This window comes from Uranotaenia lowii, chromosome 3, assembly GCF_029784155.1.
Source record: "Uranotaenia lowii strain MFRU-FL chromosome 3, ASM2978415v1, whole genome shotgun sequence".
Lineage (NCBI taxonomy): Eukaryota > Metazoa > Arthropoda > Insecta > Diptera > Culicidae > Uranotaenia > Uranotaenia lowii.
Window position 1 is genome coordinate 41491833 of NC_073693.1, and position 142291 is coordinate 41634123.

Genomic DNA, 142291 nt, shown 5'->3' on the forward strand with positions numbered 1-142291 from the left:
ATAGTCAGTGGCATGGTGAGTTAAGTATGGTGGTCTCAGATTGGCAAAAAGCCAAAATAAACATACATGAGTTGTTGACAGCAAACGATTGATGATGCAAAAGGATGCAAAATAAACAGTTCGGCGTGGTGGTTTTACGACATTATGCATCGTCGGGAAAAGTGCTTCAGTAAGAGTGGAAAATTTAAGGTAAAAGGACAGGAAACTCTCTAAGGAAGTGGTGTTTTGTTATTTTAGCGGTCCTAGCATGGTGAGACGCTGAAAATTGGTATCAGGTGAGTACAATAAGCTTCACTTTTCCATGTGTGAATAGCTAGTATTATTTTTGTCGTTGCAGAGGCAGCCAAAATAGTTGAAAGCGAAGGATGATTATTCGCGCTCCTCGAATGGCCAGCGGCGCCTTGGGTTGTTGATATAAATGTCCAGGTGGATTGAAAATGGTCACTCCCAACAAACAATAATTACAGGTTTCCTTGGAAGGTAATTCCCGTGGATAGAATGGACCGGATTATTGTCAGAAGCTTTTCTACAATCAACTCTGAATGAATTACTAAAGATTTGAGTTAATCAAATCAGTTTTTGGATTCAAACTTATCAATTGACCGACCATAAGGACGTTTGCGCCAAATGAAAATGCATTAAGTCGTAAGTACAGTTTTATTCATAGGAAACTAATTTATGCCATTTCCGAATACAGTAGTATGTTCTGCGTCCTATTTTACGTTGCCTTGCACATTTTTAGACAAATTAGATCAGTATTCATAAAATGAGAATTGAAAAAGTGATTCCGAACTTTAACATCGATTTTCTCAAAACATGTCAAGTGACTCATACGACTTAATCAAAACAAAATCTAGATATATTCTACGTCAGGTAAAAACTTGGTTTCATTTGATCGATGAATAACTTTTTCAAGATTATTATATTGAAGACGTATGATGTCGTTTTTCGTGGTCGTGCATTGCCGTGATGAAATTGTCCGTACAAATGACCACAACTATATCCTAGCATGATGAATTGCTGCTAATTGTTGTTGGGTGAGTACAATCGAGTTACAATTTCCACTGTGTGAATTTTAAAATTAGGGTAAAAATAGTGGCCAGATCAAGTCGAAAAGTAATTTAATAATGATTTCAAATATTCCTATAGAACGGTTCCAAGACAATTTTGCTTGTTTTTGAAAAGGCTCTTGACCTCACTAATAGAAAGGCATGTATTGGACTTTGGACAGCATCCTAAAGTTCTGAAACACCAGTGGGGGAGAACTAGAAGATTGTACCCGAAGGGCTACGACAACTGTGCCCGATGGAAACTTCGAGTTTATCCATTTTCTTTGAAAAAACGAACCTACAAATTTTCCAAGTTCACCCTACACCCAAGATTTCTTCAAAGCCACTAACACAGTTGAAGAAGACTAAAATTAAATTGAAAATTCCACAAATGTTCTGAAATTAGAAACTAGAACAAGTTTGGCGAAATTTTAAACTCGAGGTTAAGTTTGGATCAATATTGAAAAAAAATGACAAATCAATAGAGAAAGTCGTAACGTAACAATTGAAAGATCCTCATAAAAAAGTGACAACACATTGATACAAGATTGAAAATAGCTTTACAACAGTATCTTGACCGAATATTGACAAAAGACTTACGGAAGCTTAATAAAAAAAAACTAACGAAAGATTCAAGGTAATCACATAAAAAAGCGCAGAAGTTTTAGAAGTTAGGATAGATTTCTACGTAGAATATAATTTATTAATTCACTACCATTGTACGTCTCGGTGGTCGAGTGATAAGCGTGGTACGACGGTAATCGCTGCTCCACTGATGGCATGGGTTCGATTCCCATCTCGATACTGGATGTTAAATGTTAATCTTAAGTTGTCCGCGTCATTTATTCAGTCTGTAAAGCCTAAATCGGCTAAGACGGTGTATGTCTTTCATACTATATTTGGGTACTTCTGATCTCCAGGTATCTTCCAAGTGCGAGCCAAAATAAAAAAAAAATACATATCTACACTCATTGGACAACTCACGAAATATACAATCTGAAGATGTGAAAAGTTGCCAAATTACGTCAATTTTCCAATCCTCTTTGCAAAATTTATCTGGTGTGACTTATCCAGTTTTAACGGTTCGTTGATTGAAAAGTATGGGTTTTACAACCCTTTTTACATTTTTTGTGATTATGATCTCAGAACAATTCAAAAGATTATATTCTTATGCACAACGTATAACTTCCAAATAGTGTGATATTGATACTCTAGGGATTAGGATTAATCTATAGTGAAGTTTGCACAAAACTGATTTTTTTCTTAATTTACGTGATCACGAAAACTAGAAATGATAGATCAAATCTGACAGATGGTTCGAGTTCAGGAAGCCATATTCTTCATTCGTTGTTAATTGAAGTTGATATGCTGCGTTGAAGTTGATAAACAATAATACCGTATTTGTTTATGCCGAGTGTTGCACTAGTGTTGCACTGGTGCACCACTAGGTGCTGTCAAACTGTTTGTTTATTCGGACAGTGTTGCACTAGATTTGACCTGGTGTTGCACTGCCATCGGGCGGTGTTGCCCCGAAAATTTTGTCAGTGTTGCGAGAAAGCGTGTGAGTGAGCGAGGTAGCAATACACTGGCGACGATTTTTGTTTGTTTTTATCGGGAACGGTGGGACACTCCACGAGTGGAGAAAACAAATACAGTATAAGTTACAAATTCGTAAAACATAAAATGCTGTTCTACTTTGTTTTAATTCAACCTCAATGACCACAACCATTACTTTTAAAATCTTTTATGTATATAAAAATGGAGGCGTTTTCTTTGTAACACCATCATGTATAAAACTGTCGGTCGGAATGAAGTGAAATTTGGTATCCGAGGGTTTTTCGGGTCAGAGATGGTTTATATAAAAGTTTCAAGAATCTCCCTTTTCATGGAAGGGAGGTCCCCATACAAAATTATCTCTTCTTCACATCTTATATATAACAATGGAGGCGTTTTCTTTGTAACACCATAACACCAAGAATCTTATTTTTTATGTAAGGGGGTCCCCATACAAAATCAACTTTGAATGAGACACAAGCCGTACATTTTTTTTACCGATTTTCTTAAAAATCGTTTCGCGAGCACGATTAAGGTTAAGACGTGTACCTAAATGAAATATAACATTTATTACGATTTATTTATTTAAAGGTAAAACGAAGCTTACCAGCTAGCAGCTAGTATAATATAAAATACGGATAATTGATTACCTACGTTCTTTTTTCAAATAGAGGCAATATTTGAGTGTTTATGAGAAGGAACGAAAACGAATCTTATGAATTATGACTCGATTGTTTCTGATCAAAATCCCGATACCTCAACACCGTTCTGCTACCAGACTGCCGCTAGCCGCACTACCACATTCACGACAAATTTCTGTGCGACATAAAAATGTGCAACAAGAGAGATGTGCTGTTGTGTTGCGTTGCTTGATGACGGCAGCCGGTTCCTTCAAGATGTCTCAAAACTACTGTCTGTTCAGCTCTCGCTGTTTAATGCGTGCAATAATCAGGTAAACGGTACCCAATGCATACCTGATTGTATTCTTTATTGATTTAACGTCAACCCATCGATATAAAATCATAGTTAGGTTAGATAAATAAACAGAAAACAAAATTATTTAATACCTTTGTTTAAAACAAATAAAATATCCGCAAAAATTTTGGATTCGTGGATAACATTGACAGTGTTTAAGTTACATTTTCCAACAAACGAGTTTACTGACTTTCGAGAATCGGTTTAAACCGGAGGCTTGAACACTTTCCACACTTGTCTCGATGGAACCATCCCATGCAAAACCTACGACGGTCACGACCAGTGCCGAGACATTTTTCTCTTGTTCTTGTTCGTGCATTTCTCCCTCTTCTTAACCGTGGGCACCATCACACATATACCTATAGATTCACCAAAAAAATGAGCCCATTACAAGAATTTGACATTCCAGTCCGATGATGGAATAATCGAAACGGAACAGGACATCGCCCCGGACAGGATTTTCGGCGGCACACAAGCTGGAAACGTTTCTGCGTAATCCAAATCCAGAGAAAAAAAATCAAGGCGGCCACAAAGCCGCCAAACACAACTCACTTTTCGAGAGAACGAAAATTCCGCGACGCGGTGGCAACTTCAAAATCCAGCCAGACCGAGAAGACCGTCACGATTGCACACACAATCAGCCAAATAGAGGTACGTCGCAAGAAAGTACACTTTGCACTAACAGGATGCACACAGCCGAAAAACCGTTCTAGATCAGGGGTGGGCGTAGAGGGAACAAAACTAACGAACAATCTACTTCACTAGCTTTTAAACCCCGATAGATTTGAATTTGATTAAAAGTGAACACTGCTGCGCTGTCTAAACTCGCGTTTTTGTTGTTTCTAGTTCCTGCGGTAAAAGGCGGCGACGAACAAAACGTACGAACGGTCAAAGACTGAAATTCTGGCTGGCCGATTGAAGACTGGCTGGAAGAATCTGTTTCGCGGACGTGCTGCCAATTGTATATCAGTTTTCAGCAAAGATATTTTTCAAATATACCCAATTTCACAGGAGCCTTTTGAATAATAATTGTTCAAATAGGTACACTATTTATTTTAAACATGTTTGATGTAAAACATGTTTTACTTTTTCCACTAAAAGTGTCATTTAAAGGTGTTCAAAAATTAATTTAAAATTATCACTCTTTTCAAAATGATGACTCCGGCAACATTTTACAGGCAGCCAACGTGAAAAAATGATGCAAAAATTCGATTTGAAAAACTGTCAAATAGCTGATGGTTCTCAGATTCACCGCTGTTTATTGGAGTGGCGCTGCTATCGACTGCTGGAAAAATGCTGGATGCAAGGATGCCAAATTGTTTGAGCAATTTTCTTACAGAAAGAAATTTATAGTTTAAAAAATGAGATGAGTTTGCTTTGCCATAATTAGACTTAATAAATCAATTCATTAATGATATCTCAAAAACTAAATGAATTCTATTCAAAATTTTAGCATTTTCCAACATTTTTGCGCATGAGAAAAGTTATAGAGAACTCGAAGCATTTTAGTGACACGATAGACGATAGACAATTGGAATTCGACCAGACGGACCTGAAGCCAACAGATTTTTTTTCAAGACACTATAATCTATAATATCCTATATCTATATGGGTTGTTGCATTTAATCAACTTCGAATTTTGATCATTTTCATTTTTTTCTTGGGAATTTGAAAAAAAAGGAAGGCGAACTCTCTTAAGGGATGCTCTTCATATTAAGCAACGTGCATCATGTCCTCTCTGACTATTCGGAAAAAAGATATCAATAGCAACGAAAATGTCTACCATAACGAGCACGAGCCTATAGTAAACATGAAGTCTCTTTAGTCTACCAACCGTAAGGTCGAATGAAAATTTGAAACGTTTTGTTTTTCAAACCCCACTCCGTGCGTATCGTTCAATTGTCCACGGAATCTAATGTTTAATCACAATATTATACATGTGCCATATGTTTTCCAAAATATAGCAGATTTGATCAATTGGCCAGACATCGAGCAGACCGAAGTGATTGCCATGGCTTGGCAACAATAGAAATTAAATCATATATAGAGGTTCTGGGTGGAAAAGTTGAATATAATAACTATACAACTGAAATGGTTAAGTGATACACTCGGCAAAATGAAACTTTATAAGTAAAATGCCTTAATAAACAAACCTTTGATTAAAAAAAAAAAACTGAAATGAATTCCTTACTAAGGAATCCTTAGATTATAAAGCTAGATTCTGGTTATTTTTTATGTACGACCCTTCGCCATCCTTGTGGCATTCGTGTCTGAGATTCTGGTTCGAAAACATCAAATATTTCGTCTCTACATGAAAATATTTGAATACCTACGAAATGGGATTGAAACTGAAAAACTTTTAAAATTTTCCGAAGTGGGTTGCGGCTTGTATACCGAAAACGCTTGAAACAATGCGAACGCTTGGAAATTTTGTATTGAAAATGTTCTACTGGCACCACTGTGGGAGATGCAAAATAATTTCATAAAAACATTGCAAACGCGTCAGCTGCATTTAGAAAGCAAAATTTATTTTTTTCTATTTTCCAGTTAATTCTTTTGTGTTTTTTGTACTTTTAAAATACAAAATTGTAGTGTATTGAAAAATCAGTAAGTATTCTTCGAAAAATTTCTGTAGCCGAAACCAATAATTTAAAAGTAAATCTCATTGTTTGGTGTGCATTCGAAATTTTGGTATTCAAATCTTGATTAATGATTCCGGGGACCCATTTCGCTTGATGATGAAATGTATCGAAAATAATTTCACACTGTCAAGCTTAACTTTTTAGAAGGTTTTTTTTAGATAATCACTAAAACTAATTTTGATCAAAAAGCAAACATTTTTAATCTTATCGATAAAAACACAAAAACTAGAAATTTCAATGTAAAGTATTGCCAAGGTACAAAAGATAAATTATTTATCTTTTTCTTTAGTTTTTGTGTTTTTATTGATAAGATTAAAAATGTTTGCGTTTTGATTTAAATTAGTTATTCCTATTGTCATCACCCAATTCATGTTCGGTGGATTTCTATGAAAGAACAAAAGATTTAAGGTTTAAAGAACTTCTCTACCAATGTTAACAAAAGATTTACCTAATACATTTTTTGTAAAATTTCATTCCGCCAGAATATGTTGGAGAACGATTTCGTGCGAGAAATTATGGAAGATATGAAGAAGAACACTGCCAAAATGTTGGAAAATACTCAACCTTCCACAGATCCCTTGCCCAACGATGAAGATGGTAACGTTAATGATGCGGATTCAGATGGAGCACAACAGGGAATTGAATTCGTTGAGTTGGTTTCTGCCAATAAGCCACTGGATGAAAGTGGAAATAAGAAAAAAGGCAAAAAGTCACAGAAGCTTACAAAAAAAGGCTCAAATAGTCATGAAGGAAAAAATCCTGATCAACTGAACAACATCCTGTTGCAGAACTTGGAAAAACTCAAAAAAAGCTTGCAACTTAAAAAACGAGAATGCCAAAAGTTGGATGGAGCGGTTGATGGACTAGTACCGGAAACTTCAAAGGGATCATCTTCGACTAAGAGTGAAATTTCCCAATCTGATCACAGCAAGGTCGAATCAATGCACCACGAAAATCACAAAGCTGCTAACAGCAAAAAGAAATCTAGCTCAATTTCAGTAGTCTCATTGGATCAAAAAGAAATAAACAAACAGAAGAAAGCAATAAAATTGCAAATGAAAAATATTTCAGCTAAACTAAAAAAAATGCAAATTCAAGATTCTGAATCGGCTGAAGCAAGTACATCAGAACCCAAGAAAGCGAAAGTAAAAGAAACTTCAATTGTAGGTGTTACTAAAGCGGGTACATCAGAAATTAAACCGGCAAAAGTACAAAAAAGTTCTGATGGTAAAAAATCTGGAAGCTCATCCACTATTGCTAGCGATCCGGATATTAAAGCAGCTCAGCAACCTAAATCCAACAAGTATAAACCGGAATACCAGATGCTACTGACACTGCTAACACTCGATCAAAAACATCGGAACGACTATCTAATTAAACTGGGGAAAGAGTATGGCATTTTGAAATCTACCGGTTCCGAAGTACACATCAAACCAAAGCTCTACGATTTCGCAACGGAACTAAGCAATCGGGCTTTGGTTCAGTGCTACGGACCGGAAGCCCTGCAACGGGATAACAGTTTGAAGATTAGTAGTCCCTTTATGGCTGCCACAAACATTAATAAAATCAGAGAAAGAAAGGTATCTAGGTTTTTTTGGAAAATATTACAAGTTAAAATTAATTAGACAGTTTTGGTTTTAGCTGCGAACATTCGAGGATGAAGTTTCTTATCTTTTAAACAATGGGAAAGTAACGGAAAAGGAAGATTACAATCCGGAACTCACGCTGGAAAATGTATCCAAAGCCGAGAAAAATGGTTATATGACAGAAGAAAACCAGGCTGCTCTCAAGAAGTTAGTCGATCGGCTGTTGGAGCAAGATGTTGGTTACATGGTGGAAGGTGCCATCCGTGTCAACGTCAATAATAATGCCCAAGCCTTTGTGGACGATCCGACACGAGAGGCCAATGTGTATATCAACTCGATTTTGATGCGAAAGTGCGCCATGGATGGTGACATAGTGCGTGTATTTGTCAAGCACAATAACGATGAGAAGGAAGGCAAAGATGGCGCTTTGAACACCTCAAAGGGTTCGGAAGATAGTAAGGATTCGAGGATGCGCAACAATTGGGGATTTGTGGTGGATATTTTGGAGAGAAAAAACAGTCGCACTTGCGTTGGAATGTTTTCGCCGCCAAACGAAAAGTATGGAAAATCTTCGCATTACCTGAGCTTTCGCCCGAGGGATTTTAGAATTCCGATAGTCAGAATTTATAGACAAAATTGGCCGGATGCAGTTTTTAAAAATAATTTCGAAGATATTGAAAAGGTTATTTATCAAGCAGAAATTCTTGAATGGCATAATGACGAACCGATTGGGAACATTTTGAAATCGATCGGCAAATCAGGTGAACTGGAGACGGAAACTCAGGCCGTATTGGTGCAGTATGAACTAGATGTTTCGTCGTATTCAGAGGAGATCATCAACAGCCTTCCAGCATCACCGTTCAAAATCCCGCAAGATGAAATCGATAAAAGGGAAGATTTGCGTGGTGAATGTGTTTTCACAATAGATCCTTTGACGGCGAGAGATTTAGACGACGCCCTCAGTTGTAAGGTGCTCAAAAATGGCAATTTTGAGATCGGCGTACACATATCTGATGTGACTTACTTTTTGAAAGAAGGTTCCGAACTGGATGAACTGGTGAAACTCAGAGCCACATCCATTTATATGGTCGATAGTGTGTACCACATGCTGCCGAAACCGCTATGTTTCCTTTGCTCGCTGTTGCCTGGAGAAGATAAACTAGCTTTTTCAGTGTTTTGGGAAATAACGAGGGATGCCCAGATCGTGAAAACGCGTTTCGCTAGAACTGTGATCAATTCTTGTGCTCAACTAGCCTATGAACATGCTCAGGTCATGTTAGATAATCCTAGCAAAAATTTGGATCCCAATGATTTTCCACCGATTTTTCATGAATACACACCAAACTTTCTGAGTGGAATCGTCAATCAACTGCAAAGCATTGCTCTACAACTTCGTGCTAGAAGAATGGAGAATGGTTGTCTGAAAATCAACCAACCAAAACTTTCATTCACTCTGGACCCCAAAACCGGGGAACCGACAGCCTTCTCGGTTTATGAACTGCGCACCTCCAATCAGATGATCGAAGATTTTATGCTTCTAGCGAATACATCTGTCGCCGAGTTCACTCACTCTAAATTTAAGGATCAGTCCATTCTGAGATTCCATCCTCCACCGAATGATAATCAGATCAACAATCTTGCGGCATCATTAGCCAAGCATGGTTATTCTCTTAACATCGAATCTTCTAAGTCTTTGGCGGATTCGATTGAACAACTCGTCAATGGTAGTGCATACCCGGACGCTACGCGAGCGGCAATCAACGTTTTGATCGCGAAACCTATGCAACGGGCCCGTTATTTCTGTTCCTCGAACGTAGACCAAGAGGAAGATTTTTACCACTATGCCCTTGCAATTCCCAAATACACGCATTTCACCAGTCCCATCCGAAGGTATGCCGATTGTATGGTGCATCGGGTGCTTTCGGCAGCCCTTGAACTAACGGAGCCACCGACCCGAACAGCTGACGATTTCTTCCAGCTAACCAATATCTGCAACGTAAAGAAATACTACGCCAAACTTGCTGGCGATGCCAGTTCACTTTTGTACTTCAAGCACTACTTGCGCAAGGTTAAGGCCATCGAAACGGAGGCTGCTGTACTGGAAATAGGGTCCGAACAAATGGAATTGGTTTTAATTGAGATAGGACTTGTGTTGAAGGCCAGTTACAAGGTAAGAGAAATGAGATTATAAATTTAAAACGGATTTATAAAATTCTTGATTATGCAACAGCGCCCCAGCAAAGCAGCGGCTAAACCCGGCGCAAAACCTAAGAAGGATGCTTCTCAGAAAACGGTTGCTACACCGAACAAAGCAAGTGCACCGATCGATGTGAAGTTGTTCGCAAAACTGCGGGTCACCATTGCGATGAAAAAGGATGCAGTTGTGGTGACCAAGTGGCAACCGGTGGAATCAAAAGCCGAAGGCATGGATACCAACCCGAGCAAGACATGAGCAAATCACTAATGGTGCGCTAGCTAGATCGATCGGCAGCTTCGCTCTGATTCGTACAGTCGTGCTGTTGTTCAATTATTCGCAGGTAGACTTTTATTTTTATCTTCAGTTGATTAAAACTGAAATTTTGACACAATAAAATACTTATCATGTTTAACTTTTGTTTTATGTTATTGATTTTAATATTTTGATAACATTACGGCAAAGTGAGCTTACAAGGAGAATTATGAGAAATGTATAGGAACAAATATGTTTTTGGCATAAAAAAAACTTGAACACCGACATTATCGAAGTTTTACGCAACAACTTCGCGGAAAGGGAGATTTCTTTTCGTTCCACCGAAATACGAACGCTCTTGCGTAATCTAAAAAATAAGACCTTTATTTAATCAACTTTCATGATCTCTCACATAAATCAAATTAATCCACATAAAGAATTAATTCCACATCATCAAACTCGTTACGATTATGTATCTATGTATCGCTGCGTAAGATAATTAAGGTAAAGGAGAATGTTTGAAATTCGATCTGAAAACACAAATCAACTGTTTCACTCACCGAGGCAAATGTTGATCTTTTTTTCTTCTACAACCTGAATACGAATATGTTTGATTAGCTTTTCAAAGTTGGAATAGTGTATAAATGCAATTTTTATCACGTTTTTGCGCATACGTGTTACAACATGTAGATAGAAAATGAAGCGAATAATTAATCTTTTTTTTCTTAATGGAAGAAACTTAAATGATCAGTCATTTAGGATCAGACACAAAGAGGGTAAACAGTTAACGAAATTCATTAAACCAGATGCTTTCAAGGAGAAATTTACATTTTTTAAATAGCTGATTGGATTTTCTCAAAAGGCGGAATGAAAACCTGGCCTGATCTGTTGTTGCTATTTTGAGATTACAGTTCGACCTTCTTGGGATTTCCCTTACGATCGTATCCCTTCAGTTCGTTGGTTGCATGCTGAGCAATGTATTTCAGGAAATCATCTGCCTCCCGGCCACCTTCGTAGCGTTTCGGGCTGCTCTTCGAGTCCTTGGGCAACCAGTACAGGGTAGGGAATCCACGCACATCAAATGTCGGTGGGACATCGTTGGCGGTGGCATCCATCTTAACGATTGACACGTCTTCGTCCTTAAGTTTTTCAGCTACTTCATCGTAGGCCGGGGCCAACTTCTTGCAGTGACCGCACCACGGGGCGTAGAATTCGATCAAAGTATCAACGCCGTTGTTCATGACCACATCTTCAAAGTTCTTACCGACAGCTACCTTCACAGGGGCGTCATTGCTTTCCGGGATCGGTTCAGATTTCACGTACGGTTCCAGAGATCCTTCCTCCAGTTCTCCAGCGAAAGCTTGTAGGTTTTCAACTCTGTAAAAGACGTAACGATTTAATTCGAATGTGTCTAAAACAGCACGTTATCTATACTCACGAGAATTCCTCCTTCATGATGAACTTCTGGTTTTTGGCATCCCGAGCCAGAACCAAAGGCTTGTCGCCGACGTAATCGTAACCATACTCGTTCAGTTCATGCTGGAAGTCATCCTTGGCGCTGACGGCAAAGTTAACGCGACCAACAAATTCCTTGGCCACCTTGAGAACTCGGTTGCGCCAGTAGTTGGTTCCCTTCGGGTTCTTAACGTAATCGACCGCATAGTACACAACAACGAGCGGATTCTTAAAGTCATTGATGCTTTCACGGCTGCGAACACCGGCTAGACCGTGGAAATTCTCCTTGACGAAAGTGGTCAGATCATCCTTGGTTTTGCCCTCAAACTTGACGAAGTCTGGCTCGAATTTGTTAGCAAATTGTTTCGCACGGAACAGGAAAATGGCATCGGTTTCACCCTGCTTCTCCAACACGTCCTTGGCGCTAGAGTGACCAAACCGCAATCGTTCGCGCTGGCTGTCGGCGTACTTCAGGAAGACACCCTTCAAATCCGATTCCTTTTGGAAGAAACCAACGATCGACGTTTCCTGCTTCTTCAGGAAATCTTCGAACGCGGCCAGGGTCAGCAGATCCTTCGAGGCGGGTCCCACAATCGATTTCATGTACTTGGCAATGCCGTTGGCGTCCCGAGGGCCATTGTACTCCTGCGAGACTTCACCATTCTTGAAGATCTTCAGCGTCGGGTAGCCGGAAACGGAGAACTTGTTACAGGTTTCCTTACCCTCTTCGGTACAATCGACCTTGGCCAGGGCAATCGGAGGATCTTCACCGCGGAGCAGCTCGGCTGCCTTGGCGTATTCCGGCTTCAGCTTCTTGCAGTGGCCGCACCTGTCGAGGGAAAACAACACGAAACATTCAAAAGCTCGTCGAGTCGAGTGGTATATCAAAATATTTGCTGATTACCTTACAGAAAGCTGTTAAAAATAACAATTGGCAGAGTTTCAACTGTAAATTCCAGCTGTACATTAAACCGGCCATTCGAGCTCAAATAGTTTAAACAAGTGTAAACTTGTAAGGAGTAGGTCAAAAATCCATCGCGAAACCAAAACAAAATAAATAACAATTTGTTCAGCAGTTTTGTACCGTTTTGAGTTATTCAAGTTGAAATGGAAGTGAGACATGTTCGTTTGCATTGTGATCATTTGTAAAACAAATAAAAAAATGTTGTGTCTGGGACACTTTGCGATCAAACATGATCGAAAGTTTACAAAGTCTCCAATGTTTAGCCTTTATTAAAATGATGAAAGGTTTCTTATATCTTTAAATCTAGTCCTTCTATATTAAGGGTTGAATGCGACTTGAAAAAGTTAATTTTAACAAATAAATTTAAAAAATAATGCGCCACAGAACTGCGATTTCTGCGGTTCAAAACTGTCGATCAAATAGGAATGTGTCAGCCTAGTATGGCCTATATACGTAGCCTTGTAAGAAATGCGTTGGTCTGAGGGGAACATTCAGTCTTTGTAGTGGGATCCTATGGGACAACTTTTCTGCGATGATGACTTTTTCGGTTATCGATAAAATTTTGCTATCAGAAGAGTCCGGTTAATCGGTGATCGGGATGAAAACCCCTAAAAATAGCAATGAACTCCGCATTTCAAGAATTTGGTTAAAAATACCGTTAATTCTATTAAAATGCATAAAAAATACACGAGCTAGGTGGGTACTACGAAAGATGTGATTTGTATAGAAGTTTGAAGAATTTTTTCAACTGTTGCTTCAATAAACAGATTTTAAAAATTTCTGAAAAGAAATCAACCGGGTACCTGAGTAATAATTCCATTTAAGGGTTTCAAAGTACTGTTAAGTAAATGTTGTATGATCAATACTGATAATTTTGGACCCCGGTCGATTGGGAGATTGATAGAAATGCAAGGAAGTATTCTGATTACTTATCTCTTTCAATTACTAAAAAGCAAAGAAAAGCTATAACGACCTCAACATGATAGTGTTATCAAGAATCTATCGGTTAAAACAATTTCATTGAAAACATTTACTTTCTTGATCGACCAAAAAAAAGTTCAGCATTAAATTTTGATATTTAATTTGGAAAATTCTATTCTTTTTCCCCTTTTTATAGGAATTTTGTCCATTAAGGCAATACTTCCTCGATTTTTAATATGTATTGGAATGAGCTGATATAACAATACCAATCTCAAATCATTTCAGGCTTGACCAATTTATTTTAAAAGTTTGATAAATATTAATAACAAGAATAAAGAATATTAAAATAGATTCATAAATTTTTATCAATCATAAGTAGCAAACAGAAAAAATAACTTTTGCTAATCGAACAGGGATATTCATATGTGGGTAGATAAATGAATATTATTTCATCATAGGAATTTTTTCTGGAAAAATTTACTTTATCCCATTTTCGAAGCTCAAACCTGTAATCACTACCGCAAATGATGATCATGTGATTATACTCCAAATTAACCGTAATTATTAAATCAATTTAACCATAAAGAAAAATGGGAACTTCTACTCACCAGGGGGCATAGAACATGACCAGGGTAGTTTCTGTTTCGCCGACTCGGGTGGAAAAGTCGCTATCGGTCAGCTGCAGCACGTCGGCTTCGCCGGCTAGTGCTAGGCCGCAAACAGCCAGCAGGCAGAACACTTTCACGGAAAACATATTCCCGTAGCTAAGATGGCCCGGAAAACTCCCTTAAATTATTTTGAGCACTTAACTATCCACACCCAGCCGGTTTTGTACCTAGAACTGCACCAGCAGCTTTAACTATCCGAGAACGAGACGTGGCCAACTCTTTCGACCGGACTGTGCGAAATGGTGGATGACGTTGACACAACGGTGATGAAGTAAATTTTCGAAGCACCGGTACGCCGCTGATCCACTGGAGTAAGGGACGCAGAAATATGCTGCTGTCTTTGTCTGTCGCATGGATGCTTGGAAGCCAAGATAAATAGGCAGGGAAGATAGAATCCACCTCCCAGTGATAGCTCTGTTGGCGATCGCTGATTGGTTGGCTCGAGAAATGGTGCCCTTGAAAAACACTACGTTAGTAAAAATTATCTTGCTATCGATTGGTCGTTTTAAAATGGCCGGTAAAGGAAAAGATAGGCAGACATTGCGCTTAACCTCAATCGAACCGTGTAAAACGCAGGGTCAAAAATAGTTATGAAATTTCGAACGATATGTATGGGATGTGGAACAAAATTACAATTTATGGAAAATTGAGGGGTCTTATTGTTCAATTAAGTGATCAGTCGTATTTTTTTTAAATAACTTGTGTAGCAATTAGTAAAGTTTATGTCCAAAAGCTTTCAATATTCTGACTACGGGTTAGTTTATCTTTGGCATTTTAGCAGTGTTTCTGCAAAATATTCGAATTTCGGAAAGCATTTTTTTAATGTGTTGTAAAAAAATGTTAAAAAATGACTTCTACTACTTGTAATGAATTCTTCTATATTTTAGATCATACAAAAAAAAAAAAAAAATCAGTTATGAGAAATTTAGCAAAAAGCAATTTTTTTAACTCAATAGAAAACCTACGCTAAGAATACGTATTCCATACACACAAGAGCTTAATGCATTGTGATTACTTTGATGAACATTTTTATATATTTTGCACCGTCAAATGCGTCGACTTTGGCGTTTGCATTGGTATCGGCGTTGGAGTCGATTGCTTCTTATTGAATACTGTGATGGCTCGAAGGGTTTCTCCAAGGTGGGTATTGTGGGATATAGGAGAAGGAATTATGGCAAATGTTCAATAAAGTCAAACAAAGCAACTGGCACCACTATTTGCCAGCATCGTCCGACCTGTCATGATTGATATGCTTCTCGCTCGAACCCTCTCGTTCTCTCAAGCGCACATTTCGCCGCAGATCCAATCAATCGTCAGTTCGTTAGTATGCCGTGCGCCAGAACGGTTTGGCGCTTTTGCGGCTCCGTGAACATCCGAAGAGATGACGTTCCGCAGGGAAAATCCGGACTGTCCTCCGGTTCTCCGATAGACTCCGGAACAGGTCCCACATTTTGGCGACCGTGACAGTACGGGACATCACAGTGTTGATTCCCCAATTCCTGGAAGTGAGGAAACTAGTGAAGTGTACGACGCCAATGAAATATTTTTGCAAAATGGCGATCAGCAGTGAAACAAAATATTGTGCAAGTGACGAGGAAATTGCACATGACACCAGATTGGTGGTTTTGCCCAAGTTCGGCGGATACCGACTTAGGTAAGAAAAACCGGCGGATACCGGTATATAAATTCCCTAGTTCGGCGGATACCGACTATGGGTTGAAAACCGGCGGATACCGGTATATAAATTGCCATAGTTCGGCGGATACCGACTATGGTTTGAAAAACCGGCGGATACCGGTATATAAATTGCCATAGTTCGGCGGATACCGACTATGGGTTGATAAACCGGCGGATACCGGTATAAAAATTTCCATAGTTCGGCGGATACCGACTATGGGATGAAAACCGGCGGATACCGGTATAAAAATTGCCATATTTCGGCTGGTTCCAACTATGGCTACGAATATCCGGCGGATACCGGTATAAAAATCTCCGTGGTTTGCGGATACCGATCATGGGTTGGAGGAGAAAGACACCGGTGTATACCGATGACTAGGCTCAAAAGATCGGCGGATACCGATTTATAATATAGAAAAAACTGAATGATACCGGTGAATAGGACCTAATAGTTCGGTGGATACCGACTTTGGATGGAAAAAAACGGCGGATACCGGTGCCTTAATTCTGAAAGTCCGGCGGATACCGACTTCGGATTTAAAAAAGGATACATGGAAGCTCGATACCGACTATGGATTGATAGATTGAATCAAGTTTATTTTTTTGTAAGGCTGCCGTGCACAAAGCGATTAAATTACCTGACAGTGGATTGAAAAATGTCGATAAATTTTGATAGAAATCTCTGATAGCTTGGTGGATTCCAACTCTGGATTACATAAATCCGTGGAAGAATGGTAAAAAAGGAATAAGATAGAGAAACTGAATGACAAGTTGTCTCATAATCTACTTAAGTTAACGAAATCGACTATTTCGAATGCAGTTGAACTAATAGAGAAAAAAAAATTTCCCCAAAAAAAAATAGTACAGAAACGAAAAAGAAATTTTACCACTAATACTACCAGTGTCAAGTAGGACTATAGTTGAGTATAGAATTGAAAATTAATTGAAAAACACCGGAAAACTATGACAATACTACAACGAACAATAAAAACTGATTTTGATTTCGGCGGATATTGCGTGAACAACGTTATGTAAACGCATTATTATTTTTGGCGGAAACCAAAAGTCTGGAAAGTCAAAAATGAAGTTTGGAGATGAGTAAAGATAATAGTTCCGATTTGAATATTAACAATGTGGTCGATTTCGAATGAATTCTGTTCTGGTCAAATCAATTAGCCGTAGAGTTTTCAATAAGTTGAGACTGCATTAAGATTTGTAGTAGTGTTTAAATATTAACCTCGAAACATAGATTAAATTGAGAGTTACAAAACCAAAAATAAAAATTAGATGAAAAGATGAGAAAATTTCAAATTTTAATGATTTTAAGTTAACGATGAAGTACTGAATGAAAAGCTTTTTAAATCAAGTTGATTCCATAAATTGATTAATTGAACTCTTCGGATCCGTCTCGAGAATATGTGTATGTGAAAGAGTTATAACGAACACTTAAGTTTGTTCAAAACATTTTGTAAGAAACGGATTATGTGGCCGAAGGATATTGTAGTAATGATATAAAAATAGGAAGGATCTGTCAGTTAATAAAGCTAGAGCTTGTAAACGGTAACATCTACGGAATATCTGAATAAAATAATGAACTATTATGGCGTAAAATGTGTAGGGTCCTCCTCGTCCGTTTAATATCACTACCGTCACAATATATCCCGGCCGCTCCGTTCACGCACTGTTCACACCGATAGACGCCTTCGTTCTCCTCTTACACACGCTTATCCAAATCTACGCATCCAATATACAGTGTTGCCATTCTCCTTGTCTCCTACTTAAACTCGTGGCGCAAGGTCTGTAAATAATTAGGTGTTAACAAATTGTATATATTAAATGCACAACCCTACATCCCTACCTTTCATTTAAAAGAAATTAAAAATCAAATTAGAGATGTCAATATGTTACAAAATCCTTCAATCGGCTTGATTCAACCTTTGTCCTTCTTGAACGTTCATTGGGAAGAGTTTCATTGGAATCTGGTGCTGTTATCCGATTTGAAGTATCTTGGTTTTCTTCTAAACCTTCATCGGAGGGATCCTTAGCTTCAGACTGAGATGCTATGCGTTTAAGATGGGCTACACTTCTTCTGAACTCCTTTCCGGAAGTAGTTGATTTTATCATAACGTCAGTTCCTTGTCTTTTTGTAACCTTGAACTCTTCAGGAGAAAAATCGGAAGCAAGTTTGTTATCCTTCTTAGTTCGCTTCGCAAGCACTAGGTCACCAATATCAATGCTACTGTATCTAGCTTTTCTGCTACGATCAGCATACAGCCTACCTTTTTCTTTTTGGATTCGGTCATGATCTCTGACTTCTTCATCTTCGCAAACCTCCACAGGGATACAGGGTAACTTGGTACGTAATCGCCGCCCAAACATCAGTTCTGATGGAGACTTTCCTGTAGTTGGGTGTATCGCAGAATGATAAGTTAGCAAATATTGACGAAGCTCCTTCCGCCAATTTTTCCCAAGCTCTTGCGCAATACGTAGCCGTTTGAGAATAGAGCGGTTCTGACGCTCTACCTCCCCATTCATTTGAGGCCAGTACGGAATAGTACTCTCAAGCCGAATCCCTTGTTCTTCACAAAATAGACGGAATTCCTCAGAAATAAATTGGGGTCCGTTATCTGCTCTCAAGACCACTGGCAGTCCATATCGAGAGAATATAATAAGCAACTGTTCAATTGTGGAGGTTGTTGTGATTTCTTGCATTTCTACTACTTCCAAATATCTACTGTAGAAGTCAACACATACAAAAAGATTCTCACCGTCTGGGAGTGGTCCCAAGAAATCAACAGCGATTTGTTCCCATGGTCGCGATGGAAGCTCCTTCCGGACCATTGGTTCTGGTGGGCCAGGTGCGGAAATTAAAGTGCAACCGCGACAGGATTTCACGAATTGCTCAATGTTTTGATCCATTTTTGGCCACCACACGTTTGCGCGTAAATGTCCTTTCATCATACGCATGCCCGGATGACCTTCGTGAGCCAGATGTAAGACACGTTGATGAAGTCTTTTTGGGATTACAATCCGATCTCCTCTCAGCAACACGTTATTCACGCAACAAAGTTCGGAAAATATTGTCTTATAGCTTAAGGGTAACTCATCTACGGTTTCGGAATTCAATGCGGCTATAACTTGTTGTATATCTTCATCTTCTTTACTAACCGTCTCAATCTCTTGCCATGTCAAGGCGATTGTCTGGGCAGCAGCAGAAGCAATCTCTCGAACCACTAACTCCTCTGCTTCATCAAAAGGTTTTGGAGATGACGTAGACAGTCGCGACATAACGTCAGCGATGTTAGACTCACCCGGAATATGGATGATGTTATACGTAAAACTTTGGAGGCGCAACACCCATCTCTCGATTCGGGCACAGGGACGAGATGCTGGTGCGAACAAGAAAGTAAGAGCTTTGCAATCAGTGAGTAAGTTAAACTCCCTACCAATTAGGTAGAACTGAAATTTTTCTACACTCCATACCAAAGATAAAGCTTCTTTCTCGGTTTGGCAATATCTTCTTTCTGTGTCGGTGAGAGATTTGGAAGCGTAACATACGACCCTTGAACCTCTTTGCTCATTAGTTTGAATCAAAACAGCGCCCAAAGCAACTGGACTGGCATCCGCAAACAAAGAAGTTTCATCCTCTGTTCTAAAAAATCCTAAACAACTAGCCTTAGATAACGTCGTCTTTATCCAATTGAACGCCATCTCTTCTGCGTCACCCCACCGAAACTGATTTCCTTTCTGTATGAGTTTTCTGAGTGGTTCATCCATTTCTGATAGCTTCGGAATGAATTTACCCATATAGTTAGCTAATCCTAAAAAGCTTCGGACCTCACTTTCATTTGCAGGACGGCGAAAATCCATAACAGCGTCTCGCTTAGCATCTGATGGCATTATGCCTTGAGAACTGATTCTATGCCCAAGAAAATCGAATTCCGTAACTCTTATTTTACATTTTTCCCAATTCAGAACAACTCCCCTTTCTTTAAGTTTTTGAAGGACCTGAAACCATGGTAAGTGATAAAGATGGAGTTAAAAAAAATGAGTTTATTACAATGTCAATTTGAGTTATTTATTTCAGAAATTTCGCAAAAGATTTACTTATGTCATCATACCTTATTCAAACGAATATCATGTTCTTCAACGGTGCTTCCTTCGACTCCTACATCGTCAAGGTACCAGTAAGCGCCTTCACAGTCTGCTAGTATTTGATCCATGGTTCTTTGAAATATTTCAGGAGCAGAGACAAGACCGAAGGGAAGGCGCTTGAATCGATAAAGCCCACGATGAGTAATGAACGTCATCACATTTCTACTTTCTTCATCAAGCTCCAGTAGGAAAAACGCGTCCATAACATCCAGTACACTCCAGATCTTCCCTCTTCCAATCCTGGCCAGAACATCTTCGATAACAGGCATGGGGTGCCGATCGCGAATGACTGCCTGGTTGACACGTCGTAAATCCACGCATAATCTTATTGATCCGTTAGCCTTGTTTGCGACCACAAGCGGTGAAACCCACGTTGCCGGGCCTTCCTTAATTTCGATTATGTCTCGCTTTAGAAGTTCGTCTAACTTCTCGGTCACTGCTGCTTCAAGGTGAATCGGTACTCGTCTCAATGGCTGGAAGATTGGAACTGCCTTTGGATCCATCTGAACACGAACTTGAACACCGGAAATCTTAGAAAACGGAGAACGCTTCACATCTGTTCCATCCATCACCTGATTCACTTCCAATCCTATTCTCAATATTCCCAAATTTTTAGAGGTCTCATCTCCCAACAGGTTTCTTTGTCCACCTTCAACAACGAAGAATTTACAGTTTGATGCGCGTTTCCCAATCTCAACGATGGCTTCGAATGTTCCCAAAATAGGAAGTGGTTCATTGTTAGCGTAGGCCTTGAGGATTTTATCACTTCCTTTTTCGCACTTGTCTACGTTAACATGTTGAGCTTTCAGCTTTGTCCATGTCTCAGAAGTTATTATATTGACGTCTGAACCCGAATCGATGAACACTTCAGTTGCAACACCTCCAATTGCACACTTGAACACGTTAGTTTTGCATCCCGTGTAGAACGTATAACACAGCTTTTTTTCAGATTCAAGTGACCTCGTACAAGATTTAATGTCTTGGCTTGGCATGTTTTCATCTACCTCAATTGCATCAACTTTTTTAGAAAAATCTGGTTTTCGCGAATTAAAAACGCGTTTCCGGCAGACTTTCTCAAAATGTCCAAGCCTCTGACATCTCCGACAAGGTTGATCTCTTGCTGGACATACTTGTGATTTAGAAATGTGTCCTTGACGTCCACAACCGTAGCATATAATTTCGGGTCCATTACCAAAAATTTTACGAGGCCCAACAGCAATTCGTTTCAGAATTCTTCCTTGCTGGCGTTCTGCTTTTGGTTTCCATGTTCCGACTTCACAAACCGATATATGTCCACCATCATTCATATTCGTTCCAGCTTTGAACTCCTTTTCCTGATGTCGTACACTCTCCAGCGAAGTTCCCATGGCCTCAATATCTGACAAGGACTGATCTTTATCCAGAATCTTCCTTCGAAGCTCTGGTAAGTTGCATCCTTCCACAATAACGTCGATAAGCATGATCTCCTCCAAAACAACGCGGACCTCTTTTGAATACTTTTCGAATCCGCAGTCCATCAGTTGCTGGCGCAGACGCAGAACGTAATGAGCGAAACTCTCATTCGTACCTAGTTGATTGCAACGTTCAATAAAGTTAGATCTTGAATTGAAATAATGAAAAGACAAATCGAATCAAACAAATCATACCTTGCTTCATAGTGCGTAGCTTATGTCTCTCTAGAACATCTTGACGACGCGGTTTGAAATACGCATCCAAACGACTGATTGCTACATCATACCAAGGCTTCTCTACCATAACCAGAGGAAAATCTTCAGTGCCCTCCAAACTTTTGTAAACTTTTTGCAACTGAGGACCCCCAAAATGTAACATTTTGGACCGTTTGATTTTCTGGTCGGTTATTTGATATGAGTCAAAATAAAACTCCAGCGAATCTTTCCACTCCCGCCATTCTTTGGCCAGTTTACTGTTCTCGATTTGTTCACATCTGAACATAGGCAACGGTCTACTTTCATCCATCTGAAACCGTAAATAGAAAAAAACAATCTCAATGTTAAATTTTCTCTACAGCCCCCAGCAATGCTTGAAATAAACTGGTTCAAAATTTTTAGAATGTTCCACAACATAATTTTCTACAATAACAACTTCTGTCTGGATAGCTTGTTTGTCTCCAAAAAAAATTAAGAAAACTTGAAAAGACGCAAATTTAAAAACTTTATTTCAGTTACATCCTGACAGACAACCCCAAAACCAGTTATTACTAACAGCATCTCTTTGCTCAGTTTACTCACAAACTCATTTAAAGCTTCAATTCACTAGATACACAGAAAAAAAATCTGAATCCTTAACGACACTGAAATTGAAAACCTTTATTATTACATGACATGGAACGCGATTTATTGATGTAAATTTACAAAATAAAAACTGTTGAATCCTTAACAGCACTGAATTCTAATGACACAAATATTACTTGACACGGAACGCGATGATTTGATGCAAATTTACATCACATATGATGTAAATAAAAAGAAGCATCACATACGACGGAATTTTCAGTGCGAATTAAATATTACACGTCTTAATATTTTACATGTCTTTCAAATTTTACACGTCTGTTGAGATTGCAGACGTGTAATATTCAAATCGCACTGAAAATTCCATCATATGTGATTCTTCTTTTTCGTTACATCATATGTGATGTAATTTTACAATTTTTTTTTGGTTACACGAAATTCTCAACAACACTGAATTGGAAATTTCTCAAAATTACACGACATAAAATATTACAATACACTGAACGTGATAATGTCATGTAAAATTATAAACTGTGAAGAACAAGACCAGACAAATGTGACAAAAACTGTTAAGTCGTGCGCCAAAGTATTTTCCCCGCGCGCGAGTAAGTTAATCGGTGTTGATGGTTCCCGGAGATATCCGAAAAGCAGGGATGCGGTTCTGGAAGCGGATCCACGGTGTTCAACATTGGATCCGGTACTTCGCGGAAAAAATAAAAGAAATAAAATATAATGCATGTGTGTTAAAAAAAATTTTGTCGCTTAATAAAATGAATCATATTAATTATAGATGAGTTTTATTTTCATTAAGAGACGTGAAAATTCCAGTATTGAATCATATTAACAATAAATAAAACAAAACAAATTCCAATTGGAAAGTTTTTCTTCCAACATTCAGTGATTTTATAATTTACATCATTTTTATTTTACACGTTGCTAAATTTTACATCATTTTTTATTTTACACGTTCCAAATATACTGGCGTGTAATTTCAACTAGCACTGAATATTCCGTCATATATGATGCTTCTTTTTATTTACATCATATGTGATGTAATTTTACAGTTTTTTTTGGTAGTGTGTAGAATAGCTCCCTGCTATTCCATCTATCGTCCTAGGCACCCTGCTCTTGGACAATTCCAAATTACCTGCCAGCTACTTTCACATATGTCTATGCTCCCTGCACTAGACCTCAACATAGCTCCCTGCTATGATGCATCATTTTCCAGGCTCCCCCGCCTCAGACATGTACGACTCAGTATCATAATACGTTGAAAATTATGCTCTATGCTCCCTGCAATAGAAGCGAAATTGTGGCTTCTTATCATTCTGCTGTAATATCAGTATTACATGATCACAACCCAGTTCTTCGTTCAACGCTCTATGCTCCCTGCAATTGAGCAAACACAAACTCTTTATAGCATAACTCCTGGAATCTCAATGAAATCAATCAAACTTAGCTCCCCGCTAAGTCAACATTCTGATCATGCTTTCTGTATTGAAACCCGGTGCACTGATTCAGAAACTCTAAAAGTTTCTATACAATAAAAAAATTAACCCAGTTGTAGGAGGAGCGCACTATTCTGCTTGCACTATTCTACTCACATCCAACTTTTCTATGGTTCTTGGCAAAACTCTGAGCAACACATTTAAACAAGAAAAATAAATGGAACCTCCAACACTGAGCTTAATGATCTTTTATCTCTCAAACTAATATAAAACATTTGATCCGTTGATAGTTAGAAAATGAAAAAGTTCAGTGAATTCAGTGAAATAAAACTTACTGCGAAAAAAAAAATTTCTTTCACTTAGTAACATTTGCCACAATCTTTTATAATTTTTCATCTTAGGTTGCTGAAAAATAGTGATACTTGGCTAACAGCAGCTTTTCAGTCAATTAATATTAATATCGATGATTAAAACGATTAAAAAAAACATTAAATAAAACTCTTAAATTTCATTGAATTTAACTTTCAAATCATCATAAAAACGATACATAGTCGACACACAATATTCACCACAAATTTCATTCTCACTTTCCACTTCCTGACCAAGTTGTGGCCAAGCGTTTGTTCTGATCCAACTGCCAACTCACCTAAAAATAAAGAAGTGTTTTTTTAAATTGTTGTTATTCTCTTCAGCGAAAAAATAGTATCAATGTTCCATTCATAATTAAAAAAAAAATTCACATTATTTTATTTCCTTTTTAATTGTTTACTTACCAAATCTCTTCCTTTCCAAAAAAATGCAAGCATGTAGCACAGAATAATGTCCATAATACTAGAAAATTTTGGAAATCGATTAACATAAATCACAATACTCACAGTTGAAATTAACATCAACAAAAAAAAATTATATCACGTTCCATCTCCACACTATTTTATGCACTCTCAATTTTGGTTTACAGGTGTCGTCCCTAGATCCGACTCTGGTAAATTGCAAGCACCGAGATGATCAACACAGAATGATTAATGGCTGACAAATACGACGAATACGTAAAACCTTTCACTTAACACCGATCAAATCTGTTTCAAATAGGCCACGAAATGGGACTAACCTCTAATTATGGATAAGCTTAATCTCACTTTAGCATTTTCAAAATCTCTTGTTACTTTTCTCACAAATTTCTATTCGGCACCATTTCAGCTATCGATAATACACCCATGTACAATTTTGACCGCCATTTTGTTTTCGTTTCCGAGCCACATTTCGATAGCTGATCATTTCTTTTTGAGAAAAACCCGGCAAAAATTCTTTTAGATGTCCAGAAAACGAACTCACCTTGATGTCCTGCGGTTCTTTCTCCCGGTCGTCGCCAGTTGTAGGGTCCTCCTCGTCCGTTTAATATCACTACCGTCACAATATATCCCGGCCGCTCCGTTCACGCACTGTTCACACCGATAGACGCCTTCGTTCTCCTCTTACACACGCTTATCCAAATCTACGCATCCAATATACAGTGTTGCCATTCTCCTTGTCTCCTACTTAAACTCGTGGCGCAAGGTCTGTAAATAATTAGGTGTTAACAAATTGTATATATTAAATGCACAACCCTACAAAATGGAGTCTGCAAGCTGGAATCAGAATCTCAAAACTAAGTCTGCGATTGGCATCTGATGGCCCAGGTTTGCATTTCAAATTGTATCAACTCCGAGATTGTGTGAATTTTAGTTAGAGATACAAATGTGACATTCAAGTAAGATACTTGAGTGTAATTTTCTTAAATAATGGCAAAAATGACATTTGTCTAAGATCCGAGTTGTGAACATGAATCTCAAATGGTGAATTTGAATTTGAAAGTTTTTCAAAACTTGTCAGTTCAATTAGCACAATTTCTTAAAGCTGTAAGAAAAACTAAACCTTGACTGGTCTTGATGAAGACACACCCGGTTGACCAAAAGCAAACTAAAATAAACATAAAAATTAAAACCGAGAGGAAAGAAAGAGAACAAGTAATCGAGTAAAAATTTCTCATGTCAAGAATTTAGACACACGAGAAAAAAAACACCATGCAGTTTGAATGCCCATTATAAGCAACTTCCCACATAAGCTTTTGTAGGACTAGACGAAACAACAGGGAGTTCGATTGAACATTTTAGATTTTCTAAAATTCAGTAAATTTTTTTTATCTATGTCCTGACTCTATGTGATACCCCAATATTTTGTTACATGTTGTCATTCTGATTTTTACGAAACATTATGACCAATGCAAAGCTATTGTCATGACAAAAAAATATATATTTGTTTGTTTTAAAATGGAGAAGAGGGAAGATGTGGGATATAGGAGAAGGAATTATGGCAAATGTTCAATAAAGTCAAACAAAGCAACTGGCACCACTATTTGCCAGCATCGTCCGACCTGTCATGATTGATATGCTTCTCGCTCGAACCCTCTCGTTCTCTCAAGCGCACATTTCGCCGCAGATCCAATCAATCGTCAGTTCGTTAGTATGCCGTGCGCCAGAACGGTTTGGCGCTTTTGCGGCTCCGTGAACATCCGAAGAGATGACGTTCCGCAGGGAAAATCCGGACTGTCCTCCGGTTCTCCGATAGACTCCGGAACAGGTCCCACAGGTATATATTCAGGAGGTGTTCCCGAATAACAAATTCCCGTATCAGCCATTTTGGCTATGTAGGCTATGCAACTATACGGAACTGATGAAGTTTGTTTACCAACAAACCACAGAAAAGCTGAGCAAAAAATAAACAAACTCATGTTACATTTGAATTTTGATTAGTTTGAGCAATGATATGAAAGAGCAATTTAGGCAACAAGTTTGATTCAATAACCCACCCGTTGCATAAAACAATACGAGCGTATTGTTTTTTAACCAAAACTGAGGATCAAGGAAGAAATGTGCAAGGTAAAAAAAAAAAAAAAAAAAACCCTTTTTGGAAAAAACGACGTTAAGCGTGCAAATGAGCGGTAAAACGTCACGGCAGTTTCCGCCAAACAGTCAAGTGTGGCTGATATCCCGCGAAAAGCTCCGGAGAAGAAAAAAATTCCCGGTCCCCGGTTTCAATCAACGTGTCGGGGTAGATATTCTCGAGCTAAGCCGATTTTTTTTTACGATCATGGCTGGAAAAACGAAGAAGGAGGTTTTGCAACGACCGGAGGTCACCGAGCGAAATCATGCCGACCAGGACGGCATCGTCGATCCGGAAAGCTGCATCAAGCATCCGCTGCAATTCCATTGGACGCTCTGGTATCAGGAACCGGATAAGGACAAATCGTGGGGAGGCAACCTGAACGAGGTGGCCACCGTCGGTGCCGTTGAGGACTTCTGGAAATTATGCAACCACATCAAGAGCCCGTCGGACCTGAAGACCGGGGGCGATTGTTCGCTGTTCAAGCAGGGCATCCGCCCCATGTGGGAAGACGAGAAGAATTTCCGCGGCGGCCGGTGGGTGATCAACGTGCCCCGGCAGCAGCACCACGAATTGGACAAATAGTGGCTGGATACGATATGGTGTCGAATTGGCGAGGTTTTCGATAATCCTGAAGAAATTTGCGGTGCCGTCGTGGATGTTCGCCCGAAGATGAATGAAATTGCGATTTGGACCACCACTGTCATGAACCGGGACGCGCCGATGCCGGAGAAAGCTGTAAGTCAATTTCTTGCCATATTCGAACCATAAATTATAAAGAGGTTGGGTAAATTTGTTGCCAGAAAATTAAAAAACACGATAAACTAAATCTTATATTTTTTTATTATTATGGGCAACCGAAAGCCTAGTTTTTCACCATCACAAATGGCGCCCAACTAAATCGAACCACTTTTGATTATTAGTTCGACAAATTTTTGAAACTTAGCGTCTAGTTACAATTATCATTGTTATTAGTATTAGATAATTGATTATTATTGCGATTACTTAATTATTGCTCTTCTTGTTTATCATATCATTTTGCTGTATTATCATCAGTATTGTTTTGTTTGTTCAATACTGTATTTCATATTTAGCTGGTTTTAATCCGTTTCAAGATCATGAACATTCGGGCACAGATGTCAAGGGGGTTGCTAAGGAAACATCAAAAGGAACGCGATCTGGAGGCGCGGTATAACCTCTATTCCGGGCCCTTGGCAATTAAGAGGATTAAATCCCTCTTTTCCTAAGACATCCGTTGCTTCTAGAAAAACCAGTAATTGTGTTTAGTCCTCACTGTAAGATCAGAGTCATTTTTTTTCAATGACTACAAGATTTTAATTGATTGTTTTGCTGCTTAGGAGGAAGTCTTAATAGTTTGGTTTCAGGAGTCGAAGGAATTTTTACCGGGTCTGCTGGTATAGATTGACATCATTTGCCAAGATATGTTGGCGTTGAGTTTCGTCTTTAGTTTTAGTTTAATCTTTGCCATAATTCGTTGGCGTGAAGATATTTTTGCCAAGATTCGTTGGCTTTGAGTTTATTATGATGTGTTTATGTATTATGTATTTATGTAGTAAGTTTTAGACACCTCTGCAGTAGGTGTTACGCTTCCGAGGTATGCTCGGAATGTAGTTGATCATTCTTTTTCCTTCGAACTCCTTGTGGCGTGCTTATGAAATTTTCATGGATTGCTGTCACAATCCATGAAAATTTCTACCAAAGCAGCAATGTTGTGTTACATTTGAATTTTGATTAGTTTGAGCAATGATATGAAAGAGCAATTTAGGCAACAAGTTTGATTCAATAACCCACCCGTTGCATAAAACAATACGAGCGTATTGTTTTTTAACCAAAACTGAGGATCAAGGAAGAAATGTGCAAGGTAAAAAAAAAAAAAAAAACCCTTTTTGGAAAAAACGACGTTAAGCGTGCAAATGAGCGGTAAAACGTCACGGCAGTTTCCGCCAAACAGTCAAGTGTGGCTGATATCCCGCGAAAAGCTCCGGAGAAGAAAAAAATTCCCGGTCCCCGGTTTCAATCAACGTGTCGGGGTAGATATTCTCGAGCTAAGCCGATTTTTTTTTACGATCATGGCTGGAAAAACGAAGAAGGAGGTTTTGCAACGACCGGAGGTCACCGAGCGAAATCATGCCGACCAGGACGGCATCGTCGATCCGGAAAGCTGCATCAAGCATCCGCTGCAATTCCATTGGACGCTCTGGTATCAGGAACCGGATAAGGACAAATCGTGGGGAGGCAACCTGAACGAGGTGGCCACCGTCGGTGCCGTTGAGGACTTCTGGAAATTATGCAACCACATCAAGAGCCCGTCGGACCTGAAGACCGGGGGCGATTGTTCGCTGTTCAAGCAGGGCATCCGCCCCATGTGGGAAGACGAGAAGAATTTCCGCGGCGGCCGGTGGGTGATCAACGTGCCCCGGCAGCAGCACCACGAATTGGACAAATAGTGGCTGGATACGATATGGTGTCGAATTGGCGAGGTTTTCGATAATCCTGAAGAAATTTGCGGTGCCGTCGTGGATGTTCGCCCGAAGATGAATGAAATTGCGATTTGGACCACCACTGTCATGAACCGGGACGCGCCGATGCCGGAGAAAGCTGTAAGTCAATTTCTTGCCATATTCGAACCATAAATTATAAAGAGGTTGGGTAAATTTGTTGCCAGAAAATTAAAAAACACGATAAACTAAATCTTATATTTTTTTATTATTATGGGCAACCGAAAGCCTAGTTTTTCACCATCACACTCATTGAGAGCCCCGCTCATTCCTCGCCTACTCACTGTGAAAGTCAGAGAACCTAGTGTATCTAAGAACCTTGGGTTTCTCTCGCTAATTTGGAAATACTCAGAGCCCACTTCAATTTTACTCAGACATCGCCTTTTGTATGACGCAGCCGTCGCTTGATCCAAAACTACTCAGTTTTTCCGAGTAATGGCTACTCAGACGACATGAAAATTGGCACTCAGCGAATTCGAGTGCTTGAAGGCGACAACTGAGTAAATGTTGATCAGTTTGCTCAAGACATTCGACGATGTTTGCATTCGTCAGCCAAAAACTGGGAAATTATTATGGTAAATATTTATTTTTATTGCTTATTCATGATTATTATAAGCACATTTTTCACCTTATTACAGGGTAGAGTAAAAAAAAAACTCGGAGGTAGGTGAAGGTCCCCCGGGAAACATCGATCAAACTTTTTTGCGAAAGCAATGGCGGATCAAACAAGTAATGATATTTAGGAACATCGATGTTGATGATCCAAGATGGTGATCGTCTGACTATGGTCAGTGGTCCAACTGTACGGGTGTTCATGCTCAATCCAGTGTGGCATATTGGGTGCAGGGAGAAAAAAACCCCGGCTCGGGTCGAACGAAAAGTGCGAACGTTTCAAATAGACGATGGCAAAGTTTTTTAAAATAAAGGATTGTGCGCAAAAATTGGACTTGTATATTAATAAAATATAAAATTCTATCCTTTTTATCGATTATCATACTGGGTTTGAACATACTGCTATGGAAAAACCGGCTAAAAACCGCTGCGGAATCATTCGCGCATTCTGAGTAATCATGGCTCAGTTGTCGCCAAAAGGGCGATTAGTCAGATCTGAGTAAAGGTCGTTTAGTCAGAACTGAGTAGGTGCGTGTAGGAAATGAGGTTAGTGATGTAGATAAACCATGTATCGGTTCGAAATCTGTAAATGATGAGTAATTGTCTCATAAAAGAGTGATCATGATAATATACGGTAATCTCGCGTAGAAATGGGTAATATTTACACATAGCTACAGAACTTTCATTTACTCAGAAACAGACACACCAGCTTTAGCGTGAATTACAAGAAAATTCATTCAGTTAAGTAATGATTTGAGTGATAGTCGGTTTTGAAATTTACAGTCGATGGATTTTTAAATTGTGCTTATGTTTTAATAACGACAGTCACTACAGTGCGGTTTTGGCGACAACTGAGTAACCGTCACTCTGAACTGAGTAGCTGAAAGTATAGCTGCAGTTTTGACGGTCATCGATTTATTCTTGCTCACCTTTTAGCTCGCTTCGTAATAGAAGCGATAGAAATAAAAAAAATGGTTTCGCTCGCATTCGCTGAGTATGCTACTGTGAGACACGCGGATTGCCAGTTTGAGCTGTTTCTTTCTTCATCAGCTTTTGAGATTTTGTCATTTTTTAATTATACTTATAGTTGTCAAGATTGGTCATATTTCTAGAGTTTGTTTTGATTAGGTCGTATGAACCAACATAAGGCAAATTGAGTTATTTACTGCAAACGATTCAAAAACATGTATTCTACGTTAGGTAGAATTTTGGATTCATTTTATCAATTTATAAATTTTAGAACATGAATTAAAATTAAGACGTATGATGACTTCCCGCATACTTAAAAACTGTATCTCAAATAGTCTAAACGATACATATACGGCTTCAGAAAAAGTGATTGTCTCTGTAAATGCAGCTTTAATATTGAACGGTACCTCGACAACGATAAGAACGGAACATGAACGTTTATATGAATGAGTGATGGTATCCGGAACGGTGATAGAATGGTATGAACGATTTACGTTAATTTTTCCTTAATCGTAAAAATCATCTCGAACCATTACCCATACCGTTCATTCTTTTTGTCAAACTCACGTCAAAAATGAACGAAACGCCGGTCAGAGATGCCAGGTGGTTTTGCATGAAAATCTTTACACATTTTTTATAAAAAATTTCTTTTCTTTTCTGTTATGACTTATACATATGCTAAATATATTACGTCTTACTGAACGGGGATTAGCACTTCTTTTACGCGATGCTTTTAAAAACATTTTAAATGACTTTATTCATGATACTCATGGGCCTTTATTTGTGAACCCATCTGAACTTGATTACAATTTTAAGTTAATTTGTCAATTTTGTAAGAATAATATACGTCTGACGAAACTTTATGCGGTTCCAATATATTTCATTGAACATAAATTGCAATAAATACAATTAAATATTACAAGAACTTTCGTAGTTGTGTATATTGGCTAGCATAAATTCAAACAGGCGGCCTAGAAACTTCAAATTTGCGTTGGCATTCTCGATTAAATGCTTTAAAAGGAATTAATTGGAATTTCTAAATCTAGTTTTAGTTTATTTATGTTATCATAACATTCTTAAATTATTACGCATGATCATCCTAATCATCTGTAATATTTATATTGACATTTCGTATCTCAATATTTGTACAAATATCGATAAAACATTGGACCTGGCACCACTGAAGCAAACGGTCTTTGTTCGATTTGTTTTGTTTGCTGCCGCCGGAAGTTTTTTTGTCACCGATCAGCGCGGAAATTCGATTCTCCCTAAACTTCTGCTGGAAGAGGAGCAATCGTCTCGCCGGAACATCATTGAAATCGATAAAATACAAAACCCGAGGACACTATTTGTACCAGGTAAGTGAAAATAAAAATTTTTTAGAACAAATCAGATGATACCGTTTCTATGTTCTAGGTTGTGGAGCCCTTATAGTTTTAACCGGATATAACAGGAGGAAGCAGACCAAAAATGGAAATCTGGAGCTTACTTGGTGCCATTAATATAGGTAATTCAATAAAATGGTTAAATTTAATAGCTTTATTTTTATTATCCGAAGATCCGAAAATTTTCCAATTTCATTAATTTGTGCGAATGTGTGCGTGCTTTTTCACGAACGGTCCCTAAAACAGTCAGCATAATGTTGGAATAAAGTAAAGTCAAATCGTTACAAAACTATTAACGTAAATGTTTAGATGTAAGAGATCCTCGAAGAAACTGTAACGATTACAGTTCGATGATCTTAATACGTTTTCCATAATTGGTTTTTGGACTTTAACCGAACTGCTTGTAGAACAGTTCTCCCATATAAGTGTTTTAACAGTTTTTAACAATTACATAACCTAACGACATATTAAAAATACTGTGAATTTGGAATTCACGATTCAACCAATGTATTTCACAGTTCGAAGAATCGTTTGCTAAAGGTTTTTTTACGCTTCATCAAATCGTCATTTGACTATTTAAGAAATCGTTTGGTTATAATCCTTATTTATGCGGGTTTCTCATTTTCGAGTGCAATTTGGTTTTAACGACTATTTGCATCGCGCTAATTTGCCGTGCATGCAAAAAGTCGCAAAACAACAGTTCAGCGAAGTGGTTGAAGCGTCCTTTTGCATTTTTTCCGGAAATTGCTTCAGAAAGACTACAAAAGTGAAAATATTAATCACACGCAGAAAAAGAACGGTGATGATTTCAACAAAACGGTTTTGTTATTTTATTTTGTAGTATTAATGCGGATGTTCAGGTAGTTTTGATGCAAAACTTTAATTAAAACCAACCTTGAAATTTTGTTATGTTTACAAAACTAGTTGTACCACCTGGATTGCATGGAGTTTCCACTGAATTATTTTAATAAAAAATATTTTTATAGTTTTAATTTTAAATGTGGATGACTTAAAACCAAAAATTCGTTAGTATTAACTAGCGTGTTTGTCGTTTGACGGAGTTTGACGCAAGCGAAAGAAAAAGAATAATAAAAGAAAAAAGTTTTTTTTTGTAACGAGTCCCCCAAAAAAATGGTTACCAGCAGTTTGCTGCTGGTTGTAATATTACGGTTCACTTTGGATGAGGTAAGTTTCAATTTTGATTGCTGATCGAATTAAATAATAAAAATTCCTATTTTTTTACAGAAGACGAATCACACCCATCGCCGATATGCTCTGGACCTTTGGCAAGAGGATGGGAGGACTTCATCGGAAACTACGGGATTGCATTTACAACCCGGCGCCCGCACGCTGGATTTCAAAGGGGAAAATCCGCAGTACAATTTAGTGATCATCGGGAGAACCAGCCACAGAACACAGGAGGAATAAATATATGGGGCTGCTGGCAAAGTTAAATCGACCGGATAAGTCGACTGCCATCGTCAACTGGTTGATCATTGCATAAGGTAAGTTTAAAAAGCGTCAACCGACCGGAAAACCGGTGGGAGTACAACATTACGTATTTTTTAATTTTTTTTTTCTTTTGTGTCCATTTCAGATGTTACGAAGTCGTCAGATTCACGTTTCGGTTCACGCTCGTCTGGGAAGCAACACCAACCGCACAAAGGTAGACATCAGGAGCCAAAGGGACAAATGATGACCTCATTGCCTATTCTAATGCTGATGTTTCAGCAGCATGTTAGTACAATAAAGAAATTTGAAACTTAAATCGTTTATAATTCATGATGAGAATCCAATAAATTTCAAAAAAAGAATAATAATACTATTTGAATCAAATAATTTGGCTTTGCTTTGAAATTAATGAACTGATCTATTTTAAACCACTTTTTATTTTGTTATTTTGGACAATCAATATTGTATTTCGAACCATACAACGAATGTTATAAGTTTTACCCAAAATTTTATTATTTCGGTCAAAATTTGGATTTATTTTTAAAAAGGGCTGATATTGTTTAAACAAAAACAAAAAGATGAATCCAAAGTGGAATTTTTTATCAAAATGGACTAAAATATATTTGTGCTTTTTCCCAACCAAAATTTTTATTATTTTTGGCCCAAATTTTGTTGTACTTACAAAATATTTTTCTGCGTGCAGAAATGGTAAGAAAAGATAGTTTTTGCTATTTTGGTACAAAAGAGGGCTTCAATATGTAACTTGGTAAGTTCAATTAATGTTAATATTTATGCTGCGCCAAATCGGAAAATATCAATCTCATATTTTACAGAGGCAGCCATAACAAAACAACAAGAGGCTATTTGGAAACGTTTCCGCATTCCTGGAACGTTCATCATTTCGAACAGCAAGCCACCAATGGTCAGTGGACTACGAACATTCCGTATGGACACTCCCTCGCAGCACCGATTCCGGTAATCACAGAACGGGTACTTTCAGGTAACATCTCTGCATACTATTAAGTTAAACATCAGTTTTCCATTAATTTCGATGGAAATTACAAAGATTGAGAAACATCCAATCAAGTTAAAATGAAATTAAATGTTAGTCTGCATAACGACGTTAGCGCCAAGTAGATAATGCAAAATGTCGTAAGTGCATTTTCACTGAATATAACTAAACGAATGGCCATATCGAATACATCAGCATGTTCTTCAACTATTTTCACATCTAATATAAGTTTTCCAGGCAGCTCTAAGCCTTATTCAAAACACTAGAATAAAATATGTGTTCAAAATTTTCAACAGCGATTTTCTCGGAACACGCAATGTGGCTCATACGACCTAATCAAAACAAACTCTAGATTTGTTTTTTTTCTTTTTAATTTTAAAAATTTTTAAACTTTAGTTATTATAAACAGTTATTTTCTGGTCGTGTAGTAGATGGATTCTAAACGAAAGTGCAATTTTCGACCTTCAGGGCCGACGCCATTCGGCAAAATGGAACCATACCCATTCGGTAAAATCAAAACGTCAAATTTATAACCAAAAAAGACCAAAAAAACATGTAACGAAGAACAAATTATCAACACAACAAATAAAGGCTTACCTCAGGGATGCCCCTTGAGTCCGATTCTCTTTAATATTTACACGAAACAACTGCATAATATCACACAACAAGGAACACTCATACAGTACGCGGATGACTTCACACTATTGGTCAAAGCCATAAACGCAACAGTCGCAACTAGAATAACAAACATCATACTTAACAAACTAACAACTGCTTTCAGATCCTTAAAACTTGAGATAAACCCGTCAAAAACAGCATCGATTATTTTTACCAGAAAGATCCCACAAATCATTAATTTGAAAATCGAAAATCAAGAAATAGAGGTTGTGGAAAAACACAGGTTTCTTGGAGTCATTCTCGACCACAAATTAAAGTACAAAGAGCACATACAAGAAACTATAACCAGAGTTAAACGTAAAATAAATATACTCAAAATGATCAGTAGGAAAAAAAGTGGAGCACACCCTAAACAGATGCTTCAAATAGCCAAAGCCATAATAAAATCAATTATTGACTACGGGATAACGGTATATGCCGCAGCCACTAAAACTACATTCCAAAAATTAGAACCAGCTTACCTCTCAGCCTTGAGACTTTCTATGAGATTTCTGAACTCTACACCAAATCACGTAGTATATGCACTAACCGGCGAAATTCCACTAATGCTCAGAGCAGAGTGGCTAGCAATGAAAGAACTAACAAAAACGCTGTATTTCAGAAATAGCCCAGTAACAGGGCACTTATCAGAGATAATGTCATACAATATAACTTCCAAAAACGTAACCTTTTTAGAAAGAATAGCAGCAGAAAATAAACACCTTCTAAAACAATTAGGCCCTAAAGTAGAGGAAATACGTTGCAACAAGATTAAAATAATAGATAAATTACCGGACGTATACAAAAAAGAAACAGCTAAAGATAAACAAAAAATCATAGTCACAGAATTGACAAACAATAAATATAAAGATTTCTTTAAGATATTCACAGACGGTTCCATCATAAACAATACAGTAGGCTACGGGTACTACGACCCACAGGAAAGAATATCGTATAGTGGAAGACTAAAGTCAGAATTCACGATAATGAACGCGGAACTCATAGCCATACTTCAAGCAACAGAATATATAAAAACTAAGAACATAACAGAAGCCGTAATACTAACTGACTCACAAAGTGCATGTACCTTGATGACCAGAAAATCCACAAACAATCATATTGTGGCAGCTATTAAAAACGCTACCGAAAATAGTAGCATAAATAAATTATACTTACAGTGGATACCGGGCCACTCAGGGCATATCGGAAACGAGCGAGCGGACTACGCCGCTAAACTCGGGACCACACGCCCACACATAGAAAACCATCTGCTAACGAAAGACGATCTACTAATAACAGCGAAACAAAACACTTTAAAAAAATGGCAAAATACTTACCAAACAATCTCAACTGAAAAAGGAATATTTCATTACGAACACACACCAATAGTAAATCTGAAACCTTGGTTTCACAATATAGTAATCAGCACCCTTGACACCATAATCCTCAATAAGGCATTTCCCCACTTGTCAGACGAACAGCTGATTTCTCATGTTTACATTTCCTCGGCATATCGTGGTAGGGTAAACATAACAACAACATTACCTATGTTCAATGACCAGATAGTAACGATATGAAATTGGCAATGCAATTGTAGTGGTTTTGCAAGCGCACCTTGGTGAGGAGCATATAAATTCTTTATTTGATGATTTGTAAATTCATAACAAGTTAAGACATGAAGGTTTGTTGATGCTTTTAATTAAAGAAACTTTGAAAAGAAAGCATTGAACAGTGCTTATCATCAAAGATCAAAATGGCGACCAGTTGGTGTTTAAATTTTTCAAAACAAAAACAAAAAGCTACCCTACCACAATCTGTCTCAGGAAATACTCTATAGGATTAAAACAGGACATACAGCCACCAAGGACCGACTAGCTAAATGGAATTTAGTGAGCTCAGACCTTTGTGAAACATGCGGAACTACTGAAGACCTGAACCATATTCTGTACACCTGTAATAAATTCAATCAATTAAGATCAGATTATAGTATACTAAACAACAACAAACAACTTATTGAAATACTTAAAGATAAAAACACCACAGAGCTTAACCAACTAGTTGAATATCTGCGTAATACAAAAAGGAATATTTAGATACAAAACCTCATTCAACTTTACCCCCTTCCCCAAAAAAACCACAACAACTCATTGAAAATTGATTCTGGATTTCTAACCCCACGCTATGAGAACGAACGGTCGCTTTAAAATATACGCGTACTGTTTACAAAACAGACAAAAACAAAATCCACAAGACTTGGCATTCGGCATCCGCAGCAATCGCGAGCAAAGTGAAAATGCTCACGAGTTTAATCACTTCCATACCGCACCGGGGGTTAGTATGAAGGTGAGCAAAATAGGGCCGATGCCGTCGGGACCGACAAAATCACCAAATTTGCTCACTAGAAAGGGGCGAGAGCAAACATGCACTGAAAAAATTCTACCGTTTTGAGCAGAATTAAACAAACGATGTCGCAGCGTGTAGATGTTTGTTGATATATTTATTTTAAGAAAAAAATTGTATCAGCTTAAAATTGTGGATGGTTTTTCTTGTAATAACTGCAGTTAAATTCGCAATTTCGTTACATTTTTTCGGGGTTTTCCAGGAATTGAACGAGAAAGTGTAAATGCTGGTTCTGATGGTGAGTTATTTATTTTGTATTTTATACTGTTTTTGACTTTTTTTCTACCTATGAATTTTGATAACATTTTTTCCTTTCTCACTCAATTTCAGATAAACAAACTTGAAGCATCGTAATTTGTGACCAAAAATGGTCACTCGGAGTTTCTCGGAGTAATAATAATCGAGACCAGTGCGCTGTGCAGGATTTTTGTATCCAACCGGCCGATATGGGTGGCATTCCAGTACTGTCCCTACCGATTCGGCTTCCGGAACGAGGTCCAATAAGTTTGCAACTAATGGGACCCAGTTTTTCGGAGCAGCAATTATTTCAATCAGCACGTTGGATAGAAAAAGAAGTTGAAGATTTTTTAGAAAAGTATGATTTTAATATAAATATAATAAACAAATAAAGTTGAATTTTAGTTGAATTGTTTGGTTTGTTAAATTTTGTTTTTCGGGTCCATTTGTTAGGAAATATAAGTGCCCGGCGTTTTGAAAGCAAAATCGAGCTTAATTCGAAAATATATTCTTATCTGAACTTATTTTATTCAATCAAGTCGTCCTACAATTCAATAAGTTTTTAATCACAATCCAGCAAACGGGTGACACGGAATTGGAAACACCGTAAGGAAAACTCAACGCTTTACAACCACCACCGGTTGAAAGCGGTGTCCTATAGATACGATGACGAGGCCAAGCGAAGCAAACATCCTGCTCGGAAGTTCTTGCTGCATCCGTCATCGGACCCGATTGCTGGTGTTCGAAGCTGCTTGGCCTTGCTGCTTCTGTATGGCATGTTCAACCAGGATGTAGACTTTGACGTCACGATACGGATAGCAGCTATCCCGTCAAATAACTGCCAACACCCCCAGGCCCTTTTAAGACCAACATTCATCGAAATTTGAGCAAAAAACTGACGACTCCGAAAATTTACTCGGTACGTATTAATTTAAATTTAGATTTTCTTCAAAAGTTTTCTCAGTGCAATGCTAAATTTAAAAATAATTATGCTACCGCCGAAAGAGTGTGTATCCCAAAACCGGTCCGCTGAAATGAGCAAAACCGGGCCGCTTAAGCCTAGTCCACACTAAGCAACATGAACGGCGATTTTTGTTATGAGACGAACTTTGTTGTCTGTTGTTGTTGTTGGAAAAATGAGACGGTCGCAGTGTCTCCCGAAGAAAATGGGAGACGCTGAGACCGTCTCGAGACGAACCGTCTCCTAGTGTGGACTAGGCTTTATACTCACTCAAAGGGCTGAAGAAAGCAAACATTTCCGTACCTAGTTTTCAGTCAAGAAACCCGCAGGAAAAAGAAAACTGAAACGAGTGAAACACGTATATGGGCAACATGGCCGTCTTCATTGCAACAAGAGGCAATTTTTTAATAATCCTTAAAATGATATCTGCGGCTCGGGAATGTTAACCAAAGGGATCTTTGGTAACATTAACAAATTATGGTTGGACACAAAACGCAGAGTTTTCAGTATAATCCTTGTTAAAATTGATTAGAAATTTGCACTATGACAACAACAGATGCGTTCGGCAACCAAAATGTTACCCTATTTCGAGTCTGTTATGGGGTGAAGTGTTTAATTTCGGGAACCACACTGACGTTCTGGTACCAAAAATTTGGTACGGTGCGTTTGTATGCGATTTGACAGCTGGTTCAGTCCTCTGTACTCACTTAAGTGCGTTTGCTCTATGGGCCGATAGGTTCGTGCCAAAAGAGAGAGAAGAAAAAAAAAAAAAAAAACATGTGCTGCTGTCAGCTGCCGGTTCAATTTTCCAGGTATGCGACTGTCTTTCAAAATTTTAAATTTTATAATTTTCTTTCAAATTAATCAATTTTTCGAACGGCAAAATGTTGATGTTTTGTCCCACGTGCGGTAATTTATTACTAGTTGAGGAAGGTACCGATTCGCTGCGTTTTTCCTGCAACACCTGTCCGTACATCTGTAAAATCAAGCGAAAAATTTCGACCCGCATCTACCCGAAGTTGAAGGTTAGTAGAGGAAATGGTGTTTTTCAAATTTCGATCAATAACACTGGGGTTTGTTTTCGACAGGAAGTGGATCATGTTATGGGTGGTTCTGCCGCCTGGGAAAACGTAGATTCAACAGATGCCGACTGCCCGGCCTGTGCCCACAATCGTGCATATTTTATGCAGATGCAAACGCGCTCGGCGGACGAGCCTATGACCACATTCTACAAGTGCTGTAGTCCGACCTGTGGTCACAACTGGAGGGATTAGTTTGAGATAAGGTTAGTTTAAGTTTTGGGGATCGTATTATGTTCGTTGTACGAAACTTGTTAGCTGTTAAGATATTCAGAATTAGTTCAATGCGTCAGTTGGGAGAAATTTCAGTAAAAATGAACGGTGTTGCATCATCTCCCGGAAGCAACGTTATCAAATGCAATGACAAAAAGGCTATTCGCCAGGCTGCTAACCTGCTCGAATGTGGTCAGGTCATTGCACTTCCCACGGATACGGTTTATGGGTTGGCGTGTAGCGCAAATAATCCTGAAGCCATTCAGCGACTTTACGCCATTAAGGGTCGTGCTGAAACGAAGCCAGTAGCGATTTGTGTGGCCGAGTATGATGATTTACGCCATTGGGGACAGGCAGATCATTTGCCAGATGCTTTGCTGCAGCAGCTGCTTCCTGGGCCGGTGACGATTGTAGTGCACAAGTCGGTCCATCTAGATAATCCTTTTCTGAATCCAGGAATAGTCAAAATTGGTATCCGCATTCCGGATTTTGAATTTATTCGACAGGTATCGAGGAACTTTCGGGATGGCCCGGTTGCGCTGACGAGTGCCAACAAAAGCTCGGAACCGAGCACTTTGAATGTTCGGGAATTTGAAAAGCTGTGGCCCATTTTGGGAAGCGTATTCGATGGTGGTCAGTTGGGATTGATCGAGGAACAGCGGGCCGCTTCTACGGTGATTGATCTGTCCGAGAAGGGCTGGTATAAAATAATCAGGAAAGGCGTTGCTGCAGAACATACCGCTAGGGTAGTACAGAGATTTGGCTTTGTAGAAAGGGATTAGCATTGTTGATTTACAGTTACGAAATAAAATGGAAAACGTGATGAAGCGGGTTTTTTTTTCTTATAGCTTAAGTTTAGAGAAGTTGATTAAAAATAAGAAGCGTTCAGAGGGTCCAATTAGTTCACAAAACGTGAACAAGTTCTCTCAATGAAGGGAAGCCAGGTTTCGTTTCAACATTTTTATCAAAATAATAAAATAAGATATTCTACAGAAATATTTTTCCATTCATGTGCTCGAAACATTGTATCATCTTTATACAAATACAATTTAAGGGCCATTGGAATCAGCTCACACTATTGATTTGCATCAACCTTTCCCATGCAATCATATATATGAGTAATCGAATCAGAAAATATATCTCAAATGAACACGGAGTTAACTACTGATGACAGCATTACATCCACTAGAAGGAACAAACCGATATCATGGTGCGGAAATCTACGATTTCCTTTCCTGAGCCTGCAAGCCCGGATGAGGCCCGTTTGCATTGGCATGGATGGACTTTCCTAACGAGATGGGTTGCCTGGTTTGAGGTACTTGCGATTTAAGCCTCTGCCAACGATTAGGAGGCCAAACAATCTGCGTAGCTTGGGCCGTTATCAGCCCCAGAGAAACTGGCCCGAACGTATTGCTATCCAAAGAGTTCCCTGAAACGATAGAAATGTAAGTTCGTTAGGTCAAAATCTACTGATCAGTATTTAATCGAAAATACTTCACCTGTATGGTCTCCTTCGACCCAACAGTGACCTTCAGGAACCTTAACGTACTGCATTTTGTAGCCGAGCGTCTGAATCACATCGCCCTGCAGCCCCACGACGCGTTTGATGATTTTCTGGTTTGGATCTTTGGGCGATATTAGCGATATAACATCTCCCCGGGCAACGTCCAGATTGCGCACCGCCCATCGGGAAAGAAAAACGTAGTCGACAGTGTTACTTTCATCCGGATTCAAAACCGGTTGCATCGAGATGCCTTCTACTCGGGCCACATAGCCCACGCAATCAAAAAACGTTACCCCGATCGGTACCCCCAGTAGCAGCGATTTGACGAAGAGTGGAACCCGCATATCGATGTGTCGGCTCTGTTAGAAATGTGTGCAGCAATCTAACGACACGGAACGAAGACGAAAATTTCACTCCAGACCGAGTATTCACGTTAATGTAACATTATGGTCGTCCCGAACCTCGGTTGAAACAAGCTGTTGAAGTCCTGCTTCCGCAATTCTTCCTGCGATAATTGTTACAATTACGGTAATTTTTTCTGCTGCTTCTGACAAACGGGGCTGAATTTGTTGTTTGTTATGATTGTGCAATAACCGCAATAACGCCTGCGGTTGCTGCAATGGTGCCAAAATTTATAATTCAATTGTATAATTTTTACACTTTTGATCTTGGAAACAAAATATTATCTTTCAATTTTTAGAGATTCAGTACTTACTTTCTTTTTTAGAAATTAACTTCCCTTTGATCTCATTTTATGGATTTTGTTGTTGAATCGAACAGCTGATTTCCGAAACCTTCTGAACTACATGGTTAAACACGCATATTAAGCACTTCGATTTGTTTCAGTGTGCTAGCATCCGCGTTTGACGTTTCGGGGAAATTCATCGCATTGTATTTGGCCCATTTGGCCACCCTATCTCAAACATAGAAGTCATTTGTTTACAAACATAAAAGCGGTTCCGTGCCCGGCGTTGTAAACTGCAGCATTTAAAATTTCTAATTTTATCAATGGAAATCACTAACCAAAGTACGATTTGTTGTATCTTTTCATTTGTAACAATTTCGTCTCTACATTAGTTAAAAAAATCGTAAGTTAACTTTCATCCAGCAGCTGATCAATCCCATTCTTTCGCAGACTTTTTGCAGCAGCTTCCATCAGTGCTGCGAACCATCCAGGAAGCGGACTTTTTCGCCATCGATGGTGAATTCACCGGATTAACTTCGGATCGCAACGTGTTCCCATTCGATACACCGGAAGAGGTGTACCTGAAAACGATCGACAACTGTTCCGATTTCGTCATCATCCAGCTGGGGTTGTGTGCGTTCCGGGTTGATCCGGACAGCGGTCAAGTCAGCTACAAATGCTACAATTTCTACTGCTTTCCCCGGGGTCGATCGCATCCGTTTGCCTGCCAGGGCGATAGCATGCACTTTTTAGCTGAGAATGGGTTCGATTTCAACAAGCTGTTCCTGGAGGGTTTGTCCTACTACGGAGAAGCCGACGAGGAACGATTTCGCGCAGATCTCAAAGACCGACAGGAGCAACGAGCGGCTACTTTGGAAGCATTAGATGACGAAGAAGCCAACGGAGAAAACAGCAACGTGAACATGGTTCCGGTACCACCGACTGAAGAGAAAACCTTAAGCGAAATATCTGAGAAAATAGAAGCATTCATAGCTTCAGATGAAGTTAACTTCACCATTTCAAACTGTAACGGATTTCAAAGAAAACTCGTTTACCAACTGATTGAGACCAAATTCAAAAAGAATATTTCAACGAGCTCAGTTAATCTTGAAAACAACCATAAAGGTATTCTGGTCGAGCGAAAGCGTACCAAGGATCAGGAGGTTGAGTTAGAGAAACAGCGATGTGCCCAAGAACAGGAAGACTTGACGAAAGCGATTGGCTTATCGCTGGTGCTGCAGGAACTATCCAAGGCTAAAAAAATGATCATCGGCCATAACATGTTGCTGGATTTACTGTTTATCATACGGCAATTTTTCCGGCCGTTACCACCGAACTATCAAGACTTCAAAAAGGTTGTGAGGGAACTGTTTCCGCTGTAAGTTATCCCCTCAGATCAAAATTAAAAATCATTCATATCTTCTAAACCCTTGTTTCTTACAGCATACTGGACACCAAATATCTGTGCACGAATGGAGAAATAAAGGTGCACGTTAATTCGTCGGTTCTGAGTCACGTGTTCGAAGCCGTCCAGAAGGAACCCTTTAAGCTGCCGGAGGTGGTCAGCGGCTTCGAGGATCACAAGTACTGTCCGAACGAGATGAAGCAACACGAAGCCGGTTTCGATGCGTTCCTAACGGGGCAATGCTTTCTGGGTTTAGCAAGTTTCCTTCAAGTGGACATAAAAAATGTCGAAAAGGATCCAATTCTGAAATCTTATTTAAATAGGTCTGTTTGGTCTGTGTGACTGTGTTGTTTCTGATAAACGATATTCATACCTAAAATTATACATTTTTCAGAATTTTCTTGTTGAGACTTGCCGAGGTAAATTACATCTACATACATGGGAAAGAACGTAAGTTGAGAGTATAATTTTCATTATTCCACGAATAAATCATTTTATCTATCTGTTATAGCCACCTTTTCGCGGGATCACATCTTCTACATCACCTTCCCGGAGCAGTGGCGCCAGAGCGATATCGTCAATCGTTTTCGCAACTACGGGCAGGTGTATGTGAATTGGGTCAGCAATAGCTCTGCCTTCGTGTCCCTGCATCAGCGAGACCACGCCGGGCAGGTTATTCGAACAATCGACAAATCACCGGTCGGGTTTACCATTTGCTCCCTGAATCAGTTCAAAGCCAAACAACAGGTATGCTCAACGTTATTCTAATCCAAACTGATTCCAAATAATATTTTCATTTGTCTCATTCTCAGTGTGCTGGAGGAACGAAGCGTAAACATGATAGTGGGAATAAGGAAACGGAAGTGGTGCTCCCTGCAGTGAGCGCCAGTGAGGTGGCGAATTTCGGCGCCGGTAATAACCCCAAGAAAGCAAGGAAAGCGTTTGCCGAGGACAACGACTGGTAGGTCGAAGAATTTTGTACCTATACTTATTGCATTTCGACGAATAATGACGAATTTTATGCTCTAAATGTTTTACCTTCAGCGAAGGCTTTGTTACTGAACCGAAATTTTGGTCCCTGTTATATATTCTGATATTTTAAAAGATAGGTTTCTATTCCAACGGTGCACTTCAAAATGAAGTTCGACCTAATCTCTTGAGGGTTTTCATTTTGATATAAAATTCCTTTGGAATTTTATGTACTTTATTGAAAAATTTTGTTCAACTTTTTTTTTAGAGCACCTGTATCCGTGGTCCAAACTGCCGGTTTAGACCCAAATTCCGACCCGAGCAACCGCATTGGTGATCCATTATACCAGTTTCAACTCAACTTTTTTTAGAGCTGGTATAAGGATTGATCCAAAACTGATGAGATTTGGATCCAATTTGACGCAGTTCTAAACCGTTTGACAGTTAATGGAACACGAGTGCAGTTGCCAGTTTTTTCATTGGATCGGATCTAATTTCATTGGTTCAATTCTTGTATAAATTAGACCCACGAATAGACCACGAATACAGATGCCCTTATAAATTAGGCATATTATTTTACAAATATTTAGTCAAAGAATCGGACTATCACTGTACTACATCGTATATACCCTATAGGAAAATAACGCTAACCAAATCGCACGATTTCGTAGAGTCTCAATTCAACGCAGTTGGGACACGATTGGCGTTGCCAGTTTTTTCACTGGATTGGATCTTATTTCGTTGGTCCAATTTTGTATAGATTAGACCCAAGATTAGACCACGGATACAGGTGCTCTTAGAACTGCGTGAATTTGGATCCAAATCTCATCAGAGCACCTATATCCGTGGTCTATTCTTGAGTCTAATTTATACAAGAATTTTATCAAAGAAATTAGATCCAATCCAGTGAGAGCACCTGTATCCGCGGTCTATTCTTGGGTCTAATTTATACAAAAAATGGACCAAAGAAATCGGATCCAATCCAGCGAAAAAACTGGCAACCCCACTCGTGTCCCAATAACTGTCAAACGGTTTAGAACTGCGTCAAATTGGATCCAAATCTTATCAGTTTTGGATCAATCCTTATACCAGCTCTAAAAAAAGTTGAGTTGAAACTGGTATAATGGATCACCAGTGCGGTTGCTCAGGTCGGAATTTGGGCCAAAACCGGCTGTTCGGACCACGGGTACAGGTGCTCAGTTTTGGATCGATCCTTATGTCAGTTCTAAAAAAAATTAAGTTGAAACTGGTATAATGGACCACGGATACGGTTGCTTTGTTCGGAATTTAAGTCGTAACCGCCTGCATGGACCCCGGATACTCTTAGAGCACCTGTATCCGTAGTCTATTCTTGGGTTTAATTTATACCAGAATTGAACCGACGAAATTAGATCCAATCTAGTGAAAAAACTGTCAACCCCACTCGTGTTCCATTTACTGTCAAACGGTTTAGAACTGCGTCAAATTGGATCCAAATGTCATCAATTCTGGAGCAATCCTTATACCAGTTCTAAAATTTTTTGATATGAAACTGGTATAATGGAACTCGGATGCGGTTGCTTGGGTTGGAATTTGAGTCTAAACCGGATGTTTGGATCACGGATACAGGTGTTCTTAGAGCACCTGTATCCGTGATCTATTCTTGGGTCTAATTTATACAATAATTAGGGCACCTGTCTCCGTGATCCAAACAGCCGGTTTAGACCCAAATTCCGACCAAAGCAACCGCACTGGTGGTCTATTATATAAGTTTCAACTCAGCTTTTTTTAGAACTGGTATAAGGATTGATCCAAAACTGATGAGATTTGGATCCAATTTGAAGGAATTCTAAACAGTTTGGCAGTTAATGGAACACGAGTGGGGTTGTCAGTTTTTTCATTGGATTGGATCCGATTTCTTTGGGTCCAATTCTTGTATAAATTAGACCCAAGAATAGACCACGGATACAGGTGCCTTTAGACCAAAAAAGTTAGATCCAATCCAGTGAAAAAAAATGACAACCCCATTCGTGATCTATTAACTGTCAAATGGATTACAACTGTGTAAAATTGGATTCAATTCTGCTCAGTTTTGGACTAATCCTTATACAATCATATTTCAGCACGTTGAGCCCTTCGTCCTACTGCAGTTGCAAACTTCCCTGACTTCTCAGGTTTCTTACAAAGTTGTATTTGGATTCGTATCGCACCACTCGTATCAAACAGTCGCGTTTTCAAACGTCCCGATTTTCGCGAACTAAAAGTGAGTGTGATCTCGTCCAGTAAATCCGGGTATTTGTGCCGTTCGGACGGTTACAGCGGTGTTTTGTTCCGTGACATTCGTTTCCTGCCAAAATCAGGTCAAGAAGATTAATCCCAGCTCAAAGAAGGGTCGATCAATCGCCACGAGGTCCGCCGCCATTGTTTGGCGAACCAAGTGCTTCATTATCATCATCGAATTGGTCGTTCTCGTCCGAGACCTAGTCGAGACGTTGCGGTCATCTTTAACCAACGAGGAGGGGCCAGCGCTCGTTTGGTTGGGTTCTTCGGTTGACGTCATCCTTGAGGATCAACGCAGAACCACGTGGTTGGATCAGTCCATATACACTGGAAGAAATATTATTCCAAAAAGTGCTAAAATAATTTGTAAGTTCTTTTTTATTTCATTTTTCACTTTCTCTTTTTCTATCATATTTCCCTTTATATATATTTCGAAAATTCTGTGCTTCGCTTATATTTTGAACACGGAGGGCATTCGTGTTCCCGTTGAGAAATATGAGCGAAGGCGGGGGATTATACCCTCCAACTGGGGATGATGCGGATGTCATCTATGAAGATGAGGAGCATCTGGAGGATTCGGCGAATGCTGGTCCTTCAGATGCAAATCGTTCTCGGATGGATGACAATGTCGATTCATCCCCAGTTGAGAGTAGAGTCACCCGGCTCCGACAATATACAGAGGGCTCATCTTCCTCTGGGCCATGGGTGGTTTTCATCCGGCCCAAAGCGAACGGTAAACAGCTTAATGTGGTTCAGATCACCAAAGATCTGGCGAGGTGGCCCTCTGTAACCAGTGTTACGAAACTGCGTCCGAACAAGCTGCGCGTTGTTGTGGCTAACTGGAAAGCCGCAAATGAGATTGTGGCCAGCAAATTCGTAAACCTAGAGTATCACGTCTATATCCCGTCTCGAAACGTAGAGATCGAGGGCGTGATCACTGAAATGAGCCTACAGGCGGAGTACGTTAAATCCAACGGCGTTGGTAAGTTTAGAAGCCTTGATTCGACTTCGGTCGATATCTTGGATTGTCGCCAACTCCAAACTGCCACCGTCGTGAATGGAGTTAAAAAGTACTCCCCTTCGGCCTCATTTCGTGTGACCTTTGCGGGTACCGCCCTCCCTCACTACGTTTTGATTGACGGAGTTTTAAGATTACCCGTGCGACTCTTTGTGCCTCGCCCAATGGATTGCAAAAATTGCATTAAGTTGGGGCACACTGCGTCGCACTGCTGCAACAAGCCGCGGTGCCCCAAATGCGGGGAGAATCATGGGGATGGAGCGTGCTCAGCAATAGAACAGAAATGTGTCTATTGCGGGGGCTCACCTCATGAAATCTCTTCGTGTGAGGCATTTAAGAGTCGCTGGGATAACCAAAAGCGCTCTTTAAAGGAACGGTCAAGGCGGTCTTATGCCGCCATTTTAAAGGGCGCGGCGCCTCCGATCCAAACTCATTCGAGTAATATTTTTGCTGTATTGCCAGTTGACAATGTAGACACGGACACAGCCGACGAAGAACTTCCAGTTGTGTTTACTGCTAATTCCCGGAAACGTCCAAAACCAGCTCCCAAGAACACCAGAATCCCCAAAAAAATAGTCACGTTGAACCCTCCAGTCGTCGAAAGACAAAAAGCGCCAACTGTACAGAAAGAAAAACCATCTCCTCCTGGATTCCAAATGAATATTACACCTCAGTATAAACCCGAAGTAGCGGGAACTTCTAGTAGCTTCAACCCCAACGTAGTTTCACCAGAATCAACCTCCCAACCTGGACTTTTCAAGCTGTCGGATATTCTGAATGGGGTTTTTTCGTTTTTCAACGTATCAGAATCCATAAGAGGCATTGTAATCTCAATGCTTCCTATAGTAAAGACATTTTTAAAGCAATTGATGCAAACTTGGCCCCTCATTTCAGTGTTTATCTCTCTCGATGGCTAATTTACGCCCAGAGGTCGGAGATATCACTGTTTTACAGTGGAATTGTCGTAGTCTCATTCCTAAACTGGATCCGTTCAAATTTCTTATTCATGAAACTAGTTGCGATATTTTTGCCCTTTCTGAAACATGGCTTTCTTCTCAATCAAACATCACTTTCCACGATTTTAATATTATCCGTTTGGATCGCAACGATTCTTATGGAGGGGTGCTTTTGGGGATCAATAAGCGCCACTCCTTTTATAGAATCCACCTCCCTTTATCAGGAGGAATTGAAGCTGTTGCATGTCATACAACTATAAGAGGTAAGGACTTATGTGTTGTCAGTTTGTACTGGCCTCATAGAGTTGCAGTGGATCGAAGTCACCTAGAGGACCTATGCTCAGTGCTCTCTGAGCCAAGGTTGATCCTGGGTGACTTTAATTCACATGGAACTGTCTGGAGAGAACAAACTGACGATAGTCGTTCTACTCTTATTTATGACATTTGTGACAGTTTCAATTTAACAATTTTGAACACGGGTGAAAAAACACGGGTGCCTAAACCTCCTGCAAGACAAAGTGCAATTGACCTCTCACTCTGCTCAAATTCACTATCATTGGATTGCCAGTGGAAGGTAATCCCTGATCCCAATGGTAGTGACCACTTACCAATCAAAATTACAATCACCAATGGGGCCAGCACTTCAAATCAAACAAATATGGCATATGACCTTACAAGACACATCGATTGGAAAAAATATGCGGACACGATTACAACAACCATCAATTCTATGAATGTTTTACCTCCTTTGGAAGAGTATAACTTTCTCGCTTGTTTGATTCATGATAGTGCAGTTTGTGCTCAAACGAAACTCATCCCAGATTCATCTGTACGTCGAAGGCCTCCTAATCCATGGTGGGACAACCAGTGTTCCAAGCTTTATAAGGACAAATCAAAAGCATTCAAAGATTTTAGAAAACATGGAACCCTCGATCATTTTCAGACATATCTAACCCTTGAAAATCAATTAAAAAAATTGATTAAAGGGAAAAAACTGGCACATTGGCGTACATTCGTGGAGGGTTTATCACGAGAAACTTCCTTGAATACCTTGTGGAAAGTAGCACGAAACATGCGTAATCGATCTTCAACAAATGAAAGTGAGGAACATTCACATAGATGGATATTCAACTTTGCACGGAAAGTCTGTCCCGATTCCACACCGAACCAAAAAATTGTCCGGAATGTGTCCCTAGACAGGTGCGATCTGGATTCCAGCTTTTCGATGGTTGAATTCTCACTTGCTCTCCTCTTTTGCAACAATTCAGCTCCGGGAATTGATAAAATCAAGTTTAACTTGTTGAAAAACCTTCCGGATGACGCAAAATTTCGCTTGTTAAATTTATTTAATCAATTCTTGGAGCACAACATTGTTCCCCAAGAGTGGAGACAAGTTAGAGTCATTGCTATCCAAAAGCCCGGAAAACCAGCGTCTGACCCCAACTCGTACCGTCCAATAGCGATGTTGTCTTGTATTCGGAAATTGATGGAGAAAATGATTTTGTTCCGATTGGATAAATGGATGGAAACAAATGGTCTCCTTTCAGATACTCAATTTGGGTTTCGAAGGGGCAAAGGAACAAACGATTGTCTTGCTTTGCTGTCTTCAGAGATACAAATGGCGTACGCAAACCGTGAGCAAATGGCTTCAGTGTTTCTAGACATAAAGGGAGCTTTTGATGCAGTCTCAATAGAGGTTTTGTCAGACAAGTTGCACTCCCGGGGTCTGCCTCCTTTGTTGAACAACATCTTATACAGCTTGCTTTGTGAGAAACATCTGAACTTTGCTCACGGAGATATTGCAATTAGAAGAACCTCCTACATGGGCCTCCCACAGGGTTCATGTTTGAGTCCACTTTTGTACAACTTTTACGTAAGTGACATCGACAGTTGTCTCTCTGAAGGCTGCACTCTAAGACAACTTGCAGATGATGGCGTAGTATCTGTAACAGGTAATACTGAGTCTCATCTGCACAGACCTTTACAAGATACTTTAGACAGATTGTCTTCCTGGGCTTTGGGGCTTGGGATTGAGTTTTCTCCACAGAAAACGGAAATGGTTGTTTTCACTAAGAAACGTAGACCTGCTCAACCTAGGCTTCAACTCCTAGGCAGGACGATCACTCAATCGAGGTGTTTTAAGTATCTTGGGGTTTGGTTTGATTCCAAGTGTACTTGGAGAGCCCACATTGAGTACCTGAAAGGAAAATGCCAACAAAGAATCAATTTTCTCCGATCAATCACTGGCACCTGGTGGGGAGCCCATCCAGAAGATCTTTTAAAATTGTATCGAACAACCATTCTCTCAGTGATGGAATATGGTAGCTTCTGTTTCCAGTCAGCTGCCAAATCTCACCTTATCAAACTTGAGCGTATCCAATACCGTTGTCTCCGCATTGCTCTGGGCTGTATGCCCTCAACGCATAACATGAGTCTCGAAGTTTTGGCAGGAATACTTCCTCTTAAAGATCGATTCAATTTACTATCACTCCGGTTCCTCATCAGGTGTGAGGTCATGAACCCATTGGTGATTGTGAATTTTGAATGGTTACTTGAGCAAAATCTTCAAACTAGATTTATGTCTATATACCATGTCCTCATGTCAATACAGGTAAACCCTTCTTCGTATTCTCCAACTCGTGTTTGTAGCCCAGACTACGATCATTCTTCTGTCCAGTTTGATTTGTCTATGCAGCAGGAAATTCGTGGAATCCCGGTCTCGCATCGTCCTCTTCTGATTCCAAGAATTTTCGAAGCTAAATATAGACACGTCGATGCTGATAAAATGTACTTTACCGATGGATCACTTATAGAGTAAAAAACAACAGGATTTGGAGTGTTCAACGAAATATATAGCGCCTCTCACAGTCTTCAGTCACCATACTCTGTATATGTAGCGGAGTTAGCAGCTATTCATTGGGCTTTGGACAGTGTCGCTTCACGGCCAGCAGAACACTACTATATTGTAACGGATAGTCTGAGCTCTGTTGAAGCAATCCATTCGATAAAACCGGGAAAGCACTCGCCGTACTTCCTCGAGAAGATACGTAATAATTTGAGTGCTTTATCAAAACGTCGCTTTACCATTACCTTTGTTTGGGTTCCCTCTCATTGCTCGATAATGGGCAATGAGAAGGCAGACTCTCTGGCAAAGGTGGGGGCGATGGAAGGCGACACGTATCCACGTGAAATCGTCTTCAGCGAATTTTACTATTTGGTTCGAAGAAACTCTCTTGTCAACTGGCAGCGCAAATGGGACGAGGATGAGTTGGGTCGGTGGCTCCACTCGATTATCCCAAAGGTAAGCCTTAAACCATGGTTTAATAGATTGGACTTGAGTCGGGATTTTATTCGTATATTTTCCCGTCTCATGTCGAATCATTATTCCTCAGAAGCGGTACTCTATCGTTTTGATATTGCTGACAGCAATCTATGTGCTTGCGGTCAAGGTTACCATGACATCGAGCATATTGTTTGGTCGTGCGAGGACCATCTTGTCGCCAGAACGAATTTCATAGACTCCCTTAGGGCCCGAGGAAAACCACCCTATGTTCCAGTGAGAGATGTGCTGGCTGTGATAGACTTGGACTACATGTTCGAAATATATCTTTTCCTAAAAGCTATTGATCTTCGTCTATAGTTCTTTTTATTTTCACATTTCCCTTTCTATCTTCTACCTTTTCTTCAAAAAGTGAACTAGATATAAGCACACAATTGTAATCCAAAATGAGTTTGGCTCCTTAAAGCCTAAAGGTATGAGCCGTTTCAAATAAAGAATTTACAAAAAAAAAAAAAAAAAGTTGTATTTGCTGATACCGCGCAGGATCATCAGTTTCTGCACTCTGCTGAATCTCCACGGGCTACTCCATTGATGAGGTCAACATGTGGTCGCGATCCTCGGTTCGACAAAACTCTTCCTTGACTGTATCGAATAGCCAAGTTGTTCGATCCCAAACATTTCTTGCCGACACCGGTATTCCTCGTCACCCAAAGGCTGGTCGATCTACTGACTCAGCGCTATTTGCCGATCTGCAAACCAGTGGTTGATCGTATGTCAGCAAAGACCGTGCCGTAGACCACTGTCCGTATTTCTATCTCTTCATTAATGTCCATCTGGATCCCAGTCATGAGCCTCTCCCGAAATCCTTTTCCTCTCCTATTAGCAATTACATCCCATTCGCCTCCGTTTGGGCTCCCGAACCTACTTTCTACGACTCATAAATTTGCAAGATTAGCGTCTTATCAAATCGTTCTAAGCCTACACATATGTCGCACGAGCCTGGTTGAACTCATGTGATCTAACCCCAAGTAACACCGATTGTTTTGTAAGACTCTATAAGCCTCTTATGAAACCTAAACTAGGTCTAGTAGCCTGTTATAAAACGTTTGGGAATGTTTGGGAACGTCCACGAGAACCTGTTCTTCGAAACTGAAACCAGTGCGTAAGACTATTGCTAAGGTCAATGCATTGTTGATTGTTTCTTACCCAAAATTTTCAAGAGTATCATGGCCAGTTTTGTGGCCTACCTAAGGCTTAAACAACAGAATACGAAGACACTATGCACTGGTCATTGGCTTATTGGCGACATTTAACTTGCTTACAGAGTACAGCGGTGGTACAGCTTCGAGTAAATTGTCTGAAGGTGCGAGACAAGCAAATTTCGTCGAGTTTAGGGAGCGAGAGCTAACTCAATATTTTGCATAATAGCTTGATTTCCGTTGATCCATCATGGACTTGCAAACTGCACAAACTACCACCTAAAATTAGTGGCATAAAGTCCTATGGAAAAGATGAACTTGTACATTGTTCAGTTAACCATGGGCTTCGAAGTCTGTAGAGTTCTTTCGTTGATTACTAATAACTACAAAAAAAAAAAAACATGCTACACAATAAAAAACCATCGTTTACAAATCACATGGAAAAAGGGTTTTCTACGCCCTACTTTATTTTGTGTCATTATTCATTAAAAACATCATAAGTTACGTTACGGTCTACAGGTCACTAGGACTAAATTACTGAGATTCATGGTCCCCTTGGTGGTGGTTCTTCGAAGCCGTCGTTGTGGGCCTTGCAGTCTTGGATCATATCGACCGGAACGTGGCTAGCCAGCAGAGTTTTGAGCTGCTTCACCGGGCAGTACTGGGTGCAACCGGGAATGGTCAGGGCCTTCGGTAGTTCGCCAACATTCTTCTGGACCACGCGTACAGCAAACTCTCCGGTTCTGCGGTGCTGATGCAGCTCCAGCAGACCCATGATGGCGTAGTTGGGGAATTGTTCCTTCCACACATTGAAAGCCGACAGGATGTTGACGACGGTTGAGTCGTGTCCGGCGTAGAGATATATTTTTTTGTTTTTCGGGTTATTTTCATCAGCTATGACGGCATCCCATTCCGCGAGGGTCTTCTTGAGGAATGGACCTCCTTTAAGCTTTTTCATTTCGTCATTGTAAACATTGAGAATGTAGCTCAGCTTCGTAAGGGGCAGCAACTTCTCCGGATAGTAGTCTTTCGTCCACTGCGGAAGCGTTAGGCCAAATTCAGATTCTGCACGCAGCGTACTGTACAGAGATTGAACGTCGTCGGGTGTTGCAATGGTCAACCCGGTGATATCAGTGAGGTTTTTGAATAGATCTTTATTGTCGTTAATTATTTTCTTAACTTCCTGACTCTGGAGTACGGCGGTGGCCACTTCGTGATACCGAGGGCAGGATGTCCTGACTAGAAGTAGCTGTAGAAAAAATTAAAAAGGTTAAAGTTAATTTACCCACGTAACGAAGGCACGCATTTCTTTACCGTATCTTGATCCAGCGGTTCGCTGAAATAGGGGATAGGTTGCCAGTTGAGATCGTAGTTCCACTCCTGGACGGTTCCTTGAGGTGGGTAAAGTGAAGCCAGCACCAGCTCGATCGACATCTGTGTCCTCGAGACGCCGGTACTTTGCGCGAAGATTCTGTCCGACGAGTACAGTTTACCGATCAATTTCGGATAGCGGTGTCTCAACCAGGATCCAATGTCGTACAGAGTTCTCTTGCCAAACTGTTGGGATTGTTAAGAATGGTATTATTCCGATAGCATAATCGTTAAAATTATTGGAGGGCTTACATTGGTCAACTGTCCCCAGCCGTAGGGCGCGAAAGTCTCGTTCACGTGAGGGTCTTTTGGATAGGTATCTGCGGGTGTGCGCTGTCCATGGCGGAAAAACTGAAAAAGACGAACAAAAGTACTTAATTTAAAGCTGGAATTAAAATCTTAACTAATCAGTATGACATCACGCAAAGCTGATATACAGAGAAACGGACAATAAAACATGTCATTTTTATTAGGTCATTAATGATTTGTAAATTGCGCGTTGATTGCCTTCCAGGACATTAGTAAAAACTGTATACAAACTTCAAAGAAGATGACCCAAAAAACGATTACCTACCCAGCTTAATTGCTACAGTAGTGTTATCATGCAAAAATAAACGTTGTTTTGAATAAACAAGCTAATTGTTTCTATCTACGCCGACACGGTTTATGGCTCTTTTTTGCAGCCTCTAGCTGGCTACAGAGTCAGTCATTTGGCTCCCGAATGATGTCTGCGCGTATTATCGCCGAAAACATTTAGCACATAGCACCGGGGAATTCAATTATATGAAACGATTTTTGTTTGAATTTTTTCTAAAAAGGAAAAATAACTAAGTCAATGCACGATCTCACGGTCTTCAACTGAGTGTACGGGTTTAAATGCTTCGAGGATTTAGGTCAATAGAAATCTGTAAATGTTTTAAAATTTTTAGCTATGTTAATTTACATAGCCTGATTTTTATTTAAATCAATTGATAGTAACAGTTTTATTGAAAGTTCAGGTATTGTAACTTTATAAAACTTTTTCACATGTTTTTTTTTGAAAATTGATCTACAGATCAGGAGGTTTTTTTATTATGTGAAATGACGCCTTTGAAAATAGGTACCTATTTCAGATTGTCCGAATTTAACCTGTATCCGGGCAGGAACCCGGATGTTGTGGATGTTGTAGAAAACTACACGGAACTCAAAATACTCCAATTAAAATATGAAGAATGGTGATTTTTGGTTCAAAAATGGATTTATACTGTTATTTTCATCAAAATCAACATTAATATAATTAAGCTTTAACATACGGCGCTGCTAATGCGCTTCGATGAAAATTTGCTGGATTTTGCACAATTTGAATTTCAAATTTGAATGCAAATGCCCGGATTTGGTCAGGTTTGAAAAATTCTCAATTCTCCGGATTGCAATGTTTCGAAGCAATGTTGATCAAATGGTTGTCGAAGCATCATCGTTTGGGGACATCTTTTATTTTCGACGGTTTTACTGTTAACTAGAATTTAGAATTTTGTGGTTTTTCAAAATAGTTTTTAATATTGGTTGAATAAATTTTCAAAGTTTTAAACTTTAACATCAGCATTTGAATTTCAGATATACTAAGTACATGTTTCGAAATCGGACATCTCCGTAGAATAAAGAAATGGGGATGGAAAAAGTAACTCAAAGGTTTTTTTTTAAATTAACTTTGCGGTAAAATTTAAGTCGAATTTATTCGTTTTCTTTACAAATTAAAATTTTATTCCATATTGAAAAAATGATTGAAAATTTTAAAGAAATCTGAATGTTTCAAAATCGCTCATCTTCGTAAAATGAAGAGATGGGAATGGAAAAAAGAACTCTAAGGTTTTTTCAATGAACTTCGCGGTAAAATTTATGTTTAATATATTCGTTTTATTTACAAACGCTTTATTTCAGCGCTCCCAAGAATGAGTTTACAACGAATAGTGAAAATAATTTTTTGTAAGTTCTGATTTTGATCATAAACTTTCAAATATCAAAGCATACATTCAACCTATCACGTTATGGACGCTCGAATACTTTGGCCTTAAATTTTCAATTTCTAGATGTTGACAATGTTTTTTTTATTTCTCTCAAATGTGATCTACTATGTATGTATGTCACGAATCCATTATCTAAAGTTTAACAAATTAAAAATCATAATTTCTTCAGTTTTGAGGCGATCCCCCTTTCCAAGATGAATTGTCGTTCCGTAAAATGGTTTTTTTCAGTTCTATTTACATTTTTTCTATTGAGTCAGACAACACTTCAATAAATTACTAATCGTGATGAATCCTTTGCGCTCCTTTATTGGAGTTTTCAAATAAGGGAAACCTAACTATAGCACTTATCACATTGAGGACAAATAAAAAAATATCTCGAAAGAAGAGATATTCTACAAAACTGTAATTACATTTAATGAAGGTAACTCTATTTTTTTTTAATTCGTCTAAAGTTGTTCTCAGATATGTCACGTATTTCATTCTTAAAATTCCTAGGCGGGCGTGAAATTGTTAATACCACAGCTTTTAACTAGCAACTCTGAAATCAATTTCTTTTAAATAAATAGTAATAAAGATTATAAGATTGATTAAAAAAACGTTAAATTAATTAAAAATGGTTTATAGTGTTCTATCCTCAGTCCAAATTGTACTTCAGCTGAAAAAGTCAATATGAAGATGAGCCATTACATTCCACACGCAATTTTATCTGGTCAGTCAACATATTCTTGTTGACGAGGTAGTTACTTTTTAATTCCAAATGTAGCCTCATTTAATCCAAATATTCCGTACCGGTTCCATGTGCTTAGAACAGAAATGTTCAATTGTCAAGAGATCATTGATTAGCAGGCTTTGATTTGCTTTCCAGTACACGTGAACTCTGTCTGGAATGTCGTTTCTGAAGAGACTCCTACTTACGTTTATGTAGTCTCTTTAGTCGTTTCTAATGCCCGGCCATGGAGATAAACAACCCCGCCAAAGGGGAAAAAATCGGTTGAAAAATGGGTGCCATGACTTTTGGATCATGAGGATAAAAACGCAAATTGTATGGGAGGGTTCTTTTTCTCAACAGGCAGGGACCTAAAACTTTTACCTCGACCTATGTCATGTCCAATTACATAACTATGTATACCAAATTTCAGTCTGATCGGTTTAGCGGTGTAGATTTGTAAAAGGTGCATATAAATAAACATCAAATAAATAAACATAGCATCATACATATACAGGGTGGCAACGTGAAAGTGATACACTTTGTTTATTTCATAAAATAAAATAAATTCAATCTAGAATTTATTTCTGTTCGGAAACGTTTTCTATATTATCTGTATCTCGGGAAATCTGACAATCCTTTTCCCGGGAATTCTCGGGATACCGAGAAAAATTTAAAATGAAGATTTTAACACTCTACTCCATACGAAACCTTATCCGAACTTAAAATTCACATAATTGTATTAATCAAAACAAAGCCACATTAAGTTTGCGTGAAAATCCATTGATCCGCCAAGTATAGAGGGTGTGTCTATTTATTGTACATTCAAATTTAATTTTTAGAAACGTAAGGAATCATTTTTCTTTGTTTAAAGTAAGTCGGAAATCAGAAGTCCAGACTCCCCGAATAAAATTTAGTGCTGGTACAGCTTTATTCTTTACGAGTTTAAATAACCTACCAAAAAAGTTTAAAAACTTGAATATGTGAAATGCATATAGCGGAGCGAATCCCTATTTCACATTCCACTGTTTCCTACGTGAAATTCAAATAAGTTTTACCTATTTTTTTGTTTGAGTGTACTAAGGAATTTTACGTAGTTTTTCAAACGATACAACTAATCAGAACAAGGCGTGTTTTTTGGTATCGAGGTGTTGGACAATGTCGAATCTATGTGAATTTTGTTTGGAAAGCTCCGGAAACGATCGATACTACTCCAAGGGTAGTTCTACTACATCTCCGAAGATTAAATACAAGTTCAAACATAAGTTTAAACAGAAAGTGATGCTGTACATCGCGATTTCCGAGACAGGTATTTATAAGTCTATAAGCCATGGTTACTCCGTCTGGTTTGGCTATCAGTCAAGATGTACCAGAATGAATGCTTGAAGAAAATTTTGCTGCCGTTTCTACACTAACATCATGCAGATGGACAATACGTGTTTTGCCAAAAATCATAATCCTTCCTGAATACCCATTCGATCCCATTTGTGCCCAAGAACCACAACCCGACAAATCGGCCTCAGTGTTGCCCAATCGAATATTTTTTCGGAACTTTGGGTTTATTGAAGTACAAACAAGCCAAGAACTGCAAACGATAGATCGGAGACCCAATAATCTTCTATTCGACCAAACTTCTTATGGTAAATTGTTCAAGGAGTCCTAGAGTATCCAGCAGTGAGCTAAAATTTTAATAAACGGGAAGATGATTGAATCCATGGAGGTGAGGAATTTAACAAGCGCACATAGAGGCTATCCGAAAATTTCGATTGGGGAAGTGATAAAAAATATTTAAAAAAAATCAGGCTGGGTCATCTAGCTCAGTGGTTTTCGAACTTTTTTCCCTTACCGCCCCCTTTTGCTAAGTTTTCGAGCTCAACGCCTCCCTGAGCGAATTTTTGAAAAATCTTTAGATAGAATGCTAATTGCAAAACCATAAGCTTTTGAAATTTCATTGTAGTATAATAACGTTCAATGAAGCACATTCAAAAATTGTTATTATTGACTGGAGAAGAACGAAAAGCTAAAGCATAACCATCAATTGTAGCTAGACAAAACTCAATATTTATTCAAAACCAAATTGCTTCAAACCCCAAGACTGAAATTTAAACAAAATATAAATTTTCCAGGAGAAATACTACAAATTAAAAAAAAAATGCAATAAAAAATAGCCTATTCAAGTTTTTGTGAACAGAGTTCTTTACTTATTGAATTTGCTTTGCACTAAATAATGACTGTTATTTCGAAATAGCATAAAATGGAAAATAAATACATAAATAGTATTATTTCTTGATAAAATAAAAGGGAAACTTTTATTTATGACAATTGTAGACTAAAAATTTTAAATAGGTTTCAACAAGTTAGTTCCCACAATTAAGTGAATATCGAATAATGTTTGATGTTTGATCATGAAAAATTGCCTAATTTTAGTTTTTATCGATTGAATCAAAGAACAACAAATCAGATCTAAAAACTAAAGTTCCTTTGGCTTGTTAGCATTCTTCCTTTTTATTCCAAAAATCTTTACCTAAATCTGTGACACCTTTGAACACAGATTCTAAAGTTTTTTTTTGTCATTTTTTTATGACAATACATTTTAAATATTTTCAGGCATTGCCATCCAAAATTTTTGCTTTCAAGAACAACCCAAAATAAACTTACAAAACTTTACAGATCTCAACAACTCTGTGAGTTTACAGACATTTGTCCTTAACCTGGCTATAATTTGGTTTTTGGAGTTCTTCAAAGTCGTTCCGAAATTTGTGGAAATGTGAATTAAAAAATGATCCCAACGCCCCCCTGAGACTCTCCAACGCCCCCCAAATTTCAAAGTTGAGCTCACCGCCCCCCTAAAAGCTCTCAACGCCCCCAAGGGGGCGGTAGGGACCACTTTGAAAACCATTGAATTCTAGCTGAATAATAAACAGACCTGACTTGATTTCTACAAGGTATAAAAGCTGTCCACCGGTAAATTAAACTAACTAGCGGGGAAATACTTTGAAAAATTTCGCAATGGACAGCCAAATGAACTCTTCAGCGGGCGCCAGCTGGTTTCCAGCCAGAATATTCTCGTTGACAAGTGTCGGATGTTTCAGAGATAAACAAGAGAAAAAATCGGAAAAAAATGGTTTTTAGCACTGGAGGTGGCTGACGATCTGTGGAAGCTGCAAATCAGCCAGTGTTACATAACGAATGACACAATGGATAAATATACAATTAAGAAGACTGCCTCCAAATGCGACCTTTTACCGCAAAGGTCCCAGAAAGCTGATACTTTGTTTCGGTTGGATCTGAAATCGTGCCATTGCGCAAAAACTTTGATAGAGTGATCAAAAATTGTTTTGATGCCCAAGGAGCACACTCTGCTAAATTTGCCATAACTTCGATTGAATTCAGAGTTTTAAGTCATTTTGAAGGTCAAACTTCAGGAAACAGAAAAGGTTATCAAAAAAAGCCTTGATTTGTAAAAAGGTAGATTCGGCGCCGAAAAATTGAATTGGCTGAATTTTTTTTTTATTGAAAGCTATCTCAAAAATCAATTTACAGATGTCACAAAAATTTGCACATGTAAACATTACATTACTAGACAGCTTCAGAAAAATCATTAATATCCATTCATTCGCAAAACAGATTGTTGCATGAAATAAATATGAATGTTTATTTGCTCGAGAAATTTCAAACGATATGCAAAAGTTTGCATCTTAACTTTCAACAATATTAATAAAGATCCAGGAATGACCATTAATTGTTCGATCGACCTTTTTTTTTCAATTTATTTTGGAAAAGCGGTAGCTAAATCGACAAGTTCTAAATTAGTAAATTGTGAGAAATCATTCAAAATTGATGGAAATTAGTCTTATTTTTGATTTTCTTTTCATGTAGTGCTAATTGATCATCGGTAGTTCTCATTTATAAGAATCTTTGTTTTGTGTCTTACTATGTTTTGTAATGTCATTTAAAAGACTGATTCCAGTAGTGATCAACATTACTCAACACAAATCGAGTTTCAAACACAATTCCTCCATATTGTGTTGGACGTATGACGAAGTGAAACAATAGATGGGGACGCATTGTTTTATCACATTCACTGAACACCATTTCCTAAAAAAAACTTACCACATGGACCTGCTTCAGTTTGTATTCCCTCGAAAATCGGTGATCGCTGTCCAGGGAAAGATCGTCGATCTCCTCCTCCACCGAGCTGAGCGCTTCCTGTTGTTCAGCCGGGGCACCGTAAACCCCGAAAACCGTTACGGCCACGAGCAGCGAAATTACTACACTTCCAGTCACCATCATCACCACACGTCTACTAAGCGAATACATGGCTCGGATCCTGTGGGTTGCTTTTATACATACGCACCCCGAAACGAAAATGGAAGCCCGTTTTTTTGTTCCCTAACGGTTCCTAACTAGCTGGCTGGCTCCACTACAAACTCGTCAACATCAAAACAACAAATTCGATACATCCACAGGAAGACAGACGGCAGGTGTAGTAAAATATAATTTTATTTCGTTTTGGCGCTTCTTCTAAATTGCAACTTTGTTCCCGATTAATTCAGTTGTGTAAATTAAAAACTGCTAATAACATCTCCTCGTGTGTGTGGCTGTGTGGCTGTTTTGGATCAGGCGCGTGTGCGGCTCAACAACCTTCAAGGGTCGCTAGGCGAAGTGCCCGTCGTTGATCCTATAGGCGGCTTTAGCTTTGTGCCTGGGATGTTTCGGCATGATCATCGACGACAGGCGACAAGACACAAAGATCACGAGAGTCACGTCCGGAACGTCCAGCACTCGAGATATGCTGTAAAAGAACGAAACACACAACAAAAGATGAGATTTTTTAGAAGCTTTCATTAATGAGTTTTGAAACTATTAGGTAGGAGCTCTATAGCTGCAGGTTGAGGGATATATTTAGGTTAATCCTGAAAACGTGCATATCGTTCTATTAGATTCGAGGCTTCACACCTATACGGTATCAGTATCACTCAAATGAAACATACAGTACTGGACAAGACGTTTGCTACTAATGGACTTCATATAGATTTCTTTTATCAATTTCTGCAAAAAGTTGTTTGAATCTTATTACTTTAGATTTAATATGTCGAAATGGTGTATGTTATCAACTTTGAGCATCAGGTTAAAAAAACTGGGTCTCTGTTAACAATTTTGTTTTTAAAATTGTGTTAACAAAATTCTGAAAAGACCGAAAAAATGCCTACGCCAAGCTAATGTGAAGAGTGCGAAACTTGCATGTAAATTTTATTTAAGATTTTGTCTGTAATTTCTGGTTTAGGAAATATGATATTTTAAAAATTTAACTCAATAGTTTATGAGAAACTTTATCGAATCGTGCCAAAACCAAACGATTTTTTCATCAACTTTTTCTCACTTATTACTATAAATAAGCTATTGTTATTATTATTTAAGTCATTTCTCAACAGTTTTTGATAATTTTTAGTCATTTTTTGTAATTTTTCATCATGTTTTGGACACATTTGGAACTTTTTTTGTTATTTTTAGATGGTTTGTTATTTTTATCATATTTCTTATTTTTGTAATTAAAAACCTTTTTTTCAAATATGTTCGATCATTTGTAGTCTTTGTTTGTATTTATTTTTCGGTTTTACAGGGTGGCCACAGAACCGGAAAACCGGGAATTGAAAATCGAACCGGAAAAACCGGGAATTCAGACCCAAAACCGGGAAAATTGACAATAGGAAACCGAATTTCAGTTTTGGTGTCAAGATCAACCCAAAATTCAAAATTATAATTTAAATTTCCAAGACAGAATTGAACAGTAAAAAAATGTGTAAGAAGAATATCATAAGTTTTTAAATTTATTAACTACTCTGATCTCTCTTTAATTACCCCTTTAAATCGAAAAAAAAATCACAAATTTTACCGAAGGCCAGAGTTTAAAACTGCCTCGAAGAACAAGATGAGAAATTCAAAAAGTGTCCTAAATTTTTTGCAACTATCAATAAGGTAAAAACAAACGATTCAAAGTTAAATTTTTGTTTCAAATTTGGAAATTTTAAAAAGATGCTAGTATTCTAATTTTTGAGTGATAGGGGAGATAAGAACATAATGGGCACCTTAAGGAAAACGCTTATTTAGGGGAGATGGGGGCATAATGGCCACCTTAAGCAAAACGCTTATTTAACCATAGAGATCAGCTGTGATATGTGAATTACATCATTGTTTCGTGTTCAGACACTCAAATAGTCCATTACCTAATTGGATGAAACTTGAAAAAGTAGATAAAAACGTTTAAAAGTGCATTTTAGAAATTTTTGCCGAAAGCTGAAAACCAGTCACTGTAGAGCCATAATGAGAAACCCCCCGAGGCAGTATGAGCACCATTAATGAAGGCATAATGAGCATTTTCTGCCGGGGAATCTAGCAGCGAATTCGACCCGATGAAGTCAACTGACTAATACAGCTACAGCTTAACTTGCATCGTCTGACGATTTGGCCTATTGGTTAGATGTCTGAGAGGTAATCAGTAGGCTCGAGTTCGATTCCTGGTCGAGGTGATTTTTTTTCATTTATCATTCATGATCATGATTGCACTAAACGGTGAGGCGTAGATTCATCAAACAAAGCAATAACAAAATAATCTAGGTCTGTTTTTAGAATTCAAAGAATGAACACATGCTCATACATTATGTTTCTGGTGTTTTGTTTGACGGATGATGCTTTGATGCTATTAGCCGTATAATGTAACAATAAAAAAAAATCAATCATGAATGGTATGTGCAAAAAAAATCCCCTCGAACAGGAATCGAACTCGATTCTACTGATTACTTCCTCGACACCTTACCAATAGGCCAAATCGACAGACGAAACAAGTCAAGCTGTAGCTCTATTATTCAGTTGATTTCATCGAGATTATACTGCAGAAAATGCTCATTATGCCTTCATTGATAGTGCTCTGTTCGCCTCTAGTGAACAAATTAAAGTAAAAACGCGTTTTAAAATTGATTAAAGTGAAAAATCAAAAATTTTATGATGTTGAAAATTGAGAAACAATGTGTAAATCATGTTGCAGTGCGTACATTTCAGATCAAGATGATTTCAAGGTCATCAAAGCTTATTTGGTTATGCTAAAAAATTATAATATTTTCGTCCCTTGAGAACCTAGCTGGTTATTATTTAATATTTCTGTAAATATGAAAAGGATATTTGTTTTTTGGTGAAAAATTAATACTATAGGTAGTACGAAACAAGTCCTTGTGAAAATTTGTTTAAGAAAATACGTACTTATGTAGAAAAAAGGAGTGCTCATTATGCCTTGGGTGCTCGTTATGCCCTCATCTCCCCTAACCAAAGAAAATAGCTAAAATATAGATGTTACATTATTGTTTCGTGTTCAGACTCTTGGAAACCTATTCCCTAACGGGCTGAAACGTGAAAAACTAGATAAAAACGTTAAAAAAAATGCATTTTAAAAATTTTTGCAAAAAGCTAAAAACCGACCACTGTAGGGGCATAATGAGAAACCCCCCCTGAGGCAGTATGAGCACTATTAATCAGGGCAAGATGTGCGTACACACGCATGGGAATCCATGTATATCACTACATCGGAAAGGCCACTTATGAACGAGGATGAGGCTCCAATCATATCACCGCTTTTCAACCTGCTCAAACCAAGTTTTCAACAACCCGACCACCCTTCGACGAATACTATTGGATAGTATGAACATGTATTAGTGTTTTTCCTTCATCTAGTCAGTCGGACATCGTCCTGTAGATGGGCAACATCGAGCCCGAAACAGGTCGACAAAAAAGGTAAATTTAATTACTTTTTCCGTTAGTAAAAACGTTAAGTGTCGTGTCCTGTAATACGTCGTGTGTTATTTGTGTAGCATAAGTTTTTACGTTTAGCACAACCAGTAAAATGAGTCAAGATGTGCGTATTCTGCCGGGGAATCTAGCAGCGAATTCAACTCGATTAAGTCAGGTGAGTCGTAGATTCATCAAACAAAGCAATAATCTATCTCTGTTTGTAGAATACGAACAATTCACACACGCTCTTACATTATGTTTCTGGTGCTTTGTTTGGCGGAAAATACGTACTTTCGTAGAAAACAGTAGTGCTTATTATGCCCTGGGTGCTCGTTATGCCCTCATCTCCCCTAATGTTTGATTCGAGAGTGAAACACAAGACAATCATCTTTACGCACGGTACGGTGTTTTTTGTAGCTTAATAAGGCTGGAACAAATATCAATTTCTTCTTTTGTCACCCCCCCCTTCAAAATTTACAATATCCCGAAGGGGGGAAATAAATAAAGTTTGAAGTATTTCAAGTAAATTTCAAATAAAAATTCAAATATCCGAAAGATTACAAGACCAAGAATCAAATTTTGGAAGATGGAAGTTAATTCACATTTTGTATTTTTGATTTTATTGCATTTTTCGATAAAAAAATACTTGATTTATAGGTTTTATGCAATAATATAGTTGGCAATTTGGTTGCATACAAGCTTTCGTGCAATTTATTCCAATTTATTTGTTTTTCGCATTATTTTTTTTGTCCCCCCCCTCGCGGTGTTCCAACTCCGAGTGACAAAAGAAGGATTTAAAATTTGTTCCGGCCTAATAATAAATTTGACATTGCTCAGTTAAAAAGGCAATCATCTCCTATCAAATGCACTGTTTGAGAAAAAAAACCATCACAGGGTCCAAATAATTTTTTTTAAGTTGTGCTTTCAAAATTAACATTTTTCGATAACTGGTCATAATTTATCCAGAAATTTTCGAATTATACTTTTTAAAGCTGGGGTATGTTGAGATTCCTTTGAAAATTTGCGAAAATCGTGACAAAAATTGAAATAAAATAGTCATGTTATATTTTAGTAACACTGTTCAGAGTTTTTACGAGCTTTTTTTATGAGGGTGTATTTATGTCGGTGGAAGCCACTCTGTAAATTCTTTGAAAATGTTAAAATGATTCAACATTGCATGGTACTTCACTTAAAATATACCTACATATTTGTGTTTCGAGTAAACTATTTAAACAAAATAACAAAATAGTGCGATAAAATTGATAATTTTTACTATGTTTTTTCGATGGTACCTACAAGGCAACAAAATTTACGTTTTTCCGTTTGAAGAGGGTTTAAGAGCTGATTTTGACTGTTTTGAGGGCGACATATCCTAAAGGCCCCAGTTTTTGAAATTCAAGGGTTGATTTTTTGATTTTTTTATCAACATTTTAGAACTTTTCTAAGATACTTAAATCAAAGGTTTCGAATCAATGATCCACTTTTTCAAAGACCGTGAGTAGTTTAAACTTCTGAGAAAACTGAGGCGTCCTTAAAGTTTATTCATCACAGTATGGTAAAATATGAGAATTAAAAGATATTTTGATTTTTTTAATCAAAATAAATCGAATATTTTTTTAAAAGCATAAGTCAAAAAATTCGCGTCTCCAACAAAGATGTTAATGAAATTTGAATCTTTGATAACAAATGCTCATAAATGTTCTACAATGATGTCAAAAAAGTTATATTTTTTCTATTGTATTTTTAACACTTCAAGATTTTATTTGTTTCTTTGAAACTATAAATGCTAGGTAATATATTAATCCTCTATCAAATGAAAGATAATAAATAGATTTCAAATCAGTTTTTGTTTTTTTTAAAGAGGATTGTCGGTCTATTAGTTTTAATGGTTGATTATGCTCAAAATTTAGTAAAACCCAATATCACTACATTTGATAGAATATGACAAATGATTCGAATTCATGACGGCAAAATCAATTTTTTAAACAATGCATGGCTTTATTTATTGTAATCTGCATTTTATAACTATAGTAAAAAAAAGTACACTGTTAAGTCTGTTTGATTTTCAAAATCTTACTCGTACACTTTTCCAATTGGTTTTTGCATCAATCCTTTGAGATAGCCTTAGCTTATTTATAACGGAATGGAAACGTTTTTGAACAACGTTTCCGTTTTTGAAGATCATTCCAAGATAGTCCAGGCCCGGGACATAATCGAACATAAACTATTTCGTACGAAGAGAACTCCGAAGGGACTAAAAAGAACAAATCGACTTCGTGGCTGTACGATCTTTCTTTTATTTATACGAAAAATTTGCCTTTCAAAACTAATAAAACATTTAAAACCCTCAGTTAATAAATATGAATTTCATTTGTTTTCGACACTGGCAATTCACCCACCAAGCAATCCAAATACCCGAAATTTTTCTAATCATATACAAATGCTTTGAACCGACGCTGTCAACTTGCTTTGACGACCGTGGTTAAAAAAACATCCATCACTCGAACAGAAATCTATGACGATAGCCAAGCTTTTCCAGTCCCTTGAAGCTTGACTAGTAGCAGGTGCTATTGGCTTCCACGAAATTCTGGCGACAAAACACTAGCGCCGAATAAGGGTTGACGGGTTGAGATCCAACCTCGAGTTTAAACTTTTTTTCATGCACACACAAGCATCAGTGCAAATTGCACAGTTGTAAAAAAAATTAGCATACACAGTGTGTGAGTGAAGTAACGCTTGATTTTTAAAGTATGAGTGTGATGATGTGCTTTCACTCAAAGCTTGAATGCAAAGCTGCAATGCTTGAGTGGAAACCTGCAAAGCTTGGATTCCATCTCGCAGGGCGGCAGCACCATAAACATTGGGTAGGTGACGCCAACGATTTGTTCGAAAAAACTACAGCCCGTCTATCTTGATACTTGGAGATCTTTGCTAGTAGTCTAATAATATCTGAAACGTGATGGTGAAGAAAAATCAGCAACAAGGGCAACTATGATGTTTAAAAAATTTATGCTCTGTCCGAAATAATTAAACTTGTAGTTTTTTGAATAAAAAAAATCTTGGTTTCCATTTTTTTCGAATTTTTCTTTCCTTTGGAGGGTTTGTTTTTCGTCTCCATGCTCGAGGCGTCGCGAGCAAACGTCGAGCAAATTTGGGCGCGCCTTTCTCAACCAAGCATATTTTCAATGCACGTGGTGGCGATATAAAGCCTAGGTACATGTGATTTTTTTTCTTGATTCCTAGCTCATTTGTACAACACATGGTAATGAAGGACGCCTAGATGTTACCCAGATTGATATTTTGACGATCGAATCAAAATAATTTCAACGATTTAAAAACCATTTTTAATTTTTGTTAATTATAAAGCAGCAACTGTTGTCTAAACAACATGAATTCAATACTGATGCATACGAAATATTACTATATTACTCTTTGCGGACGTTTGAAAAAAAAAGAAAGTGTAAAGATTTACATACAAATGTATAATCCAATACGCCTAGAAGGTTAGTTTTGATTCATATCGATAACAGAAAAAAAAGAATAAGATGTTTAGATCGAAAACATTTTGTTGAACATGTACAAATGCACTTAACTTAAGATGTATCTAGCGGCTTAAATTTTTAGAACATCAACAAAATCCGATGAAAATGAACAGACTCATGAACTGAACAAGAGTCTGTCCTTCAAAAAAGATTTTAAGCCACTTTTTCATAGCAAAAAGTGAAAATATGCATTCTCCGCAAGAATTTTTAGGCAAGATGGTACACTAAGTAGAGCAGGTGCAAACGTTCAACATTTACAAAAAAAATAAAATACAAATAAACACCTGACTAAATAAACTCAACTTTTTTTTTGAAAATCATTCACTGAAAAAAACACTGCACAGTGGTCCAGATCAAACATTTAGCGAGACAAAATTAATAACACAAAATCGGTGCGTTTTAGACAAATCATTTGTTCTACAAAGTTACTTTATATAATAAGCGCTTTCTTTTTAAAAGGTGAGTTATTAGGACGTGTCAATACCGTGGAAATTGTATCACGAATTTCTTTCGGTGAATAGATAGAGTATAGAAATGTTCTAGAACTTTACCATGTCTGATACAAAAGTAATTAACGATTTGACCGACTCGTGTTCTCAAAAATGTTACATTACACCCAAAATAATCTTCACGTTACTGCTACGTGAAAAACTACATAATTTTTATCCAATTGATTTTCACGTAATTTGTACGAAAAAAAATAAGTAAACTTACGTGAACTTTTAGTGCGTTCTACGTGTTATGAGGATGAAAGCTACGTAAAATGTTTTTAGTATCGAAATGATATTTGGATCCTGTCTACTATTATTTTCGTTTCTACTTTTGAAAATAAAATGAAAACAAATTGGATTTCATCACAAATAAAATTTATTTCAAGGTCATTCATCACACTGGCACTACACTCAATTCACGATTTAATAAAAACACAATTCCGGAACTTCTTTCCAGTGAGTTGGTTTGTGGAATCCTTTAAGAAATGGAAAGTATTTAATAATCAAAAATAAAATCATCAAAATGATAAATAATTTACCTTGTTAGAATCATACGTCCACCCGGGCCGATGTGGTGCTTAGGCTTCTTCTCAATACCCTTCCTAGTTTTCTCCACGGGTTTCTAGAAGCTTTCTCCGAAGCTGGAAATATCACAAAGAACAGCTTAAATTGAATTAAATTTCAACAGGAAGACAATTCACACTTACCATCTTGCTCCCGAGGCTCGGATTTGTATTTGGGACCCGCAGGATGCCCTGTGTGGTGTACTGTTTGTCGTCCGACGCTGAATGCTCTTGAGCTGCCGCATCCAACCAAAATCAAGTTAGCTAACTGACACTTTTCCAATAGGAATTACTACCACAGGCTTGAAAAAATTCCAAAAAAAGGATTCAAACCCATCCGTCTAGAATTTACGTGGAATTCATGTGACGTTTATATGGAAGAACAGTAGTTACTACAAAGCACACGCACAGTAAGCGAAAACTACCAAGTTCGGTAATTTTTTTACCGAAATCCTAACATATGTAAATCGTTAAACTGTTTGGTATTTTTTCGGTAAAAAATAAACGAACATCGGTAAATGAAGAATCTATTTACCGATGTTCGTTTATTTTTTACCGAAAAAATTACCGAACAGTTTAACGATTTACACATGTTAGGATTTCGGTAAAAAAATTACCGAACTCGGTAATTTTCGTTTACTTTACGTAGAATCGATGATATGCCACAAAAGCTTAGTTTACGTGAAAAATCCCGTATAAATAATTTCTAAATTATTTTGGGTGTAGTAAATCATCTGGGAAAAGGCTAAACGAACCGCAACCAATCGACGAGGAAAATCCTAATAAATATTGTTATGATTTTTCCCCGTTACATGCGTACATACGACCCATGGAGGTGTCAAAGAAATTCAACTACCTGCGCACAGTATTTTAAAAAATATTTGAATTTAACATCTTCAGCATTATTGTTATATGAATAAGCTTTTTTTTTATATAAAAAAGAATTTTAAGCTAAAATATTTAAAAAAGGGAATAATTGGTAGTAACAAATGAAGCATAAATAATCTCATTCGATCAACGGAATGTCAATTCAATGAACATTAAAGCACGAATTTTTTATACGTGCTTTTTTGTTTGAAAAAACTTTAAAATATAAGATGTTCAAAATTAAAAAACTCGAGTTAAACAAAAAACGCAGCTCAAAAATTGATAATTTTTAACAAGATAATGCTCCTAGCTTCAAAAGACAATAAGATAGCCATACACAGTCTTCGAGAAAAAGATGCGTTTTGTTTTGTTGAGAAAGTGTTTAGAACACATCAAACTTGTAGAGCATCTTTTAAAAAAGTTATAAGCAAAAAACCGTTTTATTAGACACGCCCTACTCTTTTAATCTTGAAAAAATCATAGAGCGATACCGTTTCATTGCACGACTTTGGTATGCTCAGCAAAGTTTCTTCAAATGATACAATCTACAGCTTTCTAGAACATTTCTATACTCTACCCGAAGTGCCTTTCGAACATGGAAACGAAATTTGACGGCGGGTAATTAAAATATCTATAGAGAAACGGAACTCAATTTCAGAAAAATGGTAAGAGAGAAGAAAACAAAATCCTGGCAAGCGTTTTGTGATTCTTTTAGTAGTGATACATCGCTGCAGACTATGTGGCGATTAGCTAGACGCTTCAAAACACGAGCATCTAATTCTGGAAAGGTGATACCTCAGCAAGTCGTTGGTGAACTTTTAGACAAGTTAGCTCCTCAAACAGCAAAAAAACCTAAATTGAATTTTGCAGAATGTCATTGCGAAAATCATTCGACCAACTCACCATTTACAGTTAAAGATTTGAAAACTGTATTCAAAACCGGAAGAGATTCGGCCCCTGGAATCGACAAAATACCATATTCTGTAATTAATCGATTACCATTCTCTGCTCTTCGACGATTGGCGAATATATTTAATGAGATATTCGTAAACGGAAGAATCCCACAGGCCTGGAAAATATTCAAAATAATCGTAATACCGAAGCCAGAACAGGACATTACCTCCGTGTCTGGAGTTCGTCCTATTGCACTCGCATCGTGCTTTCGCAAAATTTTCGAGCTGATAATAAAAGAGAAAATAGAATGGTTGATGGAAAGTAATGATAAATTCCCTGATGAAATATGTGGTTTTCGGAAAGGCAGAGGAACAATGGATGCTCTTTTTCCTTTAATCGAAGAAGGATCAAGCGCTCTTAGTTGTCATGAACATGTCTTGCTTTGTAGCATCGATATAAAAAGTGCTTATGATAATGTTGAAGTGGAATTTCTAATCCGAGAACTTAGAGCTATGGAGATCCCGGAATGTATTGTTCGCTGCATATACGTACTCTTTGAAGAAAGGATCCTAACTGCAGATGTAGGAAACTCCAAAACGATCACAAGGACTACGTGGAAAGGATTACCACAAGGGTCACCGTTGAGTCCAATCTGTTTCAATATAATGATAACCAGAATTCTGCAAAACATCCCGCAAGGCGTCATTAACATCAACTATGCAGACGATACAACTTTAGCCAAAAGAGGAAAAGATTTGAACGCATGCTGTGGTGCATTGCAGACAGCAGTGAATACATTGGTTCGTGGCATAACAGACCTAGGTTTTGAAATTTCCCCAAGCAAGAGCAAATGTCTACTGATCTCCAAGCTACAACCGGAAAATCCTCCAGATATTGTGATACATAACCAACCTGTAGAACACGTGAAAACGCTGAAGCTGTTAGGCATGCACTTAACACGGAATTTAACATGGACGTACCACATCTCTAAAGTAAAGAAAAAAGTTGCACCGTTCATCAATTTTCTACGTAGCGTGGCGGGGCAGTCATGGGGCGCGCATCCATCATCGCTTCTTAAAGTGTACAAAGCGGGCGCTCGATCAATCATCGAATATGGTTCCATCTTCTTGTCGAAACTTAGTCAACGGGATAGTCTCACGTTGGACAGAATCCAATGGGCATGTATCCGCGTATGTTTAGGGTCAACAAAAACTACGCATACCGGATCACTAGAAGTCCTAGCTGGGTTGTGTCCTTTGAGATTTAGGAGAGAAATGGCGGTCATGCGGTTCATCAACAAACGATCTCATCTAAAAGGCTGGAATGAACGTTATGTCCAACCTGGTTTGGAATCTGGATTGACAACAGAATTTCAGAAAGCCATCCGTGATTTAAACGATTTCTTTCCATTGCAGAACACTCTACGAACACATCCATGTTACCTATTCTCACTAGAAGTGCGGAAATATGAGGTTGATATCGACTTGTCGGTGGTTGCCCTCATATCACAACCAAGCCAGACTAATACAAAAGATGCTGTGATGAATTTTCTGGAAGAAAAATATCCTGGATCCTCATTACTAGCAACCGATGGTTCGAAAGACTTGATAAACGTAGGATATGCTGTCGTCAACAACTTCAACGTTCCTTTTTCAACACATAAGTTATGTCAAGTAGCTTCGGTTTACACTGCAGAGCTGTTGGCCATTCGCAAAGCAGTTCAAATTGTTTCAGATCGGCCAAACGGAAAATTTGTCATTATTACCGACAGCATGAGCTGCCTGATAAGCTTACAAAGTTTCAAAGCGAAATCTTCGTATCCGGTTGCCTGGTACGAAATTAAAGAAATGGTAAAATCTGTCCAACTTAGAGGATCAACAATCACTTTCATGTGGGTACCTTCTCATCGGGGTATTCCTCTAAATGAATTAGCTGACCAAGAAGCAAAGGCCGCATCGAGGCAAAGTACACCTGATAACTACATCCTAACTACTCATGAAATAGCGTTTCCAAGCCGTCTTAGGAGTACGCAAAGATGGCAAGCAGTCTGGAATAGTGGAGATAAAGGTCGCTTCTGCCACAATATATTATCCTATGTTTCGATACAACCATGGTTTGCTCAGTACGATTTCACTCGAAGACAAATTATAATATTATCGAAATTAATAAGCAACCATTCACGGTTACCAGCTCATCTGTACAGAAACCGAATTATCTCAAATGACACCTGTGAATGCGGCGCAGCTAACGCAGATCCAGATCATTTCTTGTTCACATGTTCAAACTATGCTGCAAAAAGATGGACGATATGGAAAACCCTGATGGAGAGAAGAATTGCACCGGATTTACAAATAATGCTTAAAACCCTCAACGCAGATGTACTCAAAATAATTGCAAATTTTTTCATCGATTCAAAGATTGATTTATAAGTCTGTTTAACTCTCGCCACTTGGCCCACTATGTGTTATAAGTTAAGCCAAAATTGTTTTAAATAAAAAAAAAAAAAATGATTTGTCTAAAACGCACCGATTTTGTGTTATTAATTTTGTCTCGCTAAATGTTTGATCTGGACCACTGTGCACTGTACTGTTTTTTTACCCACAATTCAAGTACGTAATTAACATGAAAAGTGTGTTTTCGTTTTTTCGTATTTTGGCTACATAGAAGAGTCTTTTCTGTGATTGATATTCCAGTGGCAGCAGATTTTGTTTTTGATAATTTTTTTATACGACCTCAAAGTGTTGAAAATAATGTTAATTCATGTTAACATCTATGGACCTTTTAAGAATTTCCTCTCCAAAATGATTCAGCATTATGTCAGAAAGGCGTAGGCACAATTTTCCCGTTTGCTTGGATAACGTGGCGCTATAAGGCCTACCCCTTTTCTGATGATAAAATCCGTCTGCACTTGCCCCGGGTGTACCTGAATTGAAATTACGATTGAAATTGAATAATAGAAACAAAAGAAACTTTTATAACTGTTACCCTTTTTGGCGCAAAATCATCATTTTAAGGTTTTGTGTTAACATGAAAATTTTTAGACTCGAAGCATGAACTGCGTGAATATTGCATGAAAAGTAGTCATGCAATACCTCGCTAGGCACGGATGAGTTTTGAATCAAAACGAAGCTTTTAAGATCCCAGAGAAATATGGATATTGAAGCAAACTGTGAAAATATATTTTCAAATGTGATGGGAAGTATTAGAAAAACATATTTAAGATCTAAAAAAAGCAACATAATCCGTTAATATCATAAATATCTCGAAAAAGATGCAACGGTTCATCGGCAGGACATGAACCCACAACCCGCATTCTTTAATATTTCATATTTATCTAATACTTCCCTCCCATCACCTTTAAAAATGTGATCATTTTCAGGTATGAAGATGTACCGTGCCAAATTCAAAACATTAGATTTGATTGTGCAATTGTTTTTTATTTTTTTTCTCTTGCATCGTAAATGTCTCGAAAATGCATTTATTTTAAAACTTGAAAAAATAGGTTGGGTAGTACTTTTTACAAGCAACCAAATGCTCTCAAAATTTTGAATATCCGATAACTAGAAAATTAGCTATCAGCAAAACAAAGTGTCCCATTTCAAAATGAACTAAGCTTTAACTTTTCTTAGTACTCATAGTCCTGACTCCTGTAAGACTTTATTGACTTCAACCGATTTCCACAGTTTAATCAAAAATAATATATATTCTTGTAATGGATAATTTTTGGTTTAATCCATTTCTCACTCAGTGTCTGACCTTACAGATATGGAAAACCCTCTTCTTGCCTACTGTGCCGATCTTGACTTCGATAAGATCGTTATAGAACTGCTATCGGTAGGTTGTGTTGATCCCGGAAAAAACCTGAACCCACCTTACGTAAATCAGGAACTAAGGTAAGTCAATTTATACTAAAAAAAACTTAACAACAGATAGCTGCTTATGACATTCCATTCATAAGGCCAAAGAAAAGCTTACCCATTGAGGGGTGCTCATAATCATCGTCTCATCATAAGCTCATCATTCAAATGTGTTTTCAACTCACTATAAGGTATTTGTCTATGCTCGCTTGTTTCAAGTTCCTATGTTGTTTTTAAAAAAGAGAGTCCATAGGGATTTTTAACTCTACAACATACCTTCGACTGTAATCTCTTTATGCCCTTAAGACTAAATACTGGGGTACCCCAAACAACATTTTGGCTGATTCAAAACGACAACTCGCCGAATGAAAGCTGAGTTAAAGGCGCATGATTGCTGTTTCAGCTTAACGGCTGAACAAAAGCAAACTGCAGCCCTGTTTCAGCGTTTAAAGAAGTTTAAGAGCAGCCAATGGGAGAAGTTGGAGAGTTGTTTTTGTAACACTGTTTCAGCCTTTGTTCAAGCATTCCTGCTACCATTTACATGTCAGATTGGACTTTGGTAAAATTGCTATGCAAACGCATGACGGGGATATTTTGAAGTGAGGTTTTGTTCTGATTTCCAATTGCATTTTCCGGAATTTCTTGATTAGCTTTACGTGGAGAAATAGCTTTTTTGGAGGATTGCATTTTTGATTGCCAACATCTAAAAAAAAAGTCGTCAGATTCAACTGTGAAAACCCTTGGTTTGAAGTGGGACACAGAGTCAGATAATTTTTGTTTTAGTATTCCCCATTGGAGGTCATCAAATTCGCAAATCACGAAAAGAAGCGTGCAATGTGATACAGCCTGTTTGTTCGATCCTCTTGGGCTCGTGGGTCCTGTTGTTGAAAACACGCTTCCAAAATGCCGGCTCCTTAACACAATTGAAGCGTCTCAATCCCACAAAATGTCCGGTGACGAAATAGGCAACGCTATACCACTACTCAATTGTCCAAGGTGTCCCACAATTTTCACTGGACTATCCGGCTCGAAGGACCAAAAATGTTTATAAATGCACTTGCACTTTTTTTCACCCTCGTACTGGCGGACTGTAAGACCAGTTTGCTTCACTCTGAGGGGTTTAAAATATACTGCACTACACTGCAGTTCACTTTTCCCACCGTGGGGGAACAACTTTTTTTACCTGGTTGTGGTGTTTCGGACGAATTAAAGATAACGCGACGTTTACTCTTCGGTGGTTGGAAAGTTATGATTTATAGCCGTTTGTTATTTCTTCCAGTTCGGCTCTCTGGATCTCTCGATAACATACTGACAGTGTAATAATAAGATGTGAGAATTTGAGCGTATCAGGAACGTTAGCACGTCTCACATGGGTCGTCGAAGTACCATGGAATGAAGTATGATTTCGAAACAGAGAGGCATTTTGGTCGCTTAAGAACGACCAATTTTCATTCCTCCGCTGACTTCATGGTTGGTTCTGCGAACTGCGGCATGAGACCAATAAGCCAGAGGTTAAAAATTCGATGCCGATTTCAAATCGTAAAAAAACAACCCAGGGGGGGGGAGGGGAATGGGGTCTAACATTGAACAGACATTGGTCATTTTTTTTTTGTTTCTTTTTTTAGGTTGACCCGTCAATTGACGTTTTATGACAGAATTGCTGAATACCTTCTCCAGATCAACATGTTTAAGGGCTGAAGACACGCTTCTTAGTGAATTTTGATAGCCTTCTTTCAGCCAGATTGCTGATTAAAATTTAAACCACGATATTTTTTCAGCATTTTTTCAGCAACAAATGTTTGTTGGGACAGCTTTTCTACAATCGCTCAGAAATATCAGAAACTTAGTATGCAAAGTAAACACATACGATAACAAGTTACATTACAGAATAAGATATGAAAATTCACTTTGCTGATTACATCCTGATAACCTAATCGATTATGAATAGGCAACTTTCGTCAACTGACTACTGAATACTATTAGCGTATCAAAATCCTTACCTTGAAGTGAAGAAGGTACACACATGCACGCACGTAGAGCTTAAGCTGCTGTAAGTAAACTAATTTGCCCGTAACGAAGCAACAATGGGATTCAAATTCAGATCACTTAACCGGGGTTCACTGCTGCTGCTAGCTCTAGCTACTAAGCGCACGCGGCATCGAGGACGCTGTATCGTAAACTGACAGGCGGCAGACACTCAGAAGGTCTTCTTATCGCGATCCACGCTCTCTATCCTAAACTACAAAAAAGTTGTAAGCTAGGGAATTCACCATCACAGTCCCTCCCCACGTAGTTAATCGGGCGACTTCCCGGTAATTAAAACAGCTTTAAGTTAGTTCATATCAAATTCCCCTGCTATCGCAGATATTGACTGATGTAACGCAAACACTCTTCAACCTTGGCATTGAAAAGGGTTGTTCTATTTACCCTCGAGCGGTCTGGTTGAACATTAGCGGCCTATTAAACAGATCACGAATCGATTAAGCAGCTGGATTTTCTACCTTTTAGGGCGCACACACAAGAGTGTAATTTCACATCAAAATCCCATCACTTTGGCTGGTAGTTACCGAAAGCACCACTTTAGGTTTCCCCACTTCCTAGATAAGGGGTTCGATCCTCTCTAGCTAGACCGACGACGTCAGCCGGACTGGTCTTCGACATTAACTGATTCCGAAAATAATTTATCACTGGCACGGTTTTGCGATTAGGTTTCGCACTTTCCACTGATAGTGCACCCCGAAAGAATGCATTCCGTTGGATCTATTTTTGAAAATGTAGATACGTGTCGAACGATCGGCGGATCGAGCAGACATGATGGCTAGTTCCATCTCGATTTGTTACAAATGGGGTAACGTGACTTTAAAGACCGGCTGGCGTAAACGCGAAATATCTTCTCGTCGTGTATCATCCCGAGGCGTTGCTCGCGGTTCACTTTTTTGCCTCAAGCTGCAAAGTGAAAGCGACCTTGTCTGTCGCCTTGTTCAGCCAAGCAGCGGACTTACTAGTTCCAGTTCCGTTTAATTTTTCCGTATTTTCGCAGCAAGATCACGGTCGTATTACAAAGCGTCACGAATCAGAAAACCGCACACGTGAAATGATTTTGCACACAAACAACGAATTGTAGGTGGGTACGATTCCAGGAGGACGTTTGCTCCACTCGCGCCGCGGTCTGATTCTCCCACGCTTGTCGTTGACTCGCGAAGCGCTGAATAAGCACACGTAACGTATGTACCTACCAATTTTTTGCGGCCTACTTGGTCTCGGTTTGTTTGTCTCGATTTGTTTGTTGTTAACCGGGTGGCGACGGGAATCAAAAGCCCTCTGTAATACCTGAAACTTAACGCTATACACGAGGTACCGTGCGCGATGAAGCACATGCTACTACTGACTGAGCGCGCTGAAATAGTGCATAGGTACTGCGCTCTGCAACTCAAGCTTTTTAGTGACTCAACTGCAGCAGTTCCAACTTGAGTATGGCTGGCTGAATTTTTCGTATTTTGATCTATGTATAGTTAAGCGACGTGACGCTCTTAATCGTGCCATTCTGACTTTGGGGGTTCCGATTGGGCTTCTCGTAATAGGTGCACCCCGGTGTAGAAAAAACTTCTCTCTTTCGTAACCCTGTGGAGTGTGGAGCGATGTTCGGTTGAAAATTGTGCCTTGAAAACAAGTTTTTCTCTCTCTATTGATGCGTTTATAATAAAATTTGTTATTTACAAATAACATCAATCTACTGCATATTTTATTTATTGACTGCCGCTTAAAATGTTCTAGAATTACAACAGAATTGTTATGTTCGTTGTTTAGATGAAGATCTAAACAGAATAGACTTTCTACTGCTACTGTTCTCAGGAATTTTTTGTTATTGTTATTTTGTAGATCGGAATCAGTTATCCCTATGCTATGCCTATAAGATGTTTACACTATTTAAGCAGAAATTGGGAAGATCAAAACTTTTTTTTATATGTAAAATGATTAAAAATGTATTTTTTTTTTATTTACAAAAGGTTTTATTAAGGCATTTTACTTATAATGTTTTTATGTGCCGGGAGTATTTTTCCTAACTTTGGGTTAGTAAGAGGGGGCCGTAATCGTCGCGGCTACTCAACTGTTAATTAAACTTATTATAGGAAAGGAAAGGGGATTAACTGGGGTCACTTCCAAGAACAGTTTCCGTTAGGGTCCGGTGGTGGCTTCCTGCAGCTGTGGTTTTGATAGCTACCTCAGGGTTTTCGACTTCCTGGCCAGCATTCTTTGAAAAAATGTAATGTAAATATGTAGAAAATCGCCGTTTTGGGACTACGTGGTTTTTTTTTATCACCGGTAAACCAATTTAATATGTACAAGACTTCTTGAACTTCTTTACAAGATTCGTGCATCGAATTTTCACTAAAGTAATAAAAATGACAAAATAATTTTAAATGGATGAAAACGGCCAAAATGATCAAAATGAAAAGAATGATAAAAAAGATCGAAATGATCAGAATGATGAAAATGGTCAGAATTATCGAAATGATAAAAAAATCCAAATGAGCAAACACGATGACCGATAACGTAAATGACAGAAATCTTAAAAACAAAATGAATAAATTTGATTAAAATAAACATGATGATCAAAATTATGTGAATAACAAAAATGACAAAATTATAAGAATCACAAAAATGTTCAAAACTGATAAAAATGACAAAAAAAAAAAGAAAATGACAAAAAGATTCTAATTATTAAATTACAAAAATGACAAAAATAAATAAATCAAATAAATGATCAAAATGATTAAAATGGGAAAGCAACAAAAATGACAAAAAAAAAGATTGATGCAGATAAAATGACAAAAATAACAAAAAAGCTAAAAATTACAAAAATTATAAAAAGTAGGTACACAAAAATTGCAAAAATGAGAAAAACATCCGAGTCATTTTTGTCTTTTTTGTAATAAAAAAGATGCCACAAATAAGAAAAAAAATCACCTAAGAAGTGCAAAAATGACAAAAATGGCTAAAATGAAATAAGGACAAAATTGAAGTTAATGATAAAAATTACAAAAAAAAACAACAAATGAAAAAAGTTATAAAAGTTACGATAACAACAAAACATGCAAAAAATGGCAAAATGACATAAATTACCAAAATTATAAAAATTAAAACTTAAAAGAAAAACGACAAAAAATAATCAAAATAAATCACACAAACCAGTAAAATAACACAATTTACAAGAGTGAGACTAATAACAAAAATAAAAAAAAATTACAAAAAAGATAAAACATGATCAAAAAGAGAAAATGACAAAAAAATGAAAAAAAATAACGAAAATTATACAAATTAGAAAAATGACACAATTAAAGGAAATTCTCGCGTGAGCCTTCATTACGTTCGTTTGAAACATCTCAAGAATTCACAGAAAACTTCTGCAAAAGTTATCAAAACAACTTTAAAATTTGTATTTCACAGAATATGTTGTCCAGGCCAAGGATGGAAAAATTCGTTCACCAGCATGAACGCTAATGATTCTCAATCATCGCTCCCGTTCACGACGATAGTAGCATCGGCGATGCGAGCGTGAACAGACGATCGCTGATTGGGCGGATTGGCAATCCGAATGAATGAACTTTTAATACCTTCTGGTGAACGAACCGATGGCCGAAACATTCGCCGCAGTTAACTTTTTTATTCTCACCACGACGTTCGTTGGATGAATTGATTCGCAAGTGATTGTCGAAACACAATCGCCAAACGATTGCACGATTGCACATTCGCGAATGTTTTTGTAACCGGTGAAGGATTGCGCCATCAGGTGCTTGTTTTTCGGCTAATTTTGTGCGTGTTATAGCCCCCGAGCTCGCTGACGGTTTGTTTTCTCATGATGTTATTTTAATTTATGTTCGAATAAGAACATTCAGCATATAAAGTCTGCTTCATTTAATATTGGAACAAATTCTTTTGCTCATTGTGGCGCTCCTAGTGGACGGATTTAGGAACTTTTTTCACCCACGTGTCGGGAAATTCATTACCTTTCACCATGTATTTATGTCATAACACCAAACGATAGCATTTTGTAAACAACCGCCATGGAAGCCGAACGGAGAGATCAAATTGTGCACAGTTTTCTTGAAAATCCATTGTTGTCGGCATCGAAGCTAGCTAAACAGCTTAAAATGCCCAGAAATACCGTATGGCGTGTTATCAAGCAGTACAAGGAAACATTGACGACGGCTCGGAAGCCGCATTCGAAGCGTCGGAGTGGAACTGTCGACCGGAAACTGCGTGGGAAAGTCATCAAGGCCGTCAAGAGGAATCCCAATCTTTCAGACCGCGATTTGGCCAATAAGTTCCAGGCCGCTCACAGTACGGTGCGACGAATTCGTCTCCGGGAAGGAATAAGGTCATTCCGAGCCAGCAAACAGCCAAATCGGACGCTGAAGCAGAACAATGTGGCCAGAATCCGTGCTCGAAAGCTGTACGACCAAGTGCTGACCAAGTTCGACGGATGTAAAGTCTGCTTCATTTAATATTGGAACACAAACAATTGCGTGTAGTTCAGTCATTTATTAACGAATTCATAATTTGTTTTTCATACAAATGTAGCATTTTCTTTACTCTTTCATAAAAAAAAAATAAAAAAATTATTCATTGCTGTTTCGAAGAAATTCTCGTACTCGTACTCGTAAGAAAACTGTGCACAATTTGATCTCTCCCTTCGGCTTCCATGGCGGTTGTTTAAAAAATGCTATCGTTTGGTGTTATGACATAAATACATGGTGAAAGGTAATGAATTTCCCGACACGTGGGTGAAAAAAGTTTCCAAATCCGTCCACTAGGAGCGCCACAATGAGCAAAAGAATTTGTTCCAATATTAAATGAAGCAGACTTTAGTTATTTTTTTTATACGGGATTTTCATCCTCTGGGATGATTCATCCCTATTCAGCATATACTTAGTAGAAACTCTGTGGTAAAAAATGGACTTTTGCACATTACGGGAATAACTAAACGGACAAATGGGGGTTTGAAAATGTCCACTCTTGTTCACGAAGCGTAGGGATTTAGCTCTTGTCTACTGGGACATTTTTTTACCAATATTAAAAATTATTAACAATTATGTTGAGATTGCAAGAATACAGAATACAAAACTATTACTTTTGTATGCGTCACATAAAAGTTATAAAATCCCACACATAAATATTGTAAGCCGAAATAGCACTCAAACATCTGCCTACATCAGGCGTTTACGGGCTTGCCTACTTGAAGGCGTTTTATTTTGCTCGAATTGGTTTACGGTGGGAATTAAAAAATTGTGGGGTATTAGCTCGAAACATTTTCGTAATTTTTATTGTTAATAAAGATAACTTTAAAAATGCTAAGCCTAATACGTATGTTTCGCGTTCGTATTCCATTGGGACAGAAAAGCGAATTCCGCACCGGAAAATCAGCAGCCAAGACGACGTTTATTCGAGTGAAACTATATATCGACGGCTTTGATCGACACCAGGCCGATGTCCTTGCCTCCTACTTTCAAACCCTTTGTCCGTTTCATTATTCCCGCAATGGGCAAAAGTCCACTTTTTTTACTAACTATACTGCCGTTCTAAGCAAGAATGTCCCATGTGACTTTTGGGTCATTTTCACTTTTTTTGCTGGAAACGGTCTCTTTTAGTGTTAACTTTCGAATAAAAACACAAACAAGTATACTTTGTTCTGAACTTATAAAAAATTTCATCAAGGTTGTCTCTATGTTGACAGTTCTACGCAAGAATGTCCCACTAGAGAAAATTCTATGAAAAATGCAAATTTTATCAAAAAATTGTCTTAAGATGAGTTCAAACTGTTGAATTTAATGTTATTCACTGAAAAGAACACTAAAATAGAGGGCAGAGGAGGAGCGAGAAGCCTTGAGTGTTTTGTTCAGAGAAATTTTCACTAAACACTTTTCGGTAAGCACTACTTACAGGGCCCATACTCAACTATAATACATTTTTATAAACAAAGAGGAACGTATTTCTCAAATTACTGTTTAGCAAGAGTTTTTGGGAAAAAAATAAACTACGCAAGCTTTTAAAATGATAGAAAAATTGTAGCCGTGTGACAGTTTTTCTGATTCTACGCAAAAGTGTCACACGGAACATTTTTGGCTCTTATTTGCTGTTTTTTTTTGTAGGAAATGTAATTTTTTTTGGCAGAAAACAATGTAAAATGATTAACTTGAACTATTCACTACGAAAAAACTGTCGGTGAATTTTTAGTTTGAGAGAAAAATTGGAAATATAGCTGATATTTCAATCGCGTTTTTCTCGTTTGCACGTTTTTCCACATGGGACAATCTTGCTTAGAACGGCAGTGATGCGCTATAACAATTTTCGTTAAAAGGAGTAACCCTAACGCCTAAATATAGGCAATGTTACAAGAAAATTGATATTACACATAAATGTTAGATTTAAACAGATGCATTTGGAGATGAAGTTTTAAACATGATAATTCTAAACATCTTTGGAAAAAAATATTGTAAAAGAACGAAGCTTCAATATTATCAGTCAGTCTTTATTAACATACTCATCAATCAATCATCGTTTAATCATCTTCCTCTTCCATCCGTTGTCGCTGAAGTCGCAGTCTATGTTGCAACATTTTATCTTCTACCAAATCTCCTAGATTCACGTATTGTTTGGCTGCACAGCCCATCACGGGACAGCTGTGAAGAAGGAAAATATCATTGAATCATTTAAATTTAGAAAAAAAAAATCATACGAAACCAACCGTGTTCTAGGATTATTCTTGATAAGCGTCTCGATGGCACTTTTTTCATAGATGTGTTTGCAGCTCTTGTTCCGAACCGGAACCTGAAGGGGCCGTTTCGTGATTGGGTCGATATCACAAATAGTTTCTTCCACCTGGAGGTCCTCATCAATGACCTGTTCGTTGGACGAAGTATTGTCGGATGGGTTCAGAACAAGTTTGGCCTGAGCCACAAATTCTTTATAACGTTTCAGGTTTTTGACGCTGCTTTTGCCGGTAACAGCATTAGCATGATAGCGCTGGAAAGCAAAGCGCAATTTGTGAGACATTGAATGAATACAAAAAAAATTTTTCTTACCCGTTCGAATTCCTCGGGAGTAACTTCTCCTGTGGATTCTTGCAGCCCTTTTTTGTGTGCATTATATTTTACTTCAATTGCAACCAGTTTTTCCGCAAGTTGTGCGTATGGTTTGATATCTTGTTGTTCTGGGATTTAAGAATATAGAAAAACGGCAAACAATTAAATTTTCATATAGATATGTTATTAATTTTCATATTTACCTTCATTTCCAAACTCGGTAGCTAGCCGAATCGTGCTATTGATGCTCTCGAAAATTTTATTCAGATTTGCCATAAATAAATCAGCCATTTTTTTCAATTATAAGCCTTATTAGTTATGAAGTTGCAATATAAAATTTAAGCTTTTAGAAATGTAGGAAAACGTTAATTATTGGAATAATTCGAAGCTGTTTTGCGGGCACGTAATGTAAACAAATCCGCCGTGTCAAAAAGTTCAAATTTGGACGGGGGACAAACCAGACAAACGCTTCAAAGTCGATAATGCAGTTTACATGATAAATAAAACAAAAACGCAAACTTTTGAGGGTCAAGCGGCTCCCAATCTGTGTTAAGGCTCAGAAATTGAGATTCAGTGACGTAAGTGGAGATGGATTGGACACATGCTGCGAAGAGATGAGAACAAGATTTGTAGAGAGTTGCTCAGCTGCAATCTAAACGGGCATCGAAGAGGCAGGCCCAGAGGCTCGTGGCTGCCTAGTATAGCCGCTGAAATATGCACAGTTGACGCTCCGGATCGCCGCCTTGAACAGAAAAAAAAAATCCCTTGGTCAGAGTCAGACTCTTGGGACACTGGCGATGTATAGCTTTGTTTTGGATATTTCTCACGCATGCTTATGTGCACATGAGCTGGCGCCCTACTGGCGTTTACGGAAGAGAACGTTAAAATTAACCAGCCGGCCGACGAACACGGTCGTTTTTGAGGTCTCAAAATAAAAAAGGTTAGTGAAATGCAAACGCAAATCGGGCCTTTCTGATTCCGGGTTTCGATGTTTTTCTTTGTACCACCATTAGGTATTATTTGACTGACAAATATGCTCAGCTATGTGGAGGTCCTTTAGTAGCTCCATCGTCGAAGGATTTCACGGCACTCCTCGGAGTGTAGCGCCAGATCACGCTCCACTTGGTCTAACCACCTCGCTCGTTGTGCTCCTGCTCGTCTCGTTGCAACCGGATTTGTACAAACACCTATTTTCCAGGAAAGTCGTTCGGAATTCTTGCAACATGTTCTGTCCACCATATCCGACCAGTCTTTACCATCTAATGGATACTGGGTTCGCTGTAGAGTCACGTTAGCTCGTGGTTCATCCTTCGCCTCCACACTCAGTTTTCCTGCATGCCGCCAAAGATGGTTCTTAACACTTCTCGCTCAAAAACTCCTAGTGTACGCAGGTCCTCTTCAAGCAATATCCATGTCTCGTGCCCGTATAGAACAACCGGTCTAATGAGCGTCACGTACAGGTTATTTATTATTATTATTATTATTTATTTTTTTCCTCGGACAGGGAAAGCCCGCTGGAGTTAAGCTTCTCTCAAGCCTCTTCTCCAACAGGCACAAAACCCTGTCAAAACAATTTTAACAATTCGTTTACAATATTAGGTATTCCAAAATATGTATGAGCACTCCAGTGAGCGAGATAATGCTCTGTGAAGGAGTGCTTGGCACTTTTCATTTGCTATTTCACAATTTTATCTATATATATATATATAAATGAATTTTTGTCTGTCTGTCTGTCTTTCTGTCTGTCTGTCTGTCTGTCTGTCTGTCTGTTCCCTATAGACTCGGAAACTACTGAACCGATTTGCGTGAAACTTGGCAGATGGGTGTATTAGAGGCCGGGGAAGGTTCCTATAATAGTTTGGGACCCCTCCCTCTTCGTGGAAGGGGGGAGGGGGTCTTATAAATAAAAATGTTAAGTCTTCATAACTCGAGAACTGATCATGCAAATGGAACCAAATTTGGCATGGGAGTGTATTTTGGTACGAAGAATGTTTCTATGATGGTTTAGTACCCCTCCCTCTTTCCACTGGTAAGATACGAAGGAGGGAGGGGCCCAACCTTATAATTTTTAACATAACTGGAAAACTAATCAAGCTAATGGAATCAAATTTGGCATGGGAGGTTAGTGGAATACGAGAAATGGTTCTATGATTGTTTCAGACCCCTTCTTCCATCCAGTGGAGATACAGGAAAAGGGGGGGGGGGGGTTAACCTCTATGTCAATGCATAACTTAAAAACTTTTCGAGCAAATGGCACCAAATTTGGCTTGGAAAGGTATTTGGGTACAATAAATAGTTCTATGAATATTTGGTACCCCTCCCTCCTTCCAGTGAGAAGATAGAAAGGGGGGGTCGGGGTTCTTTCCTATTTTCAGCATTACTGGGCGAAAAATCAAGCAAATGGGATCATATTTGGGGTGGGCAAATATTTGAACGACGAACGAAACGAAACGAAAAACGAAAAATGTTTCTATGATATTTTGAGAACCCTCCGTTCTTTAAGTAGGAAAATCTTAAGGGAGGAGAGTGCTCCCATACAATTTCTTCTTCTTTCTTCTTGGGAACTTACCCAGCAGAAGGAACGAAATTTGGCTTGGGAGAGTATTTAGGCTCAAGGTATATTTCTGTGAATATTTGGTACTACTGCCTTCTTCCATTGGGATGGTAGGAAGGAGATGGAGGCTAACTCGAGAACTAATAGACTAATGGAAACAATTTTGGAATGGGAAAGCATTTGGATACGTAAAATGGTTATTTGCTTATTTGAGACTTCTTTTTCCTTCAATTGGAGATACAGTTAGGGAAGACGGGAGCTCACATTCGATTGTTTTTCACAAACCATGAACTTATCTTACAAACAAAACCAAATATAACATGGAAACAATCATGCAATCGATCAAATGGAACAGAATTGGGCATGGGAGTGTATTTATATACACGAAATGTTTGACCTTGATCCCCTCCTTCCAGGTAGAAGATAGATAGGAAGTGGGAATCCGATACAAATTTTATAGCATAACTCGACAACTAATGAAGCAAACGAACAACTCATGAAGGTAGTGTCATGAGAGGGTACGTTCTGATGTTACAAGACCCCCCTTTCCTTCAATTAAAGATAAAGAAATGGGGGAGGGGGTCACTCTCACAATTTGTATATTGATTCGAGAACGAATAGGTCAAAAAAATGTCTCGTGACGGGACAATGAAGATTCCATATATGAAAAATATGTTGGCATAAGTTATAAACTTTTGAAGCAAAGAAACCCAGAGTCATAAAAAAGATTCGAACACGGATAAAAAAAAAATAAGATTTAAAAATAAAAAAAGGTTGCAATTTTATTTTGGAAAAACATTTGAATGATTCTAAAATTGAATTAATTTTTTTTTTGCAAATAAAAGAAAATTAAATAACAAGTTAACACAAATTTTAATAATTTTTGGGGGTGTAGCAAAGCACACCGGGTCAGCTAGTACAATATAATAGTGTGTTACACTTGTATTATACATGTTCGTAGCTTTTTGTGGCTGCTGCGGTGGTGCGTTTCTGATGGGAGGTGGCGGGTGGCGGGTGGGTGGCGGTGGTTTGGAGCGGCGTTTGGGCGGCGGTGGGCTAGGTGGAGGGGCGAGAGCGTAAAGATGATATTAATAAGACGTGTGGCACAAATATTTTTTTAGCGGAGGAAGCGGTTTATGTTCTGCTTGCAGATCGATAACAGTTGCGCTTTGAATCGCGAGGGCGTTGAAGACCGTTTCAGGGTCTCTGGCAGGTTGTTGTAGAGTTTACTGGCAAAGTAGCTGGGTTTCTTTTTCCCGTATTCCGTCCTTACACGGGATAGGCGGAGATGATTTGCGTTTCTGGACAAGCGGTGCGACGCCATTCTCTCGAGGCGCAAATTGTGGTGGGATTCTCTGCTTGTCAGGAGTTTGTGGGTGAACATTAACGTTTGGAATTCCTGGGCACCTCGTATTGGAAGTACCGAGTTGTTCATGCCATATAACAACTCAGAAGGATATAAATAAGGCAACTTGAAGATAGTCTTGAGGACACGGTTTTGCATGGTTTGCAGTTCCCTGAGGCGGCTTTTACATGCTTTGCCCCACAGCGATACTAGGTATTGTAACCTCGAGTGGAAAAGCGCGAAGTAAACGTTTTTCAGCCAGTGAGTAGGAATAAACGCTGATATTTTCCATATTGCACCACAGACCGGAGCGAGTGTTCGTTTCAGTTGCTCTATGTGGGGTGACCAGCATAGAGTATCGTCCAGAAGTAATCCCAGATATTTGAACTGGCGCACTCGTTCAATAATCGTATTACCTATACGGATTAATGGCAGCTGTGGTATGGAGCGACGACCGGAGTTGAACAACATGTACGATGTTTTTGATAGGTTGAGCGAAAGCAGGTTACAATCGAAGTATTGCTGAAGGACTTGCAGGTCATTACCGATCCATTCCACAATCTGGAGGGGGTTGGAGTGACTATATGATATTATGGTGTCATCTGCAAAGAGTCGAACTTTGCCATGTAGGTTCAGTTGTGGAAGATCGTTGATAAAAACTAGAAACATCAGCGGACCTAGGTTACTCCCTTGTGGTACTCCCGTTGTAATGAAGGTTACACTTCATGCGAAGGCTAAGTATTCTCAACCGCAGTTGTTGTGGAGTCCATAGTAGGTACGACTTCCGCTGATGATTCGCCGCCGGATCTCATGGCTGGTGGCATTGTCTGCGGTCACCAGTGAGCCGTCGATGGTGACCTTGTTATTAGTGTACCAACGGGTTCGGTCGGTCTCGGATCCGCAGGCTAGCATGTACTTCGTTTTGGACGTATTGGCTTCCCAGAAAAGCCGTTCTCGTCCATGGTTTTTCATAGCTCGTCAAGGTCGATCATGTCGTATGTTGCTTTGAAGTCGATAAATAGGTGGTGCGTAGAGACTTGGTGTAGGATTGATTGCATTTTTGTAGGATTTGATAATGATATAAGAATATGAGTAATATGAAGATCTGATCCGTCGTAGACCGTCCGTCCATGCAGCCGGCCTGATGACTTCCCACGAATCTGTTCGCTTGTGGTGTTAGTCGGCGGAGTAGGATTCGGGACAGCACTTTTTAGGCTGCATTTAGGACAGTGATCGCTCGGTATTTCTCACAGTCAAATTTGTCGCCCTTCTTGTAGATGGGGCATATTACCCCCTCCTTCCACCCCTCCGGTAGCTGTTCTGTGTCCCAGATCCGGACCAGCATCTGGTGTAGACATTCGGCCAACTTGTCCGCAAGCCCATTTAGTCTGCCGTGACCTCAGGTTGCTTCAGTCGTGTGATATATTTAACCGAGGCGGGCGTCGGTTTCGTATATGTTGTTCGCTACAGAAGTTTTGTGCGCATCTTCACCATCACCAATGGTCTGACTCGATGTTGGCGCCTGTCTACCAAAACTCTTCAAGTGTGCTTGTGTGAGAAGGGTGCTGGGAAAAGGTACTACGTACGGCCATTCGTTTGGAGGCGTCAAAGTCTATTAGTCTGAGGCCGTTTTCGTTGGTTAGCTGGTGCGCACTGAGCTTTCCAATAAGCGGTTGGAATTCCTTCTCCTGACCGACCTGAGCGTTTAAATCCCCAATGACGATCTTGATATCATATTTTGGGCAATGGTCGTATTCACGCTCCAGCTGCGCATAGAATTCGTCTTTGTCATCACCGGCACTTCCGAGTTGAAGGCTGTGCACATTGATGATGTTGATGTTGAAGAACCGGCCCTTGATTATCAACCGGCACATTCGTAGGTCGTTCGGCCACCTACCGATCACGCAATTCTTCATCTTCCCCATCATTATAAAAGCTGTTCCAAAAGGCCCGCAGCTAACTCCACTATCTCGCAGGAGGACCGTCGTGATGTTGCTATTTCGGGTCCCGAACTCCATGAGGACGTCGTTGCACTCCGAACGCTACCCGTGACATGGAGAACATACGCGTACGGAGCCCCCTTCTCTCAGTCTGCATGCGACCAAATAATCCACCGGGGTTGAGTACCCGATCTCCGCTAAGGTTGCTCGCATTACGGGGAAAGACGGCACTGCGTGTTCGATATTCATTATTCTTCAAGGGCAGTTAACACACATAAAGTGTTATTAAGCCGATTCATTGTGATGCTGAAGTTGAAGTTGGCGCATGCATCATGTTTGTTATATCATTATAGCCAAAAATCTTGAAATCCAGCGAGTTCCATGATGCAACTCTGACATCACTGGCCCAATTTCTTTTTGTTGCGTTTCTGGAGTTTGCGTTTCACCTTTTTTCCATCACCGTTTCGTGCAGTTTTCGTGCGGCGCTGATTGGTTGGTTGGCTGCTTTGCTGGAAAAATTTTGCTTCCTCCATCTCTTTCTCGTGCGTGTGCATCATCAGCATCAATATCAGCATCAGCCAACCAGCCAGCCAGCAAGACAAGCTTCACCAATCACCATCATCGGTAGGCGGTTGCTGTATCTTCGCTGACCGTCGCCTCGTTCACTTCTATCGGGCCTCTTGCCGGAACTAGGTTGATTCCGATTGCGCCTCCCTGTTTGATTGAGATTTTCTCTGCTGAAATTTCTTTTTGTTAGTAACAAAGTAAGTGAAGTTTTTCAATTTTAACATTTAACGGTTTTGTTATTAAATAGTAGTTCAATTTAAGCAAAGTGAAATCAGTAGTGTTAAAAAGTGGACTTTCGGTAAATTTTAATAGTGATAGAAACGTGATTTTCAAGCCATTTACTGGAAATATGGGCAAAGTGACCAAGTGCACGTGGCAAAGTTTCAAAAATATCCTTTAACATATGAAGTGCTTTTACATCTTGTAGTTAAATGGGATATTTTAGTGAAAATTGAGCAAGTTGTAATTGCATTGATCAACACGTGGCGGCTAGACAATTGGTTTTAAAATGCACGTTGCAGCTGCTACGCTAATCTAATTAGTCTTTTCGAAAATAGATTGCGAAATAGATTATAAATAAGATTGTAACTATAACACGTTACGTTTCTCGTAATAACAAATATGAAATTATAAGTTAATTATTGCTAAAATTTGAAAGTCTTAATAAAAATGGCCGACTTGGAATTGTGTGAAGCATGTTCCAGCACAAAGCCGGTCGCCATTTTGGGTTCAATTTCATTCCAGAGCCATGAAATTTAACCAAAAGATAAAAAAATTGCAAAGTCAACAACATTGCAAAAATATATCGGAATGATGAAATTGTGAAATAATTCTAAGGATGATGAGTCACGAATTCCATATTTGCCATTTCCAGATTAGCACATGGATTGAGTTGAGCGAGACTCAACCGGAAATTTTTCTTCGTAGTTCACATTTTTTTTATTCTTTTGTCGAGTTGGTGTATGTGAGATCTTTGAAGCTATTCTGCTCACCAACACCTGGAAGCTCTATAGCTGGAGACCAACACGTCGACGTTTCCTTTCAAAAGTTTGGTTAGCACATCGCAATAGCTTTTCTGATGATGCGCTGAACTTTGATCCATTATTGCTTACGTGTTGATAAAGTCGTTAAATGAATCAATTCAACAATGAAATCCCAATTTTCGCTTTGCTTGTACTTGAAACTTAATTTTAATTGAATTGATCAAATGAAATTAGCAGCTAGTGAAAGGGGAAATTACTAACATGTTTGCTTTTGCTTTTCCTTTCTCCAAAAACAGTAAAATCCAGCTAAGATGGGTAAGGAAAAGACTCATATTAACATTGTCGTAATTGGACACGTCGACTCTGGCAAGTCGACCACCACCGGCCATCTGATCTACAAATGCGGCGGTATCGACAAGCGTACGATCGAGAAGTTCGAGAAGGAAGCCCAGGAAATGGGTAAGGGTTCCTTCAAGTATGCCTGGGTGTTGGACAAACTGAAGGCCGAACGTGAGCGTGGTATCACCATCGATATTGCCCTGTGGAAGTTCGAAACCAGCAAGTACTACGTGACCATCATCGATGCCCCTGGACATCGTGATTTCATCAAGAACATGATCACCGGAACGTCGCAGGCCGATTGTGCTGTGCTGATCGTTGCCGCTGGTACTGGTGAGTTCGAAGCCGGTATCTCCAAGAACGGCCAGACCCGTGAGCATGCCCTGCTTGCCTTCACCCTCGGTGTCAAACAGCTGATCGTCGGTGTCAACAAGATGGACTCGACCGAGCCACCATTCAGCGAGTCTCGCTTCGAAGAAATCAAGAAGGAAGTCTCGTCCTACATCAAGAAGATCGGTTACAACCCGGCCGCCGTTGCCTTCGTCCCGATCTCGGGATGGCACGGAGATAACATGTTGGAACCATCTACCAACATGCCGTGGTTCAAGGGATGGGCCATCGAACGTAAGGAGGGCAAGGCTGACGGCAAGTGTCTGATCGAAGCTCTGGATGCTATCCTGCCCCCATCTCGCCCGACCGACAAGCCCCTCCGTCTGCCTCTGCAGGACGTCTACAAAATCGGTGGTATCGGAACAGTACCAGTCGGTCGTGTGGAAACCGGTGTCCTGAAGCCCGGTACCGTTGTCGTCTTTGCCCCAGTGAACTTGACCACTGAAGTTAAGTCCGTTGAAATGCATCACGAAGCCCTGCAGGAGGCCGTGCCCGGAGACAACGTTGGTTTCAACGTTAAGAACGTCTCGGTCAAGGAATTGCGTCGTGGATACGTTGCTGGTGACACCAAGAACGCTCCCCCCAAGGGCGCTGCCGATTTCACCGCCCAGGTTATTGTGCTGAACCACCCTGGACAGATCGCCAACGGATACACCCCAGTGTTGGATTGTCACACCGCTCACATTGCCTGCAAGTTCTCCGAAATCAAGGAGAAGGTTGACCGTCGTTCCGGTAAATCCACCGAGGACAACCCGAAATCCATCAAGTCTGGTGATGCTGCCATCGTCATCTTGGTCCCATCCAAGCCGCTGTGCGTTGAATCTTTCCAGGAGTTCCCACCTCTGGGACGTTTCGCCGTGCGTGACATGCGACAGACCGTCGCTGTCGGTGTCATCAAGGCTGTCAACTTCAAGGACGCCTCCGGTGGCAAGGTGACCAAGGCCGCCGAAAAGGCCCAGAAGGGTAAGAAATAGCCGCCAACAGAGGATGCCACCGGCATTTCCACCCTCGCTGGTGGCCACCGCAACATCTGCAGCAACCAACATCCCAAGTCCACCTCGAGACGGCTGATCAACATCAAATCCTTTCACTGCTTCCATCGGAAGGCATTCAGACGAAAAGTAAACGGGCTCTTTAATTCATTCCTTTTTTGCTATCTTAGGAGAACAATTTACATATTAATAACACTATAATTATTAATATTTAAACTACACGAAGAGAAACAAAAATAAAACAGAAGTAGGATACACAAGCAGAATACAGTTGTGTGTGAATGCGTGAAGATAGGAAAAGCGATAGGTTTTCCAGACATTAAAAAATATACCAATCTGTAAAACGATTGAAAACTAAAATTTTACTCTTCTCTTTTTGCTGAACTCTAAAACAAACATAGCCTTGGCAATTCATAGGTGAAAACCAAAACAGGGTCTCGATTATCGGATCAAAAAATCTTCCTCACAACTCTGGGATAGAGAGATCGGAATTAGTCCTCATTTCAAAATTAATTTCTTCGGCCATCAATTGAAAAAAAAACGTGTGGAAACATGAAACCGCGATAGAAGTGGCGCTTTGAAATTAGTAAACTCATTGAAATTTCTTCAATAAGACTGCCTTTTTTCAGGAAACCTCAAGTCATCTTAAAAACATTAATTTGGAATATAAAATTTTAAAAACACTCAAAAAACAAACATGTGCATTTTTAAATGAGATCTCCGAAAAATGTTTCCACCAGCAGCAGCAAGTGACCGATTCCCGTCTCTCTCTCGTTGATTTCTTTCTCTATCATATGTTAGCATCATGAACTTTGATGTTAAAACCTCTTCAAATGGTATTTTAGCTTCTTTTAAAAGAAAACTGAATTAGCATCATTTAAGAATTGAATCGAACATCTGTTTTGTCATTAACTCTGAATCATAAATTTGTCCATCGAAGTTGAGAAACGTTCTCTCAAAAGATTTCTACGCGTACAGTAAGGAAACCTAGAATAAGACGTTGGACATGAGGATCGGGATCTCAATTTAAAATCGATTGCTTTGTTGATTTCAATTCAGTTTTAATTAAGGCAATCATTCCGAGCGAGACACTTTCATTTTTTGCGTTATTTGAAGCGCCACTCACATTTATTGGCAACAACGTGTTGATCCGTCTCTAATTTTGCTAGGTACCAATGTAGCAAATTCCACTTCATCAACAAGTGGTTCAGCCCATTCTATTATTTCTTGGCGTTGTTTCCATCTATCTTCGCCATTTCATTTTTTGCAACGTCTTCAGCCAATTTGTTGCAGATGACAAAAATAGAATGACGTGACGACGGATGCCGTATAGACATTGCAGGTTTTCCTTCTTATCCAATTATGTCATACTGAAATAGCTCTCGCTGAATTATACACTCAGAATCAAAACAACCCAAAAATAAGAATGCCAGCGCATCAAAATAAAGTTCGATTGGCTTTCTTAATTTTGGGCTGCTGTCAATAAACCAAAATCAAAGTTCGAAGCCCGAACTGAATGCCGCAAAAAAAATTTCCCTTTGTTTACAGTTAGTCTCGTTTGTTCCCAAACAAGTCGGTCACTTTGGAAAAAATGGTCTGGATTGATGGAAGGTAATTTTGATTTAATTGTATACTTTCTTTATTCTAATTCAGAATTTTCCAGACGTGTCCAGCTGTTGCATCTGCGCTTCAGGGGGATTTGTAACTAGTGAACAATCTAACCTAAATATGGAACGAAACTAGCTGACCGGAAGTCCGGATGGAGGAAGAATAGTTAAAACGTCCACTTACTGTAATCGGGAGCATCAGTAAACATTTAGGTAAATATCTGTATGAAGGGACCATCCAAAATACTGCAGTCTATAAATGTGTGTTTCCTGAATAAATCGCTGGAAGATTTCTGCATAGGCTTTTTTTTCCAGACATGAATCCTACCGTTCCATCAACCATAGTGATGAATATACTTAATTACAGTGACGATTCAGTCTATCATTTCCTCCATCCTGTTGCATGAAAAAACATCCGAACCGTAACCGATATTTTTGGGATTCAGCAGTTCCGGTTACTACGAAGGTGAGCTAAATACTATTATATTTGTCATTGCATACTTTTTTAAATCTTCTTACTTTTTCATTTTAGATCCTCGACATGATTGGCCGGATTCTAATATCGTGCCTTCCGATGGCTAAAAGTTCGGTTTTATTAAGTTGCTTTCTCTAAAAAAAATATCCCTGCTTGCATGTCACAAGATTGAAAGAAGTTTTTTTTTTAATAAAAATAAATTTACTGATACTGAATAAAAAAAATTTCCTTCTTTGAAAATGTATACTCCCTTTTAAAAAGAGGTTCTTGAAAAGTAAAATCCCTGCCGAATGACATGCCCCAAAATTAAGTTGCGAGAATGACGTTCATTCTCAAGTTTGGGAAAACCCCCTCAAACTCATTTTCGTCGGGAGCCAGTTTCATCCGATTTTGCGGCATTTCAACTTGGTTTTGGGTTATAACGGCCTAGAGTGTACTAGTGCCCTTCACAGAAAGGAGACGGCGCGTTTCATTAAGAAAATTTTCACAGGGTACACACTCATATTTTTTCAACCAATAATAACTTTTTTTGAACCATTTTTTGAGATTTCTGATAGAACTGCCATTATTGTTGTTTTTCAACCGTAATGAACTGTTAAATTTCAAGCATTTTGTGAGTTCTAATGAATAAGCAGCAAAATGGTTAAATTTCAACCGCAAAATATATGATAAAATTTGCAGCCATCTTTGCAAGAGTTCGTGTTTGTTTTTTTTACAGCTTCGCAATGAATTCGGTGGTTTTAGTTTATTATAGTAACTTTATTTATAAGATTAAGATTACAATTAACGCGTAAGTATCTATTAAGCTATTAATATAAAAAAAACTGTTTTGATGAATAATATTGAGGGACACTTCCAAATTACCATTACCTTAATTTTTTTTCTCGTAGTTGTTCGGAAGGGTCGTTCCAAATTTGTTACAAGAAGGAACCAGGAGATTTCGCTGAATGATTTGCTGGAAAAAATTATATATTACTAACGAGAACTATGCGAAAAAAAGAACCCGCAATCGGAGGAAAATTATTTCACCTCATCAGAACGGCACGGACAGATTTCTCGGAGACTGGCGGTAGTGGCAAACATCTGCTAGGAACCACTCTGCTTTGCCATATGATAAAACATTTTTAAGAGGTAAGCTATGTTATTTTGAACATCATAATACCCCGTTGGATTTTATTTTCATAGTAACATACGAATAATTTTTATTCTATTTCCTATCTGTTGCAGTGATGATCTAAAAAATCACTTCCCTTCGCTCATTGAGTCCGAGTCCAATTCGAGAAGCTGCGTTAGGAAACATGGGAGGAGCGGATACAAGATCAGGTGCTGTGCAGTCACCGGGGAGGAGACAGCAGCACTTGCGAAAATGCAACAAAATAGTTCATATTCATTGTAAACATCCAACACGGGAGATTTCGATTCATGCGACCTGAACAAGTTTTCGATAAATATTTTTAGTTTTTAATAATAATCCAAATATTTCAATAAAAGCTCTTTTGGCTATACACGGTTTGATGCTTGTTGTTCTACATTCATTCAGATGTTTTTCCATAGAATTTTGCATTCCATTTTGCAAATTTTTACTTTTGAGACCATGTTTAAAAAATAACCATAATCCAAGTTCTCCTTGAAATCTCATTTTATGAGTTTTCACTGAAAACTCATAAAACGACTTGATCCACAAAACTTCGATAATGGTTATTTTTCAAGCATTAATGGTTCAATATGGCCGAGCGTATAAACGTTCTGTTTATAGACTGAATTCTTACATTGTTTGAAAAACGGTCTAAAATTTTCAATTTTGATTTTGATGGTTTCAAATTCTCAGCAACGGCTTTTTTATACTTATTTACTTTCTTTATTTGAAACGACTCATACCATTAGGTTTTAAGGAGCCAAAGTCGGTTTTGGTTGTTTATAATTGTATGCTTAACTTAACACTTTGTGAGAGCACCTGTATCCGTGGTCCAAACAGCCGGTTTAGACCCAAATTCCGACCCGAGCAACCGCACTGGTGATCTATTATACCAGTTTCAACTCAGCTTTTTTTAGAGCTGGTATAAGGATTGATCCAAAACTGCTGAGATTTGGATCCAATTTGACGCAGTTCTAAACCGTTTGACAGTTAATGGAACACGAGTGCAGTTACCAGTATTTTCATTGGATCTGATCTAATTTTTTTTGGTTCAATTCTTGTATAAATTAGACCCAAGAATAGACCACGAATACAGATGCCCTGAGAGAAGAAAGTATGATAGAAAGGGAAATGAATTATAAACGAAGATCGAAAGCTTTCCAAATCTAGCATAGCTAGTACATCTCTCACTGGAACGTTAGGTGGTTTTCCTCGGACCCGGAGAAAGTCTATTAAATTCGTTCTGGCGACAAGATGGACCTCCTCACACGACCAAACAATATGCTCGATGTCATGGTAACCTGTCAGCACAGATTTTTCGCTGTTTAGCTTGAAAGCTTTCAACATTAAATCATATGCCAGATTTCATGAAAAGCAGAAAATACCAAACTTTGCAAAACTGTAACCTAATTTGTAAATATCTTACTGCCTAAAAACAGGCGCAATCTTTTTGCTGATCGTTATTGCGAAATAAGATAGATTTCATTCTTCATCGTAGGTTTTGTGGTATACATTTAGGCGTTTTCAAACAAGTCCCGAATGTTAAGTTCATATTTTTCAAATTAACCGAAACCTGAATTTGACATTGCATCCAACCAAAGTTGTTTTTCATTTATGCGGAAATGCTTAAAAGAATAGGAACGAAAATTTGTATTGTTGATAACTCATCTTAGAAGATTAAAAATTCCGGTTGAATATTACCCTTTCCTTCCCACGAGGTTTTTCACGTTTTAAAAATAGAAATATTGACTTACAGCTAAAGTTCTAGAACAAAAGATGCATAATTTAAGCCTACTTTAATGATCCATTTGATAAATTTGAGTTTTGAGGTGGATCATATGTGCTCCATTGGGAAGATAACAACACATAGGGTGCAAATGCAAAACAGGAAATAATTGCAAAAAAAACATGGAATTTCATCACTTCATTGATCACAAACTAAAACGATCCTATTTGATAAAAAACTTCTTTTGTATACGCATCCCTCGATAGTCTATTTATTGAAATATTTGAAATTTTCATTTTTGCTTTGAACAATGGCCGCCATGACACTTTGCGCAAGGAAAACAAAACATGCAGTTTTTCGAGAAAATCACGAACTTTTACAAACATTTCGAGACATGTGGTCATTTGAGCAGATGAAATAACTATCCTGAAGCGAATTTTTTTGTTGACGAAATGATTTTCTTGAGTGTCGATAAGAAGCTTCACAAGAAGAAAAGTACGTTTTGTTCCCAGTGTATCACCAGTGATCCACTTTACTTACTCAAAAATTTATATGTTTTAGTTGCAATCTATGTAAACCACCATTTGATTCTGCTTGCATAAGCAACCTTCTGCACGTCAGTAATTTTATTTGAAGGAAATTATAAAAACTTGACAAGTTATTGAACAACAAATGACGACTTGATTTAAATTCGAAAAAAATCATACTTTTTTGCAGCTTTTGACCTGCCAAGCAAAACCTAGCGAACCGATTTTCTTCAAATTTCGTGCAATGTTTCTTTACTCATATCTACACATCCGGTGAAAAAATTGTGTTGATCCAAAGCGCCCAGTTCAAATGCGAGCTGTGCGAAGTTGTGGATCACCTGTGCTACCATGGGAAGGAAAGGGTTAAAAAAAACAGGGTTTTTTGAGACAGATTTTATTTGTTCTAAATAGGTCTCTTGACCTTGACATCGATTTTTGAACGTTAAATTAAAAAAAAAAAAAAAAATAGAAAACCTAAAAATACACTTAAAAACAGAAAAAAAAATCGCGAATATCGTTTTTTCCTCTTTGATTTCAAGACCTATTTAAAAACAACTTAGTTTTTTCTCGAGCTTTTCCCATAAGTTAGCTTTGATGTCTGCATCAAGGGATTGCAGTGGAGAGAGAATTCTTTGCATTTGGAATGGTAATGATCAAAATTCCTGCACAACTGCTTAACAAATTGCAACAATTAGCACATTTTCACTCTCTGATTAAACCTTCTAATTCTCTCTTACAAATTGCAACAAATTACCACAATTTCAATCATTGGCTGCAAAATTTGTTTGATCATTGACGATGATTCTCCTTTTATCTCAGTGCCCTGGTCTGCATTGCTAATCCAGCGTTAAACATGTGTCAGTTATCTTCAAATTTATATCTTAATTTTTTTTTCATTTGATAATATCGGTATAAAATTTCCTTTACTCTTCAAATGTTAAATCTTTTATTAGAAAGTGTTATTTGCATAGCTAAAGGCGTTTCATATTGGGGTGGGTTACATGTTTATACCTGTAACCTACGCCAATATTAAACGCCTTTAGTTATGCAATCAAACTTTCCACTAAAAGATTTAACGTTTAAAGAGTAAAGGAAATTTTATACCGATATTATCAAATGAAAAAAGAAATATTTTATAGTCTCGTCTCTCGAGATTATGAAATACTTTATTTCATTTTTGTGGCTTTTTATAAACCATGACAGGTTTATCCATCATTATCAAAATCTTCGAATTCATGTTAAGATTAAGTATACATTTCGGCGCATTCAAATTGGATTTCCTCTTGTGATGCGTAAAAAGCTCAATGCATTGATATTTGGTTGATTTTTCTTGTCTGAAAAGCTCATTCATCTCTGTTCAAGAAGAATCAACTATTGTTTAAAATGAAACATTGATTGCTTATAAGAGCTTATAAGTAATAACTAAACCAATCAAAATAGTTCACGGAAGTCAACCACTCTCTTACCTTCCCAGAAATAAAGCTAAGACGCAAATACATAAATTAGGTAGTAGGTTCGTCGACCTCCTATTTCCAAAAGTTACTCAACCAACAATTTCATTGTTTTTGCTGCGTGTTGTAAGATTGGAAGCCATTACATAGAGGAGACATATTATTGCGAGTTTTTTATGCAAACAAATCTGAGCTGGATGTTGATAAATTGGGTCTTAAAGAGATTTTTCAAATCGTCGAATTTTTGTTGGTAAAAAGGTGAATGTCCAAACAATTCTGTTGTTTCCAGTTTTCCTGAAATTTCCTAATCACACTGATACAGCGCAAACAAATAAGCATGATAATTCTACAAAACAATTTTTAAAAAGTGATTGAACTTGCTAAGCGGAACCCCAGATACATTCCTCGAATAGTTCTAAGTTTCATGACTCATTAGATCCCACTTGATCATCTAATAACTATTACAGTTGTGTGTGGCCATTCACTATCAACGATTCATGTCTACATTCTCGCGAATAAAGTCCTCCCATCGAAAAGTGATGGCCTCGTGGTCTTGGTATCAAAACTAATCACGTCGAGTTTCTTCCAACCACAACCGAGCAGATCAGCAGAGCGGTAGTCGCCGGCCGGAGAAGTTCGGCACGCTTCATTACCTAACTGTGACCCGCGCTCGAGTGCTGTGGATTCCTGTTTATTGATGCATTTTTTTCTTCTTCTTTCGTTTCTGCCTAGTCAAGTTTGATGGTTTTATACATCTCTACAACAACAGCTCGCGAGAAATGTGAAGGTATTATCTTCTTATAGTAACTGTTTGAGCTGGACGTGTTACACAAGCCTCAACGACGCAAAAGTGAATGTATTTCACCGGGCTTAGGGTTTCGCTTCTCCGTCAAGGAAGGCACAATGCAACAAATTTGCGAAAGTATTGGTCTCGATTCGGTTAGGTCTTCAGTTAACTGGTTTCGCAATTTTTGCCAACAACTGTTTCTTCCCTGTTGCTAAGGGGCTGATTCTCTGTTGACTTTGGCTATCTGGCGCAACAGGCACAGGTCGTAGGCACTCTACAGCAGTGATGATAGGCGCTGCTGACTGCGCTGCAGGAAGTTGACTGAGCACATTTTTTTTCGTGTTTCTTTTGGCTAAAGCGCTTGCGTGTTTGGTCATCGCCCCCTCGGGGGAAAAGTAAAATCAACGAGGTCAATTCTCATTGCACCAATTTCTGGTTCAATGGTGTTGGAGAATGGGGACTTTCTTCGCAACTGTAACTTTAACTCCCATTCGTTGACCAATGTTATGTAAATAAAAATAATCAGTCACATTGAGTCGTATTTTACAAAACTTTACAATGGCAACGGTCATTTATGGAAACCTGCTTTGGAAGTTAGTGACAATCTTATTAAAACCACATGGTGAAATTCAGAATGACGAACCCATTCACACAATCCGCATTCGGGGTGGCGAGCACATGGCCCAACGTGTGCTTCGAGGGGATTGGGATTTTAGCCAGACCGGTCTCCTCACTAGAAATTTATTCCATTAGGTTCGAAAGAAATTGGCGAACGAGCTCAAGTCAACACCACCACAAGTTTAGTTATCGTCATATGTGTTTTCATCTTTTTCTTATTCGGTGTTGGTGGCAGCATTTTTAAAATATTACAAACACTGTCCAAGCGACTGTTCTTACACATACGGCTAAACAAGCTTCCGTCTTCCATCGGTGTATGATGAGGGCCGGTAAACTTTCTTTTTGCCGGGTAGGCATCATGTATGTCAACAATCAATTCATTGCGGATTTTGCGTTCATTGGGATTTTTTTTCCTGAATCGCTTTAACTTTTTGCATGGTGGAGTAACTTGCTTTTTATAAGTACTTATGCAAAAATCCTTCCTGCTTTCAAGAATGAGATGAAGACGTTAAACTTAATTTCCGTTTTTTTCTTGAAACCCTCGCAATTATTGAGATTCATTTTTTATCTCAACCCCTGTTTTAAATATGTTAAATTTTGCTGCTAAGATGAGTTCGGAAATCTGATACAAGTGCGTTGCAAGAAAGCGCCTGAATGTATATAATAGATCCAGAAGAACTCGCATCTGTACCACACTCTCAGCTGTCGTGTCTGGTCAGGCGCAGATTGACCGACGCATAGGGCTGAGATAAAAGATCTCCACTGCTGCCTCTTCTTCGATGCCCATCTGGATTCCAGTCAAGCACCTCTCTGCAAATCTTGTTTTTATCTCTTCGCAGCGTGTACCCAATCCATCTCCACTTACGTTCCCGAATCTCGATTTCTAGCGCCTTTTGATGACACCGGCAATGAAGTTCCACGTTTGAGATCCAGTTGTCAGGCCACCAAGCGCGGATGATGTTCCGCAGGCAGGGATTCACAAAAACTTGCAGTTCGCTTTAAGACTCACTGAACGACATCTGGATGACCTGCTCTCACGCCGTATCAGCGGAACATTTTTCATTTCTTTCCATGGTTAATTTACAGCAATACGGATTTGACGTTTGAGTTGAAGAATCGGATTTTAGTTCGTAGAAAGATCTGACGTGAGTACCAGATGTTTCGGAGACTTGCAAACGTAAATCGGGCTTTTCCGATCTGGGTTTCGATGTCTTTCTTGGTACCACCATCAGGCGTAATCTGGCTATCAAGATACTGGAAGCACTCAACTTTCTCAACATATTGTCCAGCTACCACGAAATTGGAACGAATTTCTGTGTTGATTTCCATCGACTTGGTCTGCCTTGGACTTGCCTTGGAGCTTTCGGTGAGGTCGTCGAGTTTGCTCTGCATGTCTTGTAGTCTTTGGGCAAGCAAAACATTATCGTCTGCCAGGTCAAGGTCGTTCAGTTGCTCCATTGTTGAAGGATTCCGCGGCAATCCTCGGTTTGGTCTACAGTCAATCGATCCAGTCAAGATCTCATCCATTACGATGAGAAAGAGTAGCGGTGATAAGATACATCCTTGTCTCACTCCAGCAGTTACCGGGATTGGATCAGACAAGACACCGTCGTGCAGAACCTTGCACGAAAATGCCTCGTATTGTGCTTCGATGAGAGGGTTCTCTACACTCAACCAATTCGACACATTGAGGCTATGTGTCAGCCTATATAGATTTTTGCAATTTGTTTCACAATTGAAAAATATGTGTCTCGCATATAGCCAAAAAACATAGAATGCTATGTGTGGGGCACACATGAAATGCTTAAGTGCAACTAATACAAGTTATTAAATTTGGATTGTAGAGTTTATTAGTTGGAGAAAATAAGTTTAATAAGCTGTTCTGCTGTCAATTACTCAAATTTTTATATCAAGTCATTAAAAAAGGGAGATTTTTCAGTATATTTACCAAAACTTTTTTTTATAAAAACTTTATTTCTGAATATAGTTTACTTTACTTACAAAAAAACATACGCACATAGTGGCTGTCCGGACTGGCAAGCAACTTCAGGCCCGTTTCACTGCCAATCATCGAGTTGGCATGTCACCCGTGTTCAAACGGTCCAAGACCCTGCCTTCTTGCATGGACCTTAATAGCGCGCTTGATTAATCGGTAAAAAGTCTAAAATCGCATCCGGGCTCTATGCTTCAGTAAGCCAACACTTTCGGGCACCATGTCACCTTCACACGAATGAAAATCCTGAAAACAATCACAATAAATGTTAATTTTCAATTGTCCAGTCCTAATTGTTGGCTTCAAACTTACACCAACACAGCAAAAACTCCAGAAGTGACCGCTGAAAAGGATCGTCCACCTCCGAAAACATTTTAGCAGGGCTTAAGTGCTTTCTTTGTTGGTTCCATCGCAACCAAAAACAAACTTTTCGCGCGCCATTTTGGAAACAAGCGGATTAAAATCATCGAAATCAGATTCGATGATTTTCAGACAGGCTTCGCACGCTCATTTCAATTTAGTCAGCTCAAAATATATATTGAACATACATATTATGTGTCGAACAGCTTCATGAACGTATGTGTGGAAAAACATACTATCTAAATGTGGATTTTTTGCAGTGTAGTTTCTCTGGGACTCCTCGTCGCCTTAGAGCCGCCCAGATGTTTTCATGGTTAAGTCGGTCGAATGCTTTTTCGAAATCAACGAACACCAGCAGAAGAGAGTCCTGGTATTCGTTGATTTGTTCCAGTATCATTCGTAGCGTTGTGATGTGGTCCACACATGATCGTCCGGATCGGAATCCAGCTTGTTGCCGTCGGAGTGTAGCGTCGATTTTCTCCTGGATCCTGTTCAGGATCACTTTGCAGAGTACTTTGAGAGTTGTACAGATCAACGTTATGCCTCGCCAGTTACCGCACTCTGTCAGGTCTCCTTTCTTCGGGACCTTTACGAGGATACCCTGCATCCAGTCGGCCGGGAATGTTGCAGTATCCCAGATGTCAGCGAAAAGACGGTGCAACATTTGTGCTGACAGGTCAGGGTTGGCTTTCAGCATTTCAGCAGGAATGCAATCGATCCCAGGTGCTTTGTTGGATTTCATGTTTTTGATTGCCGCTTCTATTTCAGCCAGCGAAGGCGCTTCCGAATTGACGCCATTTATGCGACTTACTGTTGGTGCTTCGAGCTGCGAATTCTGTTGGCCATCGCTATTCGTGACTCAGAAGAGTTGTTCGAAGTTTTGAGTTTTGAGCTGATCTGTTCGATCGGTCAATAACTGACCTGCTCCGTCTTTCAGCGGAATTCTTGCATTAGTCCTTGCGGCGAGAAATGTCATAAAGTAATCGGATATCTCCATTGGCAGTGGCGCTTTCTCCCTCTTCGGCTAAGGAGTTTGTCCAGCCTCTCTTGTCTCGTCTACAAGCTCGATTAACTGCCTTTTCCAGCTCCGCATATCGTAAGCGGGCGGCTGCTTTGGCTGATCCGGTACATGCCTGCTCAATTCCGACTTTCGCCTTTCTCCGATCATCGACCATCCTCCAAGTTTCCTCCGACATCCATTCACTTCTTCTTCCACGAACTTTACCGAGAGCACCGAGAGTACCATGGCTCGTCGTGATAAAGGCATTCTTGATTCCACACCACTGTTCGACTGTTCCGTCTGTCGGCAATTCCGAGGCTCGGGATTCTAGCTGTTCAACGTATGCCCTTTTCACCTCTGGATTCTCCAACCGGCGGACGTCGTATCGACACCCGACTTTCTCCTCGCACCGATGGACACGCGCAACTCTCAGTCGTATTTCGCCAAGGACGAGGCGATGGTCAGATGCAATGTCTGCGCTTCGTTTGTTGCGGACATCAAGAAGGCTCCTTCTCCATTTTCGGCTGATGCCGATGTGGTCAATTTGATTTTCTGTTCGGCCATCTCGGGATACCCAAGTGACCTTATGTGCTGGTCGATGGAGGAAGAGCGATCCACCGATCACCATGTTGTGGTTGCCACAAAATTCTACAAACAGCTCTCCCTTTTCGTTCATCTGTCCCAGACTATGGCGCCCCATGATGCGCTCAATGTCCTGATTGTCGGAGCCAATCTTCGCGTTGAAGTCGCCCAAATGGATTTGAATGTCACCCTTCGGAATTTTCTCTACCACGCTGTTCAGTTGACTGTAAAACTGCTCTTTCTCCTGCTAGTCGGCAACGTCAGTTGGCGCATAACACTGGACCTGTAAGGTTTCTAACCCGTGTTCTAAATCTGGCTACGATTATTCTTTCGTTTATCGGTTCCCATCTAATGAGGGCCGCGGACTTCGCTTAGTCCCAGAATTTCAAGCTTTAGGCGGATAGCCTCTCTAGCAAGTTGTGCCAGTTTGCCTTGTTCGGCAAGGGTTAAAACGTTCCAAGTTCCAATTCGTGTCCTTGTTTTCATGCTAAAAGTCGTCGCCAAAGTTCCAGGTCGGCCATTTCTTTCGGATTCCGTAACAATTTCAAGTCGGGAACAATAGGTTGTTAGCCTAAAGTCATCATCGTGCAGAACCTTGCACGAAAATGCCTCGTATTGTGCTTCGATGAGAGGGTTCTCTAGTTTCTCTGGGACTCCTCGTCACCTTAGAGCCGCCCAGATGTTTTCGTGGTTTAGTCGGTCAAATGCTGTTTCGAAATCAACAAACACCAGCGAAAGAGAATCCTGGAATTCGTTGATTTGTTCCAGTATTATTCGTAGCGTTGTAATATGGTCGGAGTATAGCATCGATTTTCATCTGGCTCCTGTTCAGGATCATTTTGCAGAATTGATCTTATTGATCCTGATTATATACTGTAGCTGACGATTATGGAAGTAACTTTCCCCCAGTCTATCGAAATATTCAGGAATCCTCATCCGCATGAACGACGAGACTACGCAATCGCTGCTTAACTGACGCTGTTGAAGGCATTCTTCATGTCCAGGGTACCGTTTCCTTTTGGTCGTTCTTTCCATATATCGAATTGTTTTTCGGAAACTCCGCTTCCACACTCAATGTACGACATCTGGATGACATGCTCTAACACCGTATCAGCGGTACATTTAACATTTCTTTCCATGGTTGATTTTTCCGTCTGAATCAGGGGTTTTTTTTCTTAGAATTTTTCAAGCGGTACGTCCTTTTTTCTTGTTTTTTTTTTTCTATGATCATGCTATTTGCATCCTTTTTGCACAAGATCGCCGACTGGCAAGCACGTGTGTGTACCCCTGTCAAGTTTTCCGCTGACAGATTGTCCAAGTTCCCACCCTTCTTCGACAAAGACGTTCTAATCGAACTGTGTTGACTTACAGAGGCGTTCCCTTGCCCTTGACTTGCTCGCTCTTCATGAAGAACTTAATCACTCGTCAAACTCGGATTAGGGAAGGTGACATATATAATGGATTCACGGACATCATCACTGCGATAGATTAGGGTTGTATCCACATTCATCAGGTCCAAGTTCAAGTTTGGCAGGACTTCTTAAAGAATTATACCTCCGAGGTTAGTAAGTCGGTATTCCTTGACCCACGTGGTACGTGAGATTTCTACCCGTCTTGGGCTTATAGGCGATACTGTCTACCATAGTGCACAACTCCTCCAATGATCGCCTTGGTGCTCCCTTCTACCTGTCCAAGTACATTCTATTCTCATCTTTTCGTGAGCTGAACTTATGCTAAAATAGGAACCTCCTTGATATAGATGTGATCAATTCATTTAAGACACGTTCTTCAACTGTCTGTAAAAGTGCCCAGGAATTTCGAGTTTTGAGCAGATTAGTTGTACTTGTATTTGAGTCAAGGTTTAAATAGTACATGTTCCCGTTCAAATTCTTATAGTTTTCATGATGACGACCTTAAACTCAGTCTGAGAGTTAACCAACTATTTCAAATTTGAAACCTACAATTCCTACAAAAATGGGTTACTTTTAATGATAGTTTCTTTTCGCTCTATTAGAAAAGACTCAATACTTTTGACAATAAATAGGTTCGGAACTAATCGGGAATATAAGGACGCCCACTAGCTTCGAACCAAATATTTATACGTTTTCTTTACCTTATTGGCACTAATACTGTCCAGAATCCAGAGCGGATTAATGCGCAACGCACCGACCGGAGCCGATGAGCCACCTTCCGGTAAGTCTTTCAACGATTGCAACACCACGTATTTAGCCTTGAGTAGCGAACCGGTAACCTTTCCCTTACAGGTTATGATCAGTTCCCGCAACTGGTCCTGAGGTACCTCACATTTCGGGGATATATAGAATGGTCCACTGTCGGCGAACAGCTCCATCCGGTACTTGTGCCCGAATGCCTGCCGCTCACTGCGGCAGATCTGTGGGGAAGATTATGGATTAGTTTTTCTGAGGGAGAATTTTTGAAGAAGTAACCCGAGTCTCACCTGAACAGCGGGTGAAAAATCTCGCAGCTCAAACTGCTCCTCCGGAAGCCACCGACCAGCTTGGACCGATTGTTCGATCCACCGGTAGTGGATGATCCACAAACCGCGAGCCAGCGCTCGCAGTAAATTGATAGTTCGCCGGGTGCTGGAACTGACTAGATGGGTGGTCTCATTGGTGACTATATCGTCGAGCGAGAAAGCTCCCAGCTGTGCGATTGTCTGCGGAAAAGTTAAAAAGTTACTAAGATTATTATTTGAAATTTTACTACATTACATAAAGAAACAAACCCAATCCCAGACAAGAGAACGGATCAGGATACACTTTTACAAAGTAGCGAAAGAAGGTATAAGCTCAACAACATCGAAAAAAAGGGATCGAAACAAGTCGTATACTTACCGTAGAAGTCCAACTGAATTTACGCGTATAACTTACCAGGAGGTTCTTTTCTTAAACAAATAAATATCAAGTGACAATCCATAGGACAAATGGGATTGGGATTATTTCTTTTTGTTTAAAACAAAACGTAAAACCGAGAGCGTTCAAATTTCTCTAAATTGACATTTTATTCAATGCATTAGATACTACAAAATAAATTCAGTCAACTCAAACAAAATTCTTTACAATTTGTGAAGGACTACGCACTAGGTTTAAAATGTGGGACTAATTTTAAAAACAATTGCAATAATTCATTTGCTTCGTCTGCAACACAATGCAAAGATTGAGGGGGGCTTCGACAAGTTTTGTCTTCTATTAAAATTACAATTTCCACTAACGGGAACGCTTCGTTGCTAAATCTAGTTGTAGAACGTGATTGAAGGGTAAAAAGAACGAATGGAAAATCATAAACAAAACAATTTCATACCTCTTTAACAAAAAGCTGCTGCGGAGCGTGTAGGTTTGTGGTGGCCAACCGAAACGGGCCTACCGTATTGAGAGGTGTGCTGGGCAAGCGCTGTTGCGTTTGCGAAGCGACCACCGAGGGTAGTCCGGCTCCGATGCGACCACCGAGTTGGAGAGCCGCTTTGGCCGATCGAGCTTGGGTGCCCATCAGCGGACGTGGATGTGTGGTTGTTGCACTCTCAAAAAACATGGTGCTACGCCTTGCGACTCGGCTTGCGCTGGTGAGCGGCACAACCGAACTGGATTTGGTAAGCGAAGTGACGGCCACCGATCGTCGTTTGTTGTTGGTGCTTGCCGGGGTTGTTGTGATCACAGTCGTTGTTGTTGCGGCCCCGGGTGTTTTGGTGCGTTTGATCTGGGGATTATCCTCCGGTGGGGAAGGATTGGAGTTTTGGGACTTGGGTGTTAGCGGTTCTTCAATCGAAGGTTGAGCGTTGAAGAGCTTACGCTTGCGTGGGATGGTTGTTACGTTACCAGACGAATCCGCGCTTGACGAAGATTGACGCAAGTCGAGAGAGGTTTTGAATTTGATCAGCTTTTCTGAGGATTTCGACATTTTTCGATAGAAGGTGTCCAGGGAGGTCTGTCGGGCAATCGTTGGCTCGACCGGCTTCGGCGGAGGTGATTTGAGAGCTAGCTCGGCGGATTGAATTCGATCGAGTGCTGGCGTGTCGTTAGTTGAAGGATTTGCGGTTTGTGACTGTTTGTTGATCTGCGAGAGTCTTTGCTCGATAATGTCCATCGATATATCAAAAATAGTTTTACGACGTTGGGATACAGGAGTTTTTGTGGAGCTGAATGTAAGATTTGTCTCGTACTCCTCCAGAAGAGTTTTGTTTCTGATCTGGTTGACGGCAGAGCCTGGAGTGGCTGTTGCTCGAATTGTGGCCGACGGAGTCTTTTCCGGGTTCGGTACTGCAAAAATTGTGTGTCGCTTGTTTATCTGAGGTGTTTCTGGAGTTTCCGGAACCTCGACCATTGACGGAGGAACGCTGGTTGGCGTATATAATGAACGTTGCTTTTGAAGAGATTCATTGCCTGAAAAATAGGATAAAAATACATTGATGAACTTTATTTCCATTAACTTGATATTATTCAAAATGAGTTAATGTTAACTCGCTTTTTTTTAATTTTGTTTAAAGTGTGGTTTTCTGTACAATAATTTTTATGAACTCATTTTCGAATATACCCATGGGAAATCACCTGGGTCTGTAACTTTGTCATATCACAATTTGGGCAAAGTTTTTTCACAATTTTATGATTTTGAGTCCCAAACTTACCCGTCGAGTTAGCCGGAGGATTGAAAATGGTGCTTCTCCTGTTCAACGCTGGCGTCTTTCGGGAGAAATCCCCGACAGTCTTATCAGCCATTTCCTCGTAAACACCCGGTGTGTACAAAGTCCGGCGCCGATTGGTGCGGAACGCTTCCAATTGCTTCGCATCTACCTCGGGAGTTTTCTTTTTCGCCGATGAAGCATTTTGATCACAGGATATATTATCGATGGTGGTCGCAGCCAGTGTCTTCCTGGCACTCGCAGTATCGATACGAGTTATTCTGGCGGCGGTATCAGTCTTATTAGTCGATTGCTCCATCTTTTTGGGCGAATAGATGGTTTCCCGTTTCTTTCGCCCTACAGAGGCATTACTCTGCATCGTGCCGTTGCTAGCTTTACTCATTTCCATGGCCTTTGGCGAGTAGATAGTGTGACTTTTGGGTGGACTATTTTCTTTGGAGGAAATGTTCATTGTCTTACGACGGTTGCGGGTGGATTTTTGTTTATCCTCGGATTGTGGTGGACCCATGGCAGTCGAAGATTCTTCCTCTACACTGGTGATGCGTGGAGTGAAGAGTGTCGTCTTTCTTCTCTGCCTTGCCGAAGCTGTAGGAGTGATCTCTCGGTTCACGGTGATGCTGCGCCTTCTGCTTTGTCTGGTTTCCGATTCCACTGATTTTTCAACCGAGGAGTTGTTAAATAGTGACTTCCGGATGGTGCCAATTGATTGTTTGGGCGTTTCCGCCAATTCTTTGGGTGGTTCAGGGGCGTTCGAGGGAGTCTGATCAACTCCGGCTAGCGAGGGAGAGTTTCTGAAAATTTCCATCAATTTCGAAGGTCCCGCCAGGAGGCGATCAAAATCATCTTGCGGTTCCGGTGTGTTTTGATTCTCCGCCACAAATTCGCTGATGATTCGTTCTAAACCGTCATCGTTGCGAATGCGATGCAACACAGGGAGTTTGGCAGGTGGGGAGGCCACCAATTTGCTCGTGATGTTTGTAGTTTTGCTGTTTGAATTGGACGCATTGGCAGAACTGATTGGAGGACGTTTTTTGCTGGCCGAGTTCGAATTGGCTTCTTCAGCTCGTGGTTGCATCGATTTTTGGCGCTGTTGAATTGGAAATATAAAACATTTGAATGTTAATATACATGTGACGATCGACGAAATCTTTGAAAAACCTTACCCGAATCTTTTTAAATAGTTCAGGATTTTCGTATCGTTCCAAATTTGAAATTGGATAACTTTCAGGTTTCATCAGGCACATGTGCCTCTTGCAACCTTCGATCCATAAGATCGAAACAATTGGGATATTCATTTTCTTCGCTTTCTGGTAAGTCGAGAGTAGGCCGTCTTTAAAGATGACATGGGTTGTGTTTCTGAAATTAAAAAAACCCCTTTAAGAACATATCTCAAACTTCAGTAACATCCAATTCATCTTACTTGTACAGCTTTTCGTTCACCTGAGCACCGAGGGCGGCCACATGATCTTTGATGCCATCGGAGCGATTGTCTGCACCTGAGCGAACCTCCACATACACGACAACGTTTGCCATGATGTCCTGGATGGTCTTTTGCTGGGGACTTTGGCGTTCCTCCTCAGTGATAATGTCCTGCTGTTCATAGGGTACATCGAACTGACCGTAGGCATCCCGTTTGGTGGGGGAACGTAGGGCCCGGAGTGCCCGCATCCTTGTCGTGGCCGACGGACTTTGCAGATCCCGATACAAACGGGCCAGCCGTGGATTGTTCTGATGATCGAGACCGGTCGGTGGAGTTGTGCATCGGAGGATATCTGTAAAACATTAATGATTATTTTTTTATGAAAAATTAAAAAAAAAAAAGATCTTGCATTTTACCATCTGATTCCATGAGCTGCTGGTCGGACAGCGTCATCCCCCCGAGGGAACTACAGAAGGATGCATCCGAAGAAATTGAATCGTTCAGCGACAGCGGCTGATCAACCGGGGTGCTAAGTATTTTCAGTATCAGATTTTCGTGAAGACTTTTCCTACGCGAAGGTTCCGGCGTTCCCTGACTGAAACTTCTTCCGAGCGGCGCCGCTCCTCCTGTTCCGGTTCCCTTGGGAACTCCCCGAGGCGTTTGGGTTCCATCGCCGCTGCTAACCGTGATGGCAGCCGAAACGGAAGTTCCGAAACTTACCGAATAGCGGCGCCGGTTTGGCTGCGATGCCGATTGGGAACCCGGAACGACCGTCGACGGAATGGGACTTTCCATTCCGATTGTCGATTTGCGGGACGCCGGTTTTGAAACTCCCGGCGTATAGCTGCGCATCGCTCGATTCATTTTTGCTGTTTTCACTTCCCTAGTATACCTTTTTATAAATCGCACATGATCACACGTTAAAGCCTTTCAATAAATTAAAATCACAGCAAAATTTTAATTTTTAACTTTTCAGCCGATCCAACGCGCACGGATTTTCTGTTTTTCATTTACAAATTTCGGCAACGGTCGTTTTCGTCATTCGGTCGGTCTCGCTCGTTTCGTTAAGAAATGAACGAAGCGGACGAACATTTTGGACAAAGCTTTCAAGGCGAAATTGGAGCTTTCGAGGAAAAGCTTTACCTGTGGAAATCAAATATGGAAGAAAATCGATGTTTCTGTTTTCGACGCATGCTATGTTATTCATTCACAGACGCGCAGACTGCAGACTGGCGCATAAATTGATTGAAAATGTTTCTAAGACAAGTCACAAAAAAAATAAATTTCGACAAAAAAATTGAGGAAGAATTACTTTAAAAGTTTAAATTCCTATTGAAAAAAAAAAAAGTTTCCAAAAAAGATATACGAAATATGTCATAAAATTTCAACAGAAGTATCAATTAAATATAAGGAATTTAGAGGAATTTACGATCTTCTGGTTGAAACAACGAAACAAATCATACATGTCGAATATACTTAATAACAATCTATCGAAAGTGGTGTTATAGAGTTTCATTCTCTGACCAAAATAATCTCAAATGGAGAGGAAGAACCTATAAAAAAACAAGACAAAAGATTCATCCTGTGTTGAAGTCAAAATGTGCTTTTGGAAAAAAAAAGATATTTTGAGGCAGCTTTTCCGAAAGCAAAAAAATATTTTGCATAACCAAGGGCGATTTTAATTCCACAAAGTGAGGAACAGGAACATTTAATGTATTATCAAATACGAACCCAAATAAGATGTCGGATCCAAATTCTTGGTGAATTCATGTATCAGATCGAAATTATCACCTCTGTTTACCATTCCAAAATTACAATTCATTTTCATCGATATACCTATCAGATTATCAACCAAACGCTTGTTAAGTTCAATCAATAAAAAAAGTCGATGTTTCTGGTCGTGAAAATGCTCAACAGTTATGGAATTTGTGAAGATTAATAGTGAACTTAGTATGCATACTTTTCGTTATTGATAAATTTAAAATGTGTAATGATTAAAATGTCCGAGTGCGGCTATTTAGTATCATCGTCCATCGATGTTTAATTTTGAAGCGACATTATTATACATAAACAAAAACAGCAAAGAAATATTTTACTTAACTTTGAATAAAAATACTTAATTGGAAATATTGTATTTAAATTGATGATTGGTATTTTATCATTTTTTTTCTATGAGCAAAAATTGATTCTCAAAAAACAGTTGCGTTAAAAAAAGATGAATTCACGTGAAGCTGCGCACTCTCTACCAACTTTGACAAGCTGCCTTTTCTCTCTCGGTTGATGTTTTTTCATGAAATTTTCACACAATTTAATTTAACTATTCAACTAACACTCTACAAAATTTGAAGTCTTTACAACGACTGGAAACAAAGATACAGCATTGTAAAGACTTTAAATGTTGTAGAGCGTTAGTTGGATTGTTAAACTAAATTGCGTCACAATTTCAAGAAAAAATATCAACCGAGGGAGAAATGGCAGCTTGTCAAAGTTGGGAGAGAGTGCGCAGCTTCACGCGATTTCCTTTCTTTTTGAACGCAACTGTATTGTTTCGATAAAAAATCGATATTTAATTTTTTGAAATTATGGAAAAACTAGAGCATTAGAAACGCGTCCTAGCTGCTAAATTTTTATTTCTAACAATTCCTAACAATCAGATTGTTTATGCCGAATCTGATTAAAAATTTCGAATCGAAGTTTTGAGACTGATTAAAAAAAACTAAAGCTATCAGAAAAGTATGATCTACGCTTTGCTCCAATATCACTAAGTATCCTACTGAATCTTGTGGCATAGTCAATATTGCGTGTAGTTGATATTTTTTGAATATTTTTTCCTAAATTTTCGAAATAAACACGAAAATAAAATTTGAAATTAAACAAAGTTTGAAATAAAGCTGCACATATGGCACCAATGTAAATGATCATTAATCAAGAAAAGGTGAGATTTGTAAATAAATTCAAGAAACGATCTAATGTTCCGTTTCTTGAATTTATTTGCAAAATTTCTGGGAAAAGTACCTGCAGTAAAAAAAATATTTTTAAGATTATTATGAGATTTTTGTTTCAAAATTATTTTTTCATACAATTAATTCTTGATTAAAAACGATTTAAGATAAACAAATAAGAGGTTTGTTTTTCATTCGATTTTTTTTATTTTTATAGGAATTTAACCCACTCAACACAGCAAAAAAAGTGTGCGTTATTACATCAAAAACGTCAAGTTATGTGCACGTCGCAAATGCTACCTAATATAACATCGTTTTGATGTAAAACCTGTGACCTCGATAAGATGTAACAAAATTACACTAAAAAATTTATCGTAGTAGACAAACATGGGAGCATTTATTCAGCACAGAAACGTTGAAAAATGTTGATACAATTCAAAGGACAATATTATTTATGTAAATGGTCGTAGAACTTTCAGAAACATGGAAAACTCTACAATTAACAAGTGTCGTTCGAACTCTTTGTTTTAGGAAAAAATGCGATAGTCAAAATGACGAAATATTTATTGAAAAACCACAATTCGCCTAACAAATGATACTCTGTACTCTGTAAGAATCTGTTCATAATTTACTGGGACATTTCAGATGGGTTATGTGGGATACCGCCAGACGATATTATTTCTGTTCTACATTCGAGTCAATAAATCTATTACCAAAGTATCGAACAGTCATCAAAGCACCCCTCGTCAGTAAACGATGAGTTACCACCAGATGTCACCGTTGGGATTTCGCCCCACGCGCATAAGCTGCCTCGCCCTACCTCAGCCTGTCGAGTTCAAACATGTAACCCGAACGCACGCGGTGCATGCTCCGCTCCATCGGTATCGCCGCAGTTTTCCGCCAACGTGCCTGAATTATCCTCAGGTGAGAATGCAGTTTTCCTGATCTCTTGGCCTCGACCGGAACCAGGTTGCACAATTGGCGATCCTGCCAGGAGCTGTTACATTGGCCAGTAACAGCTTAATTTACAGAACCAGTTATGATCAGAAAAGGTGAGTCTTGTTCTGATTTTCAGCAGCCATTTTTTTTTTGCAACTGCATGCCAAGCGTATACAGTGTAGGCAGTAGAGTAAAAGTTATGCAAATTAAAGCTTTGTTTGATTGTGAATTTTTTATTATGCGTATGTCCTATTCGATACTTTTTTTGGGCTCGTTCTCGAATCTTATAAATGATCTAGCAGTACCGGCTCGATAAACTTATGTGCGCGACACAATCTGGCAACGGGAATCTTATTTGGTAGCTTGTTAAATGCACACCTGCTCTGTTTTATTTCCTTTCTTAAAATATGATACAAACGTTTCTTGATAAATGATAACAGCACCCTCTGTGACAGGAAGTTCTCGAACGTGATTGGAATGATAACTGCATTAATCTGCAAGGTTGATGGTGATGATGATTATATTCAAATTTAGGCTTTGCAGTGCTTAAAGCACAGGAATCTATTGGTTTTCTTCGATCAGTAAGAGTGAAACACTGCTATAGACATCAAATTGTTGTTTTTGCTTCATCATTCCCTTAACTGATGACTATCATAGTTGAACTTCTTTTATTAAAAGGCTTCTAACAAAAAGTTTCGCAACGTAAAACAGGCTTCTGTAGTTTCAATTGAAAATCAGTTTATTGGTGGTACTAGCTGTCTGGCGTGACGAAGACCTCCGCCTGTTACAAAATGTAATTTCGAATGATGGAGCGTTGAATCCTGTTTTTTCACGGATGTGGACTTTCGGAGACAATTAATTACGCACAAATTAACTGGGCAAAAACGTACATATATTCAATTAACAACGAATGAAAAGTACAGCGCGACGGTTCGGATCAACTAGAAAGACTTTTTATTGCTTGCTTAGGTACACGGTACGACACAGGACAGACACAAAAGATGCGTGTGATCTGCTGGCCGTTTATTGCAAGTCTGTTTCTGTCTCTAGGTACTATTCTAATTGCCAGCAGAGTACTAGCTATTGTGTGGCGCATGGGTAGTTTCGAGTGGCGCTAAATTTTCTTGTCTCTTGGAGACTGCGAGGTAGAACGTTTGATTGATTGAACTGATTTGTTCAATAGGGATTGCAATACAACCTGATTTTCAGACAAACATACCGGCCGCCTTGCAATACTACCTATACTAACTAATCCTAATCTTTGGTAACCTAATCTAACCCATGCGCACGACTTCTATCACTAATAATGCTAATTATAACTAAACTAACAATGTACTGGTAACGAAGACTACGATGACGAAGACTACGCTGACCAAAACTGCGATGACGATACAGGTAACGGTGATTCACAGCCCAGGACTTCCAACGCAACGCCGACCCTGTGAGGGAGAACAAGTAAGTTCCTAACAAGATGGATGTAAAGCAGGGTACTTAACGTTGGGTGGGGTTGGGGTGACAGGTCTGACCCGTCCGATCGCGACCGCGTCACCCCCCATGGCTTTAGGGCTGGAATCCTGCTCAGACTGGCTGCGTCTGGTTGCGCTTCTGCAACTACGGGACTGGACGATCCTTACCAACGATACGGAAACCGGACGATATCTACCAACGGTGACAAACGACAGGACACGGAGACACATATCGCTTGTAGTACGGATGGCGGTTGAACGGACGATGTGGACTGGACTGGACTGGACTGGACTGGACTGGACTGGACTGGACTGGACTGGACTGGACTGGATGACGTGACGACAGGAGAATGGAACAACTGGATGACTAGATGGCTAGATGACTAGTTGACTAGATGACTGGATGTGGTCCACCGGACCGATTCGACCTAATAAGATGAGAGGGTGCTTTTTTATCTTTTTAATCACACATTACAAAAACTTCCCTGGAGCGGAGGCCTCCTGGCCTCCGCGAGCGCCCCATGCGCTGATGACGATGAAACTGCGATGCAAAGCTACGACGATGATGGAGGGTCACTGTCAGCTCACGATGACCCCCAGGTAAAGTTGGCCAAACTCGCTGAAGATCTTGTTTGCTGACTACGTGCAGAAAACATGTACCATGGATTTGTCTTCGACGTACTTGAAATCCACCGGTGATGTAGCTCGAAACAACAAGACGTGTCGATGGGAAAAAAAGAAATGGGTCGAATTCGGTGGACAACTTTACTGATGATTTTTAATCTGCTTAATATGATGGTGAATCTGGTTGGATGATGGCTTGGTAATCGACTGGAAAGTTTGCTGTTCTAGGGGGGATGAATTCGGTTTCGTCGTCTACGGCGGAATGGACAACAAGTCTCTGGAACTGTTCGTTGCGAAAACGCTGATGAAGTTCATCCAATCTTCTCAATCCCTCACGCACGGAAGTAACAAGAAGCTGAGCTTCGGTACGAATTTTCGCAAGGTAATGTTTAATCCACAGGATCATCGCATATTTTCTATTTTCGCTAAGTGCATGTACGCGCGCTAGCCGGCCGCCAACACGAATTATGCTAACGACAAACACATGATACAAGAAGAGGATCGCGAATGATGCCTTAAGCGGTCGTCCTCTCTTGAGAACGTCGTATTTCCCTGGGAAACATTCTGGTTGACGATCGACTCGGGGGATGGCTGCATACTGATTAGGTTTCCACAGTAAACTCACAGTCTTCGAAGCTACAGTCGTAGAATCCACTGTCAAGGAAGCGCGCTCGTCGCTAAGGTGATCCGGTAATGCAGACAGTACTTGTGCTGAATTTGAGTTGAACTTTCTCAACAAAAAACAATCTGCTGCTGCTAACTCAGTCACCTCCTTTCTTAACTTCTTCGCACTGTCAACTGAACTCGCTACAGTTAGCGAATCATCGACATGCGTTCCGTATTGAAGACTATTAGCTGCTTCATGATATGATTCCTCCCCACTTTCTGCTAGCTGCTGAAGGCACTTGGTTGCCAAATAAGGTTCACATGTTGTGCTATAAGTCACAGGTACGAGCTCGGACATACGAACGGGAATTTCTGGAGATTCTCTCCACAGACTACGGTGCAGAAGATGACCTTCGACTTGTACCTTCTTTTCGCTGTTGGTAAACTGGTTTTCTACGCTGGAAGACCGTTTCAATGCTGCGTTACGCGACTCCCCCAGTTGCCGAATTACGTGGTCACGTTTCGGCAAAAAGACACCTTCTCTATCGCAGTCACGGTTGTTGGTTTCAGCTGAAAACTCCTCGTTAGTCGACCTTTCAACGGATTTTTTACTCGCTGCTACTGGACATGCCACAGTGGAAAACGAATAGCTTGCAGATTCTTCCGGAATGGTGCCTGCGATGATCCATCCAAGTACGGAATTTTGCAGACTAGGGCCATCCTTCGTCACTCTAAATCTGCCTTCCAGAAGCAGATCGAAAAAGTATTCTGCGCCGATAATGATGTCGATCTCTCCTGGTTCCGAAAACCTGGGATCGGCAAGCTGATCTTCTGTGGATAAACTCCAACTCTCGAACTCTATTCGTTTTGCAGGAAGTGTGGCTGTCAGCTCAGGTAAAACAAAGAAATTCATAGCAGTGTTGAATGCTGAAATGTGCGCGGTGCGAGCACTAACGGAAGCTTCCACCAGTTTGCTTGACACAGCTCGTGATCCACCGATGCCTTGAACGGTGAGGTTTTCTGGAACGTGTCGCAGTTTTAGTTGTTGGCTGAAACGAGTGGTCATAAAGCAAAACTGGGAGCACGAATCGAGCAAGGCTCGGGCTAGACGGGTATTTCCAAGAGTGTCTTGGATTCGAACAATGGCTGTGGACAACAGGACTTGTTTCGTAAGGTTCGGTGTGTGGGAGGGAAGTGCTATGGCTTGCTGAGGGTCTGTGGTGAGAATGGGCTGTGTAACTAGATACGAGGTCGAGGGTTGAGTGTTGGGAGGGTGGCTTGGGGTTGGCTGGTTGGATATCGGTGGGGTGTGTGGTGGTGATGAAGACTGACGACGAGGCTGAGACACTGAAGGTGTAGGACGAGTCGATTGCTGCGAGACGGAGGATATAGGGTGTAAAAGCGAGTGATGACGCATTCCGCAATGGTGACAGGAACCTTTCACACAATCACGAGCTAGATGACCGGAGGACAAACAATTGTAGCACAATCTAGCTCGCTTCACTGATCCACTTCTTTCACTGACAGTTTGTTTCAGAAATTTGGTACACCGAAAGGCAATATGAAACACATCACCACAAAACGGACACTTCACTTGAGATGGAACTGCAGGGTTGCTAACACCAAACTTGAAACGATTCTCGCTGCTTTCTGGTCGTTGAGGTCCCCGATGAGCGATGGATTCCAACATCGGACAATGGTTGCGCAGGAAACACATCAGGTCGTCGTACAGCGGAACCTCTTTGGAATTGTGGTGGGTTTCCCACTGGCGCAGGGTGGATTGATCCAGGCGAGAACACAGCATGTGAACCAGGAGCGTGCTCCACTGGCCTGGGTTCTCGCCTACTTTTTGCAGCATTTGGAGGTTCCGCTCGAATTCGCTGAGCAACATGTTGAGTGAATCGTAACTCTCCTTCCTCATCGGCTCGATGGAACACAGGGAGTCCAGGTAGGATTTCACCAGCAGCTTCCGGTTCTCATAACGCTTTTCCAAGGTTGACCAAGCGATCTCGTAGTTAGCGGCGGTGATGTCCACTGAAGCAATCGCTTGTAGAGCCTCACCCGTCACGGCCGAACGAAGATAGCAAAACTTGTCGGTATCATTAAGTTGATTGCTGGAGTGGATCAGGCTCTTAAAGGAATCTCTAAAGGTGACCCATTCCTTGGACTTCCCGCTGAAAATCGGCAGCTTGATTTCCGGCAACTTCACCCTTGCCAGAGTTGAGGTAGGACCTGAAGATTCGGTTGCACTTGGAGCTGGAGATGCGTTGGTTGATGCTCGTATCGCTGACAACTGGCGCCGGAGTTCACTTTTCACCACACAATAGTCCTCCTCGAATTCCACCAGGATTCCCACATTCTCGTCCTCCCTTGCTTGATCCAATGCCGTTTGTTCACTAAATTCGTCCGTTGAAGCGCTCAGGTGGTCAGTTTGCAGCTCAATTTCGGTTCTCACTTTTTTAAACTGTTCAAAGGTAGCTTCCAACAGTTCCAATCGTACACTGATAAGTTCATAGTTGTTGCTTTCACTGGAAGCAAACTGACGCACCGAGTCTAATGTTCTTCGCAGGTTTCGCTCCTGCTTAATTAGCTCACGTAATTCACTAGGCATTGTCACAAGCAAGGGTTACTGGTAAGCACAATTTTCGACTGAACTGGATCACTTAATTCACCTTGACACCCGACCGATCAACTCTACGTCTCGCGCGATTAGTTGACAGCAACAATGAATATGGTTTTACGGAGCTGATGTACCTCAAAAATCAGCCAAAAGTGTCTCAGCCTAGCTGTTATCACAAAATCAGCCAAATTCCGATAGTGGTCCGGATGCAAAAAATCCAACCAGCGATTACTTTTAAGTTTCTTCTCGACCAACACTCAAGCGAGAATTCCAAAAAACTTTACACAGGCCAAAATGTGTGGGATCCTAAATTTCGATCACCACAGCCCAAAAACAAAGCAAAATAGTACTTCCCTGAAGTTCCTGTTGGCCACGAAGATCCTCTGCGATGGAGAACAACATCCGTTGCGACTCGTCCAGAATCACGCAACAGAAACGGGTTCCAAAAAATGCGGCGTGCTCAATTGACCAAAATCCGTTGACTCGCCAGTCAACGAATCGCCAGCAGCGAACAGCAACAGCAACACTAACGAACAAGGCAGCTTTCGAATTCGCCAATGTGGCTCACTTTTTTCTTATGCACTATGTGCAATCACTTTTCCCACTATTTCACAAATGATCGTCACAGTAAGCGTAAGCATAAAATTCTTGTGTTCAACACAGTTCACCATCAATCACCGTATCGTTTACGCAATATTAATCCCCCACACAAAGCACAAATAATTCGCAGGAATTCCAAATATTCAATTTGGATTCACACGGAACAATCATCCGCCAATTAATCACGGGAAAACGGAACTATTTTTTTTTCCAAGTGGCAAACGAATATAGCGGCAATAACTTGCCAACAGCCACGGAAAACGGGAAGAAATTTATTTCCCCCCAAGAGGCACAAGCAAATTTGAGCGGCACTATTAAACCCGCAAAAAACAACCACGGGAAACGAATCACTTTTTCACTTCCCCCAAGTGGCACAGGTCACACGCTATTTTTTAGCGGCAATTTTAACCCGCCAACCGTACAGGACAAAGTACTTTTCTTCTTGTTGACCGACGCACCGATTACGCGGCAGTCCTTTTTGTGCACAAATAACACACACAAAAGGTCAACGACCGAACGACACACGCTTGCCCAGCACTTTGTCTCAACACACGGTATTCACCAAGATCACTTGTTCCGCGGTGGCTTGTAAAAGTCCCGACATCCGGCTATCGAAGGACCAATGTTTTTTCACGGATGTGGACTTTCGGAGACAATCAATTACGCACAAATTAACTGGGCAAAAACGTACATATATTCAATTAACAACGAATGAAAAGTACAGCGCGACGGTTCGGATCAACTAGAAAGACTTTTTATTGCTTGCTTAGGTACACGGTACGACACAGGACAGACACAAAAGATGCGTGTGATCTGCTGGCCGTTTATTGCAAGTCTGTTTCTGTCTCTAGGTACTATTCTAATTGCCAGCAGAGTACTAGCTATTGTGTGGCGCATGGGTAGTTTCGAGTGGCGCTAAATTTTCTTGTCTCTTGGAGACTGCGAGGTAGAACGTTTGATTGATTGAACTGATTTGTTCAATAGGGATTGCAATACAACCTGATTTTCAGACAAACAAATCCTGTTGTAGCCTGTTTAAATAAGGATATTGAATTGGCGCGATGCAGACTTCCGCCTGAAAAAATAGAGAATCTACCTATTTGATTAAGGCTGCCTGGCGCGACGAAGACCTCCGCCTGTTAGAGTATCAAAGTTTAATGTCGGCGCGATGCAGACTTCCGCCTTGAAAAAAAAGAGAATAAGTTGGGCGCGACGAAGACCTCCGCCTGGTAGAATATGAAAGTTCAAGAATTGGCGTGATGCAGACTTCCGCCTGAAAAATCAGTCTGGCGCGACGAAGACCTCCGCCTGGTAGATTATGAAAGTTGAAAAATTGGCGCGATGCAGACTTCCGCCTAAAAAAAGAAAGAATCAGTCTGGCGCGACGAAGACCTCCGCCTGGTAGATTATGAAAGTTGAAAAATTGGCGCGATGCAGACTTCCGCCTAAAAAAAGAAAGAATCAGTCTGGCGCGACGAAGACCTCCGCCTGGTATAATGTTTAAGTTGAAATTGAGAATCAGCCGTTAGAAAAACGTTTAAATGATGGTGCGGTGAAGGCTGAAACAACTCGGCCTAGTTGACATGGGAGGCCTGACACGACGAAGGCCTGTTTGCATAAGAAAGTGTAAAGTTGGCACGACGAAGGCCTCCGCTTTTCAGATTTAAAAAATTTCATAATTAACGCGATGTGAAGGTTAGCCTTAAAAACAGTCTAATTGATTGGCAGTGTTTGAGGCGTCAGTAGCACGAAGGGTTTTTGTACGATTAAGCTAACAAGTTTAAAACAGGGATTCAGCAATAAAAAGGCTTTCGCGAGCTTTGACGCGATGCCTTCTTTCAACAGTGTACAAATGATCTGCGCGATGGGGCCGAATTATTTTTCTGCTGACAGATTTGAGATTTTTGGGATATGACATGTTGCACACTGCATTAAGCAATAAAATGAAGTATTCTGCTGTATCAATTTGCAATCCGGCTACGTTCGGGGTAAGCAAAGCAGTTACCAGAGTAGATCCCTAGCTTCCAATTAAATGGTTTAATAGTAGTCCGAAGCAGGCGTTATGATGTTTCGATTTGCTGATTCACGTTTAGAATATGCCGAGACACAGAGCTTCATACATTCAGATGACCCCACGAAGAGTCCCTTAATATTCGGTGGAACTGAAAATGGCGCAACTTAGTACCAGATAACGAATCGACACAAGTCGTCTTCTGTTGGTGTCGAGGCGATTTTGAGAATCCTAGTGTAAGATACATGAGACCACAGAAGGCTAAGGCTCTGTTTGCGTTTGCATGACAGTTTCTGCGAACCTCTTGGAACGGCTTCGCTAATTAAATGATTTGCCCTGATTGGCGTTCATCCGACTAGCCGCTGATGAGTTTGTCATTTGCTAAGATAAACGTGTTGTTCAGACTGTCCGATGAGTTGCTGGCTTCTGTTTCTGCTGCCTCAGTTGTTGCGAGCCACTGCTGGAATCGTAACTTAATTAACTGCGTTGTGCATTGAGATGCGAAACAAAATGTCACTCTGCCAGTTCAGCTGTTGCGTCACATGTTCTTGTTATTCTAGGATGGTGTTCCGTGTGATTCTGAGACATCATATTGATAGAACGATCGAAGGTAGCATTTGATTCGGCGGGCGACGAGTTGCTCAGAAAGACCACCGCCTTGGTAGCGTTTTTTGTCGGTGTGGCTGCAGCCTGATTACGAAAGTAGTGATATTGATAATTTTGTACTCCACTAAATTTCGTTGTTGTTTTGATTGTTGTAGCAGTCAGAGAAGTAAGATTGGCGCCGATCCACCCTGTAACTGCCCTGTAACCCTGTTTTTAATTGCTCTGTGTGGTTTGGTTGGGCGCTGAGTCGTATCCACGACGGAAAAGTATGCAAAACGTTATCCTGTTTGATCTACGTTCGTGTTGTTGGAACCATTTTTGGGACCGAGAAGTGAATCGAGCTTTGTAAATTCTCGAGACCGTTGGCGTCAAAATTTGCCGATATTTCGAGGTCTTCAGCTCCATTTAATGATGTAGGCCGTACAGCATGATGAATGACTGAGGCACCAATTGCAATGTTTCGTAGACCATGCTTTGAAATCGAATTTTTCTGTGGAATTATCGAAGTCTAAAAAGAAAAAGAAAAAAAGGATTAGGCTGGGATTTCTGATAATACGATGGACTTGGTAAGGTCATTTCCGTTCAGTTTCAGAAACGAAGATTCTGGATGCAGTCACAGGAGTCATCGGATGAGCGAATAATGACTGGCGTTTTTTTTTTTTTCCGGACGAATTCTTCCGTGCTTGTGCGCCGAAAGCGTTGGAAGTGCATCAGGACGGCACTGACGAGAGCAGTAACAAAGATGAAGCTTTTTTGACCATTTGGCGGATGCAGCGTATTTTCTCAGTTTTATCCATAGCAGGTGAAGATTCGAAGGGTTACTTTTCCGACTGCCGCTTGCACCCCTTTTCGAACACATTTTATAGACTTGTTCGGCACCGTGTTTCGAGGATCAGTCGGATTAGCTACCCGTCTCCCCACCTTTTCTGTTACACAGGGTTGGTTCGAGAGTACTGCAATTGGTCCCGAGTCCAATGGTTTTTCTTCTGGAGCGAGAGGGTGAAGTTGATTCCGGCTGACGTCTTTGGCCAGCCACTACAGAGGTTCATATAATAGTGTCTTCGAAGCCACACGCTGTTGCTGCACACACGTCGCGATGTTTTTTTTCTCCTCCTTATAGGTGATTGATGGTCCGTGATTCGGTTGCAGATGCCCGGATTGAGGCGAAGTATTAAATTTTGATTTCATTTGTTTACTTTTTTTCGGTTTGACAAGATACACGCTTAGAAGTAAATAACGATAACTCATAAGTTTTTACACATGACATAGTTGGTGTTAACCGGCCTGAATAAAAATAAACCAGCCAATACAAACATTTTAAAAGGGCATAAAATCCTTGATGTAAAAAAATTGTGAAATATATGAGTTGGGACATAGGTCCAGCAAAGGAATTTCCTCGATTAGACAACAAAGCCAGTACATATGCCTCGATCCTACCTTTTCCCTATCATCATTCGTTCTCGCGCTTAAGTGCTGGTATGGTTTAATCTACTTTCGGCGGATGGAAAGTGTATCTACATATTTCCGAGACATTCAGTCGGATAAAAATGGTTTTGAAACAATGAGTTTAGGCCTTGAATTGAAATACAACTTGTTCAATATATTTTGTCAGGATCCACAAAGCGTTTTCCGATGGGGATTTTATATAGTGTTATCCAAAAAAAGGGTCCAGGAATAACATTGACTACAAAATATCAGTGTATTAAAAATAATAAGAAAAAGAAGCTAATTGAAACCGGATGAATCAGAATTTGAGTAATATTCACCATACATACAACAAAAATAGGTACGAAAATAAGAAAAGAAAACCTCAATCAGAATAGAGCAAAGAATCTTTTTTTTTCATTTTTTTTTTGGAGTAAGTAGGAGATGTGGGATACCGCCAGACGATATTATTTCTGTTCTACATTCGAGTCAATAAATCTATTACCAAAGTATCGAACAGTCATCAAAGCACCCCTCGTCAGTAAACGATGAGTTACCACCAGATGTCACCGTTGGGATTTCGCCCCACGCGCATAAGCTGCCTCGCCCTACCTCAGCCTGTCGAGTTCAAACATGTAACCCGAACGCACGCGGTGCATGCTCCGCTCCATCGGTATCGCCGCAGTTTTCCGCCAACGTGCCTGAATTATCCTCAGGTGAGAATGCAGTTTTCCTGATCTCTTGGCCTCGACCGGAACCAGGTTGCACAGGTTAATATTCAATTAAACTGCTAATTTTGATTTGTTCAGATTTATATTAATCTAATTGCAAACACTTGGCTCTTCAGAAGTAAAGTTATGTTTCACAACAACCATTTTTTCTGGAAGTTCACAATTTTAGTTCATGAACGCTATAAACGCTATAAAACGCGTCTGTTATCCTTGGGATACGTTTAGTGGTTTTCATTTGTTGGCCTTTCCTTGGCGATCACATCAAAGTGTAGCTATTATAACAAAGTCTAACTTCAGACTCCGAACAAAACAATTGTCTCTTCTGACGCTGAATCTCGATACTGACCTCGGATCGGCATGTTCGGCATGAAGAAATTCTCGGGATATTGCGTTGTGCCTAAAAAATAAATGAAAACGTGAATATCAAGGCTTAGCGGGTATGAAAAAATAATCATAATAGGACTTACTCTCCTATCTGAAGATTTAAAACTTCTATCCACACTCTTTGTACTTTTTTTCTTCGAAATAAATTTCCTGGAACCAAATAAATATGAAAATCAGTTAATAGCACTGGATTTGCTTAAAAATAAGCAACAAATCGATATATCTTACCAGTAGATTGGCCGGTAAACGGTGGATAATGTGCAACACGAGACCCCATAGTGGTCATATCACCTCTTATGAAAATATGAAAATCAGTTAATAGCACTGGATTTGCTTAAAAATAAGCAACAAATCGATATATCTTACCAGTAGATTGGCCGGTAAACGGTGGATAATGTGCAACACGAGACCCCATAGTGGTCATATCACCTCTTATTCACAACTCCTATCTCTACCTCCCCGCGGTGCCGGCTGGGGTGCGAGTAACCTAAGCGGAGATCGGGTACCCAACCCCGGTGGATGCTTTGGTCGCATGCAGACTGAGAAGGTGGCCGCACGCGTCTGTTCCCCAGGTCAGGGGCGGCGTGCAACAACAACCGAGCGTCTGTTCTCCAGGTCAGGGGCGGCTCAAACAGCGTCTGTCTTGCAGCAAGCGGCTGAATTAATGAAATGCGGCTCCCGCCAGCTAAGTCCAAGATGGCAGCCCCATCGCGGGATAGGGACTTTAGGCTAACAACCTACTGCTCCCGATTTGAAATTGTTACGGAATCCGAAAGAAATGACCGACCTGGAACTTTGGCGACGACTTTTAGCATGAAAACACGGACACGAATTGGAACTTGGAATGTTTTAACCCTTGCCCAACAAGGCAAACTGGAACAACTTGCTAGAGAGGCTAGCCGCCTCAAGCTTGAAATTCTGGGACTGAGCGAAGTCCGTTGGCCTAATACTGGAGAACACAAGACACAATCCGGGCAAGTCCTGCTTTACTCTGGCATACGAGGGGAACATGCTACTCGGGAACGAGGAGTTGGTTTCCTGTTAAGCCCGCAGGCCTACGCGGCCCTCATTAGATGGGAACCGATAAACGAAAGAATAATCGTAGCCAGATTTAGAACACGGGTTAGAAACCTTACAATGGTCCAGTGTTATGCGCCAACTGACGTTGCCGACTAGCAGGAGAAAGAGCAGTTTTACAGTCAACTGAACAGCGTGGTTGAGAGAATTCCGAAGGGTGACATTCAAATCCATTTGGGCGACTTCAACGCAAAGATTGGCTCCGACAATCAGGACCTTGAGCGCATCATGGGGCGCCATGGCCTAGGACAGATGAGCGAAAACGGAGAGCTGTTCGTAGAATTTTGTGGCAACAACAACATGGTGATCGGTGGATCGCTCTTCCCCCATCGACCAGCACATAAGGTCACTTGGGTATCCCGAGATGGCCGAACAGAAAATCAAATTGACCACATCTGCATCAGCCGAAAATGGAGAAGGAGCCTTCTTGATGTCCGCAACAAGCGAAGCGCAGACATTGCATCTGACCATCACCTCGTCCTTGGCGAGATACGACTGAGAGTTGCACGTGTCCAACGGCGCGAGGAGAAAGTCGGGTGTCGATACGACGTCCGCCGGTTGGAAAATCCAGAGGTGAAAAGGGCATACGTTGAACAGCTAGAATCCCGAGCCTCGGAGCTGCCGACAGACGGAACAGTCGAAGAACAGTGGTGTGGAATCAAGAATGCCTTTATCACGACGAGCCATGGTACTCTCGGTAAAGTTTGTGGAAGAAGGAGTGAATGGATGTCGGATGAAACTTGGAGGATGGTCGATGATCGGAGAAAGGCGAAAGTCGGAATTGAGCAGGCATGTACCGGGTCAGCCAAAGCAGCCGCCCGCTTACGATATGCGGAGCTGGAAAAGGCAGTTAAACGAGCTTGTAGACGAGACAAGAGAGCCTGGACAAACTCCCTAGCCGAAGAGGGAGAAAGAGCCGCCGCCAATGGAGATATCCGATTACTTTATGACATTTCTCGCCGCCTCAGTGGTGCTAGGACTAATGCAAGAATGCCGCTAAAAGACCGAGCAGGTCAGTTATTGACCGATCGAACAGATCAGCTCAAACGATGGACTGAGCACTTCGAACTACTCTTCCGAGTCACGAATAGCGATGCCCAACAGAATCTGCAGCTCGAAGCGCCAACAGTAAGTCGCATAAATGGCGTCAACTCGGAAGCGCCTTCGCTGGCTGAAATAGAAGCGGCAATCAAAAACATGAAATCCAACAAAGCACCTGGGATCGATTGCATCCCTGCTGAAATGCTGAAAGCCGACCCTGCCCTATCAGCACAAATGTTGCACCGTCTTTTCGCTGACATCTGGGATACTGCAACATTCCCGGCCGACTGGATGCAGGGTATCCTCGTAAAGGTCCCGAAGAAAGGAGACCTGACAGAGTGCGGTAACTGGCGAGGCATAACGTTGATCTGTACAACCCTCAAAGTACTCTGCAAAGTGATTCTGAACAGGATCCAGGAGAAAATAGACGCTACACTCCGACGGCAACAAGCTGGATTCCGATCTCGACGATCATGTGTGGACCACATCACAACGCTACGAATAATACTGGAACAAATCAACGAATTCCAGGACTCTCTTCTGCTGGTGTTCGTTGATTTCGAAAAAGCATTCGACCGACTTAACCATGAAAACATCTGGGCGGCTCTAAGGCGACGAGGGGTCCCAGAGAAACTAGTCCATCTCATCGAAGCACAGTATGAGGCATTTTCGTGCAAGGTCTTGCACGACGGTGTCTTGTCCGAACCAATCCCGGTAACTGCTGGAGTGAGACAAGGATGTATTCTATCACCGCTACTTTTTCTAATCGTAATGGATGAGATTCTGACTAGATCGATTGACTGTGCACCAAACCGAGGATTGCCGTGGAATCCTTCAACAATGGAGCAACTGAACGACCTTGACCTGGCTGACGATATTGTTTTGCTCGCCCAAACACAACCAGATATGCAGAGCAAACTCGACGACCTCACCGAAAGTTCCAAGGCAGCAGGTCTCAAAGTCAATGTCGGAAAGACCAAGTCGATGGAGATCAACACAGGAAATCCCTCCAGTTTCATGGTAGCTGGGCAACAAGTTGAGAAAGTGGAGTGCTTCCAGTATCTTGGTAGCCAGATTACGCCTGATGGTGGTACCAGAAAAGACATCGAAACACGGATCAGAAAGGCCCGATTTGCGTTTGCGAGTCTCCGAAACATCTGGCGGTCACGCCAGATCTCTCTACGAACAAAAACCCGAATCTTCAACTCAAACGTCAAATCCGTATTGCTGTACGGGTGCGAAACTTGGTGCACATATGCGGTAACGACGCGAAAACTGCAAGTATTTGTAAATCGCTGCCTGCGGAATATCATCCGCGCTTGGTGGCCTGGCAACTGGATCTCGAATGAGGAACTACATCGCCGGTGTCATCAAAAGGCGCTAGAAATCGAGATTCGGGAACGTAAGTGGAGATGGATTGGGCACACGCTGCGAAGAGATGAAAACGAGATTTGCAGAGAGGCGCTAGATTGGAATCCAGTAGGTCATCGAAGAAGAGGCAGACCCAGAAATTCGTGGCGGCGAAGCCTAGCCGCTGAAATCCGAACTGTCGACGAGAATCTTGACTGGGACCAGGTGAAGACGCTGGCTCCGGATCGTCAACAGTGGAGGTCTTTTACCACGGCCCTATGCACCGGAGGATCGGCGCGGGACCATTAAGTAAGTAAAGTAAGTAAGTAGATTGGTTGCCTGTGAGTCTCAGAAACCCTTCCGGAGTTTTTGATATGAAAATTATTTTGTTGACAGTTATGAGCTGCTTCGATGTGATTACATTGACGATGTGTTATTACATTAACAGACATGTTTAAAATTGTGTACATCGATTAGATGTAATAAACGAACAGTTGAGTAGTATCACAATAAAAAAACATAATATTACATATTGTGGCTAACATCCGCTCAATTTACATCGGCCATCGTTACATTATTTTTTGCTGTGAATTGCAATCTCCTTTACATCTTTTCCTAATTCCTTAAGAATAATTTTGTTCAACGAAATCCAAATGAAGGAGTGCTTCAGATATACTTACAATGTCTATAAATTTAAAACAGCTCCCAGCCCCATACTTGCTTCAATTAATTTCCGGTTCCGGTTTATTGGCCGGAAAATCGTGTTACTGTTTATTGACTGACTTTTGGCGATTTGTATTATCTTCCCCAAAAATTAGTTCTAGATCCGCCTTTTTACTCATGTAGAGGAATAAAATTGTAATTGTTCAGTTTCCGTTCTGAATTTTGTTTGCTTATGTTAAAATGAGATGAAATACGAAAGTTGTAATTTACAAAACTTGTAATTTAGGTACAACTCGTATTATTATTTACGTGCCCACGTCCTCCTGAATCTCATCATTCCGAAAAGATTTTGTTCGGAATATGTTTGACATCTTTAGTCAAAGAAGCACGATCAGTATTCCTCGCTTAAGCATGCATTGAAGTCTTTTGTTCAAGTCTCTCATGCAATCGAGCATGTGTTAGAGCTCTTCTTCCCGAGGTGAAGACATTAGGGTGCTTTCAAATCCCCGAAGTCATAATGGAGCTTGCATCTCCGGCTGTTCGTGCATTTCTGATCCTGTATGGAATAGTCGGAGTGATGGAGTTTGTTTTTGAGTAAAGTACACGAAATAGTGTGTGTCACATCACAACCATCCGGAGTTCAGAATTCATTCAGGATTTGAATCACGAAAAGTGATCAAAGTAATCACAGGTCTTTGCAATCGAAAAATCAGATGCAGAGCAAGTGTGCTAGTGAATTGTGTGCCGAAGGTAAGTTGTAACTCGTTCAAACGAATATTGTTTGGAAATCCTAATCTTTCCTAATTTAGTCAGTTAGTTTAGCTATAAGCAATTGTAAAAACAAATGACCAACACTGGACCGATAAAGGGGTGCTGTTCGTAGTCCGTCATCTGTATGGCCCCTAGGGTGCTCATCGGCGGTGAGTGCATCTGCAGTCTATCAACAAGTCATCATATGACGTTAGCCGATATCAACCGTTGCTATGGTCAATGGGAGTTGGTCCTATAGCAAGCTGGACGACAAATCCACTGCCACAGGTGAATCTAACTGAATCAAGCCACGGCTACGATGTGCTCGCGCATGAGCTAAAGTTGCTGGAGGACAAACTAGCTTTGGAAAGAGAGCATTTGGAGAAGCGTCGTCAACTTTTGAATCGGGAACCAGTAATCGACGGAACTGAAAGCAGTGTTGTTTTCTCCCGGCTCTTTGGTGTTTGAGAGGAGCCGACCAACCATGATTGCTTGGTTAACTGACATCGCTGACAGCAAGATTAAAAAGATTGTCTAAGGAATGATGATTCGAGATATGACAGGAAAACATACGAATCAAATTCCGACTTAAACCTAACCTACTAAACCAATCAATATTGTCGAAAACTTTTTAAATATTTTATTTTTTTCATACATTTTTCAAAACCTACAATTAATGAAAAAAAAATATATAAAGCTACAGACTTTTAATTTTGTTTGTATTATTTCCTGCATATTCTTCTAGTTGCAGTAGTTACCGAAGATGTGAAGAAATCTTTGGAAGGAAGTTTCTAATTTCTTAAGCGTAAAATCTATATACAGTACGCGACAAAATAAAGTACGCACTTGCTGCCAAAAATTTCAAAAGCTTTTAGCATAAGTGTCTTTAGAATTTAAACTTTTAATTCATACTTCATTTATTGAGTACATAATTTCGATTTCTTTACAGATAAGGCGTCCTTAAGTTCTTTTTAAAATTGTGGCCTTCAAAAATTAACAAGCTGCTAATGGCACACTACCAGCTGTTAGTTAACCTACAGGGTGACAGCAAAACAATAAAACACGCCCCTAATAATCACTGGTAAGCAATCATACTAAACTGTCGATAATCGATGCGCTTGTTGTATTCAACTGATACTTGATCAGAACTATCTTGAGCCATCACAATCAAACCATAAATCACACGCCTGCAGTTATTTTCGAAACATTCCAATCAAATAATGACTGTTCATGTTCACAGTATCAAAACGTTTGTATTAATATCTAATAGTCTGATGGTACATTAATCACGTTTATCCGACACCTCACGGGATTACTTGATCGAATAATGTAAGAAGACCGGGATCAGATTGATCAGGAAGCCAGGATTCCTTCCTGGTGATTGAATTCCCACCATTACTATTTACATTATTGGCAAACAACTCTCGCTTTTACAAATAATAATTAGGTAGGTAGTGTATTGTTGCATTTGTGATACATTCTGGGCCCATCGTAATGGCCATTTTCACGCGATTAGCTTAATATATTATTTGAGTCACGACTTCATTTATCGGCATTCTCAAAGAGAGCGGCAGCAATACAGTATTAGTATAGATGATCGTAATTTTTATTCAATTGTTTCGGATCGAGCCGATTGATTTCGCTGGATTCGACGATTAGAATCACATTTGGCATCAGAAGGTACCAGTGCCGATTCACCTCACTAGTTTCTGACCATTGATGACAGTTGAGTGACTAACATAACCCAATGCCACAATTTAACCAGCAGTTCAAGTTATGGCTATCGACGATTGCATTCGTTTTTGAATGACAGTTCCCGCAAGATATGTTTTCAAGGTGAAGGTTGCCTAAGCCATATTGGCGTTAAAAAAAACCTATCATCTCATCTATGAATGAAGGAAAAGCATGATTTCAATATGAATGAGTAGAATGAGGATACCGAATAACATATTCAGACTACACGTGTCTGTTACGATACGATACTGCACGATCAACTTGTAAGTTTATCAGACGGGTGCACTGGAACATTAGACTGAGTCGATTTGGGGTCATTTTTGAATTTCTCAAACCCTGGGGTCTTAAAAGCTTCGTTTTGGTCCAAAACTCATCCATGATTTTTTGCAGAATTTTTAAGTAACGTTTACATGAGTAAATTTGAACTTTTAAGTTTGTATGGGAAAATTGAATATTTTGTACTGAAAAATCAACATCATTTTTGTTTCTTCTGTGAAACCGAGCCTGCTAATGGGTTTTGTGCCAATTTATAAATTTCTTACAGGAAATTTTCCGCTGAACAACTTTGTCGAATATCAAAACTTCATATCTTTTTAAACAAAAAAGTTATTAGCTGTTTAACAGGTGTATGTCTTTTTGGATTGATAAACCATGAACTCAATTGACATCACTGCTTGTGCCCCACGAAGTATGGCATGAAAAGTGGTCATGCAATACTTCGCTAGGCACCCAGCAGTGATGTCAATTGAATTTCTTGTTTATCAATGCCAAAAGACATACACCTGTTAAAGAGCTAATAACTTTTTTGTCTAAAAAGATACGATGTTATGATATTCGACAAAGTTGTTCAGCGGAAAATTTGCTGTAAGAAATTTATAAATTGGCACAAAACCCATTAGCAGGCTCGTTTTCACAGAAGAAACAAAAATGATGTTGATTTTTCAGTACAAAATATTCAATTTTCCCATACAAACTTAAAAGTTCAAATTTACTCATGTAAACGTTACTTAAAAATTCTGCAAAAAATCATGGATGAGTTTTGGACCAAAACGAAGCTTTTAAGACCCCAGGGTTTGAAAAATTCAAAAATGACCCCAAATCGACTCAGTCTACTGGAACATGTCACGGATTGTTAATTAATTGGCGAACAACTGCCCTTATCGCTGCTACCATCATCTCTTAAACCGTGAGAAATTATGATAAATAACAAATTATCCTCATTGTGGTTGTTAAACTGTTTTGTCACTTTTTTCAGTTTTTTTTAAATTTATTTAAATTTTTGTAATTTTTTTTAAATTTTTGCAAAATTTCAAAAATTTTGTAAATTTATTTAAATTTAAAAAATTTTGTAAATTTTTTTAAATTTTTGTAAATTTTGGTAAACTTTTGCAAAATTTCAAAATTTTTGTAAATTTTTAAAATTTTTGTAAATTTTTGTAAATTTTTGTAAATTTTTGTAAGATTTTTTAAATTTTTGTACATTTTTGTAAATTTTGTAAATTTTGTAAATTTTTGGTAACTTTTGTAAACTTTTGTAAATTTTCGTTAATTTTTGTAAATTTTTGTAAATTTTTGTAAATTTTTGTAAATTTTTGTAAATTTTTGTAAATTTTTGTAAATTTTTGTAAATTTTTGTAAATTTTTGTAAATTTTTGTAAATTTTTGTAAATTTTTGAAAATTATTGTAAATTTTTGTAAATTTTTGTAAATTTTTGTAAATTTTTGTAAATTTTTGTAAATTTTTGTAAATGTTAATTTATCTATTTTTTTTTATAGAAAATTGACTGGAAATATGTTGTGGGGTTTTTCGGCTTCCAGGCTCGATTTTAGCAAAAACAACATATTGATTTAAGTTTCCAACGTATAGATTCTTATTAGAATTTCTTCAGGGACTAAAATAGTGTTTATTTATTAGGTTCTGCTGATCGAAATTTACGCTTTCTTACCGAGAAGATGTCGTTTTCTTTTGAGTGTCGACTCGGCTGGTTGTAAATAGCTGTCCTTTGATCTGTTTTCCGATTTTTTTTTTGGAAATTTCCAATAATAAAAAACATTAAAAATCTGTAAATGTATATGATTAAAAAAAAATTTAAATCCATTTTTGTTATTTTTGTCATTTTTGTCATTTTTGTCATTTTTGTCATTTTTGTCATTTTTGTCATTTTTGTCATTTTTGTCATTTTTGTCATTTTTGTCATTTTTGTCATTTTTGTCATTTTTGTCATTTTTGTCATTTTTGTCATTTATTGTCATTTTTGTCATTTTTGTCATTTTTGTCATTTTTGTCATTTTTGTTATTTTTGTTATTTTTGTTATTTTTGTCATTTTTGTCATTTTTGTCATTTTTGTCATTTTTGTCATTTTTGTCATTTTTGTCATTTTTGTCATTTTTGTCATTTTTGTCATTTTTGTCATTTTTGTCATTTTTGTCATTTTTGTCATTTTTGTCATTTTTGTCATTTTTGTCATTTTTGTCATTTTTGTCATTTTTGTCATTTTTGTCATTTTTGTCATTTTTGTCATTTTTGTCATTTTTGTCATTTCTGTCATTTCTGTCATTTTTGTCATTTTTGTCATTTTTGTCATTTTTGTCATTTTTGTCATTTTTGTCATTTTTGTCATTTTTGTCATTTTTGTCATTTTTGTCATTTTTGTCATTTTTGTCATTTTTGTCATTTTTGTCATTTTTGTCATTTTTGTCATTTTTGTCATTTTTGTCATTTTTGTCATTTTTGTCATTTTTGTCATTTTTGTCATTTTTGTCATTTTTGTCATTTTTGTCATTTTTGTCATTTTTGTCATTTTTGTCATTTTTGTCATTTTTGTCATTTTTGTCATTTTTGTCATTTTTGTCATTTTTGTCATTTTTGTCATTTTTGTCATTTTTGTCATTTTTGTCATTTTTGTCATTTTTGTCATTTTTGTCATTTTTGTCATTTTTGTCATTTTTGTCATTTTTGTCATTTTTGTCATTTTTGTCATTTTTGTCATTTTTGTCATTTTTGTCATTTTTGTCATTTTTGTCATTTTTGTCATTTTTGTCATTTTTGTCATTTTTGTCATTTTTGTCATTTTTGTCATTTTTGTCATTTTTGTCATTTTTGTCATTTTTGTCATTTTTGTCATTTTTGTCATTTTTGTCATTTTTGTCTTTTGTGTCATTTTTGTTATTTTTGTCTTTTTCGTCATTTTTGTCATTTTTGTCATTTTTGTCATTTTTGTCATTTTTGAAGGAACTGCATGCTACCATGAGAAAAAAATCTAAAATTTCTTCAGCACTAAATATTTTATGCAGTTTTGTATTCAATGATAATTCATGCTGCACAGTTAAAAAAAAGAAATATAAGTCCGATTCTTTTCTACAAATTTTTGTTTTCTTTGCTGTTCCAAATTATGAAATCTATGCTCCAGTGGACATTTGGACCGCATATCGGACCAAACATCAAGCGATTTGTCTGGTGTGGTCCACTTGGCTAGCATATCCAATAAAATCGCTATCGATAATCGTTTTCGGTCACCACGCGATCTGCCATTGTGCATTACGATCAGATATTTGTATATACATAGTTGTGAAATATCGTATCTTGTGGTTTACAGCATGATTATGAGATAAACTTCAGACAATCATTCACCTCTAAACGGTGGCGCGTCGAATCGTATCGACGACGCTTTACAGCACCATTTATCCCACTTTGGTGGAACACTCTTAAGCGATGCGTATTGTTTTCAAACCGGTGGCAATCACGTTCGTTGTTGTTGGTTTTTTTCCTTTAAGTTTTGGACGACTTTTCTTCTATGACAAACCTGACGACGTGATAAAAGGGAAATAAAATTAAGCGAATCGGAGACGCTTGGTGGCACTTTTCTCGGCCGATCTACAGGAAATGGGCCAAAAAAGTTTGATCACATAATCAATTTTATTTTGATTTTTCTCCCCCATGATGGCGGTCGAACTAGGTAAATACGTAATTTGTTGACAGCCGATGCTGTTTGGTTTGGATCAATACTTTATCGGTATCGAATCAACAATTAAGTTAGCCGTTAGGGGATGTCAGATGAATTAAAATAGCTTTTTTTTTTTAGTAATTTCGAAATCATTGACCTGTTGGTTGAAAACAGAGAGGTATTTGCACACTATTCGGTGTGCTTTATTCGAAAACAAACTCTTCACTCAGCCGGAAGATTCAAGCTTCATCAAGGTTCCGGGAATTTCAAAGAATCCTAATGGATTGCTTAAAAATAACCCCGGGAAGAAGAGCTCTAATCTAACACATGCTCGATTGCATGAGAGACTTCAACAAAAGACTTCAATGTATATGTAAGCGAGGAACACTGATCGTGCTTCTTTGACTAAAGATGTCAAACATATTCCGAACAAAATCTGTTTGGAATGTTGAGATTCAGAAGGACGTAGACAGGACACGTAAATGATAATACGAGTTGTACCTGAATTACAACTTTTCTAAATTACAATACATTTTTGTTTCTCTACATGAGTAAAGTGGCGGATCTAGAACTCACCTTTTGGGGCTGATTATACAAACTGCCAAAAGTCAATCAATGAAAAGTAACACGAATTTCCGGCGAATAAACAGGAATCAAAATACACGTTAATTGAAGCAAGTATGGGGTTCTGTTGGGTTGGGAGTGGTTTTAAATTATAGACATTGTATGTATTTTATGTTATTTATTTTATTTACAAAGTATACCGTCTCACGACATAACTTGACGAACATAATTCATATTATTCACTCGGTCCATGGCAACCGTTCTCCAATTTCTCGGGCACCCCACGTTCGCCAGATCACGCTCTACTTGGTCTAACCACCTAGCTCGTTGCGCCCCCGCTCGTCTTGTTCCTACCGGATTCGTAGCGAACACCTGTTTTGCAGGACAGTCGTCCGGCATTCTCGCAACATGTCCCGCCCAGCGTATCCGGCCAGCCTTCACCACCTTCTGGATACTGGGTTCGCCGTAGAGGCGCGCGAGCTCGTGGTTCATCCTTCGCCTCCACACTCCGCTCTCCTGTACGCCGCCAAAGATGATTCTTAACACTCGTCGCTCGAATACTCCGAGTGTACGCAGGTCCTCCTAGAGCAATATCCATGTCTCTGCCCGTAGAGAACAACCGGTCAATTGAGCGTCATATACAGGTTACACTTCGTGCGAGGGCTAAGTCTTCTCAACCGCAGTTGCTTGTGGAATCCATAGTACACCCACAGAAGAGGTCGCAAAAATCCAATGCCTATTTAGCAAATCTCCGTGCCGATAATGCGCTGAAATGTGCAATGTGCCGAAGACGGTATGTTTGAAAAACCGTAACTGGAATAAGGACTCGGCGCCCATCAAAATGATGCATGACCACTACATTCAAGCGAAACAAGAAAAACATTTTATGGGATTTCCTTCCTATTGGATAATTCATCCCAGAAACAAGAAAAAAACCACAATGCCGTGGGGAGAGTCGAACTCAATTCACCATCTATATCGTCTTGCCAGTCCGACGCTTTAATCAGTGTACCATTTGAGCTTCATGCAGGACGAGGGATATTTGTCATAGGATTCCTGCCACCGATCATTCACAAAAAAACGCACAACGTTAGCGTCCTGGCGTTTGTCCGCCTTTCAAGGTAGTCCTTTGTCTTGCTATGGAAACGAGAAGAGGAACGGGAGTAAAGGAAACGGGAATCCCATTGAATGAGAACTGTGCTTCGCTTACTGCCTGCTATTACATACACACGCTACATATACACAGCCGCTAAAGCCGGGCAGCTTGGAAGGTGCACACAGGGGAAAACGATGTAAAAAGGTGATCAAAATTGTTTACGCCAAAACGGAGCGTTTTAGACCCATAGTGTCTTCGGAACATTTTACCTACATTCAAAGCACTTTAAAATGAGCTTTTGATAAAAATGATTAAATCACCTAGCAGTGAGATAGAAAAATTATTTTTTGTATTTTTCATTTTAGAGCACTTATGTCTTTGGCAAGTTTTTAGATTGTAAAAAATGTAGCAATTTTGTTGAAGACGTCAACATCGTAGAAGCTAACCCAAAAAAGTTAGAAGGGTTCAAAATAAAAAAATATTTTTTTATCAAAATTTTCAGTATTTTAACGATATCTTTCCAGGCCGAGCTTATTCGAGCAAGATATGTTTGAAAGAGTTTCGAGTCACTTAAAATCGAACAGTTTTGTGGAACACACTTAATAAAAATATTTAGACTGAAACGAGTTAGATCGGAAAAACTAAGAAAAAATAGCTGTTTTCGAACACCTGTATCTTTCTAGTTCGGTTGAGTTCGGTTCATTTTTTGGTTGCATTTGAATCAGGCAGGTTTCAACGTTATGAAAACATGGAGTTTATAACGTTAAGTTGTTTATTTTGTAGCTTTATAAGTGATTAAAGTTAGCTATTTTCGAGGAATCTAGAGGACAAATTCCAAGTTTATTTATACTGACAATTAGCAACCGTTTTTATTTTGGTGAAACTTTAGCCAAATCATTCTCTCGCTCGCGTATGACGTTTTTAAGCCTCCATTGACGAACCTTATCATCTACCTTTCCACATACAATACAATATACTTGATGAGTTTGTTTTTCGATTAGCTAGTTTTAAATGCAAAAAAAAATTCCTATAGATTCCTTGAAAATAGCTAACATTAATCATTTATAAAGCTACAAAATAAACAACTTAACATTGTAAACTATATGATTCTACAACGTTGAAACCTGCCTTATTCAAATGCAACCAAAAAATGAACCGAACTCAACCGAACTAGAAAGATACAGGTGTTCGAAAACAGCTATTTTTTCTTAGTTTTTCCGATCTAACTCGTTTCAGTCTAAATATTTTTATTAAGTGTGTTCCACAAAACTGTTTGATTTTAAGTGACTCAAAACTCTTTCAAACATATCTTGCTCGAATAAGCTTGGCCTGGAAAGATATCGTTAAAATACTGAAAATTTTGATAAAAAAATATTTTTTTATTTTGAACCCTTCTAACTTTTTTGGGTTAGCTTCTACGATGTTGACGTCTTCAACAAAATTGCTACATTTTTTACAATCTAAAAACTTGCCAAAAACATAAGTGCTCTAAAATGAAAAATACAAAAAATAATTTTTCTATCTCACTGCTAGGTGATTTAATCATTTTTATCAAAAGCTCATTTTAAAGTGCTTTGAATGTAGGTAAAATGTTCCGAAGACATTATGGGTCTAAAACGCTCCGTTTTGGCGTAAACAATTTTGATCACCTTTTTACATCGTTTTCCCCTGTGTGCGGTGGTTGTTTGCCGGTGAATTGAAGGAATGTTTTTGTTGTTGCTTTTGCTACATACACACGCACAGCTTAGCCGTGGTTGTTTGCCGGTGGATTGAATTGAAGGAATATTTTTGTTGTTGCTTTTGCTACACATGCACAGTGCTCGGTGCTCGCTGGCTGCCTGGTGTAGGCCGGTATTTATTTCCATCCTTCTTCGTCTTGTGATGCGATATGGAGGGACGTGAAAATGTTTTTATTTTGTTTCTTTCAGACCTATGCAATTCGGTTGCGTTGGGAGTTTAATGCCGGTTGACGCAAATCGAATCAGCACCGGTCGCGTTATCTTCTTGTACCAATGATGCTATGTAATTGATTACACGCCATTGGCACAGAGGCTGAATTTTGGGTGTAGGCATGACTTCCGATGATAATTCGCCTCCGGATCTCACGGCTGGTATCATTGTCTGCGGTCACCAGTTAGCCGAGATAGACAAAGTCTTCGACTATCTTCAGCTCGTCGCCGTCGATCGTGACCTTGTTACTACTGGACAAGCGGGTTCGGTCGGTCTCGGATCCGCAGGCCAGCATGTACTTCGTCTTGGACGTATTAATCATCAACCCAATCCTTCCTGCTTCGCGTTTCAGTTTGCGGTAGATGTCTTCCACCGCCGCATATGATTTGCCAACTATATCAATGTCATCAGCAAAGCAGACAAGTTGACTGGATCTGTTGAAAATCGTGCCCCGCATTTCGCCCACCGTTCGTTGAACAACACCTTCTAGCGCCACGTTGAACATCATGCAGGATAGACCATCACCTTGTCAAAACCCCCTGCGCGATTCGAATGAACTCGACAATTCACCCGATTCAGCTTCCCGGAAAAGCCGTTCTCGTCCATGATTTTCCATAGCTCGTTACGGTCGATCGTGTCGTATGTGGCTTTGAAGTCGATGAATGCGTAGGGACTTGGTGTTCCCGGCATTTTTGGAGGATTTGCCGTAATGTGAATATCTGATCCGTCGTAGACCGTCCCTCCATGAAGCCGGCCTGGTGACTTTCCACGAATCTGTTTGCTTGTGGCGTTAGGCGGCGGAGTAGGATTCGGGACAACACTTTGTAGGCGGCATTTAGGACTCGGTAGTTTTCACAGTCCAATTTGACGCCCTTCTTGTAGATGGGGAATATTACCCCCTCCTTCCACTCCTCCGGTAGCTGTTCTATGTCCCAGATCCGGACTAGAACCGGTGTAGGCAATCGGCCAACTTGTCCAGGCCCATTATGATGAGTTCAGCTGCGATACCATCCTTCCCAGCCGACTTGTTTCTATTCAGCTGGCAAATGGCTTCCTTAACTTCACTCATCGTTGGGAG

General features: G+C 39.4%; 13 protein-coding genes and 4 long non-coding RNA genes across 18 annotated transcripts; 11 read left to right on the top strand and 6 right to left on the bottom strand.

Annotated features, from left to right (window-relative positions):
* Positions 1 to 6047: 6047 nt before the first annotated feature.
* LOC129754573 (DIS3-like exonuclease 2) lies at positions 6048 to 10415 on the top strand. The gene is made up of 4 exons (XM_055750712.1): positions 6048 to 6185; positions 6703 to 7800; positions 7862 to 9976; positions 10037 to 10415. Exons 2-4 carry the CDS (start codon positions 6706 to 6708, stop codon positions 10256 to 10258), a joined length of 3432 nt encoding a protein of 1143 aa, XP_055606687.1. The 5' UTR covers positions 6048 to 6185; positions 6703 to 6705; the 3' UTR covers positions 10259 to 10415.
* Positions 10416 to 10618: 203 nt separating this feature from the next.
* LOC129754574 (protein disulfide-isomerase A3) lies at positions 10619 to 14528 on the bottom strand. The gene is made up of 3 exons (XM_055750713.1): positions 14204 to 14528; positions 11694 to 12539; positions 10619 to 11632 (listed from the first exon to the last, which is right to left on the bottom strand). Exons 1-3 carry the CDS (start codon positions 14347 to 14349, stop codon positions 11161 to 11163), a joined length of 1464 nt encoding a protein of 487 aa, XP_055606688.1. The 5' UTR covers positions 14350 to 14528; the 3' UTR covers positions 10619 to 11160.
* A 5527-nt stretch (positions 14529 to 20055) lies between these two features.
* LOC129752125 (uncharacterized protein K02A2.6-like) lies at positions 20056 to 21925 on the bottom strand. The gene is made up of 2 exons (XM_055747917.1): positions 21742 to 21925; positions 20056 to 21662 (listed from the first exon to the last, which is right to left on the bottom strand). The coding sequence occupies exons 1-2, from the start codon at positions 21923 to 21925 to the stop codon at positions 20056 to 20058; spliced, it is 1791 nt and encodes a 596-aa protein (XP_055603892.1).
* A 4859-nt stretch (positions 21926 to 26784) lies between these two features.
* On the top strand, positions 26785 to 27539 carry LOC129756430 (eukaryotic translation initiation factor 4E-like). The gene has a single exon (XM_055753305.1). The coding sequence runs from the start codon at positions 26922 to 26924 to the stop codon at positions 27297 to 27299; it is 378 nt and encodes a 125-aa protein (XP_055609280.1). The 5' UTR covers positions 26785 to 26921; the 3' UTR covers positions 27300 to 27539.
* A 974-nt stretch (positions 27540 to 28513) lies between these two features.
* On the top strand, positions 28514 to 29409 carry LOC129756431 (eukaryotic translation initiation factor 4E-like). The gene has a single exon (XM_055753307.1). It carries the CDS (start codon positions 28649 to 28651, stop codon positions 29180 to 29182), a length of 534 nt encoding a protein of 177 aa, XP_055609282.1. The 5' UTR covers positions 28514 to 28648; the 3' UTR covers positions 29183 to 29409.
* A 3846-nt stretch (positions 29410 to 33255) lies between these two features.
* On the top strand, positions 33256 to 33961 carry LOC129750820 (uncharacterized). The gene is made up of 3 exons (XR_008738502.1): positions 33256 to 33384; positions 33445 to 33704; positions 33797 to 33961. It is a non-coding gene; the product is annotated as an uncharacterized LOC129750820 (long non-coding RNA).
* A 3652-nt stretch (positions 33962 to 37613) lies between these two features.
* LOC129757729 (uncharacterized) lies at positions 37614 to 38486 on the top strand. The gene is made up of 2 exons (XR_008739777.1): positions 37614 to 37958; positions 38051 to 38486. It is a non-coding gene; the product is annotated as an uncharacterized LOC129757729 (long non-coding RNA).
* A 1253-nt stretch (positions 38487 to 39739) lies between these two features.
* Positions 39740 to 40192, top strand: LOC129753510 (DNA-directed RNA polymerase III subunit RPC10). Its single transcript, XM_055749329.1, has 2 exons — positions 39740 to 39943; positions 40007 to 40192. The coding sequence occupies exons 1-2, from the start codon at positions 39803 to 39805 to the stop codon at positions 40190 to 40192; spliced, it is 327 nt and encodes a 108-aa protein (XP_055605304.1). The 5' UTR covers positions 39740 to 39802.
* Positions 40193 to 40230: 38 nt separating this feature from the next.
* LOC129753508 (threonylcarbamoyl-AMP synthase) lies at positions 40231 to 41033 on the top strand. The gene has a single exon (XM_055749327.1). It carries the CDS (start codon positions 40231 to 40233, stop codon positions 40990 to 40992), a length of 762 nt encoding a protein of 253 aa, XP_055605302.1. The 3' UTR covers positions 40993 to 41033.
* Positions 41034 to 41164: 131 nt separating this feature from the next.
* LOC129753509 (mitochondrial inner membrane protease subunit 2) lies at positions 41165 to 42337 on the bottom strand. Its single transcript, XM_055749328.1, has 2 exons — positions 41710 to 42337; positions 41165 to 41639 (listed from the first exon to the last, which is right to left on the bottom strand). Exons 1-2 carry the CDS (start codon positions 42056 to 42058, stop codon positions 41431 to 41433), a joined length of 558 nt encoding a protein of 185 aa, XP_055605303.1. The 5' UTR covers positions 42059 to 42337; the 3' UTR covers positions 41165 to 41430.
* Positions 42338 to 42625: 288 nt separating this feature from the next.
* Positions 42626 to 44834, top strand: LOC129755518 (poly(A)-specific ribonuclease PARN-like). The gene is made up of 6 exons (XM_055752053.1): positions 42626 to 42741; positions 42850 to 43777; positions 43843 to 44127; positions 44199 to 44254; positions 44316 to 44551; positions 44617 to 44834. Exons 1-6 carry the CDS (start codon positions 42723 to 42725, stop codon positions 44767 to 44769), a joined length of 1677 nt encoding a protein of 558 aa, XP_055608028.1. The 5' UTR covers positions 42626 to 42722; the 3' UTR covers positions 44770 to 44834.
* Positions 44835 to 53910: 9076 nt separating this feature from the next.
* LOC129756711 (venom acid phosphatase Acph-1) lies at positions 53911 to 78921 on the bottom strand. Its single transcript, XM_055753699.1, has 6 exons — positions 78798 to 78921; positions 77562 to 77800; positions 61679 to 62360; positions 55109 to 55207; positions 54800 to 55042; positions 53911 to 54734 (listed from the first exon to the last, which is right to left on the bottom strand). The coding sequence occupies exons 3-6, from the start codon at positions 61883 to 61885 to the stop codon at positions 54030 to 54032; spliced, it is 1254 nt and encodes a 417-aa protein (XP_055609674.1). The 5' UTR covers positions 61886 to 62360; positions 77562 to 77800; positions 78798 to 78921; the 3' UTR covers positions 53911 to 54029.
* A 5165-nt stretch (positions 78922 to 84086) lies between these two features.
* Positions 84087 to 85064, bottom strand: LOC129757576 (E3 SUMO-protein ligase NSE2-like). Its single transcript, XM_055754850.1, has 4 exons — positions 84848 to 85064; positions 84645 to 84772; positions 84308 to 84585; positions 84087 to 84242 (listed from the first exon to the last, which is right to left on the bottom strand). The coding sequence occupies exons 1-4, from the start codon at positions 84933 to 84935 to the stop codon at positions 84122 to 84124; spliced, it is 615 nt and encodes a 204-aa protein (XP_055610825.1). The 5' UTR covers positions 84936 to 85064; the 3' UTR covers positions 84087 to 84121.
* Positions 85065 to 91087: 6023 nt separating this feature from the next.
* LOC129750713 (elongation factor 1-alpha) lies at positions 91088 to 94114 on the top strand. The gene is made up of 2 exons (XM_055745722.1): positions 91088 to 91247; positions 92330 to 94114. The coding sequence occupies exon 2, from the start codon at positions 92345 to 92347 to the stop codon at positions 93734 to 93736; it is 1392 nt and encodes a 463-aa protein (XP_055601697.1). The 5' UTR covers positions 91088 to 91247; positions 92330 to 92344; the 3' UTR covers positions 93737 to 94114.
* Positions 94115 to 95133: 1019 nt separating this feature from the next.
* On the top strand, positions 95134 to 96058 carry LOC129758008 (uncharacterized). Its single transcript, XR_008739870.1, has 4 exons — positions 95134 to 95365; positions 95418 to 95574; positions 95677 to 95827; positions 95894 to 96058. It is a non-coding gene; the product is annotated as an uncharacterized LOC129758008 (long non-coding RNA).
* Positions 96059 to 96492: 434 nt separating this feature from the next.
* LOC129750882 (uncharacterized) lies at positions 96493 to 97339 on the top strand. Its single transcript, XR_008738518.1, has 3 exons — positions 96493 to 96626; positions 96727 to 96967; positions 97064 to 97339. It is a non-coding gene; the product is annotated as an uncharacterized LOC129750882 (long non-coding RNA).
* A 10704-nt stretch (positions 97340 to 108043) lies between these two features.
* Positions 108044 to 113140, bottom strand: LOC129756863 (mucin-2). Of its 2 annotated transcripts, XM_055753904.1 has the most exons (7): positions 112506 to 113140; positions 112090 to 112441; positions 111833 to 112025; positions 110655 to 111756; positions 109337 to 110412; positions 108474 to 108692; positions 108044 to 108407 (listed from the first exon to the last, which is right to left on the bottom strand). In XM_055753904.1, exons 1-7 carry the CDS (start codon positions 112951 to 112953, stop codon positions 108093 to 108095), a joined length of 3705 nt encoding a protein of 1234 aa, XP_055609879.1. In that variant the 5' UTR covers positions 112954 to 113140; the 3' UTR covers positions 108044 to 108092. The 2 variants fall into 2 exon arrangements, with proteins under 2 accessions (XP_055609879.1, XP_055609881.1); XM_055753906.1 differs by lacking the exons at positions 108044 to 108407; positions 108474 to 108692 and adding an exon at positions 109013 to 109268 and having other exon boundaries at positions 112506 to 113139.
* Between the last annotated feature and the right edge of the window lie 29151 nt (positions 113141 to 142291).

Bases quoted from the DNA above. Each gene is read 5' to 3' on its own strand.
- LOC129757576 (XM_055754850.1), bottom strand. From the start codon at position 84,935: ATGGCTGATTTATTTATGGCAAATCTGAATAAAATTTTCGAGAGCATC. The intron at 84,773-84,847 runs GTAAATATGAAA...CTTAAATCCCAG, and splicing joins TACCGAGTTTGGAAATGAAG to AACAACAAGATATCAAACCA. The intron at 84,243-84,307 runs GTTGGTTTCGTA...CCTTCTTCACAG, and splicing joins AAGAATAATCCTAGAACACG to CTGTCCCGTGATGGGCTGTG.
- LOC129756430 (XM_055753305.1), top strand. From the start codon at position 26,922: ATGGCTGGAAAAACGAAGAAGGAGGTTTTGCAACGACCGGAGGTCACC.
- LOC129753509 (XM_055749328.1), bottom strand. From the start codon at position 42,058: ATGCGGGTTCCACTCTTCGTCAAATCGCTGCTACTGGGGGTACCGATC. The intron at 41,640-41,709 runs GTGAAGTATTTT...CTATCGTTTCAG, and splicing joins GGTCGAAGGAGACCATACAG to GGAACTCTTTGGATAGCAAT.
- LOC129754573 (XM_055750712.1), top strand. From the start codon at position 6,706: ATGTTGGAGAACGATTTCGTGCGAGAAATTATGGAAGATATGAAGAAG. The intron at 7,801-7,861 runs GTATCTAGGTTT...TTTTGGTTTTAG, and splicing joins ATAAAATCAGAGAAAGAAAG to CTGCGAACATTCGAGGATGA. The intron at 9,977-10,036 runs GTAAGAGAAATG...ATTATGCAACAG, and splicing joins TGTTGAAGGCCAGTTACAAG to CGCCCCAGCAAAGCAGCGGC.
- LOC129755518 (XM_055752053.1), top strand. The intron at 43,778-43,842 runs GTAAGTTATCCC...TGTTTCTTACAG, and splicing joins GTGAGGGAACTGTTTCCGCT to CATACTGGACACCAAATATC. The intron at 44,128-44,198 runs GTCTGTTTGGTC...TACATTTTTCAG, and splicing joins CTGAAATCTTATTTAAATAG to AATTTTCTTGTTGAGACTTG.
- LOC129752125 (XM_055747917.1), bottom strand. From the start codon at position 21,925: ATGTTACATTTTGGGGGTCCTCAGTTGCAAAAAGTTTACAAAAGTTTG. The intron at 21,663-21,741 runs GTATGATTTGTT...GCAATCAACTAG, and splicing joins GCTACGCACTATGAAGCAAG to GTACGAATGAGAGTTTCGCT.
- LOC129756431 (XM_055753307.1), top strand. From the start codon at position 28,649: ATGAGCGGTAAAACGTCACGGCAGTTTCCGCCAAACAGTCAAGTGTGG.
- LOC129756863 (XM_055753904.1), bottom strand. From the start codon at position 112,953: ATGAATCGAGCGATGCGCAGCTATACGCCGGGAGTTTCAAAACCGGCG. The intron at 111,757-111,832 runs GTAAGGTTTTTC...CCAATTCAACAG, and splicing joins AACTATTTAAAAAGATTCGG to CGCCAAAAATCGATGCAACC. The intron at 108,693-109,336 runs GTATGAAATTGT...ACTTTTCCGCAG, and splicing joins AGCAGCTTTTTGTTAAAGAG to ACAATCGCACAGCTGGGAGC.
- LOC129754574 (XM_055750713.1), bottom strand. From the start codon at position 14,349: ATGTTTTCCGTGAAAGTGTTCTGCCTGCTGGCTGTTTGCGGCCTAGCA. The intron at 12,540-14,203 runs GTGAGTAGAAGT...TTCCCTCGACAG, and splicing joins GTCATGTTCTATGCCCCCTG to GTGCGGCCACTGCAAGAAGC. The intron at 11,633-11,693 runs GTGAGTATAGAT...CGTCTTTTACAG, and splicing joins ATCATGAAGGAGGAATTCTC to AGTTGAAAACCTACAAGCTT.
- LOC129753508 (XM_055749327.1), top strand. From the start codon at position 40,231: ATGTTCGTTGTACGAAACTTGTTAGCTGTTAAGATATTCAGAATTAGT.
- LOC129753510 (XM_055749329.1), top strand. From the start codon at position 39,803: ATGTTGATGTTTTGTCCCACGTGCGGTAATTTATTACTAGTTGAGGAA. The intron at 39,944-40,006 runs GTTAGTAGAGGA...TGTTTTCGACAG, and splicing joins GCATCTACCCGAAGTTGAAG to GAAGTGGATCATGTTATGGG.
- LOC129750713 (XM_055745722.1), top strand. From the start codon at position 92,345: ATGGGTAAGGAAAAGACTCATATTAACATTGTCGTAATTGGACACGTC.
- LOC129756711 (XM_055753699.1), bottom strand. From the start codon at position 61,885: ATGTATTCGCTTAGTAGACGTGTGGTGATGATGGTGACTGGAAGTGTA. The intron at 55,043-55,108 runs GTAAGCCCTCCA...CAATCCCAACAG, and splicing joins GCTGGGGACAGTTGACCAAT to TTTGGCAAGAGAACTCTGTA. The intron at 54,735-54,799 runs GTAAAGAAATGC...TTTTTTCTACAG, and splicing joins AACCGCTGGATCAAGATACG to CTACTTCTAGTCAGGACATC.